General features: G+C 37.6%; 1 protein-coding gene across 1 annotated transcript; it reads right to left on the bottom strand.

Moving 5' to 3' along the window:
* Positions 1-21432: 21432 nt before the first annotated feature.
* Musk (muscle associated receptor tyrosine kinase) lies at positions 21433-109967 on the bottom strand. Its single transcript, XM_070005978.1, has 14 exons — positions 109809-109967; positions 101142-101268; positions 95883-96034; positions 92108-92235; positions 90500-90641; positions 61545-61669; positions 54399-54558; positions 44645-44651; positions 37724-37987; positions 34944-35119; positions 27345-27546; positions 26372-26563; positions 24798-24946; positions 21433-22097 (listed from the first exon to the last, which is right to left on the bottom strand). Exons 1-14 carry the CDS (start codon positions 109885-109887, stop codon positions 21433-21435), a joined length of 2568 nt encoding a protein of 855 aa, XP_069862079.1. The 5' UTR covers positions 109888-109967.
* Between the last annotated feature and the right edge of the window lie 11929 nt (positions 109968-121896).

Here is a 121896-nt window from a genome sequence, read left to right as displayed (position 1 = left end):
TGTGGGTTGGAAAGTTTGTTGGAGAGCCAACACGTTGCTACAGTGTTTCATTCCCCTGACCTGGAGCACTCACCCACCCTTGACAGCCATTCAAAGATCCTTTTGCTTAGCAAGATCTTACTAGTCCACATTTAGCCACAAATTATCTCATCATTTTCCTAATGGAAAACAACCCAAGTTTATATCAATAGGACCCTCTGTTCTCTGAGTCCAGATCTTTTCCTGATAGCCATTTGTTCAGTATTTCTGTGGCAAAACTATACTATGCAAAAATTATTTCCGAGTTCACCACCCATTGGAATAGAAGGGAGATTTTGTAAAGATTTGAAAGAATGGAAGTATCCAGAGTTAATAAGAGTGGGGAAAAACCGGCTTCTGTTATTGGGTAAATTAATCCATGAGCTTTCTGGAGAACAACTTGGCAATCTTTATAATGTTCTTATGCCATGTTAGTCAAAATTCTTTGGTTAAAAGTGACAGGAAGCCATTTGACTTACAGCAAAGGGATTAGGGAGTTTCCTATAATAATAATGATGAAGGTCTGGAGGACCTCCAAAGGCAGAGCTGCTGCCGAGCTGAAAAGGGTGTTAGAACAAGGATGTGAGAGACATGAGGAGCTCAGTTTTTGAGTTCTTATCTCTCTGTGTTCCTCTTTTACCTTCTTTTACGGGTATATCCCAGTAGAGTTTGGTTCTCTGAGGTCCGTACCGAGCACTCATTCCTCCCAACTCTTTGTCCTTGAGCGATCAGGTTCCTCATGATTCAAGTGTTTAGGCCACTTGGAATTAGAGACTGAAAGTAAACAAGCATGTTTAGCAAATGGATGTCCTAAAGGTTGTACATTGTCTCCATGTTTTAAATGGTAACAAGCTCACCCCAGATCTCCTGTCTCCAGTTTTAAGTAATGGTAAGAGCCGTGTAAGTCTTGTATTAGGTAACAGACCCATTCTGAACCCACTGTCTTCAGGCTTGGAAACAAAAATGATTAGGTGTGCTAGGTAATCTGACCCTAAGTCTAGATGAGTGTTCAAGGTGAAGTCTCCCATTTAAAGAGCACAGACAAGAACCTCTACTCTGAGTCTTCCTTGCTCCCCATTTCAGCCTGTGAAGCTTCTGGTTTTTCAGTGGTTAATTGGAGATAAGAGTCTCATGGAGGTATTCTCTGCCCCAGCAGGCTTGGAACCTCGATCCTCAGATCTCCTTCTGAGTAGCTGGGATTACCATTGCCTTACTCTCTTTTCGTTTTTTAAATGTCTCCCCACTTTATCCTATTTTGCTCGATAAATTCTTGTTAAACTTCTATTTTGTGAGCTTCAATCTTTTGTGGAGCCTCTTGAAATGCTTTTTGTTTCAGAGCTTAAGTTTCTGTGATTTTTTTGTATGGCAGTTGGCAAGTGAAGAGATTCCCCATAGTTCATCCCCTTCCTTAGTAACAAGTCTGGTGAGGATTTATTATCTGAGCATTTAATTTGGGACTTTGCTTCCATCTTTTACTCACTGTGTACCTGTTTCCCTATTGTCCATCACCTTCCAGGCAGTGCTTTGCTCCTGCTGCCTTTGCAAATAAGTAATTTCTGAAATTTTAGGACTAAGTTAAATGTCTAGATTTCCTAATCCAATATAGTATTTCACACTTTTAGCACTTTGCCCCCTATTATATGTTGATTCTTAACAAAATACTGACCTCTTCTACACATAGGGTAAGATTGAGAATTTCTGTGTTGGTTTTGGCTTGGGGTCTGCTTTAAATAGAACTCGGACTTGTTCATTCCAATTTGGGGCTACTGTTCTCTGCCTGACAGGTCGCCCATAGCCAGCTGCATCTCTCATTTCAGCTTTCTTGGCTTATAACTGAAATGACTCAGCTTGGGATTTTATAAAACAGTGAGTCAACCTAGATTAAGGAGTAAATTTACTAAGCTTGATCACCTCGGGCTCATTCCCACTTTTTCATAGATATGTATATCCATGGTGTGGCTCTCCAGTTAATTATCTGTCATTATCATGAAGTGATGGATTAGATCTTGAATCTGTGGGGATTACTCTTGGGCAGGTATTTCCTGAACAATGTGGCTCATAGAATATCCCAGCTCAATTACTTCCTGATTCGAGATAATATAGAATGACATCACAGAATTTCCTTGTTTGTAGCAGAACAGCTTTAGTCTGTAGGGTAGTTTTTGCTATGACTGTATAATTTCATTACTTTTCCCCATTACGCTGGCTACTGAGGGGTTGTTTAATGCTACCTGTGAACTATAGGAAGGGCTGAACTATGTTCTGCAGTATTAATAGTTCTAGAAACAAAGTACCATCTAAAAGAATTACTGAAGCTGTAGGGATTAGAGAGGTCTCAGATACCTCTTTGGTCTAGATGATTCTTGAAATACTTGCCCCATTAGTCAGAAGGAACTTTTCTTTTCTTTTTGGTGGTACTGAGTTTTGAACTCAGGACCTCATGCTTGCTAGGCAGACCCTCTGTTGCTAAACCACACCTCCAACCAGGACATTTTTTTTTCATGTAGTTACTCTCTATTTAGAATATCTAACTTTCCATTGGCAGTAGGAGGTACAAGTTATGAGCTATGCACTTCTAGCCATCCTGGGATAATGCTGCTGTTTTGCTAAAAATGGTAAACTTAATTAATGTCCAACCTATATTTTATTTTAATGTCATACCATTTCATGAACTTATGTTTTGGATTTTAGCACAGAAAAGATCTAATGTAGTGATAATAATCTAATTTTAAGCATATTCAAAGTAACAATAGCAATAATCTTATGTCATTAAAATGTTTCTCATTCTTCTCCTCTTTATTATTAAGTAGTTGTATAGAGAGGTTATAATTCTATAAGTCATGTTAAGAATACAATGCAGCCAGGCACGGTGGCTCTCAACTGTAATCCTAATTACTCAGGAGACTGAGATCTGAGTATCACAGTTTGAAAACATTGAGGGCAGGAAAGTCTGACTCTTATCTCCAATAAACTACTCATAAAAGCTGGAAGTGGCACTGTGGCTCAAGTGTTAGAGTGCTAGCATTGAAGAAAAGAAGCTCAGAGACAGCACCCAGGCCCTGAGTTCAAGCCCCAGGATCAGAAAACAAACAAAAGAATACAACACATCTTAATCCGTGTTAATCAATGTCTCCCCTTCCATCATTCTTCCCCATTTTCTTTCTTCTATCCCTACTCTCAAGTTACTAGTTCAATTTTACATTATGGACATTGAATGTAATGACTGCCTTTGTTTACCCTTGTTTCCTCCATTCATGTGTACCCCTCACTACTGCCCTGCCCCCCAAAAACATATTTTCATTTATTTTTGATAGTTGTTTTCCAAAACTGTTCATAGTTACCCTTTTTTGTTAATTCAGAAAGCCATTTAGGGAAATAAATCACCACCTTCCTAGAAAATGGGTTCTGACTAAGGCAAGTTAAATTTCATTGTGTTGGTTACTTTGTTTATGAGAGAACTTACCAGTTGTGGTCAATAGATATTGTGTATAGAAAATTAATTGCTTTATTCTTCCCCCTAGTATAAAATCTTAAGGTTTTTTTGTTTTTTTTGTTTTTTGCTTTGGTGAGCTATTCATTACACACACACACACACTCTTAATCTTCTTATATGTATGTCAGCAGCTGGTCCCTAGCCAAACACTGAATCATTTGACTGAGCACTGCCAGGGCCTTTTTCTATGTGATTCCCTCCTTTCCTCCCCATTTTGGAGACTTCTATTTCTCTTGAATATCCCTGTTTGGGAAAAATTATCTTGGCATTGAAGGGGGACATTGGGAAATAAGAGAGGGCAGCTTCTCGGTTGCCAAGCAGAAGTAGTGCCACTGTGACTTGGGTGGGAGCAGTGGAAAACTCAGAGCGTCCCTCAGTCTTCAGGCAGGGTGAGTGATCTTATTCCTTTCCTTAAATGTTTGCAGCCCACCAAGAAAGAACGATGACTGAGAGTTTGACATTCACGTTGATCAATCTTCATTTTACATAGCCTCAGATACAAGGACATGAGATCTAACAACAGCAATGATTGATTTGGGAACAGCAATGATTCTCTGCACTCACCAATGAGTCATTTGATGTGTCTATCCAGTTTATAGAACCTTATTACTATTCTACTGAACACTACATAGCTGCCCTATGAGGTAGAGGGATGAACCACCAGCGCCTGGCTATAAGGATTGTTTTGATTGGAAGAACCAACATCTGCAAGGGCTATTTGGATCCATCCTGTTCCATCCAGATACATAATAAAAAAAAAAACTAATTTAGAGAAATAACTTCTATTGGAGGTTAAATACAGGGCCTGCTCATCAGGTTAGGTCCTGGGAATGGAATGGAGTGGATGGCTAAGAGGAATAGCTACGATGTTGGTGACAGATAGCCTTGTTTCTCTTTCCCCTCCCATTTGATACCTGCTCTGCCTGGCCAGAAATCTCTTAAGGTTGAGCCAGAAAGTGATTTGCACCTGGACTGAATCCTGTTCTTGTTTTCTGTGCTTGTGTCATCTAACAGCTTGACACTATCTACATCAAATCTGTGGTCAATTGAGGAGTCCTTGGGTAATGAGAGAAATGTGTGCGTTCCCTCTTCTGTCCTTGAAGTAAAAGCTCATGTAAAATGTAAAGCCCCACAGTAAATCACTCCCACAGGAAGATGACCAAGCATGCCATTCTCAAGCTTATGACTATAAGGCGATCAATTTATATTTAACACTGTCCATTTTACATGGCATCTTATTATACTGTTGTTTTATTAAAAGTATCTTTTGTCGCAAAAATATTTAATTTGAGGATTTCTTTCAAAAGATACCTATTCATTAAACTCACTTGCAGTTGCCTGTTTGGTGCTAAGTACTCCAGAAGCCTATTTCTCATGAGTCATAGGTTTAACGTAACTTTAGGTGCACCCTTTTGCCCTTAAAATTGTTCTAGAGCTTTTATAAGCTTCTGTGATCTGTTTGAGAAAGACATACTTAGATATGGATGACCGGGTCATTTGAGACCTCTCCTCCCCCAATCCCTCCATCTGCTTCCAGCAAAGGCATTTCCTGGAAACAAGTGGTTCACAAGCCAATGGTTCTACCCAAGAGATTCCAGGCTCCCAACTACCTCAGGCAAATTGCCCATGCTACACTGCTGGTCTGTAGCCAGGAGTTGTCCAATAACAAAAGCTCTGAATTGCCCTCATCAGTGAGTTTACAATTCAGGGAGGCTGAGAAATTCTTTCATTCCCTTGCTTTGAAGTTTTGGTGGGAGGCTTCCTCCTCTTCATTACTCCCAGGCTTGGAGAAATGAAAAACACTTCTTGACATGATTTGCACAATGCCATTGTTAAAGTCTCTCAATACATTTATGATAACATGTTTCTTTTTCCAAGACAATGGAGAATTTATCTCTGGAATTTCATTTCATTACCAAGTCATGAGAGGTGTATAACATAATCTAAATACCATAAAAAGAAAATATTTTGAGTTGTTTTAGAATCTTAACTTCAGTTAGTATGTACTGGAAACAAATACCTGCTAAATCCATGAAGCCTTCATAAGAACATTTTAACACTGCGTTCTTGTACCCTAAATATGTCTAAACTTTTGTGCAATTACCAATTAAACTACTTAATTTCCTTTAATTTTTCTGTGATAGGTAGGAAATAGAGGCTTTAGGATGGAGCCACATGACTTGAACTGCCAGCTTAGGCTATATACATTGGTATGCCTCAGAGCTTCTGTTATAGGGATCAGGAAGGATCCAGGGGCATCACATGTCATCCTGAAACCTTGGTCTCTGATTTCATGAGATTAGGTGATCTGTCACTACTTGCCCAGATCCCATCTTGAGAGACAAGATGGAATGTGAGAGCCACAAGGTATCACATGAAATGATTGAGTTTGTAAGGGAACTGTTTCAGCAATGTTATTGAACCAAGTTTATAGTGGTAAACTAATAATGGATTTCCTCTTAATACAATACGTAGGAATGCTAGGAAAAACAATAAGGAAGCAACTTTTACTATACTTTCTCTGGTTGAGAGTAAATCTGTGACTCGATAATCTGTGTATCTAATGACCTGTTTCTTCAGCTTGGGAAAACAAGATGTTGACACTTCTCATTTTCCCAATTACTACATATGTAGGGGATTTCTCCTACATATCCTTCCTCTTGAATTCTGTCAATTGTCCAAGGACCACTATTGCCAAAAGGATCTAGCTCTGCTAAAAGAGATGGGTAACTGAAAGAAGGAATCAGCCCATCAGCTGGAATGCTGCTGTCCCCAGGATGACCAAAACTAAAGGAGTAGTAGTAACATGAGTTAATGGTGCCCAGCTAAATTGTGTGTGTGTGTGTGTGTGTGTGTGTGCTGGTACTGGGACTTGCCCTACGCTTTTTTGCTCAAGGTTGGTGCTCTCTACCACTTGGCTATAGCTCTTCCTTCTTTCCTTCCTTCCTTCCTTCCTTCCTTCCTTCCTTCCTTCCTTCCTTCCTTCCTTCCTTCCTTTCTTCTTCCCTCCTTCCTTCTCTCCTTCCCTCCCTTCCTCCCTCTCTTTCTTGCTTTCTTGTTTTCTTGCTTTCTTTTTTGATGAGTTATTGAAGATAAGAGTCTAATGGACTTGCCTTCCCAAATTAGCTTTGAACTGTGATCCTCATATCTCAGCCTCTAGAGAGTATCTAGGATTACAGGAGTGAGCCACTGGGCCTGGCAAGATCTTGATTTTTAAAAACCAGATTCCACTGGAAATTCTGATGCATGTCAGTTTATCTCAAGTGGAAACTCACAAAGGGATACACCCTTGAATTTGAACAGTGTTTTGGAACCATGTTACGTGGGATCAGATCTTGGGCCCACCACCTACTATAGGAGCTGGAGCAGGTTATTTAACTTTGTGCTAAGCAGATATCCCATAAAATTATGAGAAAAAAATATATACAGACATATATCTTGTGATAGTGTCTTTCACACAAGAACTCTAGTATTATTTGAACTGAATACTGTTACATACATGCACATAGGTGCATGCACATGTGTGCATACAACACACACACACACACACACATACACGCACAAGTTCTTTGCTAAGATGTGGAAAGAAATGAACTCTGTATCACAACCCTCCTATTTCCTTTCCCATCCTGTATTTGCCCACATTGTGTCCACATTCATGCCCATTCTCTTCCTAACAGTTGCCTAGGCAACCTCTGGCCTAGGCATGTGCACAAGAGGCACATTCTACTTTTGAGTAGAGAGACTCAGGAAAGGGCCTTTCCCAGAACTGAGATTTGAGGGTTATTGATACCTTTAACATTGTTTTAAAAGGAAGGATATAGGCACCAGTTCACCATGTCTTCTTTTTCCCTTGGGCTTTTCACCCTATGAGGAAGATTCTGGTTGGGGAAGAACGTGAGTAAAGTCTTTGTAATCCCAGTGTCTACTTTAGGCCCCCTCTTGTTGGTATTGTTCCTAGAGACTCTAAAGAGTCTCTTTATGAGGCTGGACACAGTGACCCTCACCTACAATCCCAGCTTTTTGAGAGAAGAGTTTGAGAAGTTCCCAGTTTAAAGCCAACATCATCTCAAGCACTAAGCCTGGCATGGTGGCATATGCTTAGTTAGGTAGGAAGCTGTAGGTAAGATAATTGTTGTCCAAGGCAATCCTGGGAAAATATAGGAGACCCTATATGAAAAATAACTACAGCAAGAAAGGGCTGGATTGTGGTTAAAGTGGAGCATCTGCATAGCAAATGGGAATCCCTGCATTTAAACCCCAGTACTGCTGAGAAAAAAAAATGTGCCTTCCTACCAATTGAAATGTGCTGGTGCCAGTTGAAAGATTACATTCTTTAGTGCCAAGCTTGGGATTTTCTTTGCTAAACAACTATTTTGGAGTGTTTGGGAAATATTGTCAAATGTTTTTTGAGAACTTTCCCAAGTGAGGGCAAAGATGTGAAATCCTTGACAACAGAAAGAATTATGGTTTACCAAACTCTTAACTGGAACACTTCCCCCTTTGCATTTCCAGCATGTAGAGGCATTAAACCCACCCCCCCAGGAATGCCCTTCATTAGACTTAGATCAAAACCTCAATTTCATCTTAAATGCTGCCAGCCTAGATTACAACCATGAGAGAAAGTAGGGATGTACCGTATTTTGAAAATTATACTTAAGGGGATAGAAGATTGTTCACTGCCTCCTCCTCCTCTTCTTACCCCTTGCTCTCTTCCATCTTCTTTCCTTGTCTGTCCTAAGCATTTGTAACACTTTGAGGATTCCAAAAGCCTTTGAGAAATGAACATAATCCATTATCCATCACTAGATCAGTAGTGGATTTCTTATAGTAAAGCAAAGACTTAATGAATTAAAACACGTACCCTTATTGAATGGGGAAAAAAGTAAAATAGAAAGTTTATAACCAAATTCTTGCAAAATCTGCTTCTTCCTCTTGAGTTCAAACTGCTTCTCCAACAAGAAAGGAAGAGAGGGTCCTAAACAACCAAAAGAAATGAATTTTGTGAATATAATATATGCTGGATCTGGTAGCAATATTAAGGGGAGTATCTTCAAGGTACAAGGCTACTGTACCACTGCTTGTTAACAGAATATCAGTTATTGACATAAGGCAGATAAGAATATTTTCAAATCAAAAGGTTGGAAATCAAGAAATTCAAGGCTTTGAATTTAAGTCATTAATTTCTATATACTTAGCTCTTTAACTCTTTCCTCATTCTAAATATCAGTGGAATCATTCAGAATCCCCAGTAAGAGGGAACACTGTGAGTTGAACGCTACAGAAGGATGCCATAAAGTTGTTGGAAATTTTGAGGATTTTTGTTGTTGTTATTGTTAAGGTAGAAGATCAATTGGTATCTGGGACACATGAAAGAAGGTTGTCTAACAAGCAGATGGGAAAGTCTGGCTGAATTCTCTAAAACTGAATGTCAAAGATGAGGATAAGACCAGAGTGGCATGTCAGATTCTTTAATTGTCCTACCCAGAATCTTGCCCAGGCCTGGAAGCTCATCCTTAAGCTGCTATAGGTTTTAGCAGTAAGAGTTCACAGCAACACACTTCTCAAGAGGATTACTCTTCAATGACAGGGGTTGTCCTGTGTCGAGCTGCCTGAGATAGGACCTACCTCTACTATCTCCCATACCCACCTGGGGTTGGGGGGAGGTCTCACACTCAAAGCATAAGCAGAGGAATAACTGTTCAGTTTCTATCACCTCTGGGCAGGACAACCTCTTGGTACAAGTTAAGCTAAGTCTATGCCTTCGTCAGTCATGTACACAGGATTCCTTTTCTGAGTCTTGGCTTCTAGGAAACCTGGCTTGAGAGAGCATCCCAGCAGTAGTCCTCAGAAGCATCCTTTAAAGATGGGATTCTAGAGTCAGGTCCCTCACTGATGGCATTGAGCAGCTCATCACTTGGGGTAGGTAGCCCTTCACCTACTAACAAATTTATTTATGGTGAGCAGGTAGAGAGACACGAACTAATTTGTGTGGTAATCATGACTTAGCCATACTCAGTTCTATTTGAAATGATCTTGTTTCTGTTTCTGTCTGTGTGGTGTTTTGTTTGTTCTCCACTAAAATTGAAATCACCAAATGCAAGATGCAAATGTGTATCTTTTCACAAATATTTCCCCAGCACCTATGACAGACAATGATTAGTTTTAGTAGCTAACAAGTGCTATTGGTCAAGTAAACGAATCAGAAACTCATGGACGGTATCAAGAAAAGGAATCACTGAAAAGAAGATTGGTTTTGGCGATCACAGTATTAATGGATATGGTCCAAATTGGCAACAGATAGGTCACCATCTGGAGTCCCCCTACTGTTTATGTACCTTAGTAGATCTAAGAAAACCATCTCTAGTCTCTCAAGGGTTTAATTAAAAAGAATGGTCTACACCCTCTGTACTCCTTCCCCACCCCCACCCCCACCCCTGTGCTCTGCTTTCTGTCAGCGTGTTTCTGTCTGTTTTCCATCTTAGAGAAATGTGTTCAGAGCTCTAGTCCTTAAGCCCTCAGGGGGTAAAGCAAGCATATGAGCTCTCATTCCACCTTGAACTAGAAGCTTATCTAAGCATTTAAAATCTTGAAATCATTGTCCTTAGTGTATCACTAGGGTTGGGCTTAAGGCTGCTTATTTTATTTGCTTTCTGATCGTTCTGTATTTTGTTTCTCTATTTTCTTGTTTCTTCTTTTTTCCTGCATTCCTTTGAGTTACTTTAACATTTTTAAACTCTTTTGATTTATTTATGTGTCGTGTTTTTAGGTATATTTCTTTTGTATTGCTTTGCTATTGGTGAGTCTACTTATATACTATTACATTTATATATATATATATACATGTAGCTTACCAAGCTACATATGTAGTTGACTTTTTACCAGCTCATATCAAGTGCAGATATTACTTTCTTTAGTGTTCCCAGGTTATATTACGATTGCCTGAAATATTTCTTCTTTGCATGTTTTGTGCCCAGTGGAGACAGACGTCTAAGCTCCTGAAGAGGAATTTTGTGGCACCTCACTTTACCTCTCGTTGCAGCCGTGTAAGGGGGAAATCTAGGGCTCCACAGGAGCTTTGCTAGCATGGCGGGGGCAAGGCTCTTTCTTGCTTTCCTGTGCTGTTTAGCTAAAGGAGAACAATTTTGCCTAAAAGTTTTCTGTCTTACTAAGTTTTCTTTTTCATAGTCCTTTAAAGATAGCAGGCTTTCACTGGGAATTTTTAGTCCATACTCCACTGGACCAACTATCTTGACAGATTCTTTTTGTTTGTTTGTTTTGTTTTGTTTTTGGTCGGTCGCGGGGCTTGAACTCTGGGCCTGGGCGCTGTCCCTGAGCTCTTCAGCTCAAGGTGAGCACTCTACCACTTGAGCTACAGCGCCACTTCCGGTTTTCTGGTGGTTTATTGGAGATAGGAGTCTCACGGTCTCTCCTGCCCGGGCTGGCTTTGAACTGTGATCCTCAGATCTCAGCCTCCTGAGTAGCTAGGATTACAGGCATGAGCCACCAGCGCCTGGCTTCTTGACAGATTCTTTATGGCCAAGTCTGAGATATTTAAGGCAAAAAGAAAACCCAGAGAACTCACCAATATGTCATTCCTTGGGTCTTTTTTCTTAGACCTTATTACTGCCTTCTCTCTACCTCTCTCCTCTTCACGTTGTTTTACATGTGATGTTCAGTGATTTTGTTGTGTTTAGTGGGAAAATTAGAATAAAGTATCTTCTCCAACTCCCTAAAAGGAGAAACCTGTTGAATAGACTTGTGTGATTGCTGACTGTTGACCCAAAGGAATATATTACCTTTTAAAATAAATTAAAATCTGAATACTGTAATGAAGACAGTAAAAAGTAATGTGAATGTTTTAGGTAAGAAACATAAGAAATTATAAAATCAGATTAAATATGTCCATTATCTCAGAAGAAAACTATATAAAAATTAAAACAATGAGAGTAAACAATGAAATCCAGACTCATAACATGCATTGTTCATTTTTTTTTAATTTAGAGAATATCACTGCTAGCTCATGCATGAAATCCAAGCTACTTAGAAGTCTAAGATTTGAAGGATCAAGATGTGAAGCCAGTCTGTACAGGAAAAGTCTATGAGATTCTATTCCATCTTATAAATATTTAGCAAAAAGCTAGGCTAGAGGCATTTTTCAGGTAGTATAGTGCCACCTGTGAGCAAGAAATCCAAGTGAGCTGGGCATCAGTAGCTCATACCTATCATTCTAACTACTCAGGAGACTGAAATCTGAAGATTGAGGTTTGGAGCCAGCCCAGGCAAAAAAATCTGAAAGACTCTTATCTCCAATTAACAGTGAATAAAAAAGCCAGAGTTGGAGTTGTGGTTTGAGTTGATAGAATACCAGTCATAAGTGAAAAAGGAAGACTAAACTTTGCAAAGTTGATCTCATGATTATATATTGGTTGATGAGTTATAGAAACCAGGATATAGTCATTTCCCCTAAAATATTAGAGACTTACTGCTAAAAACTATCTAAAAAATACATTTTCTCAATTATGCCCCAGTCTTTGCCTTCTTGCCAGAAATAGAATTCCCTTGTAGCTTTCCATTTTTTTAAATTTAATTTTATTGTCAAGGTGATGTACATATGTTACATATGAAAGGTACATTCTTTGTTGAACATTGTTTCCCCCTCTCTCATTTTTCTTCCACTTTCCCTCCCTCCAGTCATCCCCTGCAAGTTGTAAAGTTCAATTCCAACATATTGTATTGTGAGTATTGCTGTTGCATTCATTTGCCCTTTGTTTTTTGTCTCACCATTTTGTTGTTGCCCTTTCCTTCCCTAATTCAGATAAATGTAAATACAAGATATAGGATACCAAAATCAAATACAGTGATAACAAGAGATAAACCATAGAAAAATGAAAGAGAAAAGAAATTACTTCACATAGTACATTAAAAACAACAACAAAGAAAAACCTCTTGTTTCCATATCTTGGAGTTCCTTTCACTTAGCATCATCTTATATGGTCAGATGTACACAGCTATTGAGCTATTGTGATCCTCTTCTTGGACTGGCTTTCTGTTTGTTTATTTTTTCCCCCCAAGGCTTTTCTTCTGCCAGTTGATCTCATCTTCAGTTTCTTTATTCTTAGTGATTTCACTTTTGAGAGGAACTTGAGGAGTGGAGGAGCTGAAGTTTAAGGTGACTCCTTTATCAAAGAAACTTGAGCACAGAAATGAATCATTGTGAGTCCTTGCAAAGGTGATCCCTGAGTCAGAAGAATGAGTGAAGATAAAATGATCCTAAGACCAATGCATCCCATTAATTTAAACAACAACAACAACAATCAAAAGCACAAATGTGAAGATGACTTTAAATCATGTTTCACACATACTTGGGTTAAGCATCATCCTAACCACCATATTGCCAACATTGCCTTTTTTTTTTTTAAATCAGAAAGCAGTGTTATTTCAACACTTCTAATTTTAATCACAGCTCTAAATAGGCATGAACACACCCCAGAAAATGACAGTGTATACCCCAGCCTGGTTTTTTCTGTGGTTGACAGCTTTCTGACATAACCTTAGACTGTGCAGGTGGTTTCTCCTCTTCTGCGCAGATTCTAAATATAGTGTATGCTTTCCACTTGCATAATTACAGGTATAATGATAAAGATTATAAGAAAAACTATCTTGGTCAAATCTCTCAGAAGTTTTTAATTACAAGAAACTCAGTAAGAAAGACATACAAAGGTTGAGAATTCATGTTGCTTAACATTGCTTTAGAAAATAATGAATTTGTTATTAAGTCCATATTAATTAAGACCATAGTAAATATGGACTTCATTTAGAAATTAACTCCACATTTTCCTTCATGTTTATTTTGTTTCATAATTGGATAACATAACTTTTAGAAGTCAAGGCAAACATCTGGACAGATCTGTATCTGTGTGTGTGTGTGTGTGTGTGTGTGTGTGTGTGTGTGTGTGTGTGTGTGTGTGTGTGTGTGTGTGTGTGTGTGTGTGTGTGTGTGTATGTAAATGTGCATGTGGTGATGGGGGAGGAGGGGTCCTGGAGCTTGAACTCAGGGCCTGGGCTCTGTTCCTGAGCTTTTGTGCTCAAGGCTAGAGCTCCACCACTTGAGTCACAGCTTCACTTCCAGCTTTTTTGGTGGCTAATTGTAGATAAGTCTCATAGACATTACTGGCTGCCTTCAAGCCATAATTCTTAGATCTCCTGAGTAGCTAGGATTGTTGGTGTGAGCCACCAGTGCCCAGCTTATATCTTTTTTTTTTAATGAAAAGTTGTCTTTTTAAATTGTCTTTAAGTAGTTATGCAACGGGATTCAACACGTCAGTTTTTGAGTACAGTGCATCTTAATCAGTGTCACCCCTTCCATCATTTTCTCTCATTCCCCTCTGGAAGTGGTGTGGCAGTTCAAATTCTAAAGCACCAACAGAAAGCCAAGTGAGAGTACAAGGTCCTGAGTTCAAGCTCTTGTACTGTCACAACACAAAACATTTTACCTTTTTCACGTCTATTTCTTTATGGTAGTAAGAATTGCACTGGTGAAGTCTTTGTTTTTTAATGACTCTCACACCTATAAGTGTTTCCTCTTGGAGTAGATTTTAACTTTTTCAGTATATAAATGACTCAGTACCCCAAACTACTTGAGTAGTGTATGGTTTCTATATCAAAATAAAGATTTGTAAGTGCATATATCTTGATGACTCTGGTCCTTGGCAAGCAGAAAAATATCTTGATGTTCTGAACCATTGACAATGTAGGACATAGGAAACAGTAGACTATAGTTATAGTACACATAGGACAGGTTAGGTACTTTCTTATGTACAGGGCTTTATGCTCTGAGCCAGAAGCTGTCAATCAAGATGCTAAACCAGACAATTACATATAGAGCAAGTGGACCAAGAGGCTTCACAGCTACCTGGATCTCTGTGAACTCTAAAATAGAATGGAAGATGAGTCTTAGCAGGCCCTTGGTAAGGATGGTGGATCTGGGTAGGAAAGCAGGGTAGACAATAGCAGATTGTCCTGGGGAACGGAAGTAGTGAATGCATAGCAGTTGCCATCAGTCATGAAATACACTAAAGCTTTTCATCTTCAAAGTAGATTCATCACTTCAGGAATTTGGAGGTTTCTGGCCTGGGCTGCCTGAACCCTCTCCACTGACCACATGTGCCAAACCCACAAGTAACCAGGAGTCATGCTGGGTAAATATACCAACACAAGTGCAAAGCACCCTCACTTCTGCAATACATATGAGTCAAGACAACTCCCCCTTTGAAATTATATAAATAAAAGATCACTAGACTCTCTGAGGAAAATGATAGCAGAGAAGAAGGGAAACAGAAGAAAAAACTAATGTAAGGAACAGAAAATCATTTAAAGATCCCATGATATTTTAAATCCCATTTCAGTCATAAAATAAAGACAAAAGAATCCATTTACATTAAAAATATATCATCAAGTTAAAGTTACAAAGTAGTATTCTTTGCTTGGCAATGCATAAATATTTATGTGATCACCTAATTGTACTAATCGTAGGTATATTTTTATTTTTTAATCATGTTTAGAAGGTATTTGAGTAAAAGCACTCTAAGCTAACTGCTCATCTTTTATATTACCTACATTTTTGTATTTTAATGCTTTTTATTTATTTTATTTTATTTTTAATATCTTTATTATCTTTAAGTAATCACACAAAGTAGTGGACATTCCCCCAAGTGGTTTATGAACACAGTGCGTCTTGATCAAAGTCACCCCTTGCAACATTGTCAACCACTTCTCCCAATCCACCCCTTCTTATCCCTTACATATCCTAATTTTTAGGTTATGTTTTTTTGCCATTTGACAGAGCAATTTATGTGTGCATATTGATCTGTGTCATCTTCTCCGCCCCCCACTTCATCTAGCCCTTTCCCTTAAATTTCTCAGTTCTGTATTACGTACAATGAATTCTTGCATGTGTTCTCTTCCTCCCTCCCTTCATTCTTCTACCCCTCCCCCCTTCGTCCCACCCCTCCCCTCTCACAAATACCCATTTCCAGGTGCTTATTTTGTTGAGCTTTGACTTAGTCTTTATAAAAAAAGAATTATACTATCTGTGCTCTCCATAGAGTCTATTACACTTTAGTTAATTCATTTGTTACTCCTTGCTTTTTTTTTTTTTTTTTTTTTTTAGGTACTGAGGATTAAACCTAAGGCCTCATGAATTTGAGTTCTTTGCTTCTGTTTTATTTTTCAGCTAGGGTCTTGCTGTTTTCTTTGCCCAGGCTAACCTCAAATTTGCAATCCTAGGGCCAATTCCTCTTTTATTTTCCTGCTAGCTTGCAGTGCAGCTAGTGGGCCAGCGCCACACTGTTTGGAGCATTTAGCCATCAGAACTATGAGCCAAATAAACCTTTTTTGAAATAAAGAAACAAGTCAAGTACAAGGGTTTGGCTTCACTCTATAACAGTCTCTTTTGTGAAAAACAACTCTCTTCAAGACTAGCATTAATCTTTTATAAGACTGATGCCTGAAGTGACCTAATCATCTACCCTCTTTCTCTACCTTTCAAATGTTCTTCTCAACACTGCCTTGCTGGGAACCAACCTTCCAGCCCCTGATCTTTTAGGAGACTCTCCCCAGTGATAGCCAAACTGTAGCACTAACCAGGATCATTCAGAAAACAAACAAATAAAAAAAAAACCCTCAAGTTTATGAAGTTTTCATTAACAGAGAAAATGATAAACCTTTTGTTTTATGAACTAGCAAGTACAGATGCAAAGAAATGTGAATAAGTAAATTTTGGCAGTTAAATAGAGTGATGTGACACACCCAAAGAGAGCTTATTCCTAGACTAGCAAAGATGTCTCAATATTTAGGAAATCAGTTCACACAATTGCACATATTAACATATTAACACTTACAGAAAAATAATCATTTGACCAGACTGAAAATTCACCATTCTTTTTTGATTAATAAAAATGTACAGTAAAAGATACATGGAAGCCTAGTGCATATATTTTCAACATTAAGAATTGACTGAAACATGTATGACAAAGTTTAAGCAACAAGCGAAAGATACACTCAATAGAAAAATAACCATAGAAAGACAATTGACAAGTCAGTTGTCTCTAAAATATTGAAAATATTCAACAAAATCAGCAGTTGAAGAAATATATAAGCTACAAAACAAAAAAAAGCAAGCTATTACATTGCAAATGATTAAAATACAAATATGCTCAGTATTGGTGAAGTTGAAAAAAGTGCTTTGGGGATGTGTACATGACAAAATAAGAAAGATAATTTTCAATATATTAAAAAGCATTAAAAGTATATCATGTAATCTAGAAATGGTTTCTCATAATTACATCTAAACAAGTCACTTAAGAGAAATGTTCACAAAATTTAGCAAGAAGAATTTTGAGAAAATCACATTTTTATAGTGAGCATACTTAAAACAAATATTCAAAATAGATGATTGGTTATAAAATTATGACAAATCCATATAAAAGAATACTATTCAAACATTAGAAATAATGTTTCAGCTAGGCATTCATGGCTCCTGCCTATAATCCTAGCTACTTAAATGGTGAGATCTGAGGATAATAGTTCAAAGCCAGCCTAGGCAGCATAGTCTGTGAACTCTTATTTCCAGTTAACCACCAAAAAGCCATAAGTGGAACTGTGGTTCAAAGCTCACGGGCAGTGACTAGGCCCTGAGTTCAAGCCTTAGGACTGACATACACCAATAAAAAAATAAAAGGTGTTGTATAGAAATACTTGTTGATGGAGAAGTTGTCTAAGATTTAATAAGTAATAAAAGCAAAATTTTAATGTTACAATATGACTTGGGTCTACTTAAAATCAACCTTTGTGTCTATCAGTCATCTATCAGTCATCATCTATCTATCATCTGTCAACCTGGTATCATCTATCCATCAATCTATCATTTACCTGTCTAAAAAACCCTGAAAGCACATTTTTCATGATGTTAATGTTAATCACTGCCTACTGATGTTTTCACACTTTCATTATAGTTTAGTATTATTGGGTATTGTATTACCATTGTGCATATTGCTTATATTTTTTCTTTTAAAATAAGGATTTGCTTTTACAAGAAAAGAGAAAAATGTTATTTTAAGGTAAATTACATAAATATAGTAGTCTTTTGTGTAATACATGACAAAAGTATAAAATATTTCTTTCATCTTAATTACAAAATGAGCACAACAACAAAATGGTCTGCAGGCAGTTACCAAAATAAAAACTATGCATGACCTCAGAGCAAGAAAAGTTCAACCTCAGTAATAGTTCAAAAAATAAAATTGAAGTTAGATACTCTTTTTCTATGACCAGATAAACAAAAGGTTCATCAAAAAGAGAGTATTAATTGTCTGTGGCAGAGAGTGTTTAGGGACATGACATCTCATATACAAGGCAGAGATGAAAATGAGATTTTAAGGATGTGATTATATGTAACGAAGTTCTTGACATTATATGTGCCTTGTTGACTAGACAGTCTCTCAGATTTCTATCAAGAGACAGTTGCTGGGATGGATTGTGGCCCAGCAGTAGAGCACCTGTCTAGCGAATACAAGGCCCTGAACTCCAAGTCTAGTACTGACACACACACACAAAAATAGCGAGAGACTTAAAGAGATAGCTATGGACATAGACATGTGCAACTGTGGGTGATCATTTGAATATTATGTGTAATGGTAAGAATTATAAAATAGCAAAAGTTAAAAGAATATCAAATTGTTTGTTATTGTATATCTATGAAATAGAATATTACTTAGAAATCAAATTGAATGTTTAGAAGCACATTTAATGAAGGGAAGAAATACAAAATATTCTGGAAAGTAGAAAGAGACTATTCTTTTTCTGCTTCATCTACACATGAAAGAATGTGTGTGTGTGTGTGTGTGTGTGTGTGTGTGTGTGTGTGTGTGTGTTGTGCAAAAGGACCTTGTGTTTTTACCAAGTTTTAGATGTGATCACTTAAGAAGACTTTCTGGTGCCTGGCTAATGTCTGTCTTGACAGTTGATAGAAATGGCACTGTGTCTTTCTCTGATATCCTAAGTTTTAGTTTTGCATTTCCCATGATTTTATTATGGGAAGAAAAAGAAAGCAATATCAGTAAATAATGCATCTAAAGAGTTAGTGCAAGCACTAAAGAAATGAGTTAGTGACCTTGAAAATGCAATTCAAAATCATGAAAAAATAAACATGCCACCTATTACATGCTTTGATTGCCTTAAATTGACAATGCTAAAATATACTTTTGCTTTTCATTCAAAAGACTTGGATAGGAAATTAAACCCATGAGGGTTATAGCATGGGTTTTGAAGCTATACACAGCTTATCACTCATTTTTCAGTATTCAGCTTTCTCCTTACTGTGCTGAAGAATTTGTCCTGCTCTGATTGTTAACTGGGCTCTTGCATCAGTTTCCTCACCTAAAAGTGGTTGTAAAGATAATACCAATGCCACAGAGATATTATGAGAATTAAATTAATATATTTAAAGGCCTTAGAATATATATGCTAAGCTTTCAAAAAAAGCTTATTACTAGGATTACTATAATGATGAGCTCTTCTCTTTATTTTAATTTTCAGTTCCTTTAAATATTGAGAATTGAATGGCTTTCATAATATTTATGAGTGATTGCTCATAAGTTGCTATTCTGGAAATTAGCTTTTCCTATTGGCCTGACTTCCAAGACTTTACAATGAAAGTATAAAAGCTGAGGAAACCCTAAAGGTATCTTCACAATTTGTGAACTATATAAAATATACAGTAACCGTCCTCCTCTTCTAAAGTTGATGGACACTTCTTAGGAATTCTCTCTAATTTCCTACTTTGTTGGCTTTTTGGCCTGTTTTGCATTCATGCTTTAATTTTATTCAACCTTTTGAACACCCATTAATTTTGGACTTGTGATCATGACTTTAAAGACTTGGTCTCAATCCTAAATTCAAACACTCCTCCCAACCCCCCTTTTATGAATCAGAACTGTTAAGTATCTCTTTGCCATGAACATAGCCCAGGGAATCTGATCAGACTTGAAATGGCAGGAAGTCAGTTCATGGACAGGTGGGGGGAGTAAGAGAACTTGAGTAACTAACTGTTGAAAGGCAGGGAAGAGGGTGTAAGGAGGAGAAGTTTGGGAAGTAAAATGGATATAAAAAAAAGTAGAAATGAAGAAAGAAGAAGGCCAAATCTAGGTTAAATTCCACATTTTTGTTTTGGTTGCCTAGACAATGAATAAAGACAGACAAATTTGCCTGCGAAGATGTTGAGTAGTTGCATTAGGCAGATGTGGGAATTTTCAAGTGGAGTTTTCCAACAGATAGTTGAAAAAAAAAATCCACTTTTAAGAATTCAGACCATTCCTTCATTGGCCAAATTTCCAATGAGTTTGTCAAATTGCCAGTGAGTTTGAATTAAAGCAAACTTGAATGGAGTAGATTGCTGTTTTCCCTTTTCTATTTGTTTGCTTCTCAGGAGAAATGGGGTTCATGCTATGACAGGAAAATCTCTTGTCATTTGTGTCAGATAAATATGAGTAGGATTCCACTAAGAAATCTTTACCACCAGGTATCTGAATTACAGAACTGAAAAAAAATCATACTATGTAACAAGATTTTATATTCATGTACAGTGAAGAAGTTACTAAGCAATGCTATACTAACTCTTTGGCCAATAGAATGGGTTTCTAAAAGAAAAAAACTCAGAATACACAAAAACATCAATGTTGAAATAAGGCCTAAGAGCACTCATATTATACACCATGGTTAAAGAAACAAGAGACTACACTGATAAAAATAATAGTTGACAAATTAGAAAGGTGTGGCTTATGCCTGTAATCTTAGTTATTTAAGAGGCTGAGATAGTATGATCCCTTTTCAAAGCCATCCCAGACAGACAAATTTAAGAGACTTTTATCTCCAAAAAGCCAGATGAAGAAAGGAAGGAGGAAGGAAGGAAGGAATGAAGGAAAGAAGGAAGGAAGGAAAGTAAGTAAGTTGTGGCTTCAAAGGCACATACAGAAGAAAAAGCTGATATCTGACCACAGGTATAGTTGTATCAATCTCCAATGTTATGTTTGACATCATTTTTTCTGTCTGGGTGTTTAGTATCTATATGAAATAAAAGGCACAAAATTTGATTCAACAATCAATCACAAAATGATAGAGTAGAATAAGGAAGAAATAAAGATGAAGACAAAGAAAATGTTTCCAATAAAATTTTTAAAGAAACAGCATGAGACAATGCTAATTTCTTTGTAGAAAAAGATTGTAGGAATCAAACAGAAGATTATACTCCCAACAACGACAGCAGAAAAGGGATAGATCCACAGGGAGGACATAGTGTGGTTGATCTCCCGTTTCAACCCTTAGGACCCTCTACCAAAAAAGTATAACCCCAACTCCAGAATAAAAAAAACCAAAATTGTGCATTAAATGCAAAAAAATGTCAAAAACAGCAATGGCAAACTCTAATAGCCTGTAGGAATCTTTGATTTCGCTCTTTAGTTGTCTATACTTGATCTGAATTTCTAGTGTGAGCACATGCCACTTACACAGTGGACAGGGATTAAGCTCTGAATTCAGTTCTTAATAAAATTTAACACAACCGACTATTACTCTGCTGCCTGCTAATCCAGGAACTGAACAGAATGACATACGTTCTTGTGGAGTGTGTGTTGCAAACTTTCCCTGGCATGAAGGAGGGTTATCGTTTTGGTCTGACACATTTTCTAACCTACATGTCCAGTCACCACTTGCACTGAGTCTGATGATCACATGGCAAACAAACACAGTCCCCTGGTTTCTCCTGTCATTCTTTCCTATTGGAGCCTGGGGTATAGGATTTCTCTGGCTCAAGGAGTCTGAGAGCAGATTGTAGTGTTTTTTTTTCTGAGCTTCTATCTTCAACCTTAGACACCCACAGCTCCCTCTGCCCTCTCGCACATGCGTTCCAGAATTCGGTGGATGCTGGGGAAACTGGGCCTGTCTGCAGGTAGCTTGCTCCAACACAGGCGCATTAGATTGTACAGCTCCAGGGGACAGTTCTCAGGGCAGGAGAGGATGTTGCCATCTCGCACATAGTATATGACCTCCTCGTGGGCCATCCCGTAGTAGGGCTGCAGACCATAAGAGAAGATCTCCCAGAGGACCACCCCATAGGCCCACACATCAGACTCTGTGGTGTAGCGGTTGTAGAAAATAGACTCTGGTGGCATCCACCGGATAGGGATGGCATCATTTTCATTAGCTTTGTAGTAGTCTGCTGAGTAGATGTTTCTGGAGAGGCCAAAGTCCGCAATTTTTACCACCATGTTCTCCCCTACTAGGCAGTTCCTGGTGGCTAAATCTCGGTGGACAAACTTGCGCTCAGAGAGGTAAGCCATGCCAGCTGCCACCTGCCTGGCAATGCAGAGTTGCTCTGCACAGGACAGAGGTGGAGGTCCTGGGCTGGACAAGTCGCTGTGGCTGAGGCTGCACACGGTGTGAGGGGACATACTGCGGAGGAACTCATTGAGGTCACCATAGGCCATGTATTCAAAGAGCAGACACATGGGTTTCCCAACAGCACACACGCCTGGAACCAAAATAACAACCTCTATTAGACCGATTCTCTAAAACAACACAGGGAACGAGCACCCCAACAGGCAATGAGCAGATCAGAAAACAAGGGGTCCAGTTTTTGCTGACAACATCTTAGTGAAACTCTGACCCATTTCTTTGTCTAAACATCTCCTGTTACCTTCTGAGGTTCAGTTTATTTGTATTCTTCTTGGGGTGCCCCAGCTCCTGACCTTTCCAATACAGTTAGCTTTCCCTTCTATTGTTCTTTTACCCAGTGACTATTTTATTTTTACAAACATTTCATTTATCAGTGGTTTCTCTCCAATATCTTTGCACTTTGAAAGATGAGATTATATGTTCTTCCTCTTTAAATTTCCCATGACCACAATATACCACAAGTAGGTGTTCAATAATGTTTTTGTTTTGTTTTGTTTTTGGTCTTGGGGTCTGAACTCTGGGCCTGAGCGCTGTCCCTCAGCGATTCATCTCAAGGCTAGCACTCTACCACTTGAGCCACAGCACCACTTCTGGCTTTTTCTGCTTATGTGGTGCTGAGGAATCGAACCTGGGGCCTCATGCATGCAAGGCAAGAACTCTACCACTGAGCCACCTTCCCAGCCCCAGTGTTCAGTAATGTTTAATGAGTAGATTCATGAATGGATATCTGCTCCACGTGCATGGCTGAACCACTCAGTTTGTGTTTACTTCTCAGAAGAATGACAACAAAGAAGACGTATCAAGTTTGGAAAGAACAACAAAAACAATCCAAGATCCTTAGGTGAAATATTTAGATGGCAGCAGTAAAATGTGCTGCAGTTTAGGCTGTATTTTACTATTGATCTTCATTCTACAAACAAAATGATGTTAATGTAAGTGGAGATGTATATTTAATGCCAGAAGGGCATTTGAAAATCTGCAGAAGATCTTGCTATATTAAGTAGGAAACTTGTGAACTTGTGCTAATTAAGTCAACTGGGAAAAATATCAGCATAAAAACAGATTATTAGTTTAGATTGAGGTCTCATTGAAATTTATTTAAATTCTTGTTACTTTTATTCTTAATATATTTTATATATTTTAATCCATTTTTGTATTCATATCTTTTCCTATCTAAATGTTGTGTCTTAGCTTCATGGATTAAATACTGTGTTCTCCAGTGATCTCAGATTTATAGCTAAATCAGGCTGTTTACTGAACTTCATGTCTACTTAACTCATTAACTGTCTGGAATTTGAATAACCATCTTGAACAAATGTATCTGAGAAAGTAGTCTCATTTCCTCTACAAAAGTAAACCTACAGGGCTGGAAATGTGGCTTAGTGGTAGAGTCCTTGTCTAGCATACATGAGGCCCTGGGTTTGATTCCTTGGTGCCACATAAACAAAAACTAAATAAAATGATTTTAAAAACATAAGTAAATCTACTTCTGGGTTTTCCACAACTCAATCAATGGACCCTTCATTCTTTCAGCCATGCAGCCATAAGCATTAGCACTCTCTATGCTCCCTTCCAATTTTTGGCAGTCCTGGGGTTTGAACTCAGAGCCTTACACTCACTCAGGTTGCTTGCTTAGCTGAAACTTTGACTTGAGCCACACCTCCAACTCTGCTTTTTGCTAGTTATTTTAGAGAGAGAAGATCTAGAAAGCTATGAGTCACACGTATCATGTCGTGTTATGTCACTTCTTAAATTAAATTTTCCTCTTGCTTTCTACTTTGCTCAGAGTCCAAGCCAGTTTTTAAGGAGGCATAATTGGCTCTTTCTACCTCTCTATCATAATACCACTCTGATGTTGTCATTGATAACTCTTTCTCTCTCATTCTTCTCCAGCCATCCCCACATTCTTTGAGCATACCAGGTACTCTTGCCACATTTGTAAATTCTTGCAATGCTTCTTCTTGCTCTTTTCCAGTGTCTCAACATTGTTATTCCCTTACCTCTGTCAGACCTTTACATGCATATCACATTCTGTCACAAATTTTAACTCATACTCCAAAAAGCTTTTTGCTTTGAATTTTTTTAAGTCTGTAGATGTTAGGTCTGGAAGCAAGGCTCAAGTAGTAGCATTCTTATCTCACAAGTGCAAAGCCCTGAGTGCAAAACCCAGTATATCACAAAAAAGTCTTTACATATTAATTTCCAGCATACCACATTTTGTGAATTTGTTTTTCTTATCTGTCTCCCCAGAATAAGAATAGAAGCTCCATGAGAGATGAGAAGTGAGTTCTGGAGGTTTGCTTTTATCTAACTATACAAGCTAGTTATTTAATGTTTGTAAATTTCTGAGCCTTAATAAATGACAACACTAAGATGAGCAAAAATTATGTGATTGCTCCCATGGCATTCTGGTGGGGGAAGAGAGAATAAATAAAACTGCAAAGTATAAGATGCAGACTATGAGGCATTAATAAATTGTGTGATAGAAAGGCAGTGTCTATTTTTGTATGGGGGATAATATTTTAAATGCTTTCTTGCATAGGCAGGAAGCAACAAAAACAGAGAAGAATGGAAGCAATGATATGGAAAGCACCACACATCTTCCAGGGTTGGCACAGAATGAACATAGAACCTAGGTGAAGCATTTAAGTTAGAAAAGGAACAGAGACAGCTTACTAATCAGAGGGAAGCAAAAGCATAACTAAGTGAAATACAAAAGAAGAGGCTCAGAAAGCCTTCGTTTTCTGATTAAGTCAATTTCCTCAGAGTTTCATACCTAAGAGTTTCACAATGTTGGGGTTGTCAAATTCCGCCATGAGGGCTGCCTCCCTCTGAAAGTCGGCTTGCATATCAGCAGAAGCTTCCTCCTTGAGCATCTTTACTGCCACCATGGTGAAAGGTTCGTAAGGAAGCAAGCCAGGGGCCCTGGGAGATAGGTGGAAAAGAGCTGAAGATCAGGGAGATTATACATACCCTTGGTGTGTTTGCCTTGTTTATACACATCCCCAGCCTTTTCTACAGACAAAATCAAAAGAAGATGACAACAATAGGTTATACTTTAAACTTCCTTGACTCCTATTAAGAAAATTAAATGGGTTATTCTCAATATAGATTAAATTTGAAGGAAAATGCATTATTTATTAATTAGTGATTCTACAGTGTGATTCTGTTATCTGTCTGTATGTCTGTCTATCCATCTACCTACCTACCTACCTACCTACCTACCTGCTCTCTCTGTGTCTCTCAGGGCCTCATTCTTGCCTAGCAAGTATTCAGCTGCTTGAGCCACAGCCACAGATCTTTTAGTTGTAGTTGTTTTTCAGATAGGATTTCGTGCTTTTGTCTGAGGCCACCTTTAGACTGTGGTCCTCCTGTTTCTCTTGCCCAGCCAGGATCACAGTTGTGCCCCTTCACATCTGGTTTATTTGTTATTACAGGTTCTTGCTAATTTTTTTTCCAGGTAGTATCACTGCCATTCAAATCCCTTAATCTTTAGTTAAAATGTCAAGTCCTTGAAATCAGGGACTATGGTTTACTTGTCCTCATGTTTTCCATAGATCCCTAAATTGTAACTATTGGTTTCCAATAAATATTTGTAAAATGCTTACTATTCATGTAATATCAATACCAGAACAACTATAAGTAGAAGCAAAATTGTGTCTTGCCCAAGATCAACAGTGACCAAGTCTACCTTCTCTGACCCAGCTGTGTGTCTGTGGAGCTGTACCCATGCAGAGAGCATCTTTTATTCTATTTTATACAGTACAAACATAGAGCTAATACTGGATTTGTAACTACTTCTTTCTTGAGCTCATTATTTTTCTGAATCTTTACATTATTTTCCTATGCTATTTTGCTATTCCATAAATATATACTTGATATCTGTCTACACATACCAAACTTTGCATTCTTAAAACATAAATTCAAAGTAAGCTTTAAATGAAACAAAGATAACAGCAAGAGAAAACAAGACAATTAAATCTGAGAATTGTTCACTAAGGTCAATGTACAAAATTATGGTTCAGTACAGAAATTCTTTTGTCTAAAGGAAATACAATTGAAGTATTAGCGATTTCTTTGAACACTATAAAAATGAAGATATATTTAGGTTTTTTATAAATTACTCCTCTTGAATACAATAAAACGTATCCTTTCCAGGAATACTATTTTTTTTCAGCAAAATGGGAAAATTATTAAGATTTAATTTATAGCAGAAAATGCAAAGACACAAAAAATGGACTAATTTGATAATAACCATTCTAGATCATATATTTACATTAGATTAATGGTCTGGTAGTTTTCAGATGTAACATTTCAATAGAGTGCTTATAGTTTTATGGGTCACATTACCTTGCTTGAAAGACTCTTCCAAATGCTCCCTCACCAATATCTCTCACATATTCAATGTTATTTCTTGGATACTCCAAACTGAGCAACTTGGGATTCAGCAGAAGGGGCATCCTCTGGTACATGGGATTAGGATGGAGCCTATCTAGCAAGAGCTCAGAAGGCAGAGTTGTGAGGGTGACTGCAGCTGATTCTCTGCAAGACAGACAAGATCAATAAAGAATGCAGGACAAGATAAAATATTTGGGCTCAGACCTAGGGAAAAATGTGGCATTTTGAAGTAAATAAAACATATTACAGCCAGGCAGGCACTAGTGGCTTATGCCTGTAATCTTCCCCACTCAGGAGACTGAGATATGAGGATCCTGGTTCAAAGCCACCCAGGGGCAGAAGTCCATGAGAAACTTAGCTCCAATTAACTACCAAAACAGCTAGAAGTAGAGCTATGGCTCAAGTGGTAGATCTCTAACCTTGAGCATAAAAGCTCAGAGATAGCACCTAGACCTGAGTTTAAGCTCTATTGAAAAAAAATTAAATTTAGGACATGGTATCGCCTGGAAAAAACCCACACTAATATTTTTAAAGATCATGATATGGATACTTCACTAAATAAGGGCTCTGGATGTCATTTGGAAAATGTTGGTGTTGCCAGGCACCAGTGGTTCATGCCTGTAATCCTAGTTACTCAGGAGCTGAGAGCTGAGGATCACAGTTCAAAATCAGCCTGGGAAGAAAAATCCATGAGACTCTTATCTCCAATTAACCAGCAAAAAGCTGAAAGTGGGCGTGTGACTCAAGTGGGAGAGCACCACTAGTCGTGTGTACAAAAAGCCAAACAAGAGCACAAGACAAATTTTTTAAAGAAAATGGTAAATTTTATATGTGTAATTCTCTTTGCATTGCCAGTTCTATGATTCATTATTTTTGAATATTTTAAAATATTTCATTATGTGATTATCTTCAACTCATATCTCACCTCTTCTTGTTTTTCCATTCTTTCCTTCGTCGGCAACAATATAGAGTACTTATGATGAGAAGAACAAACCCGGCAAAGCTGGACATGATGGCGATGATTATAGTCATGGAGTAGGTAGGAGAGACAGGGAAGGAGGAAGAGGAGGAAGAAGGCAGGTTTGGAATGTCCACACTTGGCTTTGATGATGTCATTGGTGGGAATGCTGTAAGTAAACAGTCATTCTTTTAATTTCTTCTCAGAGCTTCAAGAAGCATTTTCTTTCTTTATTCAAGTAATTAGTAAATGGAGTTTCATGTTAAGAATATGTTTATGTCATGAGTCCTCTCTGGTTATATAGCTATAAAGTCTAATTGTAAGAATTCTGCAAAGTGCAGTTGTAGGAAAATCCAGTTTAGGGAATCATAAGATTGTAAAGATCAGACTTTGCAAGTCTTATATATTTTCAAGGGAAGTATAGGTCTTTGCTACTGCTCTCAATACAGTATCACAATGTCTGTAACTGACAACAGTCATAGAAATTATTAGGCAAAATATTTTCAGATAATTAGAGTTGATGTCAGTATTATCAGAAATGAGCTTTTACATACATATAAGGGAAGCAATTGAAAATACGATACAAATGAATAGAACTCATCTAAAACTTGAACTAAACCTTGATTGTAAACAATCAATGCAATTTTAAAACAAGTAAAGTCTTCATTAGTTCTGGCAATCAAAAGATGTCATGTTTCTACCATAGTACATATTCTATTGTGTATGTATTAAAACAACCTTGTTAAATATACTTTGAATCCTCTTAGTACATTGAGTAAAGACAAAAAACATGAATATAGAATATTTAACAACTAATAAGAGTATGTGCATGGCCAACAGTGAACATGGTAGCCTAAAAAGAGAGAATAAGCCTTCTTTTCAAATATTTGTGAAATACTGACATACATGATCTATGTCAGTATCTCAAAAGAAGAAATTATGCAGAACTACTTTTTGACCAAAATGAATTTATTATTAGATTTTTTTAATCCAACAGGAATATAAATAAAAGACAAAAGACTTATTTTTTTTCTTAGAAAGTTAACATTAAGCCAGGAACTAGTGGCTCACACCTGAAATCCTAGCTACTTGGTAGTTGAGTATCTCTGTTCAAAGCCAGCTCAGACAGGAAAGTTTGAGACTCTTATCTCCAATTGGAGCTGTGGCCCAAGTGGTAGAGTGCAAACTTTGAGTACAGTAGCCCAGGGACAGCTCCCAGGCCCTGAGTCAAGCCTAGGACCAGCATCCCCTTAGCCTACAAAAAGGTTTTCATATATATATATAATAAGTTTTTTTATTGTGAAAATACTTTACAGAGGGGTTACAATTACATGAGCAAGGTAATGAGTACATTTTTTATCAAGTATTGTCGCCTCCTCCTTTGTTTTCCCTTACCATCCCTGCCCTCCCATCTCCCCAACCCCAAAGGTTTTCTGCCATGGTTACAGGCTAGAAAAAAAATGCTTAAAATTGTGTGTGAAGAGTGGCCAAAACTGTGATCACTGGTAAACTCATAGTTTTATCATCTTTTAAATATGAAGAAAAAGAATTTTAAAAAACGTAGTAAAGTAATAGCTATATGCAAGCAGAAGTTAATAAGTTAGAATACACATACAAAAAATGGTAGAACTGAAAAATAGGTCAAGTCAGTTTTATAAACATATGTACAGTGGTTTAATCAGTTGAATTTTAATTTTAGAAAGACAAGAAAGGTAGAAATCAGGAGTGATAAACAAGTTACCACAACATATCCAAGATCAAGAAAAACAAAATAGTATATAATTAGTGATTACATTTATTAATCTTAAGGAAAATGATAGGAACATATTGTAAGGTCCACTCCTGGATGGCGAGCAGACTCAACCCTCCTCACAGCAAAGTCTCCGCCCAGTACCTGCGTTACCTAGGCAACTGGCACACCTGGAAGAGGTCACATTTGCATCCGCTGAGGTCACATCTGAATTTGATGTGGCCATACCTTTCTCCGCCCATACCCTAGATAAGGCCTAGCCCAGGCCCAGACGCCCTCTTTACTAGCTCTTTTCTAGCTCTTTTCTCTCTCTTTCCTAGCTCTCTCTTTCCCAGCTCTCTTTCTCTTTCCCAGCTCTCCCAGCTCTCTTTCCCCACCATGTGGAGGATCAAGATGGCCTGGTGCCAGCCGGAACAATGAATAAACCTACCCCTTACCTGAATACCACGTGCGTGGTGCTGTTCTTACTCAGCTACCTCTTTTTAAAAACCTAACACATATTAGTTACCAAATTGGGTGAATAAGAAAGTGTGGACAGAGCCATAAGCAAGAATTATTGTAGAATTATTAATATAATCCTTCAGTCTTCCAAGAGGTAAAATTTCCATGTTTTAAGGTTTTCCAGTAAGAGGAAATTACTTTGAAGTTCTTTTAAGAAGTTAATAATACTAATGACATAACCTGGCAATGTTGATTATGCAACATAGACTTAGCCGTTGACTTTGGTATAGTAAGAAAATAGTGATTAAGTATTTGGGGATGAATTAATATATTTCAAAGTCAAAAGATAAACTTTGTTGCAGCAGAGGCCTGAAGCCATTTGGGACAGGACACTTGTGACAGCAGACATTTAGGATACTTAGGTAAAACTTCTTAGTCTAGGAGTGGACACAGGATTAAGCCCTACCCACCATTGGATTAGTAACTGGTTTTGAAGCCTGTAGAGGTCAAGTTTGATCACTGCTGTGACTCAGGCAGCCACTGGGGATTCCAAGAGCATCAGCACAGCAGTAAAACATTGGTGCAGGACCAATAGGAGGAGGCTTCATCTAGCCCAGAGCATACACATCCCAGGTTCTGCTAGGATTGCCTCAGAAGTGGTCTGATTCTCTAGACCGAGTCACCCCTAGATTTCTCAGTATAGGAGGGGTGGGGCCTTAAATGAGTGAATTTGCTTCCTGTTGAGAATAAAGTGGGAGCAACTACTAAAAGGGAGAAATCGCTATTTTTTTTCTACATGGATTTTACAGAACAGTTCCTTCCATGTGTAGCATGTGGGAGAAAGCAATGTAATGTGTGAGGTTAGCAGTGTAATCTCCTGTATAAGTGTAAGGATATGCTTTTACAAAAACATCAAAGTACATTGTAATGACATGTTGAAAGAAAAATCTGTGATGGCTCAGTAAGGTTTATTTTTTTTAGGCAAAGGCTCTAGCACTTAAGTGACTTTCCCAATCCTAAGATTCATTTTTAAAATGTGGACATGCTTTGAAAACAACTTGCTGTCTGTATAGATTTAAATACTTGATCCTTTTAGGATAGTTTTGCTGTTATTTCTTAAATAAAATAATTACTTCAGATCTGTTTGCTCTGGTCTTCCCTACACTGTGCTACTTATTTCTTTGTGTCTAAACAATTAGTTTGGATTTCTGTTCACTTGGCTTTTACCATTTTTCTTTTCCTTTGTATCTTTCTCTTCTCTGATTCATGTTATCTCTTTATTTTTTCCCTCCATACACTGAGGAAGTATATTCAGTCATTCGCCCACAACTTAATGCATTCATTAAATCGGTATTGTTAGTAAGGTGCCAGAAATACTGGGATGTTGGTGCCAAGTCTTTGTGATGGGAAAAAAAGGTTCAGATAGATCATTTCAATAAAATGTAGGAGTTTGTTATAAGAGTAGTGAGAACAGGATGCTCATGAACACATGGGGCAGTATCCAATCAGATTTAGGCATACAGGGTATGCCTTTACTTTTCTAAAGTAAATTTAAGTTGTAAGGAATGAGCAAGTAATAACCAGATGAAAGGGGCTATTGTCTAAATGTTGTGTCCCTTGAAAAGTTGTGTGTTGAAAGGAAGAGAAGTCCTCATTGATGGGATTCAGTCACTTATAAATGTGGACTTAGACAAATCTTTTCCCCTTGTGCAGGGTGAGGTGGAAGTGAGGAGACAGCTATGTGCACAGCTATGTCTGTGACAGCTGTGTCTGTGGCCTTCACCTGACACTAACCTTTCCAGTGCCTTGATCTTGGCTATCCGGTCTCCAGAACTGTGAGGAATGAATTACAGTTGTTTATAAGCCACCTGCTCTATGGTATTTTGGTATAGTATCCAGCACAGTCTGAGATGAAAGTATTATATGTAAGGGGTTAAAATGGATGATGGTGCTAGGGAGTGGGATAGATTCAGGATGGTGAGATGGTGTCTACACCAAAGAAATAGTGTGAAGATGGATTCAACCAAGCTGTTAATGGTGTGTGCCTGAAGTACACCCAACAATTTTATCGTTTGAGTTAGGGTGTATCTACAGGCTACAAATACAAGGTTCAGGTCACAAAAGGTCTTGCATGCCAATCTAGGTGATACAAACATTGATCATCAATAAATGGAGAAAATGAAGTAAGTGAACTTCCTTAGAAGTAATCAATTACAATAGAATGTGAAAAGGTAGTGACAGCTATTCAAGAAGGAATCAGTTAAACAATCAGATAAGCTTTATTATACTGGAGGTCCTGGGGAAGAAAACTGATAGGGAAGAAAAGCCAAGTGTAGCAGGTACAAACCTAGGCTCTGAAGACAGAGCCAGAATCAGAAATAAATTTGAGTTCAAACCCTGGCTCATTCCCATACCAAAGGAGTCAATTTGGGCAAGTTGCTTAGTTTGCCTTTCTCATATAGAGAAATATGTAGAATGGATTACATTCATAGTACTTCATTTCATAGGGATGGTTGGGTATACTAGGAGAGGTAATTAACCTAGCACAGTGATGGGTTTGCCAAGCAGTTATTAACTCCCCATGTACATGTGGGGAGAATAAAGATGAAAGAGAAGAAAGAATCAGAGAAAAAAGCAAATCATTACAAGAACAAGCCAGATTATAGTTCTTTTGCCACTGAATCTTTGAAACAGAAGATGATTCAGGGCTGAGTGCTTCCGTAAAATATGTGAAATCCCACAGAAGAGACAAACAGAGCACTTAGCCGATTTTGCATTTCTAATATAAATAGGACAAAGGCATTACATGATCCTAAAGACAAAGAAGCTTCAAATCTAGAAACTATGGAATTTTAGTCCTGTGCTCAAGAACTAAACCCCTCAATTCCAAGTTGTACCCCAGACCAGATTCATCAGAATATATGTGTGACTCAGGAAACCATACTTTTAAAGCTTCTAGTTGATTTCAATGTGTAGACTATGTGAAGAGCTACATGGAGCCAGGCATGGTGGCATATATATGTAATCCCAGGATTTAGGAAGCAGAAGCAGCATAATCATGAATTCAAGCCCAATTTGGCCTTCACAGTGAATTCAAGGCTAGCCTGAGTGATATAGGGAGTCTCTCTCTCTCTCTCTCTCTCTCTCTCTCTCTCTCTCTCTCTTTCTGTCTCAGTAGGGTCTGGCCTGGCCTAGTGGCTCAGTCTATAATCCTAGCTACTACTTGAAAGGTAGAAATCTGGGGATCATAGTTTGAGCCCAGCCTGGTCATAAAAGTTCATGAGACTGTATCTCAGCCAATGGCTGGGTGTGGTGGAATATGCCTGTTAATCTTCAGGTGTGGAGAAAGCACAATGATGTAATAGTGAGCATTTGCCATCCCAGAGAAAAAGGGAATCTTAGAAAGGTGGATCACAATCCAGCCTAGCCTACGCATAAACAGAGCCTGTACTTTATAACTAACTCACAAAAAGGAAATGGAGTGGTGGCTCAATGGATGCCTCAGGAGTACCTGTTAGCAAGCATGAGACCCTGAGTTCATATTTCAAGGCCTAGGTTTGATTCCCAGCACTGCAAAAAAATAAAAAAGCAGAAGGAAAGCAAGAGAGAGAGAGAGAGAGAGAGAGAGAGAGAGAGAGAGAGAGAGAGAGAGAGAGAGAGAGAGAGAGAGAGAGAGAGAGAGAGAAAGAGAGAGAGAGAGAAAGGAAGAAAGACAGAAAGAAGGAAGGAAGAAAAGAAAGACAGAAAAGCTGAAATGGAAACTCATTCAATTTAACAGCTAGTATGTTATAGAAAAATGATATCTCAGTGTTACATTAAAAAAATTCCTACTTGTTAATACTATGACTACCTGGGTGCTGGTGGCTCATGCCTGTAATTCTAGCTACTTAGGAGGCTGAGATCTGATGATTACAACTTGAAGCCTGCCCAGAAAGGACTGTCTGTAAGGCTCTTTAATTAACCACACACACATACGCACACCCACACACACACAAAAGTGGAAATGGAGCTGTGATTAAGTGGTAAAGTGCTAACCTTGTTCAAAAAGCTCAGCGATAGTGCCCAGGCCCTGAGTTCAAGCTCAGGAACAGCACCCCCCCCCCCAAAATTAGTATGACTAATTCTAGAACTAGGAAACATTTTTGGAAAAGGTGGGATTATATTTGAGTTTTCTTCTTTTTAATTTTTTTGTGTTATCTAGAAAAAAACCATGGAATTATTATAAAAATACCCAACATTCAACATTAAGAACTCACTCTGTCAAAATTCAGAGTACCTATCTCCCAAAAATAATTTGTCCAAATAAAGATCATGAATTAGCTCACTGAAGAAATGAGTATTTGTCTTCATCTGTATGTCATTAAATAACACAAAATCATAAATGCAAAATCAGAAGGCAACATTTTGCAGTTGGCTTGTTTTATAGGCATATGAGACATAGAATAGCTAAGAAACTTGAGGTTGAGGATATTACTCATATCTTTTATTGGGATGAGTATTTTTCATGACCTAAACAGAAGATGTAAGCTTCCTTCATGCTCTACTTTCAGTGAGTATGGTGGAAATAACCTCTTTGAGAGGTAGAGAGGCACTAAGTATTCTGTTCTGACTGTCATAAAGTATGAGTGTAAATATGCATGCATAAATTCAATACATACACATAAGGTTTCAAAGGCACAAACAGAATTACTTACTTGTTAGGTTTTCTTTTTTATAATCTAAAGGGGAAAGGATAAAAATTTGTTTTAAGTGAGCATATGGATACCTTGTGAATTCAGTGAGAGTGTAAGAAATGTGACTTCTCTTTCAGCTTCTTAAGAGATAATTGGAAAACATTCTTTGCATTCAAATATGAAAATTGTGTTTTTGAAATTAAACCAGCGGTTAAGGCTGACAACATTGTTCCTTACAGAGAAAGCACATTAAAGCAACATGCAGCAATTCTGTTCTGTTTTGTAGCTCAGCATTTGCAAAAATATGCTTTATTTGTTCATGCATAAAAGCTGCTTGACTGGCTATGAAAGACAACTTTATTCCTTTATCCTACTCTTAAGACAAACTAGAGGTGTTTCATAGCCACTTTTCTGCGCATTCCAGAAAATATTATAAGCTAAAAAGTCCCCTATGAACTAAGATGACATCCAAGCAGCAGTTAAAAATACCTGCAAATTTACTTTAGAACAAATAGAATATGTCTTCATGCTAACCTGTGCCCTTAGTATGGCATTAAGATTTTGTTATTAGGTATGAAAGAAAAACAAAGCAAAACAACATTTAGTAAAGCCAAAAGTATCAAAAACCTTAAGTTCACCATTATTTATTAAACATAGTAAATTTCTCTTAATTTTCAAATCTTGAGGGAAACACATTGTTACCTAAATATGGCAGCCTGGTGCACGCCATGGGATCCCAGTGCATGCTGGGAAGCTTATTGCAGTCTAGCATGGAGAGGAGGTTTGTCCCAGATCCAGGGGGTCCTCGGTGGCTCTTTTCTTCCATCAAAAGCCATTCTTTTGCACAGAAGAGCTCCTTTACTGCTAAGCAATATTCCCTAAAGTATTGAATGTAGAACAAAACTTAATGATGAATCATGACATCTGAAAGGCAAATTTGCACTGGAGCTTAAATTTTGCCACTTGAGCTATGGCTCCAGTTCCTTTTGCTCTGGTTTTGATTTGATATAGGATCCCACTTTTTGCCCTGGCTAGCCTAGACCATGATCCGCCTATTTATGTCCTGTAGGTGGGATGACAGACATGAGCCATCACACCTAGCTTTTTCAGTTGAGTGTTAATTATATTTCCATTCATTATATTATGATCTCCACTTTTGCACAGATATGAACAAGTCCATAATTTAAAAAGAAATCACAGATTTATTTTGCATTGTGAAAAGTGAATCAAAATACTCAAGTGATTATTTCTTCCAATTTTATTAGAAATGGTTGAGCACTCTAGTGGGAAAATGGGAAAAGAGTATAAAGAGAAGAAAAAAGTTAAATTTTGTTTTATATTGCCAAGTACACTCAAGATCTTTCTTTTTCTCTTTATGTTTTCTTTTTTTTATGGTATTGGGGTTTGAATCCAAGCCTTATGCTTATGAGGTAAGCATTCTACCACGTGAGCCACTCCTACTCTTATATATTTTTTAAACTATGGGATCATGTGGTTTTGTAATTTAAAAAGAACACAATGACTATCATAAGAGAGAAACGTATTTTTTTTTTTTTTTTTTTTTTTTGGGTCCGGTCGTGGGGCCTGAACTCTGGGCCTGGGCGCTGTCCCTCAGCTCTTCAGCTCGAGGCTAGCGTTCTACCACTTGAGCCATAGCGCCACTTCCGGCTTTTTTCATTTTGCTTATGTGGTGCTGAGGAATCGAACCCAGGGCCTCAGGCATGCAAGGCAAGCGCTCTACCACTGAGCCACCTTCCCAGCCCGAGAAACGTATTTTTAATCTAATTGTTATTTGTTTCAAGCTCAGTCCACAGTGTTAAACTGTGTCAACTGTGTGAACAAGATATTATCCTAGTGGTCACCACAAATTAAGAGATAATTGGAAAACATTAAGTTACTAGTGCTCAGGAGAAGGCTGACAGAATCTACTATAACATTCCTTTGCTGCTTATACTGTTTTATCTATTACAAATGTGCTACTTTCCAGTTAAAGGATTTAACTATTGACCAGCATCTCCAATTTACAGTTTTGATGATCCTATGAAGAAGACCAAGAAACAGAAATCCTAACTAAAAAATATAGTATTCAACAGAGGCATTATTTCTTCAAATAACTGCAAGAATGTTTGAAACTATCTGTATTTCCTAACTTTTAGTAAGACCAATTTTTACTTCTCACCTGCCTTTTCTCATTTTCTTTTTAGCCATAAGTCTAGCTTCTCCCTCTTGTTCCTATTATTAATGAGACAATTTTCTCAATACCAGTTTCCCTAGAAAGTTTTAGATGCCAAGCCTGATTACAATACAGTCTTCTTAGATGATAAAAATTCTATTATTCCTACAGTGCCAATAACCCTCAAACTTTGTAATGTCTATTTAATGACCTTATTGTTATCTTTTTCTAAAGTGCTTTAACATCATATAAATTTAAAATAGTTCTTAGTTTTTATCAAAACAGACATGGAGTTGGGTACCAGTGGCTCACTTCTGTAATCCCAACTATTCAGGAGGCTGAGATCTGAGGATCAAGGTTCAAAGCCAGCTTGGGCAGGCAAGTCAATGAGACTCTTATCTCTAGATAGCCGCCAAAAGTTGGAAGTAGGCTATGGCTCAAGTGGTAAAGTGCTAAAGTGGTAAAGAGCAGAAAAACTCAAGGACAGTGTCCAGGCCCTGAGTTCAAGGCTCAGGACTGGCAAAAACAAAAACAAAAAACCACCACTACCACCAAGAAAAACAACAGAAGTGGAAATGTGCTGTGTTGTGTGTTTTCTTAAAAAACATTTAGGAAAGGCTATTTTTTTAATGTATCCCATGCAGGTGACTGATCCTTTAATCTTTTAAACTGTTTCACTAATGAGGAAACTGAAATGTAAGGCAAAATGTATATGAATACATCTAGAAAGGAGAATTGGCTTCTACTGGATTCAAAAGCCAAGGCAATTCTTCTATTTTACATAAAAGAAGAAAAATAAAGAAAAGGATAATTCTAAGGAACATAAATATGTGGATTTCAATTTCTAAGGGATATGGAAATTTTAAATATCTGTTCGTAACCTCCTTCCCAAATGAGAAAAGAGTGTCAGTACTTAGAATATAAGATGGCATGTATTTAACTTGATAATAGTATTTCAAATGTTCATCATGACTCCATTTATTGACAAATAATGCTAACTTGTGGTGTCCTCTTTATTTTTCTTTGTCTTGGCCTATTAGTGAAGTCCAGGCTCGTTCAGAATATCTATTTGGTACGTAGCTGGGATATTGATGTAAGGGATTTTGATTATGATAACAACGCTAACAAGAGTAATAGAATAGTTTTTGATGTTGTAGGTAGTCATCAGTGATTACAGTGATTCCTTCTCTTTTGGTTAAAGCCAGAGTTTGTTTGCCTTTACTACTGCTCACAAGGACATTTTTGTAAACTTTTCTGATTTGCAGTCAGGACAATGGAATGTTATCTTTACTACTATAGAAAGCTTTACCTGCAAATGGGGCTGGGAGTAGGAACCACTCCAGGGATGCACTCTTGGAAGACATGGTTGCACAGCAAAGCCTCAGCAGCTGGCCGGCAGAACGGGCTAACTGCCTTCAGTTCATTCCAGGCAGTGTGGACCAGTAGCTCTTGGGCTTCCTCTGGGTCCGCGTAGGAGGTGTTGAAAAACACAAAAGCATCTTTTGCCAGGACTGTGTCGCACACCTCTCCTCTGTACTGGGTACAGTAGCCCTTGTTATCTTTCTGTGGTTTACTGAAAGAAGCAATAGTCAACATTCTCACTCATGTGCTATTATTCCTTGGCATGCATCCTATATTTCTTTTTCTATTCTTACATCTGCATCACAGAACCATGCTGGTTCTGTGTACTAGCAAATTGGTAGGAGCATTCCATTTGAAGATTATCTTTATTTCCAGCTGTAATTATACCATCTTTATTTACCTCCACATGCTTTTATGGAGGCCAAATGTGCTAGAGGGTATAAGAAGCTTTAAAAACAGTCATGGGCTAAATAGATTAGGTATTTTTGTTATTTGACTTCTAGATAAAATTCTTCTGAGTCAGTTCATATGCTTCTTACAAAGAGAAAAAAATCCATCTGAAAAACATGATCATCTTGATGGTTAACAAATGATGGAGCATACTAAGTAATCTGATCCAAAATGCTTGCAGCTTTAAGAAGATAGATTGTTTATTTGTTGTGATAGTTAAATTCTTAACTTGTAGAGAACTCACATCTTTATCATACCTTCCACACCTGGCCTCTCTCACTCACACATCTCCCTAGAATTTCTCTAAGGAAAAAAGACATGGATGGAGGAGAATGGATTTGGTATGGCCTTCAGGAGGTGCTAAGCAGCATCTTCAGCTCTGTTATGTTCTCATTGTGTGTTGGAGGAAGCCCCTAGGGTCATTGAGCCCCAAAGGTCCATCTCTACAGAATGATGTAAACAACTATTCTAAACTCAGATTGGGGGGTGAGATGGGAAGGCAGGGATGGTAAGGGGGAAACAAAGGAGGCAGCAATGCTTGATAAGAAATGTACTCATACCTTGCTCATGTCATTGTAACCCCTCTGTATGGTATTTTCACAATTAAAAAAAAAACTTATTATTAAAAAAAATAATAACCAGGCGCCAGTGGCTCATGCTTGTAATCCTAGTTACTCAGGAGGCTGAGATCTGAGGATCTCAGTTCAAAGCCAGCCTGGGTAGGAAAGTCTGTGAGGCTTTTATCTCCAATAAACCACCAGAAAACCGGAAGTGGCGCTGTGGCTCAAGTGGTAGAGCGCTCACCTTGAGCTGAAGAGCTGAGGGACAGTGCCCAAGCCCAGAGTTCAAGCCCCATGACCGACAAAAAAAACAAATAAACTCAGATTATTGTTTGTTAATGGATAATATATGATGAAAACACCATAAATTCTATAGTGCTAGTAGGAAAAAAGGGTTAAAGACCTCTCTTAGAACAACTTAGGATGGAAAGATAATATGTAATAGCTTGAGAAAAAAGGAAAGGTAAATAGGGGAAGGATATGACTTAAAAGGACAAGTACATTGGGTAAGAGCAAAATATTCTCTCCATGTCTCTGCACTCAATTATTCTTTTGGGTTTTGATGTCATGTGCTAATTGCTAAATGATTTTTCCATAAATGCCAAAAACATATTCATGATTGAAACAAAATGTAGCTTCTTTGTAAAAGAAACTAAAACCAAGAAAAGTTCTTAAGAAAAGTTAATGAAGATAGCCTCAGAGTAAAAGACTCTTACCAAGTAATTAATATCAGTCTGTCTCTCTGAGTTTCTGTTTCTTCTATTAATAAAAGAAAGGTTGGAACAACCTCAGGGTGGCTAAATAAAATTGAATCCTCAATCAGTTTTAAGATTTAGCTATGTAACCAAGGAGACATGAAAAAGAAAAAGGGAAAACACGACAGATTTTGAATAAAAATTAGATCTATTATTTTGGGTTTCTTTGGTAAAGAGCACTATCTTGTAAAACTCTCTTGCCTGTTGGACAAAACCACAGATACAAAGTACACGATTCACTCTTAGTTTCCCATATATCTGTGCTGTTCCTGGGGTCATGAGCACTTGACTTGGGGCAACGTATCTGCTTGAATTAGCTTCACAATTCAAGCATATGGATAGATATATAGAAACTAACATACACAGCACCTTTCCTCCCCTTTTCTTCTCCTTCTCCCTTCCCCCCACACAACTGCATGCTAATTATCTATTTATTACTTAAAAAAATTTTTTTGGGGTCCAGTCATGGGGCCTGAACTCTGGGCCTGGGCACTGCCCCTCAGCTCTTCAGCTCAAGGCTAGCGCTCTACCACTTGAGCCACAGTGCTACTTCCGGCTTTTTTCTTTTTGCTTATGTGGTGCTAAGGAATTGAACCCAGGGCTTCAGGCATGCAAGGCAAGCGCTCTACCACTGAGCCACCTTCCCAGCCCTATGTATTACTTTTTAATCTACTATCATCGATCTATCTTTGTCTATCTAGTTTCAGTGTTTTAGCTACTTTATTTTTCCCCCCATTTTCCAGAGACTTACAAACCTCAAATTTTATGTGGTAATTAAATATTAGATGCATGAAATGGAGGAACATTGGGCCATTTTGTCCCTCAGTTTCCTGAACTCATCACTTAAAAAAATTAAGAAGGAGCTCTTAGCAACAACTGGGGAATGAGATGAGCGCACACTTTTCACTGGTGATTCCTGTGGTGTTTTCCATGTCCTTCAATCTCTCCACAACCAGCCCAGATGTGTTTCTCTACCTTCGTTCTTAAGACTGCTGTAGGGGCAACCCTAGAACCAGCTGGTCCCACTGCTCATTGGACCAGTGAGTCAGTGACCTGTGAATCAAAATGCTGATTATTCTGGACTACCTTGCCAAGATGATCTCTTTAAAATTCTAGTTAATATTGCACATGGAGCTTGTTTCTGTTTTGCCTCCTGACAAACTAAACCTGACATCTTTCTGTAAAAGTAATAATGGATCTTTGCTTGGTCTCATAACCCCCTTCCACTCCTATGCAGTCAAATGAACTCTGAAAGGATTCTCACTATACCACATACCCCTCTTTCTCTTTTCTTCAACATATAAGCATCACCTTCAATAGACACTTTACAGTGCTACCTTCCAGTTCATATGAAGGTAACACATAATACCATGTCAAGTGTTTATCAAGATGACCAGCCATGCCCTGTTTGGGTTATGACAACCCCCTACGCTAGTATGGCTACACATTGTCTCCTTCCCGTCTGGTGGAATTACAATTGATAGCCCCACCTCTGTTCTGGTATAGATAAATCCTCCCTTACCTAGTAGCTACCTTCTTTGCCCTTGAACTTTCCTAACAAAGGTATTGTCAGGATTCTGTGATGCTTCTTCCAAAACAGCTGGAACTATATTTATTTTTTTATGCCTACTATCTCTGTACATGATCCATTTGCTAAGCCAGAGGTGGACAAATACAGTATATGGATAAAAATTCTTTTAGCAATACTCAGATTAAGTTATGGTACAATGTTTAAATACTAGAATTTGGTCAATTATGATGAATCATGGTCACACATAATCAAAGCTAGTTTAAATTTTTCCTTAATCTAAATCATGATCTACACTAATTTTCATGACTGGGTGTATATACAGTATTTCTTAAGTCTTGTCAAAAGTAAAATGTTCAACTTTTTAACTTTAATTGACAGATATTATATATATATATTATTTATCATATACAACATGATGTTTTGAAATATTTATATACTGTGGACCAGATAAATTATACTAATTCATAGATATGCTCTCTCACATACATTTTTTGTAGTGGGAACATTTAAAACCTATTCCTAGTGACTTTTCAAGAGCATAATATGTTGTTAGTAACTGGAGTCCCCACAGTGTAAAACAGAGCTCCTGAACTCATTTCTACTATTGAACTGAAATTTCCTACTCCTTGCTTTTGAGCTAGTTTAGATCTTATTTTAAACATATGTATTTATTTTAAGTGTCTTTGTGTTTTCCTGAGAGCTAAGAATGGTAGTTATATTTTATTTTTTTTTTGCTTTTTTTTTAATTTTATTTTATTTTATTTGAGAACATACTGTACAGAGGGGCTACAATTACATGGGCAGGATAATGCATACATTTCTTACCAAGCATTGCAGCCTCCTCCTTTGTTTACCCTTCACCTCCCTTCCCAGCCTCCCCCCTCCCCCCGGTAGTTATATTTTAAATGGCTGCAAAAAAATCGAAAATAAAATTTTTGAATGACACTTGAAAACTAAATGGAATTCAGATTTCACGTCCATAGGTGACATTTATTGGATCAGAACCAAAAGTGAGGCTGGGGAAATCAGGTCTACCTTCCTGAGTAAATACCTGGCCCTTTACAGGAAATGTCTGCCAACTTCTGCTTCATAATTCAGATCAAATATCATTTTCAAAATGCCTGATGCAATGTCCTCAGCAAGAAAGTCATGACCGTGTTTTCAAAAAACCCACATGTATTTCTTCTGACTAAAGTTAATACTCACTTATGTAAAATAAAAAGTGGTACAGAGAAGAAACAAAAAATTTAATTTCAAAATTATAGCAAGCAAATATATTAGGATTTCATGTAGGCATATTTGTGTACATGGAGATATAATCAATGAGCATGCAAAATAAACTCTGAAATACACAATACATTCTTGTAACCTAGAAATTTACTTAGCATTATAATATTTGTATTTGCCTATGCCATTAGTTATGTTTCAGAAGCATTGTTATTAACCACTTGTATCAGTTTATGTATTGTTTATACATTATATCAATAAGTATAAGGTGACTTAAAATAGTTATTCATACTTTTGTTCCCTCAGGATATCTTACCAAAAGTGGATTTAGTCAGTAATTAATATAACCATTTTATGGTTCATAAAAGTAGCCAACTCAAAATTGAAGAAGTTGTAGCAATATTCTTTTTACTAGCAGAGTTTGAGAGTGCATGTTAATTGCAAGTAAAAAGAAAATGGAACAAAAAGTGCTTTGTTTCACTTTTTTTTTTCCTTTTTTTTTGTTGGTCACGGGGCCTGAACTCGGCCTGGGTGCTGTCCCTCAGCTCTTTAGCTCAAGGCTAATGGTCTACCACTTGAGCCACAGCACCTCTTCCAGTTTTTTTCTGCTTATGTGGTGCTGAGGAATTGAACCCAGGGCCTCATGCATGGGAGGCAAACGCTCTACCACCGAACCACCTTCCCAGGCACTTTGTTTCACTTTTGAGACAGGTTTTACTACATAACCCAGCCTGGCCTCAGACTTTTTATGTAACCAAGGCTAGACTTCTCAGCCTCCCAAGTGCTGAAATTGCAGGCATTCACCACTATTCCTTACATGAGACTATTCTTTAATTAGCATTTATTTAATGACTAATAGGAGTTTTAACTTCCTTGCTTGAGTTTACTTGCATGTAGATGATCTATGTCTGTTCACTGGAATTTGTATGTTTCTATTATGTTGTTTTGTAATTAATCTGTATGTGTGCCCTAGTAAAATACCAATTCCTCAGGTATAGGAAAGACAAGCTGGTTTTGTGTCTCCATTTCTAATAGAGTGTCAGGATTAGAATAATTAGTTTAAAACTGCACAGTGAGTCCCATGCAAGAGTACTAAAAGTACTCACATATGGCACTCACCATCAAATGGCCCACATTGTATTTTAACTTTTACCATGGTCAGGCCACATGGTTCTTCAGATTCAGTGTGGAATTCTTAGGAATCAGTACTTTGTCTCTTAAAGCATAAGTTAGTAACTTTTTAGAGTAAACAAATGCATCAAAGCTGTATGAGTTGGAACAAGATTTAGAACAAATCAAACTTTGTTATATAATAAATTATTTTATTCCATAGAACTCAAATCAGTGGCTGGAGTTGTACACTTGCTCAATTTCTGTGGTAGATGGCTGAGAGCAGTAGTTACAGATCTGAGTTCTGGAGTCTCTGTACCTGAGCTCAGGTATAGGTTTGTGGATTGCCTATCTATGTGGTGTGGGCAATTCTTGGTGCATCCAGTTCCTCTTGTAAAAAATGGGAATGGGAATTGTTTGACACTGAAATGTCAAAATAAGAAAAATGGTGCTCATAAAAGTACCATGAAGTTGAGCACTGGTGGCTCACACCATAATCCTAGGCTCAGGAGGCTGAGATCTGATTGTGGTTCAAACTCTTATCTCCAGTAAATTGCAGAAAAAGCTGGAAGTGGCACTGTGGCTCAAGTGGTAGAGCTCTAGCCTTGAGCAGAAGTTCAGAGATAGCACCCAGGTCCATAGTTCAAAAATAAAAGGTACCATGAACCTTAGTTGCAATTGTCATAATCATAATTATAATTATTAGTTGTTCTTATTTGATTCAGTTGTAAAATTAGTTGGAAATTCTGGCACACTTCATAGAGTTTTTATGATAGTTTTTATGAGTTTTGATTAGAACTGCATGTTCAACACTACAGTTTACCTAATATTACAAGATGGTACTCTATCTTATCTGCTAGAAAAAGCTGTGAACGAGGGTTTTGAAGTTGGTCCTGGATTCTATTACCAACAGCATTATTTACTAGTTGTGTAACTCTCCAGTAGCCTTAGTTAAAAAAATATTGATGATCATGGCTTCTATTTCATAATGCTGTGATGAGGGCATATTTAAATAATCATTGTAAAGCTCTTACCACAGTGCCCGATAGCCAGTAAGGTTCAGTAGTACTACCTATCTTTAATATCATCATTACCTTGTAAGAGTATTGAAGGCTTAGACATCAGAAACTTCCCAAAAGGGTACAATGGTTACAAAGGTTACAAGTAGCAGACAATTAATGATGAGTTAAGTAGAAACACATACACAAAACACTGGACTAAAGATAGCTTCTTACCTCCATTCTATGAACAGGAAAGGACATTCCCAGAGGAAATCAGTTTGAAAACAGAAAGGGAAAAAATTAAAAAGAAGGTTAATACATTTGCATCTTGTGATTGGAAAGAAAGCTTTGACAGAACTAATGTCCAATATTCTGTAATGCTCTCTGCTTCCTCCAGGAATCCCGATACTATATGGGCAGGCAGTTTTCAAACAAGGGAGTCTTGGCCATCATCGCCTAAAATAGTGTCTCAACTCAGAAGTTCCCTGATTAGCCATCAGGAAACTTTGCCTTTAAGAAGCTAAAACATGGCTGAGACCTCTCTCAAGAGGGAAGTAGGTAGAGCCCTCTAGACAGGGCTGGCTTTATGGATGTGTAGCTTAGGCATTGAGTCACACAAGGCCTTGTGGTTGCTCTAATGTTCTGCTGTTAGTCTTGAAACACTTAAGTGCCTTGAGAATTTTTATTTTTAATCATCTCTGCAAATTCAGAAGCCACTTGTGCCCACAGAAGTAAAAACTCAGGGCTCAGTGGAGACTATGGCTTTTTCTCATGACAGAGGTAAAAGTAAGGCATATATGCTCTAGGTAACACCAATTGCTGCAGTAGAATTTCTCTAAGTGTCGAGACCTAAGTTTTCATCTAAACCATGAAAGTTTTAGCTCAATTTAGCTGCTATTCTTTTGACATTTTTAAGGATTCTACAATGAATTTCTTGGCGAAGTCGTCTCCTTGAAATATAATGAATTTGTATTCCTGATTATTTCCTTTATAGGTCCAGGGAAAAATACATGATTTTTGTAACCCCAAGGTCATGTGAACTTTCTGCCTTTATGTATTTAAAAACAACCAAATTTTTCTTTTTGCAAAAATGTCAAGAAATACACATTTTTGGCAAATTGGCTAATGAATTCTGAAAGATTTCAAAATTAAGTAAAATAAAAAAGACAATGATATCTAACAAACTCTAATATAATTATTACTAGTATAAAAATAAGCCAGAAATAGTCTATGATAATATTTAGAAAACGTTTGGAATAGTAGTCATGGAGCTATGAAATTAGGCAAATAGAATTTATGTAAACTGGTTTAAGTGCGTTGACTTTGGTTGAACTAGTTAGTCTACTATAAATGCATGGTATTTATTCCATCAAAATGCTGGCATCTCCAATCCAGACATTCACAGTATGTATCCCAATATACTTCTTTAAATTTTCTTACTGGTTGTTAACTGGTAAAAATCTCCCAATATCTAAGGTTAATTGTTTTAGAAACTATGTAAACTTATACGTAAACATATGCATACAACTAGATATTCAGAAAGATCAATCTTCCCATTCTTTGTTCTGTTGAGTAGAGCCTGTACTTAGATCAACAGCTTTGGATCTCAGCCTTCAAGTGAAGTTAGGAGAGAATCTAAGTAAAAATAAGAGATAAGGAAATGAAATATTTCTCCAAATCTAATCTTGAATGGTTTTTGTGGGTATATAAGTATAAAATATATAGTCGACTTTTTTCAACTGTATGTAAACCTTGAAGTCTTTAAGGTCTATTGCTTTCTAGAGGCAACTAGAAGTAACTAGAAGTTACTTTCTAGAAAGAATCACAACCATCTGGGCCTGAGGGAAGAAAGGAAGGACCCACTGGAGTGTTTGCCACCACTTCAACAGCAGGGACGCTGCTTTTACTCTGAGACCAGTGGACACTATGGAAAGGAATTAGGGTACCAAGAAGGCTGGCCACCAAATAAAAGGATGATAATAACAAAAAACAATAGGTTGCCCCTGTGGAGACTGAGATGAAGAACTGGGGATTATGCAGAATCTTTCATATAAAGGTAGCATGTGATGTATTGGCCTATAAAGGACGCTTCCCCAAGACTCATATGACCCTTAGAAGGTCATCAGAACAGAAATAGTCATGTCCCGCCACGGCATTACAAGCCTTGGGTACTGCACTGCACCTTCTAGGTTATAATCCTGGCTCTGACATTTATTTGCTAAGTAACCTTGAACATAACTTTCTGAGCTTTAATTTTCTCATATGTAAAATGAAGATAATGAAAGTATATTTCTAATCAAATTATGAGAATATGCACACATATTGATCTAGCATTCAGAATGTACTTCATAATCACTAATGTTATTAGTGTTAGTGTTAATAACCAATAGAGAAAGAACTAAAACATTTTTTGTTCAGGAAAAGACATATTCCCTCTTCCCTATAAATCCTCTTCTCTTTCCATGTGCCAGAAAAGTAGAAGGAAGGAGAGGGAAAGCAATAGCCGTGGACCACATTTAATTTTCTTGGGTGACAGATTGGCTGGCATTGGGCAGAGCAAAGAAGTGATGTTTAAACTGGATTGGAGATAAGAGCTTTAAAATAGATTAGTTTGTGATTTTCAGCCTTTAAACTTTACCTGAAAATTATAAAATCTGCTTAAGAGCTTGCATGGATTTGATCCCCTAGGGAATAAGATTCTAAAAAGCTTAATCCTTAGTCCTCATGGTTGGAGAAAAATAACACTGTTTCCAATGTGTACTTGTCAAGTTTCAATTGCTCAATATACTGATTACACAAGTAATCTTGAGTCTTCGTTAATACTGGTTCCTATTGAATTTGAGTTATTCAGAGCTATTCTGCAATCCACAGTGGACTTAAAAACACTTTCAATACAAATCATGATTTTACCCAATAATTAGCTGAAAAGTTTAGTCCCTCTTCTGCGTAAGGACAGAAGCCCATTCATTTGTGATAACCTGAAGTACATTCAGATATAAGAAATCACACATTCAAGTGTGACTGAAAATTAGATATCAGGGTAAGTCCAAGATTTGCAATAATCCAACCACCAGAGGAGTCACTGGACAATAGCTAACCTAATACCTATTTATATTCTGAAAAAATATCTAGGAAGTTCTCTCTCTTCTGTTAAAATAGGGAGGTTAGTCTTTAGGACTATCATTATAAGCATCTAAGAGATAATATGCTAAATGGAAAATTGTAACTTGAAATAAGAATTTAAATTATGATTGAATTGGGGAGAGACCTACAAGGATTCCTTAGCCAATCAGAATGAACAACAGATAATGCCATGGGATAAATGGAGCTATATACCACTGTGGATTTCTGGGGACATTGGCATGTACATAGACCAGACCTCTGGGCAAATCTCCCCTTGTGCAGGAAGAAAAGATAGAAGGAGATATTAGGAAGTTCTGGGAAAAGCCTGCAATTTGAAGGAGTAAAGGCAGATTCTAATAGCAGCTGAAATGAGAGATCTAGTGCCACAGATGGAACTTATCTTTCCACATATGTAAAAAGATGCAAAAGGAGAATTCAACATCATGAGGATGAATCAGTGCCAAAGAGAATCCAGCCACAGTGCCTCAGAAGAAATGAACTACTTAGACTTTATTTCAAGGGCAAATACATGAAGATAAGTGAAGCTAATGAATGGTAATTTCTAGATTTATACTAAGAGAACCAGGATATACTCTCCTTCATTGGATTTGTGTTTATTAGATAAAATCTAGTTTTTCCTCCTCCCGCCTCCTTTTTCTACTCCTCCTCCTTCCTCCTCCATTTTCTCCTCCTCTTACTCATCTTCCACCTGTTCTCCCACCTTAGTTCCTCCTCCACTTCCTCCTTCTCCTTCTCTTCCTGTTTCTAATTGTTGGCAGTACTGGAGTTTGATCTCAGGGCCTCATGCTCACTAGAGTAGATCCCTTGACTCTCACCTACACCTCAGCCAATTTTTGCTTTTGTTTTTTTCTCTTGTTAGGGCCAGCCTCACACTGTGATCTTCCCACCTATGCTTCCTGTGTATCCTAGATCACAGATGTGAACCACAAAGCCCAGCTTGTTGGTTGGGATGAGACTCTCATTTATTTTTTTTCCCTCAGGCTGGTCTTGAACTGCAATCCAACTTATTCTATCTAGGAGATAGAATGGAATCACAGACATGAGCCACAATGTCTAATGTCTAGTTTTTTCTTTCTCTTTTTATTCCCTTCCCTCCCCGCCTCCCCACCTCCTCCCCCTCCCTCCCTCCCTCCCACCCTCCCTCCCTCCCTCCCTCCCTCCCTTCCTTCCTTCCTTCCTTCCTTCCTTCCTTCCTTCCTTCCTTCCTTCCTTCCTTCCTTCCTTCCTTCCTTCCTTCCTTCCTTCCAGCAGTGGGAGGTAAGGGGACAGAGAAGGAGCCAAATACTAAACAAATATTTTACATCAATACTAGGTTTGTAGCCAAAAAAATCCAACAAAATTGAGAAAAGTGAGGGAAAGCGTGGGTTGAGAGCAATAGGTAAGAATGTTGAAAGGGGTGACATTAAAATGCATTGTATTCATAAACTGCTTTGTTGAATGGAAATTCCTTTATACAACTACTTAAAGATAATATAAATATAAAAATTAATTCTTGCATAAATAAATATAGCTGCTCCAAACAAAACAACCTAGATACTTTTTTAATTCCAAAAATTTCCAACAGTCATCCATATTTATAAAATGTTTTGAATTACTGGGAAAGATCAGTAAGACTTTGTCTGCCTTTTGAAACATGCACCTACCATAATTCAAGTAAGATGCCTGATTCTAAAAGATTGCTTACCTTTTATGCCTAACTGTAACACATCTGGTATCAATTTAGTGTGGCTACTGGCTGTTGCTCATTTATACTTTTTCCTTTTATTAAAAGAAAAACAAAACACATTGTGTCACTTTAAAGCCACCATGAATTTGCCAGGTATAGTATCTGTTTTATTAATAAAAATATGCTTACCCTGTGATGCCTAAAATACCGATTGTTAAAGCAGTTCGTGTGATCTTTTCTATTCTTTATATGCCTGTAAATTGTCTCCAACACTGGGATAAATCAAGGTTGTGAGAGACAGCAGTACATTCAGTCATCTATGGTAATTTTGCTGTGAAATTCAAGATATGACATCATCTCTTTTAAAATACAGAATGTAAACTTGTATGACCCATTACCAGGAGGAATATTCCAGTACTGCCACATCAGACTTCTCCTCATTGCTCATTTGTGGTGATACTATGCAAATCCATATGAGTTGGAAATTCATAGAGTTGCAAATTTACAAGTCAAAAGTCCTAGAACTGAAGGTCAGTACAAAGAAGGGACATTGCCAGCCATGTTGATAGAACAAGATGGCTACTCAGAGAGGATGGATGCAACCCTACACTGCATAAGCACACTTAGAACTTTGGACCTCACTGTTTGGGGAAGGACCTGCTCCTGCCACTAAAAATAGGAAATACAGTTGATTCCTCTCGGGAACCCATGTATATATTTTGGTGACCTCTGGCTGATCCAGTACAATGCTCATTCCAGGGAGTCATAGACTGTCTTGCTGATCTCTGCCCTTGAATTGAGGGCTCTGGTGACAAAGAGAAGGCATCTGTCCAAATGCTTAGCATCCTGATGAGTGTAAATTGCAATCTGAGCCTTTAGGAGTTGTGATTGAAGGGAAATGCAGCTTCCTGGTTCATCAGGAGGCATTCCAAAAGGTTTCCTGATCCCTTTGATGATTAACAGCAAATGTAAATCACTGCGAAAGAAGTATATCATATTTCTCAAACAATGCACATATATCTAAGCAGGCACATGGAAGGATAGTGGGAAGACCTTTCTTTCCTGTTGTCTTTCAAACCCTAGAAATATCATTAGACATAACCCTAAATACTAGACCAGCTCTTTCTATTTCCAGATTTCCTATTGGGATGAGTAAATAAATAGATGGAAGAAAAGCTTCCAAGTGTAAAAAAGAGCTGTGACAGAGAGAGCCACTGACTACAGAACAGAAGAGGAGGATGGAGAGGCTGAAGAGAGAAACAGCAGGATTCAGAGTAAGAAAGTGTTGGCAGAATGGCAAGAGAAGTGTTATGTCTGATTGGAGCTCTGGACTTCGAAAGCCTCTAGAGACCACAGGAAAGAAGGACCAAAAGCAGAAATGGAAAAAAAAAAAGCAAGTGCCCAAGCTCCAGTAGATTTGGGAAGTCTAAGACCCAGTTTGTGGGAAATGTCCCTGAATTAAAATGGCTCTAAGGATCCCTTTTTCATCGAAGTGGCCTCATGTTCCTGGAGTATTGGTCTAGGGAGAACCTGATGGATAGGAGAAATTTCCTCAGGGGGTCCAGAGGATTCTTCATGAGGTTTAACTGTCAGGCTTAACTGACAAGAACAGGTCAAAGGGAGAAAGAATGAATGGCAGATGCCCTTTGTAGTTTGGAGGACTTAGTCAACTGCACTTGAGAAAACCGCACTAGATCTGCCAGGGAATATTTGGGGATGTTTTGGATAAAGTGGAGGAGGCTCAGGTCCCCTAATGGTTAGTAACAATTAACAAGGAGAAGGAGAAGAAGAGCTAAACAGAAGAGTCTTAGAGGGCTTTTCTTTTCTTTCCTAAATTAGAGAAGAGAGTAACACTAGATATATAGCAATTTTCCAGCTCATAGGCCTGTTGCTGATTGTACCCACTCCAGATCTCCTGTCTGTTTCTTTTTTTTTTTTCTTTTCCAGTTTTACACTAAAGTTTTGGGAATTTTTTTTCCTACTTGATCCCCACTATCGTGGAATATTGTGTCCTGTATGTGGACAGATTTTGTTGCTGCTCATGAAGTTCCTGAAAGCGTAAAATCTGAGGTCACAGTTATAGGTAAATCCTTTCCTTCTGCTGGGTGCTCTACCCAAGTTCCTTGATGATGCCTTAGCAACTACTGTAAAGATACCTTTTCCCACAGCGGTTTAAAGGATCAGCTCTGGGGCCTCCATGTTCCCTCCACCTCTACAACTGACTTCTATGCCATTTTGTGACTGGGTTTGCTGATACTAGACTGTATAACCATTGCACCTACCGAGGTGACGGCTGTTTGTCCCCTGCCCCTCTGCTGGCGCTTGCCTCCTCCTGCACTGCTACCACCTTCACCCTGCTCTACGGCTCAGTCTCCATCCTTCACCTGAGATATTGCCTTTCTGCGCCACCTGTCTATAACTCAAGACTCTTTTTCAATCACCAGATGATACTGTTATCTTTTGAAGATGCTGATTTCTCTGTTAGTTTACTGTACTTATTAATGGAATAGGATCATTATTTGGGCAAGGACAGGGTGAGAGAGATAATTTTTTCTGTACATAATATGGAGGTAATCATGTCTGTGGTCTTTCAGTGTCTTAAAGATTATACCCTGGGGTGGGGGGGGGAATTACTCATGCCTGTAATGCTAGCTAAATAGGAGGCTGAGATCGGAGGATCACAGCTTGAGGTCAGCTTGGGCGGAAGAGTCCATGAGGTTTTATCTTCAATTAATCATCAAAAAGCTGGACATGGAACGGTGGCTCAAGTGGTAGAGTGCTAGCTGTAAGAAACAAAGCTCAGGGACAACACCCTAGGCCTTAAGTTCAAACTCCAGTAGCAGCACAAAAACAAAAATGAACCAACAAACAAATTACACCAAAGTATAGATGTGCCTTTGTATGGTGTAGCTAGAATCATTTATTAAGTTTCCTCATAGTAGTCAAGGTATTGCCTCTCTGATCTCTGTACTTTTGGACGCTGAAGGCTACCACACTAAAAGAAGTATCCCTGAGCCCTGACTGGCCTGTCCAGCTTGTTGGTATGGTGTGGAAACGAGGAAGGTTAGTAACATGAATAGATTTTAGTAGATATAGATTTTTCTCAGTTCCTTTTCTGGGTTGAAATCTTGGATTAGAGGTATATTGATTAAGGAAAAAGCCAATAGAAAAGGAAGAATTTTTTTTAACTTCTTATTGGGAATCCTGGAAGCAATATACCCTATGGGGATGTTTTTACCCTGACATAGGTTGGTCACAGGAGGGTGACCATAATAGCATGACAAGACTGAACATGCAGAAGAACTGGGTGAGCCCTTCTGAATTTTCCTTTGATTTTTGTATGCCTTGAAAATGGTCCAGAAGTTGCTTCAGGCTGCATGAGAAATAATTGGGGTCCTGAGTTATGATTCAGGGGCACAGTGGGGACAAAGGGGGGACTTCACTGTTGAGGTTGCAGGGGAGACTCATAAATATGGGCTTGATAATAGATCTGGCTGAGATACTAAGGGCTGTGATGATCTAGGGGCTGAGTCTGCCAGGGAAGTCCTCTGGGTTCCAACCAAGACAAGAGATGAAGTTACGTGTTTCCCTACCTGGAGACTTCACCATTATGTTTACTCCCTAAATGTAAATCTTCTTTTCTTCTCTGTACAGGAAAAGAGATGGTAGGAGACATGAAATGGGGGACTATCTTGAATGACTGAAAATTACCAGAAATGAAATTTTGTAGGATAAGCTTAATCAGAACATTTGGTTAGATTTCAGTACTTAGAGATAAATGTTCTCCCTCCTTCGTTTTTCTCTACCTCTCATATATATATATATATATATATATATATATATATATATATATATATATATATATATATATATAATCTCACTCCCTCTGTATTACTCTTTCTCTTTACATAAAGTCCTTTTACATAAAAACAGCAAGGGCAATGTAGACAGTAATTATTTTATTACTTATTAAATTGACTTGAATTTAAAGACTCTTGTCATTCTCCAGGGTAAATAATTTCTGATGGCTGATATGATGCCTCTAGACTCTCTAGACAGATGTATCCCTGAGTACATGGTAAAGGGAGCTTAGTTTGGGGGTCTTCTGCCCACTGTGTAGACGTCCATTCTTGTTCAGTGCTCCCCATATAGTTCTCTGAGGTCTCACTGAACTCAAATTAAAAATTCCAGACATTACTGGAAAGTTCCCCACCAGAGGAGATCAAAAAAGTCAGACTGTAATAAGAAGCAGTGGGCTTTGAGAGCTGGCGTCGGATGCAGCGCTTGCCTTACATGTCAGGCCAATCACCTTTCGGCTGATCCTTGAACAGTAGACCTGCTATGAATATAACATGCCTGGTATTTCCTGATACATGGATTATTTCCATCTCGAGGAATTCCATAAATGTTCTCAGAAGCCTTGGGGACATTTGAATTTTAAAAATAAACCTGTATAATGCAACATAAATATCCCAGAAAACACATGTGTCAGCACTTTTCCTTGAAAATACCTGTAAGGCTTGCCGTTGTTTACATAAAACAGGAAAGAAAAACAAAACCTACAAGAGTCATGCTTGTAGGTAAGAATGGCTTTGAGAAATAGATACGCGGAAATTGGCTCAACCATGTTAAGTGTCTGCCAGCTGCTCTTTGAGAGACGAAAAAGAGGCAGGCAGACAGACAGACAGATACAGAAAAAGAGACAAAAGACAAAGGGGGGAAAGAAAGGAGGGAAAGAAGGAAGAGGAATAGGAGGAAAACAAGAAATAGAACGAACTGAGCTGGGGGGTGGAGATTGGAAGGGATGGGAAGGGGAAACAAAGGAGGAGGCAACAATTCTTGATAAGAAATGTACTCATTACCTTGCCCATGTAATTGTGACCCCTCTGTATGCTATTTTCACAATAAAAAAATTCAATTAAAAAAGAAAGAAAGAAAACAGCTTCTTAACAGTTGCTATCCAACACTTTAACAAGTATTTGAAAAATTTGTGAGGCAAAATCATAAAAAAAAATCCATGTCTAGATCACCTTTAGAATGTCCTTATGGAGAGGAAAATAGCCCAAAGGAGACTGTAGTAAAAAAAAGAAAAGGAGAATTCCCCTATTTCCATAGAGCATGGAATAGTGCCAACTTCATTTTCTCCTGGAGCAATGCAGACGCTCAGGACAATCCTACCTGCTATACTAATGGTGGCTGCCGCCTTTGCAGTGCTGAATTTCTCTCCATGCTTATTGGTAGCTATGCACGTATAGAGTCCTGGCTTGGTGATAAACAACTGCAGTCTTGAGTCAATCACTCGATCTTTCACACTCTCTTGAATGGACCCAGAAGAAACCTAACAGAGTAGGGAAAAATATAAGATAGAACCAGATTGTGAATTTCCCAATATACTGCTGCAACTAGTAGACCAGAAGGTAAAAGCATTAGGAGCAAGATCAAAAGGTACGTGGAAAAGAATTGCCAAAGTAGTGAAAAAAAATTCCCAACCCCATGCCTATGCCCTTGCAGAGTAAACTGGTGGGTCTTCCCCCAAGAAGGTGCCTCTTTCTTTACACTTTTAATCTAAATTAGCTTGTGTTCTGTTTTGGGATGTCTTCATGGAGACTTGTAAATTTCTTTGGTGCCTTGTGAACCAGTTAGAGCCAGTTTGAGGATAACTTTTATTCCTACTGCATCATGTCGAATCCAGTGAAAACCATCAAAAATATGAAGAAGGCTCTCCTGGACCAACCAGCATACAACCTGCCAATGATAGGAGCCAAGCCCACCAAGGTTGGTTCAAATCCTGTTTCACATAAGCCAAGGATCCAATGATCCTCAGACTGGTAACCATCATGAGTTCATAAGTGGTTATTAATTTAAGTCATTAAGCTTTGGGCAACTGATGACTAATAAACGTTAGGGAAGACACACCATGTAAATGCTCCAAGATGTGTCCCTTATGTTCTAAAGATAAGAACATCCAAGTATGGGATGTTTTAGACTTTGGGGTTTATTCCCATAACCCCTAGTTCTCCATAATGCTTATCATCTAGATAGTTAGATGACTACCCAGTCCCCTAGTCCCTCCTTAATCCTTGAATTGAGGATGAATGAGAAGTCATTAGAAAACAAGAACAAGTTAGCCCTGGTGCCAGACACTTGTGATCCTAGGACTTCAGAAGGCTGAAGCAGAAGTATCGTGAGTTTGAGGTCAGCATTAGCTATACAATGAGTTCAAGACCAGCCTCGCTAGATAGGGAGCACTGACTGAAACAAACAAGCCACTAAACAAACACATACAAACAAAATACAAGTGAAATAGCAACAATATAAGTCTTATAGTTTAGATCTTCAATGCCCCTCTACAGTTTCATTGCACTAAGGGTTTCATAACCACTTAAATGGGACCTTGTTGAAGAAAGTTAAGTCCCCTGTCCCCCTCTTTCTCTTTTCTTTCTGGCTGCCATGAGCTGAGCAGACTATTCTACCATGCTTCCAACCACCATCCTGCCCTGTACTACCTACATCCGAAGCCGTGGACCCAGTGACCATGGAGTTACATTTCTGAAACATGAACCAAAATAAATCTTTATTTTAAGTTAGTTTTCTTAGATATTTTGTCACAGTAACAGAAAGCTAACACAACAGCCTTCACAAATCTATCAACTATGAACCAACTCAGCATCTGGCATCTAAGTATCATCAAGATGGTGACACTTTTTACATTAATGGTCCTTTTTTCATTGTATTCTTGAGCACTATGTCATTTTTCCCCAATAATTATTATTTAACTGTTACTAACTATGTGAAGGAAAAATGATACCAGTGGGGGAGATCTTGAGTGAAATGACAATGATGGAATCAGCCTATGGCATACCTTTATTTTATTTTGGGGGAGCAGAAGTAGGGACCATGGTGACCTGAGCTTAGCTGCTGTGGAAGATTCTTCTGTCCAATGTCAGTGAATGTGGCCAAGTATGACAAGATTGGAGCCAGCTAGTCCCCTGTTTTGCATGAGAGAGGATTTTCACAGGGTAGCAAGGAAGGCAGAAGTCCTGAAGTGAGACCAGCTCTCTTCCAGCTGCCACGTGGTGGGCTATCCCTGGCACCAAGTGCTTTCTGTAGCAATTGGGTAATGAGAGTTTGTACTTTATCGTTGTCTTCATCTCTTTATTATCTGTCCTCACTGCTATCTCAACTGCTATAATGGGAACTGGTTTACATGATTATCAATTTACCTTAACTGGGGAAAGTTCTTAGGTCAGATCAAGTAGTGTGGGCATATTCACCAGATAAATAGTCCATTCTTTATGGAAAATTAACCAAAAAAAGGTAGATAATACACTCAGTTGAAAATTCCAATTGAAATTATCATTGTATTTGTCAGCATTGCAGTATCTTACGGATATGAGATATGTGTGTTTAGTTCCAAAGGACTAAACAGTTTTAAGTAGAATTTTGGGCCCTCCTTGACTTTTCATGCTAAGCAGCAATAAGGAAAAGAGAAACAGAAGACTACAATTTTATATGTTCATTTGACACGTTTTATGCTATCTTGAATTTTATATAGTGTTTCTTTCCAGTTTACATAAGTGAAACCCATAGGGCAGATGCTTCCTTTGTTTGCAAAGCCACTTCAGTCAAGAAGCAAAGCTGTGTAAGGCCTGGAAGACAAATTAGAACAAGCCATAGCCCCATGCTGCCTAGACTCCCACTATTTTCATGTTTGCACTGAAGCCAGTATTTCTAAAAACCTCCTCAAGGTCACTGAAAGCATCCTTCATAGGAAAGAGAAGCCATTTGGAGCTGCCTGAACACTCTCCTGGACGTCATCTGGGTGTTGAAATAGTGTGAGGAGACCAATGCATTACACAGCTCTCTACTTGACTGTTCCTTTGGGTCTAGAGGCCTTGCTCCATTTGGTCGGTGACTCACACCCAGCAGGCCTTGTTAGTCATAGTTTGAATTTGTTTTTCTATCTTCATGGATCATCCTGACCAACAGTTTAGTATTTTGGATGATCTAAAAATAAAAACAACCCTCTGTTCTCCACTTAGATCTTTGACCCTCCCCCCCACTTCAGGTTTGAAATATCAAAGGAGTAAGGATCAGGTTATTACTCTGAGCTTTTACTAATATGTGTGTGAAGAATTTCGTTGGCCCTCCATATGTGTGGGTTGTGTGTTGAACCAACTGTAGTCAAAATATTTTAAAAAATGTGTCCATATAGAGCATATACAGACTTTTTCCTAGTCATTATTCCCCAAACAAAACAGCAATAAGAACTATTTATACAATATTTATATGATAGTAGGTATTAAAAATAATCTAGGGATAATATAAAGGCTGATAGAGGATGTGAAAATGTTATATGTAAACATTACACATTTTATACAAGGGACTTGAGCATGCAGAGTTTTCTTATCCACAGGGTCATGAAATCAGTACTCCATGGTTACTGAGGGTGACTGGTAACTGAAGTGACTGCATCTAGAATTTCCCATTGGTACATTATTTTCACTGACCTGAAGGAACCACATAAACTACTCTGGGCATGGTATTTGTAATTCCTGAGCTACTGATGGCTTTGTAAAGAGATAATATATTAATTTGCTTGTGTGTAGCAATCATTTTCTTGAATATATGCATATTAAACATCATGCCCCATATCTCAAGTATATGCAGTAAAAATAATTAACTATTTAGTTACAGTCACCCATAGTAAGGTAATACATATAAAAGCTCTTTGAAGGTAGTTAAGCAATATAGACCTATATAATATATTTTGTATATCATTAATATGTTAATAATATCTAATAACACTGCCTTGAGAGATTCTTCCCACAGCTATGGATAATATTGTACCTTTATGATTTGGCCTTAGCATAGGTTGATCTATGAAAGGCCTACTGGCTTCAATGGCCCTGTCTTGTGAATAGTTCTAATTGGTTGAGAATACCTTGTGGAATGGTTAGAGTGTGACCCAGGAGGGCACATTTTCATGTAGTTTTAATTTCTATACATCAATAATTTCTATACATTATAGAAAACAGATAGATTGAGAGACATGTCCATGTTGGTTTTGACCCACAGTTATATGTGTTGACTTCTTTTAAACTAGCTGTTCAGCTACTCTGAAAAATACTTTTTATATGTAATTTTTTGGTCTACCAGCTAGTAAGACTCCAATGCTTACATACTTAAACCAAAAATACTATCTTTTAAAAATCTGATAAAATACAGATAAATCTCTTTTTAAGAATGTTCAATGTATATTTGTGAAGGTAGAACTAGAAAAATAAAGGAATGAGTGGGGTTGGGAGAGATGAAGGCGAATTATGAAAGGGTCTCACTGATCAAGATGCATTGTGCTATAAACTGACATGTTGAATTGAAACCCCTTTGTACAACTACCTACAGATCTTTTTAAGTGAGAGATTGAAAAAAGGTATTCAAAAACTCAATTTTCAATATATATTTGGTTATTTCTTTTTAAAAGTTTAATAAATTATCAAAATAAGTTGACTCAATGCATTTAAATAAATGAAATTTAAGTAATCAAATAATTATTAAATTTGATGGTCTAATTAAAATTACTTAATTTTAATAAATGCTTTTTATTTTAGCCAAGCACCAGTATAATCACATTTGTAATCCTACCTACTCAGGAGGCTGAGATCTGAGGATTGTGGTTCAAAACCAACCTGGGCAGGACAGTTCGTAAGACTCTTACTTTTAACAAATTACAAAAAAAAAAACAAAACCCTCCAAAACAAAACAAAAAATAACATCCTGGAAATACTGCTGTGGCTTGGGGCAAAAGAAGCTCAGGAACAGTACACAGGCCCTGACTTCAAGCCCCAGGATCAGCCAAAAAAAAAATTATATATTTGAAACATTTGAGAAGTTATATTTATTGGGAAAAGCTAGAGAGACAGTTTTTCCAAATGTTTTTCCAGTGCCTGAATAATAGAGATATCACCAGTAAGTGTTTAAATAAATCTGGTTGTAAGAACAAAAACATGGGATTTTCCTTGTAAACGACTAACTCTGCTCTAGCCATCTCTAATCACTATGTCTAATATTGTGAGGTTTACCGAGGACTGCAAATTTCCATGGAAACCAATGGCATTTCCTTAGGAAGAATGGAAATCATTTCGGAATGCCTTTGACCCCCGTTTCTTTACTTCCTCTAACTCTTAAGCTCTCTTGGGAGTTTAGTTTGTTGGCACGGGCACAGAAAGGGAAAAGGAATCATTTTCACCTCTTAGAGGGTTGTGGACATGGTAGCATGTTAGGAGGTTACTTGTAGTTCACTCAGGTTAGTAAAAAGCTACAGATCAAACTCTGCTTTATTTTGTGTCAAATCTCTCCTTGCTCTGTACTAGTTTTTTCCAGTACTCTTCTAAAATGAGATCAGAGGTAGGGGCTCCTTTAGGTTCTCTTCAATGGAATTTCTGCTTTGCTACTTTTTTTGCTAACCTGTGCCTGAAATTGCCTCTGTTTCCGGTGACTTATGTCAGCCTAGGCCAAGGTATCTTGATTTCGTTTTGAACTTGGCTAGAATTACCAAGAACTTGGCTGTAAGAGCAAGGCGCGCTCTCCGACCATAAGAACTGCGGCTTCAGCTTTGCCTTCTTCCTGGAGGAAAGTCACTGCTGGTTTATTTTGTTCCTGTTTTAGAATCAGAGGTGACAGATCTATTTCGCCTTTCCTGACATTTTAACTTTTCACAAGAAAGTAAATTAAGAACACAAGGAAGCAAAGGACAATGAACAAGTCAGCCAGCAAATAGAAAACAGAAACAGACTCACAATGGTGTTTTACCACTCACAAATAAAGTGGAAGTTATGTTAGTGATTTCCACAAGCTTTCTGTCCTACAGTGCCTACACACAGCCCTCACCTCTCTGATCTTTGCTCACTCACCTGTGGCCATGCTAGCCACCTTGCTGTCCCTCTGATGTAGAAGATGCATATTTATCTCAGAGATTGTCTGTCCAGTTGGCCTTTCTGGGACTACATTGTCTCCTCCTTCATCTCTTCTAGCTCTTTGCCCAAATAAATAGCTTTGCCTTAAAGAGACTTAACTGCTCTGTTGAAAACAGATCTTTCTCCTAAATTCAAGCTTTCCAATTCTGTTTCCAGCTTATTTATTTTTGTAACAGTTACATTCCACATGCAATATAGATTATCTTATTTGTTTATTTTATCATGTGTCTTCCCCTATCAGCATGCAAGGTCTCTAAAGGAAGGGAATTTTATTTTGTTTGCTCCTGTTTCCACAAGGCCTAGAGTAGTGCTTGATACTCAGATGGTCAACGTACATTTGTAGAATAAATAAATAAATGATTATATGTAAAGTGCTTGTAGCAGGACTTGGCTCAAAATAGACATCTAATACACATTAGCTACTGTTATTCTTTTTGTGTGTGTGCATGCCAGTTCTGTTGCTTTAACTCCTGGCCTGGTCGCTGTCCCTGGGCTTTTGTGCTCAAGGCTAGCATTCTGCCACTTGAGCCACAGCTTTACTTCCAACGGTTTTTGGTAGTTAATTGGAATGTGAGTTTCACTGACTCTCCTGCCTGGGCTGGCTTTCTAGTTTGATCCTCAGATCTCAGCTTCTGGAGTAGCTGGGATTATAGGCATACGCCACTGGTACTGGCCTGCTACCATTCCTCTTAAAAATAAAGAAGAGAACCAGGCACTGGTGGCGCAAGCCTATAATCCTAGCTACTCAGGAGGGTAAAATCTGAGGATTGTGGTTTGAATCCAGCCAGGGCAGGAAAGTTCGTGAAACTCTTATCTCTAATTAACCACCAGAAAACTGGAAGTGGCACTGTGGCTCAAAGTGGTAGAGTGCTAGCCTTTAGCAAAAAGAGCTCAGAGATAGTACCCAGGCTGAGTTCAAGACCTACAGCCAACAACCAAAAAAAGGGGGCGGGGAAAGGAAAGAAGGTTGAACAAGTACACATGAATTCTAATTCTGGATTTTTTTAAAAATGAAAGTTGCCTCCAGCTATGAACTAATCTTTCACAGATGTAATTTATTATAATTATTTAACTTGTGGGAAATAATTATAACCATATATCCCTTTTATACAAAGACACAAAGGAAGTATTTGGTTTTCTACTATTTCCCCATGATATAAAATTAGAAGTAGTCTCCTGGATTATAGTGTATATGGCAGTGGTTTCTAGGACAAAGACATTGAAAGGTTTCTAAAAATGCTTCAAGGAGGACTAATGACACAATCAAGGTAATTCTATGAATATGGGCTCTAGCCTCAAATGTACCACTAGTGGGTCTGCCCCCAGTGAATCTCCACATGGCACTCACAGCATTTCCATTTTCAATCCAGCTGATGGTTGGAACAGGGATGCCTGTTGCTGTACAGCGTAAGGTCACAAAGGAACCGAAGGTGACATTGTGGGATTCAGGAGCCCGCAGGATTCTGGCAAAAACTGTTAGGAAGACAGAGTGGTGAGTGAATGACTGAGTTAGTGTGGTCTTTAAAAATGCAAATTAGACTATGGTTTTTCCATTTGAGATCCTACCTGTTTTCTTCTGTCTTAAGGACAATACTCAAGGTTATGATTCGTCCTCTGAGTCCTTTATGTCTTTAACTATCTCGTTATCTCAGGACACACTGAGCTTGCTATTCTTCAGTCTATGACACTTATTCCTCATGTCTTTGCATGAGAGGTTCTCTCTATATGTAATTCACCTCTATTTAAATGATGTTTTCTCAGAAAAAAAAAATCCTCCTTAGTTACCCTACAGTGTAACCCCTCTTTCACTCACTATTCCATCATTCTATTTTATTTTCTTTATGGATATACTGTAATTGAGTAGTATCTCCTTTTTTTTAAATTGTCTGTGAATTTCTTCCTTCGATTGCCTAACACCAAAATCTTGGCCCATTTCTCTCACTGTGTATTCAGTACCTAGAAAAGTCCCTGACCAAAGTAAGTACAGGACAGTATTTTAGGGAATTAAAGAAATGATTGCTAGGCACTTGTGATTCCTATCAGTTACGTGATAGCAGGAAGGTCTTGGTTCAAAGGCAACCTGGAAGAAAAGTCTTTGAGACTCCCTGTCTACTTGATTAGCACAATGTCAAACTAGTGCTGTGGCTCAAGTGGTAGACAACCAGCAGTGTGAGTCAGAAAGTTGAGGAAGAGTATAAGATCCTGACCTCAAGCCCAGTACCAGCACAATAAAAAGAAATAAGAAAAGATTCATAAAAAATAAATGAGTCATAAAAACTTTATTTCCTCAATGCTACCATAGTAGAAAGACAGGCAAAAATCTGTCATAATTTTTGGAGAGAGTCATCTCATACTTAATCTCCACTGATTAGAGAAAATTCTTCTGATGTGGCAATTTTCTCTTTAACTGATGGCTAGACCAAGGCTCAGAATGTACAATCAATTGAAGGATAATTAGTAAAATCACAGAATTATTGAACTTGGAAGATATGTCAAAGATAAACTAGATTCTTGCTCTGATTTTATAGATGTGGAAATCAAAACCTCATTAATTTTCTTTTGTGAATGAATGAATGTAATGGTAAGAAATCTGGTCTTATGACTTGTCACTTCAAATCCAGTGTTCTTTTAAACTATTATGCAATCTTTTTATTTCCTGTTATAATGCAAAAAATATAGTATTTTTATCTTACTATGCCTTTTCTAGGACTTACCCATAGAACATGACATTAGAGTATGTATTCCCAATTAACAGAAATTAATTAAATAATAATAAGTAGTAATAAAACAATAAACAATAACAAATGGTAGTAAATCAATTGACTAAGCAGATTGGTGCTTTGATGCTTAGTTCTAGTTAGTTGAAATTTATGGAGTTGAATTCCAAAGGAATGGAGAGACAGTATATGCTAGACTGTATATGCATAGAAAGAATAATCATAGATCAAGCACAGAGATTGTTAGAAAATTATATATCTATTTGTGTATATTATATATACATACTCACATATATTAGCATATAATATTATATTCTATTATTATATGTTATGTATGTACATTACACACATATGTATATGTTGGATCCACAAGCCAGAGGAAACATAAAGCAATAAAATGCTGACTTCAAGGGCAACAAAGAGTTAAAAAAAATCTAATGTTTAAATGTAGCTGAATCTGCTCCCTCAAAACCAAAACACAGCCAGATGTACCTGATAGTAAGTTCTGGGGGTCTATTTACCAATCAACAATAAGTAGCAAATCAGGAGCACATTGTACAATACCATAGTCATGCATTTCTGTAATATAGAATGCATGAAATTTACAAGGGCAAGTTACTTGATTCCCTTAATAAATAAATGGCAACAAGAGGGAAAAAAGAATAGGAGATAAATCAGCTAAGTGCAATGTATAGCTCTCTTTGGATAGTTTTTCTATTATGGTGGTACTGGTGATTAAATCCAGGTCCCCATGCTTGGTAGGCAACCACTGCACCTCTTACACCCTAGCCTAACTATATACCCTAGCTGAACACCCTAGCCTTTCAGTTTTTAATTTTGTTTTCCAGAGAGTACTAAATTTTGCCCAGGCTGACCTCCAACCTTGGGATCTCTGAGATTGCAGGGATGTGCATCTCCTAGCCTCTCTGGAGATTCTTACTCTATTTAGCCTAAGCTTGTACCCTGTATGTAGACTTTTGACAACTTACACTGACCAGGTTCTTATTATGTAGGCACTATTTTTTTTTCTGCTGGTCCTGGGGCTTTAACTCAGGGCCTAGGCTCTGTCCCTGAGCCTCTCTCTGCTCAAGGCTAGTGCTCTACTTGAGCCACAGCGCCACTTTCAGCTTCTTCTGTTTATGTAGTATTGAGGAATAGAACCCAGGGCTTCATTCACGCTAGGCAAGCACTCTGCCACTAAGCCACATTCTCAACCCTGGGTACTATTTTTTAAATGCTTTCTATCAACAATAATGTAGACCTAGACAGCACAATGTATTTGAGGCTGAAGTAATTCATGTAGGGGTTAGTTTACAGTTTTTAGTATGAGTTTACTACAATTAACATCTTACAGGTTCTGTTGACTCTGAGAATATAAGAAGGGAGACCATGAGAGATTTGAGTTGGGCCATTTCAATCTGATAAGTGTTAGAAACTGGTTCTAATGGCATTGGCTGTACCTCTGAACTTGAATAAGAGCCTTCTGGCTGAAGATGAGCACAATTTTAAAAAATGGAAAAAATGAAATCTAGATTTTTTTTCTTCTGTTTTGATTTACAAAGACAAAAGTTTTCATTTGAGGGACTTAAGATTTTTCCTGGAAATTTAGTAATTTGGGAGGGTTCATTTTGCCCTAATTTATAGCTTTTCATTTTTTCTTTAGCCAGCATTGATTTATTTGGAATATCACTTGGGCTCATTGCAAAATGTCTGCTGATCCATATTGCACAAGACAGCTAAGCATAATGCGAGACAGTAAATTAGTCCAAGCCCATTCCTATTCTCTAGTTCATCATGTTGGAGTTAATTTAATTCATACGCATCTCTGCTCCATGTCAGACCTTTCTGGGAGCTCTAGTAGGGACACACAAGGAGAGAATAATACTAATGGCATTGCAGGTAGCTTTATGAACATGAGTCTTTGCTGATGAACTGTTCTTCCTGAAGTTCAGATACTATGGCTGATCATGGTTGGTTATCAGATATACTGTGGTAAGAAAAAAGAAAAAGAGCATGGCTAGCAGAGGGATGCTACTCTCTCTTCTACACTCACATTCTCTCCAGAAAATAAAACACTCAGTCGTCAGTATGAAACTTAATTTCAACCTTTCCTTTCACCTTCCCTCTGTTCTCAAAGGGACTTCCAAATGTCCTCTGGGTTTCCATTCAAGTATCTTACTATCATAATGCTTTCTCGTCTTCATTCCCTTAGTCCTTAGTCCTATTTGGGTTTCTTCATAGTGCTTATTGTAATTTTATGAATGCTGATGAATTAACTAATTAATTTCATGTCTTCTCTCTGGAATATAAGCATCACAAGATCAGAGTTTATATTATTCATTAATGCAAGCTCACCAATTTGTCTATCTATGTATTTGTCTATCCAATGTCCAGTTCCTGGATGGTACCTCGTAAGTGCTCTCTCTCTCTCTCTCTCTCTCTCTCTCTCTCTCTCTCTCTCTCAACATGTGTGTATATATGTATATATATTTGTAAAGCAGATGAACAAGTAAATGAGGGAATGAGTGAGTGGATAAATGAATGACTTTTCTGATGTGACTGTGGTCTCTGTTCCTCTGGTCTCTGTTCCCTCCACCCTCCTGAATATCTGAAGGTAGTGAGGTGGGTGCATGGAAGTAAGTTCATTAGGCTGGGGGTTTCTCCATCAACCACTAGGAGTGAAATGAGAAAGAGTGCCTGGAGGGTAAGAAAGGGGAAAGAACAGAGGTTGTATTATTCTAATTATGCAGTAGAATAGAAGGCTTTATTTTTTTCAATCCAGCTTTATTAGTAATAAAGCACATCTATTATTACCTATCTAATAAAGCACATGTATTAAAGCACATTATTATTACCTATCTATATACCTTTCTACTTCTAAATATAAAAGATGAAGATTTCAACACATCTAATATTTGCAGTGAAGTCAGTTACAATTACAAATAATGCCAGAGTAACCTCCATGTGTAATAACACATCTATAATGATGTAGATTAATAGTAATATGATGGATTATTAGTGGTAGCCACAAGTTGAAAATACATTATAGGTCATCAATTTAAAACACAATGTGATGTTTCTTATCAAATAAGATATGTATCAAATAACCTTATTTGTACTTACTTGCATGAAAGAGAAAGTGTGTGTTTCTGTTTCTGTAAGTAGCTAAACTGCTTAATAGAAAGGATATAAAACTAATGATTTGAGAAAAGTTGGTAATTGTTTTAATACAAATTTTTGAAGATATTTCAAGCCCCACAGCTGACAAAAAAAACTTTTTTGAGGACTTATATACCTACTCTTGTTGAATGTATTCTAATCCATCACTCTCCAATTCACTGAGTTATTTCCTATTTATTTTCCCGTGGGCACACAAAAGTTATTGTTCTTCTGTACCAGGAACAATAGATACCAACAATCTATTGATCCCTAGCTTCTCTCATGAAATCCATTGATGAATTTGGAGATTATTTTTATGGGGCAGATTTGTAAAGCCATCTATAGGCTGAGAATTCTACATTCAAATTTGTGAGTAAGCAACCAGCAATTCCAAAGTTCATTAAAATACAATTTTCAGACACATCATCAGTCTTATTAGTGGTTTTCATTTTAAGGGACAGTGCATATTAATGACATAAGGCCACCATTTACTCTGAAATTGCCCTGTGGTGTAATGGAACTCAAAGAACCCAAATTAAGTCCTGAAGTAACAAGCACTTTGGCCTAAGATGAATTACATCTATTTCCTTGGTAAGGGAACACTGCCAGATGAATACTTCAGTCTCTTCTCAACTTCTATTTCCAAGCAATTATTTCAAAAGACATAACTAGCTGACATAAACTTTGTTTTCTCTTAAGCATTTCTTTTTTAAAGAAGATTTTAGTTGATTCAAACCAACAATGACTTAAAGGAATAAACGGGGTAAAAAAACCTCGTTTTAAAAAATCACAGAGATCACTTAGAATGTTTCCACATGACTTTAATTGTAAGTAATCCCATAATTTAAAAAGAATAAAAAAGGAAAAATGTTCAAATATAGTTGGACATCTCTAATCTGAAAGTCCAAAATCTGAAGTAATCTGAAGTCTGAAAGGTTTTAAGTACTGACAGGTACCAAGAAGTTTCCATTTTAGAGCATTTTAGAGTTTGGAGTTTTAGAGTAGGCATGCTCAACTGGAGAGGTTTATATAAATAGTATAAAATTTTCTGGTCCCAAGCATTTTGGGTAACAAACACTTGACTATAACATAAATAGCCACTATTTAAAATAAAATTAGCATAGATTAAATCATAGAGAGGTAAACTATATTGCATGAGAATTTGAGTTTCATCCCCAAAATATCAATATGTAGGCTGGACGAGCACAAAGCATGGGCCTTGCTCAGGATGGAAGTACTTTTTTTGTTTTGTTTTGCTTTGTTTTTGGTGCCAGTCCTGGAGTTTGCACATAGGGCCAGGCTGTCCCTGAGCCAATTTGTGCTCAAGGCTAAAGCTCTACCACTTGACTCACAGCATCACTTCCAGCTTTTTCTGAGTAGTTTATTGGAGATGAAAGTCTCATGGACTTTCGTGCCTGGACTGGCTTCCAACCACAATTTTCAGATCTCAGCTCCTGAATAGCTAGGATTATAGGTATGAGCTACTGGCACCCAGCTTATGAGGTACTTTTTGTGATTGCAACTCTTATTCTACAGGAGGGGTTTTCCAAGACAAATTTGATTTCCAGTTATTTTCTTTTAAACATATTCCAGAAAATACACACATCTGTGTGAGATTAAAATGAAATAACGTAATTTTTATTGATTTGGAGCAATTGCCTAAAACTCCTTGTCCTATGAAATACTTCAAAAAATTAAAAGCATAAGTTGGAACCATCACATTTTAACAATTCTCCAAAATTTTAGCCCCAACAACTTTCCCACTCACCTAGAAAAGAAGCAACTTTGCTTAGCACCTGTGTGGAATTTATACTCCCTTGCTAATTTATTTCCTTTCATTTTACTTATGCTTCCATTTCGGGACAGTAAACTCGAACATTCTGTTGGCCCAGGCTTTTCTTAAGAAATGTAAATGGTCAATAAGCAGGTTAGATAACAAAGTAACCTATCTACTCATCCTCTGTTAGATACTCTGATTTCATATCCCCATAGGTCACTTGTTTCTTAAAACAATGCCACTGAGAATTGTTTCGATAGTCAGACAAAATAAACCATTGAGAGGAGCCATGCATTTTAAAAGGAGCAGTGCAGAAAAATTTAAAAATATACCTTTAGTATCCTGCTCAGGTTCACTTTCTTCTATTAATAGAAACAAGACGAAACAAACACACACGATGAACACACAAACAAAACAATACATCATGAAAAGGAAAATCTTTGATCATAGCATATCAGTTATGCAACAGATTAATTAGAATCTGCTTGCCTCTTATTTTAATAGGAAACAAATGCAATCAAGGGAAAGTGCTGACCTTTTCAAAGCAAAGGATTAAATGACATAAGATTCCAAATGACCATCTAGGCAGCAGTATACACAAAATAAACTTCAGTGTACCCAACAACATAGCTCATTCATGCATTTTTATCTTAATGTGGACAATCCCCTTTCTTTCAAGGCAACAGAGTCCCTACTCTTCTCATAAATTCTGTTCCCCTCCTAGCTTGACTTCTCCTCTTACAAGGCCCTGCTGTGAAGTCACTGATGCTGAGTGTGAGAGCTCAGTTATCATTTCTATGGCAATAGACTGGTGTTGTGGTAAACAGAGGATTAGGGGGTTTCTGCAGAATCAGAGAAGACTACCACCAACGGAGATCTGCAGCTCTAATGGCCAGAGACAGCTCTGAGAGGAGAGGGAAGTGTGCCACAGAGGAAAATGCAAAAGAAACCAAAAAGTCTTAATTAGATAGGAAGGATTGAGAATTTATAAACTTAAAAATCCTAGATGAGGAGAGACAAGGATCAAATTAATTGTTTCAAGATGTTTAGTATAACCATATCACTCGTAGACTGTATGTGAACTCTTTTTTTTTTTTTTTTTGCATGAAGGTTTATTTATTCAAGTCAAAGCCCTTCTTTTGAGTTAATGACATGCCACTGGTACTATTTGTTTAAAAGTGAGAAATGATGATGCTGTTGTGAGCCACGTTTTTCGTATAGGAAGACACTTGCACACTTCTTCACAGATGATGGATATTTTCACAGAAAGTATCCATCATCTTATTGAATGCTGTGAGTGAATATAATTGAAACAAGACAGTCCATTCTCCAGACGAAGAACTTGAGACTCAAGATTCATCCCCTGGGTAGAATTAGAAATTTGACCTCCTTTCCAGACTTGGAGCCTTTTCTCCAAGATAGTGTTATTAGAGAAGTCTCTCTCTCTCTCTCTCTCTGTCTCTGTCTCTGTCTCTGTCTCTGTCTCTCTCTCTCTCTCTCTCTCTAACACTTAACCCTCCCAAATTTAAATGAATTTATACTCATTGGCATATTCTTGTAAAAAAAAAAACCAACAAATTTCTTGATTTAGAGGTTCATTTGACAATCTCTAAACATCCTCCTAACTGTAAGTGCTCAATTAGAAGTTTTAAATGTCTCTAACTTCTAAATCAAGAAATTTGGGTTGTTTAACAACATACTCTACAAGTGCCTAATGAAAAATAGGTATTAGGTAAGGAAGGATTCATTTCTTAAGAATTCTAGACATTTGGAAACTTCAGAGTTTTGCTTTTGTTGTTATTGTTGTATAAGACAGGGTTTCCAGGCTGACCTGGAATTTGAGGTCTAAGCTGACCTCAAATTCATGATCCTCTTGTGTATACCTCTGTGGAGTGCTGGGATTGTAGACATACATGTTCCACTGCTCCTGGCAAGGCTACCTGTTGATAGCCTAGACCTTAATCAGAAGAAATAAGTGAAGCCGGGCATGGTGCTCCATGCCTGTTTCCCCAGCTACTCAAGAAGCAGAGGCAGGAGGATGTGAGGGAGAGGTCAACCCAGACAAAGTTAGCAAGACCGTCTCTCACTAAAAACGGAAAAAAAGCAAATGAGTTGGGTGTGTAACTCAAGTGGTAGAGTTTGCAAGGCTTTGGGTTTGATCTCCAGTACTTAAAAAAAATGTTTTCTATGAGTAAATGCAAATATATACATATATATTTTGACATGCTAGTGACTTTATAAACATACACGTACATGCATATGTACACACTCAATGTTACTTAAAATTAGAGAAAATGCCAGTGGAATAACCTGGAAGATCTACGTAAGCTTGGTATATTCCTTCAGTGGACCAGCTTGTTGGTCCATTCGAAGTCGTACTGGAGTCCTTAACTTTTCCATGTGTCCCACTTGTCTCATGCTGAGATGCCTCTAGATTTCATGGGGTCTTTAGTCCCAGTTTATCACTAAATTCTCTTTTAACTGCTTTAAATGCCATCTACTGGCCTTGTCTACCAGATTCATTGTAAATCTTCTTTAGTGAGGTAGGGATGGAGCCATCTTGGGGTTAGTATTTAAAGTTCTCTACCATTGGGATTAGTAATGCATTTTCCTCTTGCTTTCTTAGGATGGCCCAGTAGCAGAGGTAGAACCAGTAGATACACTTGATGTTATAATCTGTTGATTTTATTGTTCATGTGACTTAGTAATCCACCATTTTATTAAATATTTTTACTGATGGGAAGCTGACTATAATTATAGCAACCTATTTTGATCAGTTCTTTAAAAAGGAACAAAAAAGGTAATATTTTTATGTGTTTTTTTTGGGGGGGTCCGGTCGTGGGGCCTGAACTCTGGGCCTGGGCGCTGTCCCTCAGCTCTTCAGCTCAAGGCTAGCACTCTACCACTTGAGCCATAGCATCACTTCCGGCTTTTTTTCTTTTTGCTTATGTGGTGCTGAGGAATCGGACCCAGGGCCTCATGTATGCAAAGCAAGCGCTCTACCCTTGAACCACCTTCCTAGCCCATATTTTTATAATCTTTAAATCAAAACAAATTAAAACTAGTCTCCTCATAAATACTACTGATGAAACCTATTTCCTATTGTGTACTGTGAAGGAATGAAAATCCGAGAAATAGTTTCATGTTTCCAAACTTGATAGCTGTACTTCCCTAGCTTACTGACTTTGGAACTTACAAGTTCCCATTGTACACAGAATGAAAACTCATACATTCATTAAGTGTAATAAATCTGACTGTTTCTAAATGCTTCCGAGAAAATAAATTTACAAAAGTTTTTACTTGCAGTTCTGTCAGCTAGTGATGGGAGCTAGTAGAAAAACAGCCAGTCAGGGAATTGCAGCCTATATGGCCTGCAGATGGCAGAATAAGCTGATAAAACGTGCCTGACAACAAATGGATAAAGGGGGCTACAAAAAAAATGAGGGAAGTCAGGGCACTAAATCTTTGGTACTATGACCTTAAGGGAACAGAAAGGAGATCTGCCAATCAGAAAGCCTTCTGCAAGCACTCCGATTCTCCTTTTTTAACCCAGGGCCCACCTCTGTTACCCTGAAGATTGTGTATGAGGTTTAGATGGGCTTAAGTGCTGTCTTGTTGCAGAATGTGTACACCATGTGCTCTCTTTGTCTGCCATATTCCTTTAGTAATAAACTTTCCTGTTGACTTTACTGTGTTTGAGTCTTGTCTGAATTCTCTCTCACCATATGCAAGGACCAAGTTCAACTTAGCTGCCCTAAATTCCTGGTAATACTCACTAGCTCATTGTTCCTACTTAAAATTGGGAATTTGCAACACTCATATTTATCCATTTTGCTCTTATGGTGGTTTGGCTCCCCAAATTTTACTGTGCATGGTGTGTGTGTGTGTGTGTGTGTGTGTGTGTGTGTGTGTGTGTGTGTGTGTGTGTGAGAGAGAGAGAGAGAGAGAGAGAGAGAGAGAGAGAGAGAGAGAGAGAGAGAGAGAGAGAGAGAGACTTAATTCTAAGAAAGGTAAAAAAGAAAGTGTTTCCTATCCAATTGACTAGAATAGTTGATTGGAGAACAGAAAGGACATGCAGTGCTATAGAGTAAAAAGTGGAGCTATCAAAACTTCCTGATAGAAATGGAATATATTTGTAACCTCTTGCATACAACCCGATGTGTTTACTTACAGATTTATAGGTACATTCTATCTACTGCATCTATAATCTACCACAAAAAAGGGAAACCATGCAACCTTTGTTTCTCTGAGTCTGGCTTACTTTACTTAATGTAATTTTTTTTTCAAGTCTTTCCATTTTCTTATAAACGATACAATGTCATTCTTTCTAATGGATGAGTAACATTCCATTGTGTATATATAGCACATTTTCTTGATCTAATTGTCCACTGAAGGGCATCTGGGCTGATTCTATATCTTGGTTATGTTGAATAGTGCTGAATAGTTGTGTTGGTTTCTTTACTGTAACCTTGACTATGAAGAGCTCAAAATAATATAAATTTTTAGAAAGACTAGGCCAAGGCCCAACAAAAGCAGAACCAGGAAATGGGTGAATGGAAGACTGAGGAGTTGGGTCAGGGGAGAAGGGGAGAAGAAAGAAGGGGAAAAGTGTTGGGGCCAGGGCACCAAGAAAAAATAGTCAGAATTTAGCTATGTAGATGGAGGAAGATGGAATCACACCTTTGTTGTTTGTTAGTGATATCAAGACTTCTTTTTTTCAGGTAATGGAATTATAAGAAAAAAAAGTGCAAGTAAATCAAACAGAACTTAGTGGTGAAGCCAAATATGATCTGGCTATTCCTAACTTGGAAGAATGTTAGAACAATATTTTGGAGAAGTTTGAGCAATATTCAAATGCCAAAGTCATAGTGGGGAAGAATTTGAGTTATGTAGGAATATGAGCATATCAGAGAGTTTTCAGGTAAACTAGGTTCATCTATCACAATAATTGGGAGCAAGTCAGTTATTATGTAATGTCAAATAGTATAAAGGTTAGGAAAATAAGCTCTGAATTCTATGCTGCTTGGTTAGAAGTTCTGCTATATGATTAAATCATACTACGGAATTTCTTCTACATAAGCAAGGTGTCTACATGTGTACACATTGGCTTGCCTATGTATGTAGAAGAAACTATTCATTATGCAGTCATCATGTTTGGTGAACTACTTTTGAGATAGATGTTTTCTAGATGGATAAAACATCGCTTTTTAATTTTTAAATCTTTGTTGGTAGTATGAGCAGAGGCATAGGCTCGCTAGTCTGGTACTGTCCCACTTGACGCATGTCCAAACCCTTTTTACTTTAATTAGTTTTGGGCAGAGTCATTCATTTGGGTTGGCCTCAGACTACCTCCTCCTACCTATGCTTCTCCAGCACATCTGGGATTATAAGTAAATAGCATCACACTCAGTATTTTTGCTGAGAGATATTTTGCCCAATCTAGCCTCAATTTATAATCCTGTTAATCTCCTGCTAGGTGGTACTTAATGAATGACCAGGACTGATGGGAGGTGATGTTAGATGAGACAATACAGAATAAGATTCTGGCTTTCATTGAGAATACTAGAGAAGATACTACATGATTTTAAACTTTATTAGAATTAGATTATCATCTTCATCTGTGTATTAAAAATGTAAAGTCATGTTCAAAATATAGCATTATGACCTACTATTTCAAAATTGGCAAAATCTAAGTGAGATAAATTGTAAAATCTAAAAAAATTAAATTCACCCACTAGAAAGCTAAAAAGAAACAAAAAGGAAGCAGAGAAAAGAAGTACCATGATAAATAGAACATGTGATAAAAAAATAGAAAGTTCTATTTTAAAAAAACCCACAAGTTTTATGAGCAAGTATAAAGACCTATTTACTATATTTATTTACTAAAAACAAAGCTGTATTCTAAAAGGCTAAAATGAAAGAAAAATAATGGGAAATGTCAAAATAAAATGTAGCAGCAACATTAATGTCAAATGAATAAGAATTTTTGATAAAAGTATTAATCAGAAGATAACATTGCTCAAAGATTGAAAGGAAGTTCTACAACAATTATTAATGTATATGCACCAGACAGTATAATTTCAAAATCACATAAGGCCCACATTGAGTTGGGTGCCAGTGGCTCATGCCTGTAATTCTAGTTATACAGGAGGCTCTGATTGAGAATGTGATTCTAGGTCTGCGAGACTCCATTTTAACCAGGCCGTGTGTGATGGTGCATATGTGTTCTCCTGCTATGCAGGAGGCAGCTTGGAGTGCTAAGGTTCCAGGCCAACTGGGGAAAAAAAAGTTTGGGAGAACCTAAATTAATTGAAAAAAGGCTGAGCACGGTGATGAGTGTAGCAGGATGCAGGAGGATCATGGTATAGGCTGACCTGCATAAAAAAGTGAATTCTATCTCGCACATAATCAGAGCTGTTAGAGAACTTGTAGGTTTAAGTTCTAGTCCAGCTCTAGTATCTCTCTCTCTCTCTCTCTCTCTCTCTCTCTCTCTCTCTCTCTCTCTCTCTCTCTCTCTCACACACACACACACACACACACACACACACACACACACACACACAGAGGACGAACTGACAAAGTTAAAGAAGTCATTAGAAAATAAAGCTAATACCCAGTTGAACCTATGGAGAGTTGATTATGGACTATTTCTGCTAAGAGAGCCAATATTTAAAAAGAAGGGTCACAATTCAAAAATATGAATAAAGAAGAAAAATGGTCTTTTTTCTTATTCTTGACTGTAATTATAAATGTAATTTAGTTTTCTTCCACAGTATAAACTTACTGAAATAGAAAATTAAAATAGAATGTTTATAAGTGATACAAAATAACTTCTCAAAATAGAAAGACATGAGTGCTTCTCAGTTTAAGTTGGCCTTGGGTCTACTTTTGAATATCTGTGTTCTCAGTTTTTTATTACTTTGTGAGAATTCATTTAGTGATGGTATTAAAGATTCAGCTGACTTCTAAAAATTCCTAAAATGAAGTATATATATCAAGGTAAGAAAATTATTTCGTGAAGAAGTATTTTATGCCTTTTAAAATTTTCTAAAGATTGTTTTATTTTAAATTCATACTATCATTTCACTAATTGTTTAGAATTTTCCTTATAATATCTTAAAGGGAAACTGTATTGTCTGGTGCTCTAGGATTTTTTCTGAGGACAAACTCACTAATTGGAATATTAAATCTTATTAATAAGGTACTTCTTTGCATTTATATGCAATACTCTTAACTATCTAGGTGGTAGACCTATGTTTTAATTCCAGCTTTACTGCTAACTAGCTTTTTGATTTATGTTGTTTCCCAACCTCTCTAAACTTCAGCTTTTTCATTCCAAAATATAGTTATTAACCCCTAAATCACAGAACTGGGTAGATTAAATTATATGATTTAGGTAAAGCAGTTTACAAAATCCAAACAAAGCACTGGAGGAAAATTCTCTTTCTCCCTTTCTCTCTCTCTCTCTTTCTCTCTTTGCATATACACATAGACCTATTTTGGTCTCTAGGATATATCTTTCTGACCCATGAAAACTGTTCCTTCAACTGACTGCAAAGGGATATGGTTTTATTTTATTTCATTTCATATTTTATTTTAATTTATTTTGATATGGGGCCTGAACTTTGAGCCTGGGTGCTGCCCCTCAGCTCTTCAGCTCAAGGTTAGCGCTCTACCATGTGAACCACAGCACCATTTCCGGATTTTTCTGCTTATGTGGTGCTGAAGAATTGAACCCAGGGCCTCAGTCATACAAGGCAAGCACTCTACCACTGAGCCGCCTTCCCAGCCCTCTCATTTTATTTTATTTATTTTTTCAATGTCAATCTACCATCACTCTCTACAACTTAAGATGCTGAACATGTCAAATGCCCTTTTTCTAGGTGTTAAAAGCATGTAGCCAACTCCAATCTTAAACTGAATGGTCAAAGATAGCAATTACTCAGCAAAAAAGATAAATTTCTTCTTCAGATTATGTTGGTAAATCGGAGATGTTAATCTCTATTATTTGAATAGGTTCTTAACCAGATGATCACTTTTAGCATTGTATTTTTAAAAATCATTGAGTAGTAGATGCTTGTAATTAGACAAGCACTATACACAGCAAAAAGAATCCTTTAAATTGTTGTGTGTGTATTTTTTTTTTTTATTTAAGGAAAAAGGCGACAGGAAAGATTGGAAAAGTGACCAGATGAGGCACTTATTTTGGAACAGATTCTTCTTTTGTTTTCCAATCACTAAAAGATAATAAGACAGTAATAATGAGCAATCTAAAAAAATACCTGGCTTCTCTTTCTGAACTCTTGGCAGCTAAAGCAAAGAAACTCGATCCTAGTGTGTTGTCACTGTTTACATTTCTGTCCCCTTTGAAGCAGAGCTGGGCATGGGGCGGTTTACCTACTGTGGCTCCGCTCTGGAAGGATCTGAAGGCAAAGACTCTTACAGAACACAGACACATGCCCCTCAAAAGCAGAACTCTCCTCAAAGGAGAGACCACAGCATGCATGAGATCATGATTCTCTAAAGTGGCTTGGGTTAGAAACATTTCTGTGGCCTTTGACATAATAACATTTTTCTAGCTTGTAAATAGGTTGGTGACTAATGAGTATGAGCAAGAAATGTTTACCAAGTAAGTCAGACTAGGGTCTCCCAAAGTTCCCTAGGTTTTATTCTTTCTTTCTTTCTCTCTTTCTCTCTTTCTTTCTTTCTCTCTTTCTCTCTTTCTCTCTTTCTTTCTTTCTTTCTTTCTTTCTTTCTTTCTTTCTTTCTTTCTTTCTTTCTTTCTTTCTTTCTTTCTTTCTCTCTTTCTCTCTTTCTCTCTTTCTCTCTTTCTCTCTTTCTTTCTTTCTTTCTCTGAGCTGTGGAGACAGCAACTAGTAAGAATAGTTTTGTGAAATTGATTCTGAAAACTTAAGTTTAATGATTAGCTAATAAAAAGGTGGACTTTAGCTCTGGATCACTTTTTTTTCATTCTTTAAAAAAAAATCCATCTGCTTGTTTTGATGGGAGGAGATGCTAAAACTGCTTAATTACTAGGACTGAAGTCTTGAAGTCTTTCTAACCCTGCCTGCCTTCCTTCCTTCCTCCCTTCCTCCCTCCCTCCTAACACCGTCCTCTTCCTCTCTCCTTCCCATCCTTTCTCCCCCTCTTCCTTTCTTCCTCTCTCTTTCTCCTATTTTTCTCCTTTTCTTTTCCTTCTTCCTTCCTTTCTTTCTTCCTTCCTTTCTTTTCCTTCCTTCCTTCCTTCCTTCTTTCCTTCCTTCCTTCCTTCCTTCCTTCCTTCCTTCCTTCCTTCCTTCCTTCCTTCCTTCCTTCCTTCCTTCCTTCCTTCCTTCCTTCCTTTCTTTCTTTCTTTCTTTCTTTCTTTCTTTCTTTCTTTCTTTCTTTCCTCTTTCTTTTTTTTGGAAATAGTTTTAGATTTACAAAGGAATTACGAAGCTAGTATAGAAAGTCCCATGTACTGTTCACCAAACTCTAATTTTATGTAATTGAGGTACATATACCAACACCTTATGGTATTTGTCAAAATAATCTTTTTTACCTAAGCTCAGGAAGGTAGCTGTGTCCTGACAACATTCAAGAAGCTAAACCTTTCTTTTTTTAAGCTAACCAGAAATTTTAGTTGAAGAAAGAAACCAATTATAATCTCAAGGGCTGTCATCCTAAAGTAACTTGGGTGGGAAACATTGGTTTTATTTTGTTCATTCATTCATTCATTCATTCATGTGGTTTGAATCAGAGCCTTATGTTTACCAGGTAGGTACTTTTCCATTTGAGCCATATCTTTTGCTTTGGTTGTTTTTCATAGATTCATATTTATATCTAGGCTGTCCTGAACTGCTATTCTTTTTTTTTTTTTTAATCAGTCATGGAGCTTGAACTTTGGGCCTGGGTGCTGCCCCTGAGCTCTTCAGCTCAAGGCTAGTGCTCTACCACTTGAGCCACAGCACCATTTCTGGTTTTCTGAATGGTTTATTGGAGATAAGAGTCTCATGGACTTTGCTGCCTGGGCTTTGAGCCTCAGATCACGATCCTCAGATCTCAGCCTCCTGAGTAGCTAGGATTATAAGCGTGAGCCACCAGTACTCAGCCGAACTGCTCTTCTTCTGTTTATACTTCCCACGTTGGGATGACAAATATGCACAAGATGCCCATCTTTTATTGGTTGAGATGGGGGTCTTATGAACTCTTTGCCTGGGATGGCCTGGAATGATGATCCCCCTGGTATCAGTATCTCGCTGATAAAAGATCATAGGCATGAACACCTAGGAACTCCATCCTGGGGTTGGGAACATTTTCAGATGAGATTCTGAATTCTATAACATCACATACTTCCCAACTATAGGTTCCTATGCTGACATGATTAGAGCTATCTTTCTGTCCATTGGTATGGAAGAAAGGATACCATTAAAAGATTCTCAAAATTAGTCTGTGAGTCAAGTCACAGATCATTGACTAAAAGATAATGTTCAAAACTCCATAGTTTCTTTTGTCTTCTTGGCTACAAGTTAGTGTTAGTCTGTCTGTGCACATAATGAATTTCTATTTCCTCTTGCATTGGCATTGGATTCATGCCATAAGCAGATCTTCATCAAAGCACTATTACACCTCACTTCTTGAAGGCTGCCCCCTCCTCTGTCCTATGTATACCTCACCAAAACCTCTGTCTTTGCAAATATATAACACTTCAACTATTGAAACTAGTTGTTTGCATGTCTATCACCTTACTAAATTGGGAAACCCCTTTTAAATTTGAGGATATCTTTAATGCTGTTTGCTTCCAGACTACCCTGAGGTGAACAGCCAGGTTGCCGTGATGTCAGCAGCCTCCTCTACCGCATGCTCCCTCTATGGTGTAATGTTCTGACACATGCCCCAGGTGACAGGGCCAAGTGACTGTCCACTGAAACCTCTGAAGCTTTGAGTCAAAATAAACCTTTCCTCTTTTTAAGTTGATAACCACAGGGATTTTGGCATAGTAATAGAAAGCTGACTTATACACATGTCTTAAATTTAAGTTGATAACCACAGGGATTTTGGCATAGTAATAGAAAGCTGACTTATACACATGTCTTAAATTTTCTATGTATCTTTAAGAGTTAATTCATTCAATGGAACATAATGGATACTCAGCAAATAAATAAATTCAAAATTATCCTAAGAGTTATATCTTACTATCTGTGGATAAACTGTTTAGATTGTTGAGATTCATATAGAATAAAAACATTACAAGTAGACATTTTAGGTGAATGCTTCTCAAAGTACAGTTAACTTCCTTGAAGGATAATTTGCAGTATTTCTGAACACTGCTAACACAGACCTATAGAACCTGAATTTCTGGGAAATACATCCTGAAGTCATGTCTTTTAAGATCTGCTAGTCCCTAGTAACTCGTGTCTAGAATCCTACCTACTTAGGAGGCTGAGACCTGAGGACTGTGGACAGTCATCCTGGACAGACAAATTTTTTTTTTTTTTTTTTTTTTTTCCCCCTACCATCCCCTCCCTCCCTCCCTTCCCCAAGGTTCTTTTTTTTTTTTTTTTTTTTTTTTTTTTTTTTTTTTTGATCGTGATTAAGTGATTACTTAATTTCCAGAAATTCACAGTATTGTGGAATAATGATGCTCATTTAAAGTCACAGACAAATTTAAGAGATTATTTACAGTTAACTAGCAAAAGGCCAGAAGTAGAAGTGAAGCTCAAGTGGTAGAGCATCTACATGATGCAAAAAAAGCTAAGGAAGAGCATGAGGCCCTGAGTTCAAGCCCCAGTACCAGCACAATTGGGGTGGGGCGGGAATCTATAGATGTTTGTGATACACACTAATATTTGAGAACCACTTGAAGAAAGAGTTCCATTCATCCATCAATTAGATAATTCAGTCTCCTTCTATAGAGGTTTCAACATGGGTGTAATCAGTAATATGATCATGAGACAAGGCTACTCTGGTCAGTTTAGTGTAACCAAGACTACAACTATGCTTCAGATTTAACGCTGGGATACACAACAGGAAGAGAAAGGGGAAAATAAGAGTATAAGAAAGTGAGGTCTACAATGCTCAATACAAGAAGTAGGCAAATGTTAAAGAAAAGCCATCCTTTCTATAGCGTTTCTAAAGGTTTATTGAGGAGCAATAAATGATAGAATGATCAATATTTCCAACAAAATTTTCAGAAAATAGTGCTGCAATGATTTAAGTTCAGGATATATAGTTAAGTGGTTTTCATGCTTAAGTTGTTGTATGTATGTCATTATTTCCTGCACAGGATGCCCCCAAATAGCTTCTTTTCCTGTTTTTCACTAGAGATACACTTACATTTTCATACGAGTCCTTGCATACACTTCCTTATTTCACTTGTCACTCTGGGGCCAAACTTAAATTGTAATCTCTAACAAGTACCAAGAATGTAAGTACAGAGCATTGTTGATTGAGGGTAGATTTATGTGTTTGGAAACTAGAGGAGCAGTTGGTAATGCTGACATTCTGTTTATGAAATCTGAGAAACCTAACCGGTAGTAGTCTTTGAATAGAAGTCATCAGCTTTATAACAAGGTAAACTACAGCCAATAATACCATAGCCCAATGTTTATCAAAGAGCTATGATGTAGATGCTGTAGGTATGGTCAGTCCATTTTAAGAACCCTGTGCTCTCAGAAATACTGCCTACAGTTCAGAAAGGAGGAAATAGAGGTCAAATAAAGGAGGTCAAATAAATCTATCCAACCTTGTGTTAACTAGTAACGGCCATGACTAGGATCAACACCAGGTCTAATTAATACCCATAATGCAGGTGAGTTCTCCAGAGCACTGATTTACACAATTGAAAAGGAAATAATTAAGAATGAATAAGTGGAAAATGCCTGGCATAGAAATCAATATATCCAAAAAAAAAAAAAAAAAAAAGAAATCAATACATTCAAGCTCTTGTGCTAACTTGCACAATTATTTGTCTGGTCTCAAGTTTCCTTACCCACAAAATAAATGAGGCTCTACACCAGATTCTTTTTTTTTTTTTTTTTTTTTGTCGGTCCTGGGGCTTGAACTCTGGGCCTGAGTGCTGTCCCTCAGCTCTTCAGCTCAAGGCAAGTGCTCTACCACTTGAGCTATGGCGCCACTTCCAGTTTTCTGGTGGTTTATTGGAGATAAGAGTTTCACGGACTTTCCTGCCCTGGCTGGCCTCCTGAGTAGCTAGGCTTACAGGCGTGAGCCACTGGCGCCCGGCTACACCAGATTCTTTTGATAGTTAATAAAAATGATTTCTAGCTGGGTGCTCTTGGCTCATACCCATAATCCTGTCTATTCAGGAGCTGAGATTTGAGGATCATAGCTCAAAGCCGGCTCGAACATAAAAAAAAAAAAATCCTTGAGACTTTTTTTTTTTCTTTTGTTGGTCGTAGGGCCTGAACTCTGGGCCTGGGCACTGACCCTCAGCTCTTGAGCCCAAGTCTAGTGCTGTACCACCTGAGTCACTGTGCCACTTCTGGCTTTTTCTGCTTATCTGGTGCTGAGGAATTGAACCCAGGGCCTCATGCATTCAAGGCAAGCACTCTACCACTGAGCCACCTTTCCAGCACAAGAGACTGAGACTTCTATCTCCAAATAAATAGCAAAATGCTGGAAGTTTCAAAGATTTTTCTGTGGCTTAAGTGGTTGAATAGCAACCATGATTAAAAGTCAAATAGGAGTTTGAAGCCCTGATATCAAGCCCCTGTACTAACACACACCAAAAAAAGTACATTCTATTTTAGATAAAAATTTAGTTTTTCCTTTGTTTTCCCCCTATCATCCACTGTAACCCCTCTGTACAGTATTTTTACAATAAAAATGTACAAAAAATGTAGTTTTTCTTTCCATTGGACTTTATTGCTTCTGCCTCCAAGCTAAAGATGACAACTGGAAAAGGGAGCTATAATTGCCATGACTAATTCTTCTATCACTGTTCCTGTGTCACAGAAGTTAGAGTGGGCCCTAGAAATAATATTGATGATCATTATTTGAATGTTTTTTCTTGTGCTGATGAGTCTTGCAAGAGCCATAATGTATTATCGAAGCTTATCATTCAATAATTTTGAGGTAGATAATTCAAATTGTAAATTGAGGTAAATAATTCAACTTGTAAATTGGGAAACTGTTGCACAAAGTGATTAAGTAATCTACTAAAAGTGTGAGGTAGAAGAGCCAAGATTTACAAAGTTAATTCCAGACTCAAGAGCCCCTGGTGTTTTCTTAAAGATCTAGAATTCAGGTCATTAACCAGTACCTTCAATTCCCCTACCAAATCATGTTTTGCATAGTTTTTGTTTGTGAAAATGGACAAATTAAAGTCTCCAGGTTATGTCATTGATATTTGAAGTAAATAACTGAATTTTGTAAAAGTATTTTAAATCCCCATTGCCACAGATTTTAAATAGCTTTCCAAACCATTTGCATGAGTCTGAGTACATGAAATTTACATCTTGAAATTAGGCCCAGTGAAGACAAATTTGGCCTTTTCTGCCTTTTATTGCCTAGAGCATTGCTCAGAGCATCTTGTTGGGATAAATTAATTAGTTACAGAGAAAAAAGAAGAGAAACTTCTTTATTTGAGTATGTATTTACATATTATTTAAATATTTGAAAAATGAAATTAAAATTTTCCTCCAGTTAGAGTATGTCTGTTTCAAGCCACAATAACTTTTCATTCAAAGAAACAGAAGTTGCATGGTTTCTCTCATTTGTAGTAACTAGAATGTACCTATGAATCTATAAGTAAACACACTGGATGGTAAAAGACAAAAAATACATTTAGACATGATAAATTATACAGGTCTCTAGACATTCACACAGTGAACTAAAGGAGGATATTCTTAGGAGAGGATCACAAATGCTCAATGGCTATGAGCATAAGATCATATAAAATTATAGTTATCAAAATGAATTTCCAAGAAATGGAAATGAGGGTTTTTTCTCCTTTGTGGCTGTTTTTGTTTTGTTTTGTACCTTTTATCTTGTTTGTAAGTTTATCTTTTTGGGGAAGGAGAGTGGGGAGCACAGAAATGGTGGGACAAAGGATAAACAAATGCAGCAGTGGTACTCACTAGACACTGTTGAAAATGCACTACACTACTTGGACGGGAGGCAGGAGGAAAACTGGGAGAGAGTGAGGGAAAGAGTGATACTGTTCAAAAAGAAATATACTCATTACCTGACTTCTGTAACTGTAACCCCTCTGTACACCACCTTTACAATAACAATTTAAAAAAAGAAATTCAAAGCAAAAACAAAACCCTTTTCATTTCAAACAATAACACGTCACGTCAACATTTTACTAAGCCATGAATGACTGTCCATCACACTTCTTCAACACTGCCTTTAAGAGATTCTAATTCTCTTTTGACCCGGAAGGATTATCTCCTTAATATTATAATTATATTATATTACTTTTTGTTTCCAAGGAGACTTGAGTGGCAAGTCTTCAACTGAAAAGACTTCTTTAACATTCTTCCCTGAAAGTGTTCCAGAACTTTGTAGGTGAAAACACAATAAATTGTCCCCTGCAATCAAAGCCAAGGGGTCAAACTCTTTTAGAGCATGCAGGCTATCAAACCATGCAGATTTAGGTTTCCCAGTGATAGCCTCTAGGGATATCAGAGGTTCACAAGTTTTTCTCTTGGTTTAAAATACACAATGTATTCATGACAACAAGTCAAACCTGTTAGTGGCATCAAGCAAGAAGGACTGATGCCGGGAACAGGACCACTGCAAATGTATTAAAGCTACATCACAGCACACGTGGGGTTTAAATACCTCGCTCTGTGGCATTTGTCATATTAAGAGCTGCAGCACAAACAAAGGGGGGAAAAACAAATAAAATGTGGTGTAAACATGACATGTTTGCTCCTCCTTTTGTAGATGCAACAAGAAAATTTAATCTCTAGGGCAGAAGACTGCCAGAAGTCTATCATTTTGAAATAGTACTGATGTTTTTTAGTCATGTGGGCACATTTCTTCTGAGAAATGATATAGATAGATAGGTAGGTAGATAGATAGATAGATAGATAGATAGATAGATAGATAGATAGATAGATAGATAGATAGATAGATAGATATTGTGCTTCGTTGTTGCGTTTTTTTGAAGTCTAGTTGTTGTCATATATGCCACATATGTTCACAAATCCTCAGAAAATAAGCTTCTTAATAGATATGGTCAGCTATAAGAGGGTATGGCGATGCCTTTCAGACTGCAAAGAAAAGCATCCGCCAGCGCTCAGGTACCCTAATGAACAATGGAGTCTCATACTCTGAGGCCGCTTGAATTTTGCACATGGCTTGCCTTCCCTCCTTCCTCTCCAAACTCCTTTCCTATTTGTTGAGGCTGGATGCCACTTTTCAAAGTCTCCATGACCAGGACTTTTATATAACACTAAGAAAGCCTACAGCAATGCAACCTAGAATGACTCTGTTCTCTTTTTTGTTCTGCTTCTTGGCCCATTCTGCTCTTATTTATCACTTGGTATGAATGAAAGCTGTCACTTCTCACTGGTGAGGGGTGATAGATGACCCTCACCTGGCTCCAACCTTTTCTCAATGGCTTAAAACCCCAAGGTTAAACAAGGTCATAGCAGAAAATGCCACTAAAAGAGAGCAACATCAATCTATTTTAATTTAGGTTTTATGAAATCTACATTCAACTAGTTTCTATAATCAACTAGTCTTTCATCTTAACATGAATGTAGTAAGCTCCATATTCAGCCCCAAATAAACACAATTCTGTTAGTCTAAGTAAAAAAAAAAACCACAAAGAAAAAATAGATATTTGTTTGAACATGGTGAATGAATCTTTTCTAATGATTTAACAAACTTATAACAAAGAGCCCTAATAATAGAAAAGCAGTTTGTTTTGTGGTATTAGTGTTCATTAAACATGTATTTGCAGAGGGGCTTATGCCACTGGTAAATCACAGAAACACAACATCAATCTTACACTTCTGAGGTTGTCTAAAGCAACCACCATAGCAGTCTCTCAGTGAAAACCCAGCCTTCCTTCCCCTTTATGCCTGTACATTCCATGATTATCTCCCTCAGCACTGAGTATCAGCCATCCTGGTTTTTAAAGGTATTCAGGAGAAAACTGTTTCAGATATGTAAGTGAAACACTTTAGATACACACCATGCCTAAAATAAAATGTAGAGTACAGTGGAGAAAGTCAAGACTGTCCCTTGGAAGAAATTTCTACTATAAATCTCTGGAAAGCAATTTAGTCTCTGTTTTCAACCTAGCAAAACTAGTATGTGGCTAATATAATCTTTGGAGGTGGAAAAAGTGTGGTTGGAGTCATCCTACTGAAAATGGTGCTTTCTTTTCTGTGGGTACCTAATTTAAAAAATAGACACAAGCCAAAGGAATATTTCTGGATAAATTTATAAGGCTTATTAGCTAATATGGTTGGTTCATTTTCATTTTACCATTCTATATTCATTCTATTAAGACACATTTAAAGTGTGGAAGCCACAAACCAGGCATGGGGCCTTTAGCACCTGCAAGACAAATCTCAATTTTAGAGATATTGAAAAGTACAATTAAGGACCAAGTGTTGACTTTGAGAAACTAATGGTTCCATGCAGTGATTATAGATATGATGAAAGAGGAGAAAATAAGCACCTTAGAATCTGAAATCTGTCATGCAAGTTTTTCTGGCACATCAGACAAAAAACGATGTGTCTAGTCATATCCTGTATGAAGTTTTTTTCCCCAGAACTACCTGAGGCAGTAGCTCATTATCCAGAGAGAAAGAGCCCCCAGGTTGTAAGATAGAGAATCTTTTTGGAAGAAAGTTTGTCATTCTAGATGACTGTAGATTTGGGAAACAACAGAGACCTTCCTGTCAAGTATATACCCTAATGTATTTCATATGCTGTTCTTCAAATTGGTTTTTATTATGGACCTATTATATTGGTAATCAGTGTTTCTAAACCATTTAGAATAGGATCTTGCACATGGTAAGCCCCCAAACAAGTACTTATTGAATGAAGTACATGGACTAAAAGCAGCAAACAATTCTATAATATTACTATATACTGTATTAACTAGCAATCATAACAACCTAGGATATGGGTGTTACTTTTATCTCTAGTTAGAGACGGGGAAACAACTGGTTAGAGAGGCTCAGAGCAGTGAACCAGAGTCATATCACAGATATGGTGAATGTTTTTACAAGTTAACACATATTTATTTCATAAGTAGGCAGACTTTCATATTATCATGTCTGTCATAACATCAGAACTGTAGTGTTTAATCAGAGACTTAAACCCATATCATATATATGTATGTATCTGTGTGATATTTAATTCTTAAGTGGTTTTGGTACATTAAAAAAAATCCCATAATTGATTGTTTCAGTCCCTTGTATTAGTCTCCTTTGCCTTACTTTACTTTCTGGTAAAACTCTAACCCTTATCTCTTGCCTTTCTATTTAGATTGCTACTCTTTCTAAAGAGTAAGAGCAAGACGTGTTGGCAGAGGCTACCATACAGATCAATGTCCCTCCATATTCATGATCTTGACTCTACTAAGACCTTAACATTGCTTCACAATCCTACTTCTCTTGTGAGTCATCTCTCCCATCCCACAGCTATTTTAAAACCATTTCCACTCCCTTTATCCCTGCCCCCCTCCCATGGTCCCCTTACAGAAGTATTTACAGAAGATAATCCTGCTTTCTACTTCCTAGAGGAAATAGAGACCATGAGAACAGAGCTTTCTCAAATTCCATTCACCCACTTTATGAACTGGTTCATACTGGAAAATGCACCTTCTCCCTTTTTCCCATTACAAGGAAGAATAATCTCTCCTGTCTAAGTAACCATATAATTTATCATGGAAAGCTTGATACTTTTGCAAGTAAAAGAAGGGTTCTATTAATAATTATTCCAGGACAACAGGTGTAAAGCAGAAGTGTCCTGGGAAAATCAGAACATGTGGTCACCCTGCACATAAAGTTTATGGTTCCATCTGGCCTCTGGAAGCACCCTTGTGTGTACTAAATCACCACCCACATTCTCTTTCATGTTTTTATGCTCTCCTGTATGGCCAAGTTTTCCTTCTCATTAAAGTTTCAACATCTTCAGTTATTTTTTAAAACAATTTCCTTGTTGGTTCTTGTCCCTTCTCTGTAAAGTTTATTGAAAATCTTGTGTCTGTGTTCTCTCTCTGTCTATTTCTCTCTTTTTCTCTTTTTCCCTTTCGCTCGCTGTTCTCTCAACAATCATTCTTTTCCTCATTTACAGAATTCAAATTTCTTCCCTCATTTCCATTCTCTTTTTTTTGGGGGGGGGTGAGGGAGTGGGTACCAGTTATGGGGCTTGAATTCAGGTCTTGGGTCCTGTCCTTAAGCTTTTTTGTTCAAGACTAGCACTCTACCACTTGAGCCACAGCTCCACTTCTAGATTTGTGGTGGTTAATTGGATATAAGAGTCTCACAGACTTTCTTATATGGGCTGGCTTCACACTGTGATCCTCAGATCTCAGCTTCTGAGTAGCTAGGATTACAGGTGTGAGCCACCAGTGCTGGGCTCACTTCCGTTGTTGACAATGTCACACAGGACTGTTTTGTTCTTTAATAGAAGAGGCAACCATCAATATAGAGTATCTAAGTTTCTTAGGTATCGTTATCTCTGTGGCCTGGTAGAAGTTAGCTGCCCTCTCTGTTCCTTGGTTTTATAAAGTGGTTGCTGACTGATTAAATGAAATAAACCATGTAGCATCAATAACATTTTAATTGTTAGCCAATCACTAGCAAAGATTAGCATTTCCTTATAGAAAGCCATTCCTGTTGGACCATCTTCAGTTAGGTGGTTCCATCAGGAGCTCTGTATGTCACAGTGGGAATTTTTGAGGCCAGAGAGAAGGGTAAAAGATCTTTATATTGTTATTCAAAGAGGGAGAGAAGCCTGCGGATAGTATGTAGGAAAGGAGTCTAATTCCCCTGGGACAGGGTGTTTCTGGTTTCATATTTGTTATGACAGCTAAGAGTAGTTAGTTAACACCGTGTACCAGGGTGGTAGCATGCCTGGCGTGTTTATCTTTGTGAGAGACTGTCATTGGCAAAGCCCTGTCTGTCCCTGGCATATCCATATGTAATGCACATAGTACAGAGTGAAGCAGCATTATGGAGTTCTGATGAAAAACATTCATCTTGTAAGTAATTTGCCGCATTACACTATGGTATAAATGCAGCTGCCCTGACTGACCCATGGTACATCTCCCCTTCTGCTCCCACCGCTGCCAAGCCAGCAGGCATTTGAAGGCATTTTGGGGTTCTCCTAGTCATTTTTTTATTACATTTTCACCTTTTGTGTGTGATAGTTTGAAGTAGCCTTTTCTTTAAATCATATCTGCATTTTATTTCATAGGAATTTCTCAACTGTTTCTTTAAGTAGAAATCAAACTTCCAGAACAACCTTCAGAGTCAAATTTGCTGAATTTTTTATGGTTTAATCACAACTAATTGTGATTAAATTGTAGTAGTTTATATTTCTTAAGCAACTGTGCTAAGCAGGTCACATTTTAATTGGGACTAAAGAGGGCAAAAATAGATATGAGAGATAAAATGGTCATCTTACCTACTCTTAGAGGAAATTTAAATGATATAGGCTCACCGTATTAGTAATGTTTAATAAAAAAATTCTAGCACCTATTAACTGTTAAAGCAATAAGCACAATCATTTAGCTAGGAGGAAGTAAAAAGGTAGAATTAGTTTTACTGATCAAAATGATTTAAAAATTAATTAGCAAGAGAAATTTTATTTGCGTAACTGGACTCCAAATAATTTAAATGGGCAAGAGTTAATGTATAGCATGAATTCTATATCCTTCTACATAGAGTTCAAGGCAATTCTGAATCTAAGCAGATGCTCAGTGTGTCTGAATGTGTTTGCATTTTATTTAATTTCACTGAAAAAAGTCACAGCACTTATATACTCATCTTCTAAGTAGCATTGATAATTACAGCAACTATGCTGACAATAGATCTTTTTTTGTACGTTGGTACTGAAGCTTGAACTCAGGGTCTGGGCACTGTCCCACTATCACTCTACCTTTTGAGCCAGAGCTTTACCTCCAGCTATTTTGGGTGATTAGTTGAAGATAAGAATCATACAAAATTTCCAGCTTGGGCTGACTTCAAACTTCAATCTTTAGATTTCAGACTCCTGAGATCTAAGTGGCATGAGCCAGTAGCACTCAATGACAGATCTTTTTGTATTTGTTGATTTCTGGTGCCACCAGTTTTATTCTTTACCATGGAAGGTTAATAGAAATTTTAATCAACAGTTGATGCAATAATATAACTAAAAAATTGCTTCAATTAGAGGAAAATGTGGGAAATAAGATCAAGAAGGCTTGTAAGAAAAAGGACAGTTCTTTGAAGAAATAAAATTCACCTATTAGAGCAAATAGAAAACTGCAGGGGTGAGAAGGAGGTGCAAGAAAGTATAAATTTGGGCAGAAAGTGGAGTGGGATGGATCAAACATTCCGGAGAATCAGTGAAGCCTTTTCTGCTTGACCTGCTATCTGTGCTGACATGTGATGATAGTCTATCATTTTATCAATCAGATAAAAAAAAAGGCAGAAAAAAGGTAGCAATTCCTAGAGCCAGGGTCTTCGTAAAGACTCAATCATTAAGTCCAAGAAACCCCATTTTACAAATGAGAAAAGTGAGAGCCACAAATGTTAAAACTTGGGGAGGACTTTATTCTTAGGTTATGCTACAAGTGTAAGTATGTTGATAGTTTCTATTCTTTTTTTAGTAAAATAGGAAAAAAATTCTATGAACCCATGAATAAAACACTTAGAGCTAGCTGAATTTTGATTCCTCAACCAAGAAACTTCACATCAAATTATTGAATCAATTGACTAAAAGACATTTTGACAACTTATTTGTGTGTGTGTGTGTGTGTGTGTGTGTGTGTGTGTGTGCGTGCGTGCGTGCATGTGTGTACACATGCTAGTACTAGGTCTCTCTCTCATTTACCTTTTTTTTTGTATTAGAAAAAATATAGCTCACTTTTTTGCTGGTTAATTAGAGATGAGAGTTCCACAGATTTGTCTTTCCAGGCTGACTTTGAACTGTGATCATGAGCTCTCAGCCTCCTAGAATAGCTAGGGTTACAGGTATAAGCCACCAATACCCAGCCTAGAACCATTTTTCTTATATGAGCTTTTATGACCTCTAATTAGTTGTAGAAAGGTGCTTTGTTTTAGTATTCACATTTATGTACACAATGGATATTGATCCAAGTCCCCTCTCATTGCTATGTTTTGAATGCATCATTTCAGTTTTCTCCATTGCTTATGACAGAACACAACCTGACAAATAATACATTTTTTCTTCCCTACATTTTTGTGTGGAAAACAGATAAAATTGTTATCCTCAAATTTGCAAATGAGAGATAATTATCCAAGCCAGGAAGAAGTTATGTTCTGTTGTTTTAATATACTAAATTTAGTGTGTGATGATGAAAGCTACCAATAATGGTGGGCAACATAGAGAATATGACTTCTATGTTCGTGGAAATGTCTTTCCTTAACACTTCTCTTAGGTCCTAATAGAGCTTTCCCGGTAAAGTGCAAGGCCCTGATCACATGGAATAGGAAGGCACAAAGTTCTTACCCTCAATTTCCAGCTTCACCAATTTGGAATAGGCTGTCCCCAGGCTGTTCTTTGCCACACATCGATACTGTCCTGCATCTTCTTTTTGCACATTGTGAATCCTTAAACTCCCAGATTCAAGAATTGCAATGCGGGAATTCTCCTGCCAGAGACAAGAATATGCAATGGAGAATATCTGTGACAGAGGATACATTTGCCATAGCTCGTCAACTCATTACCATTAGTTACTGTTATCAAAACGGTAACCTTGGTTAGATTGAGCCTTTGTTATAAGTGTGCCAGTTCTGGAGCTTGAACTCAGAGCTTGCGTACTCTCATTGATCTTGTTTTGCTTAAAGCTAGTGCTCTACCACCTCAGCCACAGCTCCAGTTTCAGCTTTTTGGTAGTTTATTGGAGTTAAGAATCTCATGGACTTTCCTGCTTACGCTGGCTTCAAACCTCGACCCTCAGATCTCAGTCTCCTGAGTAGCTAGGACTACAGGCATGAGTCACTAGAACCAAGCAAGATAATATTACTTTAAAAAAATATTTTCTCATGAAAACAGGAGGGCTATCTTAACTTCCTAAAAGGCATGTCCCCTTTGGTTTAATTAAAAGCATTGCTTTTATGTGCTCAGAATGGAGCTCAGTGGTAGAGTATACTCTTAGCATTCAGAAGACCCTGGGTTCAATTCTCATTAACAAATAAATAAACAAAATCCTAAATAACAAATTACCCCTACGAAAATCAGACAGATCCAAATCTCAAAATCCCTACGAAACAAATTAAGGAACATATATAGAGCCCACTTTTGTTGTTTGTTTTGAACTCAGGTTGTGCTTTCACTTGGCTGTTTTACTCAAGGCTGGCATGCTACCACTTGAGTCCTAAGTTCATCTCTGGCTTTTTGCTGATAAATTGGAGAGAAGAGTCTCTTGGAGTTATCTGTCTGGGCTGACTTTGAAGCAAAATCCTCAGATCTCAGCCTTCAGAGTAGCTAGGATTATAGGCATGAAGGAAATGTAATGAAACTTAAAACAAAAGGAAAATTAGAGAACTGTGCACAGTATGATTGAAAACAGGTGCCATTTACTTTAAATAAAACAACTCTAATCAATTTTATAGTTTATTTCAATTAATTGACATATGTTGATACCTTTTCATTTCCCATGGAATGTGTTGGGCATGATTGGATGGAAATAGAGGCTCTTATTTTTAGGTCAGTCATGGTAGGAAGAAGCAAACATGTGGCAGTATAATAATTAGCCAGAAAAGGTTGGGGTAAAATAGGAAGTTTCATCTGCTTTACCCTCTAATATTCAAATATTGGATGTTAAAAAGATTCAATAAATAAAAACAACCAACAAAAAAGAGACTAGCCTTACTTTGGCTTTGCTTTCTTTTTCATTCTGACGCTGCTCATTTCTACCACCTTTCCCCGCTAGCCAGTTTTAAATAGAGTGCTACAGAGTTTACATAAATAAAAATGGAAATATGTAGGTTTTGTTTAAATATATGGAAGAAAATTTGTACTGAACATTTGTAAGCACATAATTTGAGAGTTGAAGAGATGTTTGTATTTTAAAGTGCATATCTTCTATACATTTTTGACACAGTGGTCACTTACCCTGAGAGTGCTGTCTCCCTTAATCCAGGATACTGCTGGTTTGGGGTTGCCCATGGTTGTACATGGTAGAACTGCCTTTAATCCTTCTATGATCTTTAAATTTATAGGAGGACGAGTTATTTTAGGTTCTACAGGAAAGTGAAAATTCAGAATTAAAAAAGACAAAATGTCTGCAGTGAACTTAAGAGTTTTAGCTTCCAGCTAATTCTAAAGGTTCACTTGAGAATAGTTTAGGCCTATGTAGACTCATTTTAGGCCTGTTACAAAATTCATCAAATGATACATCAAGTTCACACTGGATATCAAACAAAAATTGATTTAAAAGCTTTCTAAGCAATGTGAACTCATTTCTAAAATACAACAAATGAGATGGCCCTACTAGCATATGCCCGCATCAGTGAACTCTCCTAAGATGAGAGTGGATAAAGAAGGGATGAGAAAAAAGTCTTTTGTATATAATCAAGATCAAGACTACTAGGGCTAGAGATAAAATGAAAGCATTCAAATGAATGCATCCCCATAAACCAGTAAGAGATATCTAACTGTGCTTCATGCCTCCAGAATCAAGCCTTTGGTATTTTGCAAATGAGCCCATCCTCCCCTTTTTACTTGATTGTGGGCACATCCCCACCTATTTTCTCATGATGGCTACTAAATCAATTGTCCATCAAAACCCCATATTTCCACCATGTCCCCATACTAATTAATTGAGGACTCACTTATACTTAGATCAAACAATATGAGTAATACACAATTGAAAAAACAACACAAACATAAAAGAAAAGAACCAAATAAAAGCAAAATTCATCCTGAAGGTAACTAAAGAAAGTAAAAGTATGTTTCTTTTTAAAGAAACATTCTTTAAAAAAATCATTAGTGTTATGCTGAGAGAAGCTTCATAGAATAGAGAATCATACAAAAAGTAGAATTTGTTATGAAAAATAAAGAGCAGTCAGAAAAAAAGTATTCCTAGAAATTAAAAATACAGTTTTTGCCAAGTGCCAGTGGCTCATGCCAGTAATAGTAGCTACTTGGAAGACTTAGATCAGGAGGATTGGGGTTTGAGGCTAGCTAACCTGGCCAGAAATGTTCACAATATTTCCATCTTCATGGAAGGAGACGGATGTGGTGGTGCACACCTCTTATTTCATTACAGTGGAAAGCAAAATATAGGATGCAGTCTAAGTGTGCACCCAGGCAGGAAACAAGATGCTGTCTCAAAAATAATCAGTGCAAAAAAGACCTGGAAATGTGACTCAGTGATTGAGTCCCTGTCTAGGAAATATGAGGCCCTAACTTCAAGCCCCAGGCCCATTAAAAATATTTTAAGATTAAAAAAAATTGGTAATGTGGTCATACAGAAGACAAAATTTATGATATGGAAGGAAAAGCTAGAGATCTCCAAGAAGGGAAACTATAAAGAGATGTAGAAAATATGAGGGAAAAAATTAAGGTCATAAATAATTGAAAATAGGATGTGTTTTGTGTTGAGAGTTTAACAATAAGGGAATAGAAAGAATGAAAAGAGAAATAACAAAAACATCTCATTTTTACATCCAAAATTTTTATATTAAGGCAAATAAGCTCCAAACATATTCTGGACTATTTTTTAATATTTATGATTTCTAGAAAGAAAAACAAAAAATCCTCCAACTTTTAAGAAATGTAAACAGATAAAAATGGGGAAAAACTTCTCACCTGAAACATAGGATATCACATGTCAATGTATAATTTTCTGCCAAACCTTAGGGAAAAGATATTTTAAACTCTGCATCTAGAAAAATTATTATCCCAAAGGAAAAGCAGAACGAAAACTTTCAGTCATGAAAAGATTCAGAAAATATCCTAGATGCTCACACTGAATTTTTATACTTAAATGATGACAACAAAAAGTAAGAAATGGGGATGAAGGCCAAGGTAGTCCACCTGTATGTATGGTGGTATTTTTGCAATTTCCTCAATTAGTGTAAGAGGAGAGAGGCTTAAAGGAAGTCTTAGCACAAGTTCCACAGTTTGCAAGCAGCAGAGGAATGTCTCCTGGAGGTCGTGAGACTCAAGAATGCTGATGTTAGATAATACACTAGGTAGAAGAGAGAACTAAGTATGAATGGAAATCAAATCCCAGTTGGTATGGGGGTCAGTGGAAAGAAGAGAGGAATAAGGGACAAGACAAGGGAGAAGTCAGGGCAGTAGAATGTGGTTACATGTGAGCGGTGGTGTGTCATGGCAGCAAGAGAATGGGGGATTCGGATCCCGTTCTTCCTGAGAACAAGACAATGAGCACTTACTTAAAGAATAGTCATGAATGTGGTAAACTGTCTACCTCATCCATAAGGCTGCTAATAAAGTGTTCATAATCAAAGTGACTTATTAGACCTTATGATTTTAAATGCAGTTCATCTCCAATGTGTAGCAAGATCAGATATGGTGCTGTTGATTAGCTGATAAAAGAGTGAATTTGTTTCAATCAGAGTTGTTAGGATGAAGTAGCTGGTGGTTCTTTTTCGTGGCTTTAAAATGCTTTAGGATGATCGCAGGATGAGAGGACTGAAAGGTAATGAATCTAGAATTAGAGTCTTTGATAAATCTGGATGAGTATCTAGGAATGAGTAGATGACACAATGAACAGACAGAGAAAAGATATGATCTGAATGGCGTTAAGTCCTCATGAGAAGAAAGATCTTGCATAGAAATACAAGTAGAATGACTTAAAAATAGCAATTAGCAATGAGAGTTAGGAAATTAGCCATCAGCACTTGTGGACATGAGATAGAAAAACTGAACATCCTCTATGCAAGCATAAATCAAGTTTGAAATGAGGAGAAAGGGTAGAAGTACATATAAAGAAGTTGCATATTTTTTCCGAGTCTTTCCATTTCCTTATGAATGGGGAGGTGTCATTCTTTCTGATGGAAGCATAGAATATATACCACATTTTCTTGATCCATTCATCTACTGAAGGGCATCTGGGTTGGTTCCATATCTTAGCTATGGTAAATAATGCAGTAATAAACATGGTTGTGCTGGTAGCTTTAGTATGGTCTTGATTGTGGTCATTGGGGTAAATGCCCAGAAGTGGGATTGCTGGGTCATAGGGGAGCTCTATGTGTAGTCTTTTGAGGAACCTATACACTGCTTTTCAGAGTGGTTGAACAAGTTTACACTGTATTTGATTTTGGTGCCCTGGGTATTGTATATATGTGTATCTGAATTAGGGAAGGGAAGGGGAACAAAAAAAGGGTGAGACAAATGAAAAAGGGCAAACCAAGGCAACAGTGATACAAGATGATATGTTGGAAATGACCTGTACAACTTGGTAGCAGGGATTGGATGGGAGGGAAAATGGGAGAAAAATGAGGGAGGGAGTAACAAGTTCAACAAGTAATGTATTCACTACCTTATATGTGTAACTGTAACCTCTCTATACATTACCTTGACAATCAAAGCTAAAAAAGAAGTTGTATATTCAAAGAGTGTTTGGTTTTAATGGAATTATGTATTACAGATGCCTGATAAAGATTTTAGAAAGATGGATACAGAAATAAAGAAGTAATGTAAAAGCAAGAAAATGGGAGACAACAGGAAACAAAGATAACAGCATTCCGTAGCATGGAAGCAGATGGCAGGAATGAGAGGTGTGGAACTAACTCCATGAAAGGTTGTAATTTGCACTTGAACTTGACTTGCTATTGAGACTCCAGATATGAGTGAAACTCTTTTTCAGATTGTGTGGAGGCAACTTTAAAATCAACAGGTGATTCTCTTTTGCACTCACTCATCTTCACTTGCAGGGCTCCACAACTCTCTGCAGCTCCTCCCACGCCATTGTTGGCTATGCAGCAGTAAATGCCGTCATCACTGTCTTCTACACTCAGGATGGTGAGGAGCTGCCCGTTCTCCCGAATGCTGTACCGGGTATCAAAGAGCCTGCAGGTCATAGAGAAAATGACAGATGAGTACATCATCATGATTCGTTGGCTTTGACTGACCAATCAATGATTTGTCAGTGAGAAATTGTTTAAAAAAAAAAAAAAGGAGAGAGGAAATTTGAATGAGTTCTGCATAATAATAATAATAATAATAATAATAATAATAATAATAATAATAATAATAAAATGTCTTACTTGGCACATTAACATAAAACTACGTTGTATGTAATCTTTCCTGGACTCTATAATTATCAAAGCATTACCAAGTCCTACAAAAATGTTTTGGAATGGTGTGGCTGCTGCAGAGACCAAGTATGTATTCTGTTTTACTTAGGAAATTGTATCAGAACCAACTCTTCCCCCGTAATTACTGGGAGGAAGTAGCTTGAAAATGAGCATTGGCATATGTATGTGATGAGAAGAAAGTAAATCATTTATAGGAGTAGCTGTTAGTTGAATGGCCATTCTCTCATTAAACCAATTTTTTTTAATTTTATTTTATTTTATTTGAGAACATACTGTACAGAGGGGTTACAATTACATGGGCAGGATAATGCATACATTTCTTACCAAGCATTGCAGCCTCCTCCTTTGTTTACCCTTCACCTCCCTTCCCAGCCTCCCCCTCCCCCCCACCCAATCATACCCCCCCTCCCCCCCCACACCGACATTGTAAAGCTTGCTTTGACATGACATTTTGTAATTCTCCTTGTTGCAACAGGTCCACCTGAATCCTTAAACGACTTGTTTGTCCCCATCTCCTCCACATGTTATACTGACATCAAATAAAGTGAAAGCGGGGGTTACACTGTGGGGGAGGGACATACAAAGCAACAAAGAAATAATCTTATAAATGCGTTAGAAACACATGCATGAAAGAAACGAAAACATTAAAATACATATTTAAGGGTTCGTTTTCCTAACATCACATTATCTGACCTTTTCCGCTTGACTCATACCTATACTAGATATTGCAAATAAGGGAAACCATGGGACCTATGTTTCTTTGGGCCTGGCTTACTTCACTTAATATAATTTTTTCCAAGCCTTTCCATTTCCTAACAAATGGGGAAATGTCATTCTTTCTGATGGAGGCATAGAATTCCATTGTGTATAAATACCACATTTTCTTGATCCATTCATCTACTGAGGGGCATCTGGGTTGGTTCCAAATCTTAGCTATGGTAAATAATGCTGCAATAAACATAGTTGTGCTGGTAGCTTTAGTGTGGTCATTAAACCAATTCTTAATGAGTATCTAATGAGTGCCAGGCAGAGTCTCATTACTGAGATATCAGGAGGTAAAACAGCTTCATGTTGTAAAAATGCATTTATATATATATATATATATATATATATATATATATATATAATTGCATGCAAACTTTCCATTGAGAAAGCAATTAGACATCAGTAAAAAATTTGAGGCAAATCAAGATAAAAATAAACTTTTTGTTGTGCTGTTTGGAATTTATAAAGCAAGAGTTTTTTTGCTAACAACGTTGTGTGTTAAAAAGAATGACAATGCTCAAAGGTTCATTTCTTTATAGACAGAACCCATGAACATGTTACCTTCTATGACAGGAGGGATTTTGCACATTAGAAGTTGTAAAGTGGCATATTCTGGAATCAACTCATCAGTGTAAGTATAATGTAATAGTCAGGGTCTTTAAAAGATGGCAGAGGGAGGAGGAACAGTGGTGTTACAATGGAGGCGAGGGTCAGAGAGACACAGTTGCTAGCTTTAGAATGGAAGAAAAGGATAAAGGACATAGATGGATTTCTAAAAGCTGGACAAGGCATGAAATTAAAATCTCCCTTAGAACTTTCAGAGGGAACTCAGCTTGGTGAACACTTTGATTTTGACCTAGTAAGATTATTTTATACTCACAACCTTCTAAGATAATATTTACACTATACTAAGTCACTAAGTTTGTGTTAATTTGTTATTGCAAAAATAGGAAATAAATACAGATTTCTGGTAACTTGGAGGGGTGCTACTGCTACCACAAGTACATGAACGTGGAGATGTAGCTTTGTAATTGGGGAATAGGTAGAACTGGGAGAAATTCAAGGACTAAGATACTAAAAAGCTTACATTTCTTGAGGAGACCATCAGTAGAATATGTATGCTAAAGAATCTGCTACTGAGGGCTCAGAAGGAAGTGAGAAGCATGGCAGGAAAAATCTAAATCATCTTAGACAATACTTAATTATTGTAAACTGACTGTTGGTATAAATATGGATGTTAAAAACAAGCAAGCAAGAAAGGAATCCTTGCTTGAGAATTTGTAAACAAAGAGCTTAACTAAAAGTTGCTAAAAACTATTTCAAATATTTTAATTTGCTCAGCTGAGTCTTCCTATTCCAGAACTTCTGGGACATCTTGCTGATAAAGTGCTTGAAGTCTAAAAGCACAAGGCAGTTTCTCACAGCACAGGGTCATTTTCCTGCATTAGAACAAATAGCATAGAAAGAAACATGACATTTCAGTTAGAGGTTATGGATAATGAGGATCATTTTTTTTCATCCAAGTTCAAGGATCCTGGTGCCAGTTTAAGCACTTGGTATGGACTGAAGATTTATGTCCCCCACCTCAAGTTCATGTGCTGAAATTTGATCCCCCAAATATGATAGCACTTGAGGGTTGGTGCTTAAGAACATGATTAGGTCATAAGCAGAACAGACTAATACCTCTATAAAGGAGACTGGGGAAGAGTTTACTCATCTCTGGCCTCATCTGAAGACATAATGGAATAATGGCCACCTCTAAACTAAAAGATAGACCCTCACCAGAGACTCAAGTCTGCTGACTTTTGAACTTGGACTTCTCAGCTTCTAGAATGAGAAGTAGTTTTATTATATTTGTAAGTTACTCTATCTATTTTTTCATAGTAACCTAAATGGACTAAGAGCATTCAGTCTTAATGCAAGCTACATTGCCTGATAATTGCCTGTGGTTTGTTTTGTTACAGACTTTTAAAAGAACATTTCTTGATCAGATAATTATTGTAGTAAGAACAACATAGAACCTTTAGCTGCTGAATGGGAATTTCATGTTTGAGAGTGTGTCTCATTCTGTGTGGGGAGTAAAAAATGATGGTAATAGAGAGATCTGATTCCTAGAAAAAAACTTTCTCTCTCTGTCTCTCTGTCTCTCTCTCCCTCCCTCCCTCTCTGCCTCTCTCTCTCTGTGTGTCTCTGTGTCTCTGTTTCTCTGTCTGTCTCTCTAGCTCTCTATCTGTCTGTCTTTTTTTTTCTCTCTTTCTCTTTCTCTCTCTCTGTGCTGGTCTTGGGGCTTGAAATCAAGAATAGGGCACTGCCCCTACACTGTTTTGCTCAAGGTTAGTGCTCTACCACTTAAACCACAATTATACTTCTGGCTTTTTGGTGGTTAATTGGAGATAAGAGTCATAGGGTCATAGGGGAGCTCTATGTGGATTCTTTTGAGGAACCTCCATACTACTTTCCAAAGTGGTTGAACAAGTTTACACTCTTACCAACAATGCAATAGGGTTCCCTTCTGTCCACATACCCTCCAGCATCTGTTATTAGAGTTCTTGATTATAGCCATCCTAACAGGGATGAGGTGGTATTTCAATGTTGTTTTGATTTGCATTTTTTTTTTGTGGCTAGGGAGGTTAAGCATTTTTCCATGTGTCTATTGGCCATCCTCTTCAGAGAATTTTCTCTGTAAGTCTTTAGTTTACTTATTTATTGGGCAGTTGTTTCTTTGAGGATTTGTTGTTGGGGGATTTAATTTTTTGAGCTCAAGGTATATTTTAGATATGAGACCCTTGTTGTATGGCTATTGAAGATCTTCACCCAATCCGAGGACTTTCTATTGATCTTGCTAGCTATGTCCTTTGCCATGCAGAAGCTCTGACCCAGCAATCTCAGCATTTACCCGAATGATCACAAACAAGACCATAATAAAGTTATGAGCACAACTATATTTATTGCAGCATTATTTACCATAGCTAAGACATGGAACCAACCCAGATGCTCCTCAGTAGATGAATAGATCAAGAAAATGTGGTATATGTACACAATGGAATTTTTTTTACCTCCATCAGAAAGAATGACATTACCCCATTTGTTAGGAAATGGAAAGACTTGGAAAAAATTATATTACGTGAAGTAAGCCAGTCCCAAAGAAACATAGGTCCCATGGTTTCCCTTATTTGCAATAACTAGTATATGTCTGAGACAAGCAGAAAAGGTCAGATAAGTTGATGTTAGGGAAATGAACCCCAAGATAAGTATTCAAGTGTTTTTCTTCCATGTGATTGTTTCTAACATATTTATTAGATATTTCTTTGTTGCTTTGTATGTCCCTCCCCCATGGTATAACCCCTGTATTTGATGTTGGTATAATTTGTGGAGAGGAAGGAAAAAAATTGTTTAAATAGGGATACAGGTGGACCCATTGCAAAAATGAGATGTACAAGACGTTATGTTGAAAAACGAACTTTACAACTTTGGTAGGGAGGGGGGGAAGGGGATGGGGAGATGGGAAGGGAAGGGAAGGGGAAACAAAGAAGGAGGCAACAATGCTTGATAAGAAATTTACTCATTACCTTGCTCATGTAATTGTAACCCCTGTGTACGCTATTTTCACGATAAAAAAATAAAATAAAAAAGTTTTTTAAAAAAAGAGTCTCACAGACTTTCCTGCATAGACTGACTCCAACCACTATCCTCAAATCTCAGCCTCTTGAGTAGTTAAGATAACAGGTGTGAGCCATTGGCTTTCAGCTAGTAGGATACTGGAGGTGCCAGAGATAAGGCTGGTCTCCATTAACTTGGAGTATCCTGGAGCATGTGCTTGGAGATGTGTGAGAGCCTGGTGTCTCATAGTTACTGTGAAGTACCTTCCAGGCTATGGGAACGTTTTCTTTACGTCAGGTAAATCACTGTTTTTCTTTGGGAAATTCTCCTAACTTACTGAACTTCAGATCTTACATTTATACAATGGAGAAAGTTACACTGATGTATTTTGGAAGCTGAACTTCAATATAATGGAAAGCTGCTGTTGCATTTATGTCAAAGATAACATGTCAGGCAGCAGGGACAGTCTTACTAAAATAAAGTACAATACTTACTTAATGAGGATTTTATTTCTGGTCCAAGAAATTTCAGGCTGGGGATAGGATTCCACTGCACACATGAAAGTAGCCACTTCTTCAACTAAGGCATCCACTGTTTCCAGAGGGGTGGTAATAACTGGTGCTGAAAGGTGAGGAGACATCAGAGAACATTCCAGAATGTTATTTGTTAACCTGTCCTTAGGCATCCAGAAGCCATCACATAGCTGAATGAGAGTTGTATTTCCCCAGAGCAAAATTTTTCCAAAAGTAAAGATTTTATGTAGAGAATTATGTACATCTCTACTTCCATATGAGTTATTTGATAATCCAAAGAGAGGCTTTCAGGAGAGAGAGGTATAGACTTTATTATATATAAATAGGAGCAGATCCAAGATCTTGTGATGCCTAGTGTTATATAATTTAAGTGCTTCTTTAAAGAAAAAAATATAAAGATTTCTACATTCACCTCAATACTAATCAATATGAATATAAATGAGTCTGAAAGAAGCCAGAGTGGAAATGGACAGTAGCCCAACTGTAAAATAAAGCGCAAAGAACCCAAATAGGCATCTCTCCAAAGAGAATATACAGATGGCCAATAAATGAAAAGAAGTTCAACATCACGCACCAATAAGGAAATGAAAATCAAAACCACAGGATACCACTTTACACCCAGTAGGATGGCTATAATGAAAAGTAAAAAATGTTGCTAAGAACTTGAGAGAGATTGGAAATGGCCAGGGTGGGAGAAGAATGGTACAACTACTGTGGAAAAGATTCCACAGTTCTTCAAAAAAAAAGAAAGAGGTCAATCTAACTTAAGGATAATTGTGTCTGTGTTTGTGTGCATGTACACAGAATTACATTAAAACCCCATTGTACAGTTAATATGCACTAAGAGAGAAGTTTGTATATGATCTATGGCAAGTAAATAAAATTATACAAGATATGAGTCCTATAGTTCCTAATTCCTATACTTTATTAGCTAACTTGCCTGGGGTTAGTGAGTACTATATAGTTTTGGATACACAGGACATTATTTTCCATATCCCAATGTACTCTGGGTCCCAAGAGCTATTTGCCTTCAGATGGGAGGACCCAGAGATGCATTAAAAAGATCTCTCTGTGATTTTGGAAAAAATCTTGAGCAAAGGCTTTAGAGAACTGAGACTGGGGGAAAAATGGAACCTTGCTGCAATATATAAATGATGTACTGATTGCAAGCCCTTCTAAGGAGGTCTCAGATAAATAACTAACCAGTAAAGATTTTCCTGGTTTTGGCAGAAGAGCGCTATCAGGTCTCCAAGGGAAATACATAAGCATCTAAAGAAATGGTGAAATATTAGGTTTGATAATCTACCAAGGACAGTATACTCTCCCCACTGCCCCTGAAAGAAAATTAGCCATTTATGAGCTAGTTCCTCCCCTCACATCCCCCTTCCTCCTAAAAAAAATTAGGAAGCCACTGTAGGGATTCCAGTGTAAGAGATATTTCTGCTGCAATGTCCTTGTATGACAGGCTACAAGGACAAAATGGGATGGACAATGCAATCGAGCCTTTAATAAACTCAAGAGGCTTGTAATGAATGTCCCTGCATTAGTTCTTTGATGTAGTTGTGCAGGAAAGGCAAGATCACAGCCAGTGTATTGACACAGATGCTGGGTTCCTTAAGAAGGGCACTGGCTTACTTCTCTAAACAATCAGATACTATGTTTAAGGCCTGATCCCTCAACTTGCCTGTTAAAGAGGCAGAAAAAGTAACCAGGGAGCAGCTACTGACATTGTGGACTCCACACCAGATCCAAAAGGCCATCATTGGTTGGCAAGTGGTCAAATATTACCTGTTACCATACCATGCTTAGTTGCTAGATATCCTCCTGCAATTCCAAGCCATCATCTGACACTAAACATTTAACTTAGCCACTCTGTTTCCTATATGACAAGAGACTTTAGTCCATATAACAGACCAGGTATACTCAAGCAGGAAAGACTTCTAGAGTGAGCCCTTGCAGGCGCTTTCAAAGCATGGAGCACTGTATATTAATTGATTCTGTCATTTAGAAACAGAACCCAGGGCTGGGAAGGTGGCTCAGTGGTAGAGCGCTTGCCTTGCATGCCTGAGGCCCTGGGTTCGATTCCTCAGCACCACATAAGCAAAAAAAGAAAAAAGCCGGAAGTGGCACTGTGACTCAACTGGTAGAGCGCTAGCCTTGAGCTGAAGAGCTGAGGGACAGCACCCAGGCCCAGAGTTCAGGTCCCATGACCGGACCCCCCCCCAAAAGAAACAGAACCCAGACTCTATTATTGTACCCTGGTCTGTGGGTTACATTCAAATTTGCTGTTACTATCTTCCCTTAGAATCTATCTCAGATAAGTAATTTCACATACAGTAGACACATAGATGACTTTCACTGCACTAAACAAATTAATTTTGCTAAATTGTACTTGTAATAAAAATAAAAGGAAAGCTAGGTACTATGTCTGTTGGAATAGTCTTGTACTGACCTACAAAAGACAGTTGTTCACTTTTTGTGAATGCTGTGAGATAATTAAATATAGATGTTATGAAAGCCAAATTATATAAATTTATTAGTAAATAAATTATCTTAAAAACTAAGTCAGGCATGTGGGCACATGTCTGTAATCTAAAGTACTCAGAGACAGGAGGGTCACAAGTCAGCAAAGGAAGTGGCAAGACCCTGTCTCACAATAAAAATAAGAAGGCTGAGGTAAGGTAGAATTGTTAAGAGTACTTGCCTAGCAGGCGCAAAGTCCTGAATCAATCCCCAGCACTATAAAATAAAAACAAAAACTACAACTAAGAATTCTCAAAATGTATCAATTCCTGTTTAACTGTAGTATGTTATTATCTATGTTCTTAAGGTCATTTTCATCAAATATATCTATATGATAGCACAGTACATAAAGGATGGTCTATAGGAGCTACTTCCCAATTCAGTCTTCAGTATTTGTCGGTAACGACATTGCTGTAGTTAATGGTTTGGAGTATTTATACTGCAGAAATCAAGAAGTATAACAAATAGGGATCTTTTTTTCTCAGAGAAGTAGCCATTCCATATATATCAGTGAAATGTTACCTAGCAAGACATTATACAAACACTGCAATTAATGTTTTAAAGAAAATTAATTGATAAAGAATATGCTTATGTGCTAGGTAAAAATGGCAGAACACAGAATCATAGAAACAATATTATTATCTCACTTCTCTGATGGATATATATATAATAGTGAATTTTGGTTTTATATTTGTTTGTATGTTTTAAAAATAAATGTTTTCTTTCCCCATGATATTAAGGAATTGAATTCAGGGCCTTGGGCCTGCCAAACATATACTTTATCACTTGAGCTATGCAATCAGTCTTTTTATTCATTTTGTTTTGGAGGTTAGTGCTTGCTACCTATGACTGTACTAGCCTTAGTCTCACAATCCCCTGCATACCTGGAATTACAGGCACGTATCATCACACCCAGCTTTCAAAATAAATTTTAAATACCGTCTATGACTATTATAAAAAATAAACGTTAGCTAGATGCTGGTGGCTCATACCTGTATTCCTAGTTATTCAAGAGGTTGAGATCTGAGGATCGGGGTTTGAAGTTTGCTCAGGCAGGAAATTCTGTGAGATTCTTTATTTCCAATTAACCACCAACAATCCAGAAATGGAGTTGTGGCTCTAATGGTAGAGTACTAACCTTGAGCAAAAAAAGCTCAGGGACAGCACCCAGGCCCTAAATTCAAGCCCCAGGACAAGCACCAAAACAACAACACCAAAACAACAACAACAAAACTAATAGTTAAATCACTTATATAAAGTACAAAGCAATAAAGTGAACTTCAGTGTTCAGGTTGACTTAAAATTCCTATCTCATAATTCTAAAATAGATTGTACTTTGCCGTAGTGGTTGCCCACAGGTAACCATTTCTATTATAACATAATTTTTACAGGCAGAATATAATTAGTTAAATCTGCTTTACCCATATTCTGAAATTATCCAAATTTGCTATCAAAATTTATCTGGCACAATCGTATAGTTGCATTTAATGGTATTTGTGGAGGTAGCAAATGTTTCCATTCATGCTGCTACCGAGCTTTTATCACAGCTGGGGTCTGTGTAAAGGAGGAGGCTCTTTCCCTCTCATTTTGAGGACAATGTTGAGAACAAACACGAAAATGAACACTTTTGTAGACCTAAAGCAACTTGAACTGGATGACTTGGACACAATATGATACTTCCTTGACACTGCCAGCGTCTGATTGAAGAGCTGCTGCTGGACATGTCAGAACAATTTACTACACCAAAAAACCAGTGTATTTGCTCACTTCTGTTTCATGAAATTAGAGCTGAGACCTTGGAAAAGATTCATGCTTCTCAACATCCTGAAAGTGTGTGTGTGTGTGTGTGTATAAAAGATTCATGCTTCTCAATGTCCTGAAAGTGTGTGTGTGTGTGTGTGTGTGTGTGTGTGTGTGTGTAAAAGATTCATGCTTCTCAATGTCCTGAAAGTGTGTGTGTGTGTGTGTGTGTGTGTGTGTGTGCGCGCACACGTGTGCACCAGTAATGGGGCTTGACTCAGAGTCTGGTTGCTGATCCTTAGTTTTTTTTCTCAAGGCTGGCACTCTACCACTTGAGCTACACCTCCATGTCCAGATACTTTTTCTGGTTAATTGGACATAAGAGCCTTGTGGACTTTTCTGCAAAGGTTGGCTTTGAACTTTCATCTTGAAACTTGAACTTTCATTTCAGCCTTTTGAGTAGCTAGGCTTATAGGTATGAGCCACCATTGCATGGTTAGCTTTTTTGTTTTTTCTTTTCAGTATAAGAAAACACTAGTTCTAGGACTATTTCAGATTCCCCAAAGAGAATATTAGCTACTGACATATCTTCAGAGAAGATGTAATAAAGTGAAAGTTATTTTTATTGTAGTATTGTAACTCATAAGGTTTTTGATAAAAAATAATTATTAATGCCATGTTATTAATTCTTGCAAAAGAACACACTCCTAGCTTCTCCTTCTGGGGATGGCATTAGGCACAGGCAGTTCTGCCCAGCCTGTTAGGATTTCTGAAATTGCCTCTGGTGGGGTTAATCCACGGTCTCATGAGGATGCATTTAAAACAGGCTTACACATTATCCAGGGGTGGTTATTAGTTACCAATAATCTTAGCATGAAACCGCATTATGGTAGCTCTTCTTCATTTTAAGAGGAAAGTAAGTCTTACAGTGTCTGTATGCTTTCCCTAAAGAACATCAGAAAAGTGTTGGGGAGCAGGAAAAGGAAACCTGATCTCAACATTCTCGTCCAAGCTTTAAGCGTCCTTGTTCCTTGTTCTGCTATTTAACCTCTACTTCACAGTTTTGTTATATAACTGTAATCGATTTGCCCTGTAGGTATTAATAGCTGCACTGACCTTGGAAAGCACCAATCCAGAATTAATTTGTTTGTCCTAGCTATCATTATATACTTACGCATTATTGGACAGGGGCACTGTAAAGTTTCAGTCCAGCCCTAACTGGATTTTCCATTAGGCCTGGGAAATCCTTGCCATCTTTCCTGAATGTACTCCTTATTTCCGGTTCCTTCACTGACACTCTCCCCCAATGACCTCAGGTCCTGTTTCACTGAGGAGTTACCCACTTCACCATTGGAAATAAGGTAGAGATGAAAGAAATCCTAACATTTCTTCTCTTCCTTTCTTTTCTTTAAGGTTGGTAATACTCAAAGCAACTGTGTTTCCCTAAACACACAATGAGTAACTCTTACAACACACGTCCTTGTAAAACCATTTATCCAGAACTTGCTGTCCTGGATTTATTTCACTGGCAGCTGTGTCCTGTACTGACTCAGTCATATGTCAAATCTGTGAATTCTATCCCTGGGTGCATATGATTTAAAAGGGAAGGTTACTCCAATATATCTAAAGATAAATCACTTAGACACTATATAAATTGAATTCTATATATGGTAGTAAATGGGGTCATTGGATTTTGACAGGAGATCCTTTTGCATATTATACAAATTCAGTTGCATGAACCCCATGTTCTGTAGAATTTTATATCCTACCATATGCTTCATACTCCTGATTCAGCAGTAAATGTTAAAAGTGTATAGTTGAGGCATATAGCCAATATAGCTCTGGCTACTTTCTTACATGACAATTTATAAAATTATCCTTCTTGTGGTTATAAAATGGGCTCATTATTAAAAGTCTCACTAGTTGAAATGATTCAGAAAGATATTGAGTATCCTCATTGTCTTTAACTATTAGGAGCCTCAGTTAAATTAAAATGAAGCCAATAAACTATTAATTCTATAAAGCTGGATATCGATTTAATTAAGGAAATGATAAGCAAAGAATTAGAAAAGAATCTTCTGGATATTTTCCCAAGCCTTAAATGTCCTTGTTTAAAATATGTTCATTTAAGATACATTTATTTTATTATGTCATACGCTGTCACGCAGATACCTTGATTTCAATCAGGATGAAGTACTTAAGAAAAAGGAAGTCATGTTAAAAACTCTTTTTGTTATTACATTTGGCAAACAGAAAATGACTATGAGAATTTAGATGGAGAATTCACCCTTATTTTGATAGTATTCACCTGGTTCTTTTCAACCAACATATTCCAAACATTTCAGCACTTAAAATTTTAGATTGTTTTCATGCTGTTATTTGCTTCCAGAACTCTTCTGTTTATTAAATGGGTATTTGTTCTTCTAGGTGTGGTGTTTCAGATGAAAGTTATTATTAAACCCACACTGATTTACATTTTACATTAACAAAGCAGATTGAGAAAAAATTGTTTTAAATTCGAAACCCTAATTACAGCAGCAAATAAGTGATAGGAAACAAAGTTGACTTAATAGTCTGGTTATTTTATTTAAAAGCCAAGATACTTGGCATTTTTATCTTAATGTCACTATTTTGAAACTTTCAAAATAGAAATAGTGTTGCATTTCAGATAAGACTATTGTATAATTTAGGCACTGAAAGCATTTCTTTCTAGAATATAAATTAGGAGTTATTTCTACAAAGACATTTGGGGACTTTGTTTCATACACCGAATTCTCATTTGGACTATCAAAATCTATTGTTCTGCTCCTTACCAAACTGGATTTTAGTAGCTTTTCATCTTTCGCCATGGCTCTTTTATGTATGGACATGGTATAGAAAGACACAGATGAGACTTACTACAATCCACAGTTCAGAAACATTCAGGTGCTGCTGTAGCGGACATCCGCTGTATGATCAGGAAGTATTAACATAATCTGAAACCAATGTTAAGTCTTTCTGGCTATTATTAGCTGGTGGAAAAGATCTAGATTCTCTTTTATCTGAAGTATCTGTTGGGAAGTGTTTTAATACATCTGAGGATACCCTTCTGCTCAAGTAAAATGAAAACAGAAAAGCAAAATCAAGACAAAAAAATCTATATACTGAGATTGGGAAAAAGTCACACCTTATTTGCATGTGAACTTTGACATTATGACTCAAAAATGTTGAGTCACAAAATCTAAAGATAACATTTCCTATCTACTTACAAAGAAACGTTACCTTTGCTTACTACCCCATACAAACTTTTCAGTACTTCTCTAAAATAAGATAAGGACAAATAATCTGGATGTGTCCTAAAACACCAAACCCCTTTCACTCCATTTTGATTCATTTCATATGAAATTCAATAAATGATACCATTCAGGCTGCTTTCTCATGACTTCATTAAAAAACAGATTTTTATGAAGTCCTCAGTCACTTTACAAATCACAGACTTTCCACTCTTCCTGACTTGACACACATTGGTTTTGAAATACCCTAGCCAGAAACCATATCGCTGTGGACATTCTTGCTACTGCAACAGGTGTTTGTCAGTTTCTTAAGTTGCTTTCCTTTCCCCTGAGGTGGTGTTATTTCCGGTACATTCCAAAGGCTCTGAGAAAAAACTTCTGCACTCTTGCCAAGCCAAATCACAACGCCAGCCTCAAAGTTATTGACAACACATTGTCCAGCCTCAAAGTTATTGACAACACATTGTCTTTCAGCCTCAAAGTTATCGACAACACATTGTCTTTAAACTTTCATTGCATTGGTGTCTTGTGGACATCTTTCTCTATTTCTGATTTTTGATAACTAAATATTCGTGTAGCGTTTGGTAAAACTGAAACCAAAAAGAAATGACTTTTGTTTAGATATCTGGAATTGGAGTGGGTTTTACACCTGGCATACTTAGTGTCATACATTTTCATCATCCATTTAGACCACCTTCAGATCAGAAATACACATAAAATAGACTTGGATAACTAGCACTAACCCACTAACATCTCTTCTAGAAGAGAGAACTCGGTATGTACAGCAAGGCTCAGCTTATTTGTAAGTTTTGTAGAACTTAAGAGGGATATATTGACATAGAAGAGCTCATCCACCAACTACTTATTCAGATACATTCCCCTTTATTTTACACTTCCTCTATCGCACCAGGTAAAACCTAAGTCTACCATACTGTGAATCAGTTGTCATGAAACACACACACACACACACCACACACACACACACACACACACACACACACACACACACACACACACACACACACACACACACACACACACACAACTTAGGACCAAAAGAAGATCATAAGGAGAGAAGATCCCTCAGACTAACCTTTTGGAAGTTTCTCAGTCCCACTGAAGGCAACCAGAGTGAGAATCTGTACCAGTGGAATGTGGACGAGCTCTCTCATGATTAATCCAGACTCACACAGGAGAAAGTTGGTTCTAGATGGGGAAAACGCCCCACAGTTTACATTTTAAAGCATAGTTGTTACAGTAGGTCCGTCTGCTAATGACTGTTCGTGTCAGCAGCTCCACAGGCTCTAAGTATAATCAGGAATTCTCAGACTTGGCTGGAATGATGGACACAGCCAGCTGGTGAGGATCCACTTAGGCTAGTAATGCAAGTGCAGGGCTGGAGGAACAAGGGAAAGAAAATCCCTTCAGAATCCCTTTTAAGACAGTGGCAGAAGGACAATACCAGATGCCTTATGCAACGAATGCTCTATTCCCTGAGGTACAGATTTCCTGACCTTTTGTTGAAGCCCACCACTCTCTAGCTCTCAAAAAATAATGTGAATCTGCCTCGTTTGGACTCTTCTCCATCACTTGGATTCACCATTCCAATCCCTACAGAGTTTAACAACTAAATAGCCCTTGAATTTATCACTCCTTATCCTCACGCTCATAGCAGGCCACCCAACTTCTTTCTCAACATTTCTCGAGATCACAGTCATAATCTCCTATATCTTCTCCAGGACTGTGTCTTGTGATCCTCCACTCTCTGCTTAACAGCCTCAGTGGCTTCTCATCGCGTACAAATATCTGCCATTCTCTTTGATATGACATAGAAGGTCTCAGTAGAGTCTGTCCTCCTGGTTAACCTCATCGTTTACAATCCATGCTGCCATTTATAATAGTTAATGCCCTGCTGGTGGTACTCAGCTCTCACACTAGCCTAATTGACTGGAAGGCATGCATCATCTCACACTAACAGTGGGTGGCAGATGGTGCTGAACTGTTGTTCATGAATGCTCAAACCATAGTGATCAAAAGCAGTGTCACATCTCTTCCACTTTAAAAATAATCTAAAATGTCATTCAGGCTCAAGATATAAAAAGGAAAAAAATCATAAAAATTAATCTAAGCCAGATGCCAGTGGCTCACACCTATAGTCTTAGCTACTTGGGAGGCTGAACATGGGAGGATTGCAGTTTGAGACTAGCTCAGGCAGAAAAGTTCGAACTTTTCTTTTTAACACACAGCTGGATAGAGTGGTACATGCCGGTCATCCCAAGCTTCACAGGAAGCTGAGATCTGAAGGATCAGGGTGTCAGGTTAGCCTCGACAGAGATGTCTGTGGATTCCCTCTTCATGGAAGGAAGCTAGCTGTAGTGGCATATGCCTGACATCTGAGTAATTATGGGAAGCCTAGAGTGAACAATATGGTTCAAAGACTGTATTTGTCAATTCTTCATCACTGTAATGAAATACCCAAGACAAGTTATTTTATAAAGAAAAGAGGTTTTATTAAGCTCATAGTTTTGGAGGTTTGAGGGCCTGGTATCTGCTTAATTGGTCTGATAACCTTCTTGCATGAAGAGTCCCAAGATATCATATAGCAAGAGACTGAGGTGATACCTTATCTAGGTCTATTTGTTTGTCTATTCCTTTCTACTTATGAAACCACCCAGATACCATAATGGAGGCTGCATTCTAATGGTTTTCTTTAATCCTAATCACTTCCTAAAGGTGTCACCTCTGGATACCACAGTTGGATTATATTTCCACTTTCTTAATATCATTACTTATGCTTTTGGGGATTAAACTCCTGCATGAATTTAATCCTGTGTGACCATGCATATTGTGTGTGTCTCAGTAAGAACTTCACTTAAATAGCAATGAAAGCAATGCAATTGGAAACATCAAAATGACTAATAAAATCTAAAAGGAAAGTATATAAGGCAAGGAATTACTAGAGTTAGCCATTAAAACATCCCAACTTTTAAAAGCTAGCATAACAGTACTCTCTTTCACACACATATACACACAAAAAAGGTAAAAGGCAAAGTCTAGGAAAATTTAAAACAAGCATTCTAGAGAGTAGGAGAACATATTGTTAAGGTTGTCAGCTATAAGTTTATACTGCTAGTCAGATAACTGGATGTCATACTTTTTTCTCCAATACTTCTTATGATAGTTGGTGAATGTTTAGATTTATTAAGGGGGTTGAAGGAAGTTGATTTCATTTCTTAGTAACATGCTAGCCTAAGGAACCAGTGCTCCAGAAAAGAAAGACAATGAAATGTGGTATTAGAAGCAAAGCAGATGTACCAAAAACAAAGGTAGTAAGCAAGTGATAACCTTGACAGAAACCAGAACAATGGGATCAAGGCCTATTAATGGCTCAGAGACATGGGCAAGCTTAACCAGCTTAGGAGTTTCCCTGGGAAGACAGCCTACAGTCTGGGGCCATTTTGAAAGCACATAAGCACATAAGTGGAAACACACTTGGAACCCCTGATGCTATACAAGGGAGACTAGATAGTTATAAGCATGTAGTTGGAAGGAAAGAGTAGACTTGAAACAAATGTGGAAAAGGATATCAAATGTGTGTGTGTGTGTGTGTGTGTGTGTGTGTGTGTGTGTGTGTGTGTGTGTGTGAAACCAAGGCAAATGCTAGATTTACAACTTCAAGTCAATGTAAGGTAGTTTATTTACATGTTAGCAGGAACTCCCAGGAGATAAAATGGCCTATTGAAGTGGGTCAATTTGTATTCTATATATCTCAGGCTGAGGGTCCCAGAAAGAAAGAAATGGTCATCTTAAATAGAATTAGACAATACACACAGGTGGAAGCTGTCAAGGAATGATGAAGATTGGTGTAGAGTCTAAGATATACTAAGGATTGCTCTTTAGTACCTCTAGATCTTCAAGTAGAAGGAACAGAAAAACCTATTATTGGAAGGAGGCAGAGGCAGCCGTGTGGGCAGGTTCCTAATAGGAGATAAGGCCTTTGGTTGGGTGATTCAGCCTATAGGGATGGCTTGGATTTCCAGCAAATTTCTTATCAATGGCCCAATACAACCTAGCAGGAAATGAGCCACCAACAAAGCCCACTGATAGAGTTCACAGAGGTGAGTTTCCATAGGCACAAGATCAACAAGGAAGGCTGTAGAGCAGATCTGAAGAACAAATTTAAGGGTTATTTTAAGGAATCATAGCCTTTTTTTGGAGCACACATGCTAAATAAGAGTATTCTCATTTGTTGTCACAATTATTTTGTCATACCTTCATTCACCTCTCAAAGACTGACTACATTGTCTTTCCGTCATCCTACCTCTGTTTTACATGACATCTTCAGTACACTAATGTAATGCAGGTTTCCAGACTACCAAACAAAACTATTCCCTGAGGATTGTGATTCACATTTCTGAATCAGTTTGAAAACCCTGTGGAAAATTCTAAAATGGCTACAGTTCAAAGGCCCTAAGGTTCTTACATCTGGCTTAATAGCAAGAAGAAAGCTATCTCTTGAATGTGACTGTTGATTTAATTATCAACTAAATAGAAAATTCTCTGCTGCTGCCATAACTGGCTTCACCTGTCGACTCAGTCTACCACCAAGGGCTGCTTAGATGCTCAGTACTGCTCTGGTAGAAGTTTTAAGCAACTTAAAAATGGTAACAACTACAAATATCATGCTATGTTTGTGCATAGTCATACAAACATCTTTCAAGAAAGACACTGTCCTTGATAGTAAACTCTTTGAAATTTGGTTGTTGAAGCTCAGTGACATGTCTGTGCAGGGATTTTGAATGCAGAACAAATACCACAAAGAAGAGGAGAGGAAGGGAGACTTTCAGCAGTGGCGGCATCAAGTATCCATTGGCAGTCATGCCAGAGCAGTGCGTAATCATGGCAGTGCCTTCAGCATTATCCAGCGTCCAGCTCAGTGTCCTGTCACAGAGCTGTGTCACCCTGACCAGGTTTCTCTGCTCACATCTTGGCCATAATTCTAAACACCCAACTGTTCTCCATTCCAGCCTGGCTCTCCAAGATGTCCCCGGATTCATTCAGCTACCTGATCAAACGGTTATCCTGTGATCTGTTATCCTTCTCATAAATTCATTTTTCTCCTAAGTGAACCAGACTCATTCTCTGTTCATGGCAACAATACATGTCTATCTTGCAGTCAAGATAAGTGAGGCTCTTGAGGATTAATAAGTGTGCCATTCTTTTAACAACTAAGTGATGGAGGTAGATTTCTAAGGCAGATGTGTTTGACTTCTGAGGTTAGTTTTCCTCTAAACCACTGCACTATATTACTTAAATACACTTCATATTGTGCTGGATATTACAGTGGTTTACTTAGGGATTTGACTACTCAAAGTATATGGCCATTTTATCATCTCAATAAATATAGTTTTTCAAGGATTTGGGGAGGAGACTATGGATAGCAAGTGCTATTTAAAGATCAAATTAGACAGGACTGTCTTTGGGTGATTTCCCCAACTGTAGTTTATAAATTAGTGTAATCAGTCTTGGCAAGCAGCCAGTCAGACTTAGATGAAGATGCAGCATTCATGTCTAATGATGAGGTCAGTGAGGGTTCTATTAGGACTGTGGCCTAAGAAGCCTAGGAAGGTAGGAAGTAGGTAAAGACAACTCTTCCTCTCTTGGACCCAGTGTAACTTCATCAGTAGATGTAGCTCAGTGCTCTTGAACATCTAGGAAATCAGACATTGGCATAGGGCTTTCATCCAAGCTCCTTCTCCCAACAATTTCCTGATGTCTAGTGAAAAAAAAACCCAGAACCTGTTGCCTTCAAATATAACCACACTTTGTGAATAGTCCAATCATATGTGGAAAGAAAAGAGGCAACAATGTCTTAGTGCAGTAGCTACAGCACCATCCTCTTTTGACCTGAAGATTTCACCATTGAATCACTATCATTTGTGTTTGTTCATTGCATTCATCATCTACAGGATTGTAGATGGAAAATTCTTTCACTCAGTTTTATGTCCTAATTTTATGTCATCAGTGTTGTTCGTGAAATTTTTGGATGCCTAGCTAGCTTGGTATGTCAGTGTCTAGATTTTGGGCAAGTAGGCAACCTCTGAACCTATGAAAAGGTCTTGGAGTTCCTTTGTTGTTGTTGTTGTTTACATTATCAGAAAAAAATAATGTTTCCTCTTCCTCTTAGACCTCTGTTTTGTGTGAACCTTACATGCAATTTTTCTAGTCTGTTTTTCTTTCTGGGGATATTAGGGTTTGAATTCAGAATCTCATACTTTTTACTTGCTTGGTTTGATTGCTCAGTTAGTACACTACCCCCTAAACCATGCCTTCAACTCAGCTTTTGATGGTTATTTGGAGATGTCATAAACTTTTTTGCTTGGGCTGGCTTGAACTTTGATACTCATGAGTAGCTAAGACTATTAGCCACTAGCTCCTGGCTAGTTCATGTAAATTTTCTTAGGGTGGAATAGCTAGACACTAAAAGAGAACTACTTAGTAAAAGAGCTACGTTTATATTTCAACTTCTCCAAACAGTTCCTAGTGTAGTTTGTGTACAAGACAAATATCCAGCCACAGTTATTCCCTGTTTCATCATTAAAGATAAGCCCAATAATACTCTTAATAGTGTCGGAATTTAAAAGGCTAATTTTAGGACATAAATAAGCAAAATTAACCAGAGAACATTGTGGAAAAACAGCAATATGTGATATTCGCCTGCTGAGCATTAAAATACATTGTAAATTTTTTTTTTGTCTTTTCTTTTTTGGTACTGGGGATCAAACCCAGGACATTGCACTTGCTAGGCAAGCGCTTTGCCACTGAGCTACATCCCAGCCCCACTGTAAAATTTTAGTTAAAATGTTTAATACCAACTTAGAAATGCATCACAGAACATTGAACAGATGTTAAAACTGACATTTTTAAATCAACAAGAAAAGATGGTTAGGTGGCCATATGAAAAATAATTATCTGCACCCTAAATATTATATCAAAGTAAAATTCTAGTTCAATCAAAGTAGTGGAAGAGAGAATGAAAGAAATGAGATTATGTTATTAACATAGTTCATTAGGGGAAAATGTTGGGTGGGAAATTTGGTCATATTCCACATATAGGAAAAGAGAATTCTCTTTGGATCTTCCTTGGCCTTCATCATTTGGAATCCTGGGGCAGGGCAGTGCTAAGCAGTGGTTTTGCTTTGTTCTTTTCATGATACATCTGGCACCTGATAACTGAATGCTCTTTAGACCTCCTTTCTATATCATTCTGTCTTTTGCCTCCCTTAATCCCCAACCCCTTCCAGAACTTCTTAAGCTATGTAGAGACATAGAGAAGACTGGAAAACATCTCTGATTCCCCACCTGTATGGCTTTCTGCTGCTTGTTCATGTATATTTCTCTCTTCTAGTTCCTTTTATGGAGCATAAATGAGGAGTAAACCTTTAGTGATGCCTACTTTTAGAATCTGTAATAAGGAAGAACAAGTTAAGAAAGCAAAGGGCAGGAAATAATTATCAGGGAAGTTGGAGGAAATCCAAGTATGTGGCACTCTTGTGAGAAGAAAGGGAAGGAAGTTCCTCAAGGGGAAGGAAGCGGTCAACTTGGCTAAATACAGCCCACAGGATGAGGGGGCTAAGAAATGGAAGTGGCTGGGTGCCAGTGGCTCATGCCTGTAATTCTGGCTACTCAGGAGGTGAGATCTAAGGATTATAGTTCAAAGCCAGCCCTGGCAAGAAAGTCCTTGATACTCTTAAATTCAATTAACTACCTAAAAGCTGGAAGTAAATGGTAGGCTCAAGGATTGCTCCCAGGCCTGAGTTCATCCCACATGCACACATACACACACACACACACACACACACACACACACACACACACACACAGAATGGGAAGTCTGATTTGGAAAGTAATTGACATGATAGATTGACATGATAGATTATACTTGGTTATACTTTTGGGTGTAAGAGTTATCATGGGCCTCAAAACACAAGATCAGAAACATTTGGCACATTTTGGGAATCTTCATTTCAGAAAACAAGGGCATCATATTATTTCTAACTGTTAGGACTCTAAGGTAGCTTTGCAAATCATGTCCCAAAATTGCTAGCCCTCTTTCTTATCTGATAATAGAAAATTTCAAAACCAAATATAATCAGATTTCCCTTCTCCTTACCAAACAATAATTGGCATTTGTACATACAGATTATGAAAACCCCTTGTCTATGACTGAACTCAGTAATGATATTGTCTATTAGTAGTGCCTGTATTGTCTACAGGTGTCTATGTTGGGCCAATAAGGGTTCAGAAGTATCTGATGCTAACATCAAGAATATAGGAAAAACAATTTTCCAGTTTGGGATAATGTGCCATTCAAGGAAAGAAAAACCTTAGATTTAGCTACTCAACGGCCCAGAAACACAAAATGGCTGTAGGACAATTAAACTACACAATGGAATTAGTATGACATGGTCAACTTATTCATGATCTATTTTTTGCAACAATCTCTCTGAGCTCATGCAAGGAGAAATGAATGTGGTCTATGCATAACTCTGATGCTCTGGGAGATTTAATTTAATTTAATTACAAAACCGCAGATAAGACTTACTTTGGTAATGTCCTGGTAATTGCTAGGATTAGAGCAAATGCACCATGCTTTGGCCTGTGGTCAAAGTCTGGGTGTGTGGCCCATGGATCAAATGAGTAGTTGATTTAGGTTAGCTTAGGGCAGGGGCCAGATTGAACTGTTTTTGACCAGGAAAAAGTCTTGGGATTTTTGAGTTGTGATTTAGTCTTTTATGGATTCTTACAATACATAGCCAAGAAGACATTCCTACAAATATCTCTCTTTATAAATGAAGTAAATGTGAGATATTTCTACTTTACAGGATGGTGTTGTATGTGGATTGAGGGTTGGGCTGGTTTAGTGTCCATTGTTCGCTTTTGTGCTGTTTTCACTTTAGAAGCTTCCTTTCTTTTACTGGAAGCTGCTGCTGCTGGCGTGGAGCGCGTAGGCTGTGGGGCAAGCAGGTTCTCACTTACTGAAAGGCCTCACAGTTTTGCCCGCAGGTGTAGAAAGTGCACAGACCCAGGGTTGTCTCTGGAATGCGTCAGATATTCGAGGAGGCAATTAGAGCATTCATTGAGTTCTTCACTGATGGTGAAGAGCCGAGGGACTCAGACACTCTCTCTGTAGGTCTGGGTGCTTTCAGACCTCACCCTAGAGACAGGGAGGAATAGGGATGATAGAACCCCCAGGTCCTGTGCTCAGTGCTCTCAGCCCTGCCTTGGAGCAAACATCCATAGCTGAAATTGTGTTTGTCCAGGCCGTTTCTGGATGTCAAGCACGCCACTAGCTATGATCTTCGTACTGTCTTCACGGTGACCCTCAGGCAGTGGGACTTGTTCTTGCTGAGAAGGGAAAGGCCATAGCCATCATGTACTTTGCTGCCTGAGCTCCCTGCTTCTTAGGCTCATCAGCAGATCTGATTCTTGCTATGAACACTTCTCATGGCCATATCTCTCCCAGATACTGTGGCCAGGAATACAAAACTGAGCTGTGATTGTTCCTTGTTTGCAAATCTCTAGAGTAGCTCTGTCTCAAATGCCACCTGACATAGCTATCCAGCAACTCCTGGTCACATTAAATGTTTCAATATAATCTCTAATTGCTTTTAGTATATGATAGAAAGTAAAATACCATACCTTTTTTTTTAGAAAATATCAATTATTCAAATCTCATTATTAAGTATCCTTTTGATCTGAAATCCCATCTTTTTTGGGGGGGAGGTATGTTCTATTCTTTAAGACAATATGATGGTGGGGCATGGTAAGGCAAACAAAAATGACCCACAGTGACAACTAAGATGATTGTACAGAGCACTCAATTAAACATATTCTGGAGCAACCAAAGCACCAAGACAAGTGTGGCATGATTGATTACTGAAGTCTTCCATGATCATATAAATAGGAGAGGAATAGTAAGTATGCTATATATTAACATATGTTAAGATGTATTAACATATTTCATTAGCATCTGTAGCTGTATGTGCCTATTGATGAAGTTCAAATATATCTAAAGCAAAAAAACACCCACAAAAAAACAGAATTAGTACAAGAAAGTGGCAAATGCACAATCATTGTGAGAGCTCTTCGATGTATTTCTCTTAACACATAATACTAGAGTTTTTTTTTAAAGCCTGTAGTTTTGTTTTTTTCTTTAGTAAGGAGACTCAGCAGCCAATAAGTGCAAGTACTTGAATCTGGTCCAACTCTTAAGAGTCAGCACATTAGTTTATTTGTGGGATATTGATGTGAACGTGAGCTAAAATCTCTCCTGCTCTCCTGGAGGCTGTAGTCTAGAGGTAGAAAGGCTTAGAGCAAGAAATAAGTACAGAACCCCTCTGAGGTAAGTACTATAAAGATAAATTACAGGGGGCCCTACCATATATAGGAGGGGCCTTTCTTAGAAAAGAAGACCAGAAAAGGTCTCTCTAAGAAAGTGATAATTAAGATAACATTATACGGATTAGTAAAAGTTAGTGAAGAATGGATAACGAGTATATAAAGCTTAGAGGAAGAGCATAGTGAAGTAATCTCTTGACAGTATTTCATAGGGAGATAGATATAACTGTCTTAGCCCAGTGCCATTAAAAATAGATTTCTCTGTATCCTCATGTTTTGACTTTATATTAATTAAAGCTTCTCTAAAATGACTTCCCATGTGGTCTGAAAATAAGAGATGCATCGAACATATCCAAATTTCATAGTTTGATTGAATTTAGAGTATTTTTTACCCTTACAAATTAATAAATACATACTTCCTTCAGTCTCTAATGTAATCACTTCTTGTTTCCAAAGTTACAACTTCAGACTCTGAACTTTCAAAGTAGAAAACAGATTTTTAAATGGAATGACTTAGATTCCAAGTTGAGTTTCCCACCTAGCTCCAACCTACCTTTTTTCAACAGTTCCAATGCTTATCTCAAATGCTGGTCTCTCTCACTCTCTCACTTGTAAAGTTTTATAAATATGCAACATTTGATGAAGTGAAAAAGATAAGCACTTGCAAATGAGAAAAAAAGAATAGAGTCAGTGAGCACACAGTACATGCATATCCTGATTAATTTTACTGGAAATAAAAGTCCCATCTGGAAAACAGTCTGAACGGAGTGATGTTTTGAATATTTCAGGAATAAAATAGGCACCATCCTGACTTAGCAGTCATGTGCTGTGTGAATAATGCGGGTCTTCTTTTATGAGATTGTTTTAGTATAAAACTGTAGTAAACTATGCTGGTAAGTGTTTCCCCACTACAAGCATGGAAACGAGACTTATTCATAATATTTATTTCTTTTCCAGAGTGCCTTTGCAGACCCGAAACATCTGAACTAACAAAAGCCCTCCAACTTCTAATATAACACAGCTGTTCTGAGGCTTATGTGAGTGCATGTGTGTGTGTGTGTGTGTGTGTGTGTGTGTGTGTGAGAGAGAGAGAGAGAGAGAGAGAGAGAGAGAGAGAGAGAGAGAGAGAGAAAGAGAGAGAGAGAGAGAGAGAGAGAGAGAGAGAGAGAGAGAGAGAGAGAGAGAGAGCTCATGTGCATGCATGCTATGGGAGATTTTACTTGGATTGTTCATTTATGTGCCCACTGCAAAAGGGACAAATTCAGTCCAACTGGAATTTGGAGTGTCTTTACTGGACATTTGTTAGATGTAAAAAGTTGGCTCATGTCTAAAGTATCTTCCAAGTAGTGTGCAGCTGAGAGCCATAAACGATGAGATTGTATATTGTTTAGAAACAGCAATGTGAATGAGTGACATTTTCATAGTGAACAACGAGTTATTTTGCCCATGCAGAATAATGCATTCATTACCAAGAATGGGGTATTATGCAAAAACTATTATCAAAAGATACATTCATGTAGTAATTCTACTAGTAATTATTTATAATCAGTAAGTTAAATGCATTATGCATTTAATTTCACAGAAATACAAACTAATCTGTTCTATTGAATTTAATTCTTTATTCCTCACTTTTGTTTTTCTCCAGAATTGGTCAAACAAAGCATGAGACATTTTAAATGTTACCAATTTAAGAAAAATCTACAGGATCTAAGAAAAAACTTTTTTTTCTTGTTTTTTCTACCTCTTTTCCAAGTCGGTGTATTTGCTCAATTGAGCTTGTACTGTGGTTACAGTGATGGGTCTCTATCAATAGAGAACCTGCAGTCAAGCTAAGGAAATATGTGGTGAAATGAACAATTAGGGGAGAGAGTAACAAGTGTTAGGTGTGCTAAGAGCACTCGAGGACAGAGTAGGAGCACTGGGGAGCCAGCCAAGCAGTGGTGTGGGCAGTCTGGGATGACTCCCAGAGAGGACAGCATTTGATTCCAGCATTTAGTAATGAGGCAGATGTGAGGGCAAGAAGAGCAGTAGAGTTCACAGGGACCAGGCTGTACAAAATACAGGGATATGAGAGATTACCTTACCTGGATAGCTTATGTACCTTTTAATGAATGTCAAGAGAAGGTAATAACAAAGATTTGAAGGAGGTGATAAAAAGAACCAATAAGGATTGATTTGACTTCTTAAAGAAGGTGCCTATTTGACAAAAGGTATCCGCATTTGTCCTCATTAACTAATGAAGTCTAGAAAGTGGTAAAGAACATCTACATTCCTATAGGAAATTATGGAACCATCCATATGATAGAATTCATTTTTAATTAAAGGGCAGATGAACCCTTTTTATTTTTTTAAAGGCTGATTGGGATTGACTTTTGCAAATCACTTGCCTTAGAAAGCAGAACCTTTTGAAGGTTAAGAACTCATGCTGAATATCATGAATTCCATAGTCATCACACTTACATGGTCTAGGAAGGTCAGCAGAAAAAAGCAACTTCCCAAGGCCTTTGGATGTCACTGCCCACCAGACTTAGACTTTGAGTCTAACAAGACTCAAAACTAGCTATCCTAGGAGGTCTAAACCACAGGTGGCCTTAGAAAGTTCTAGTTTGAACTAGGATGACATTAGAAAGTTTTTATTAAAGCCTGGTCCACAAATGTCCATAATGCTAGCTAGGGTAGTAAGGACAGAACTAACAATGAGGTCACGTACGTGTTCCAGCATTTGACAGGTGAATTTTAAAGAGACATGGTGTGAAAACACCCCAGAAATGGCACTTACC

This window comes from Dipodomys merriami, unplaced genomic scaffold, assembly GCF_024711535.1.
Source record: "Dipodomys merriami isolate MVZ:Mamm:240054 unplaced genomic scaffold, mDipMer1.0.p SCAF_11, whole genome shotgun sequence".
Taxonomy (NCBI): domain Eukaryota; kingdom Metazoa; phylum Chordata; class Mammalia; order Rodentia; family Heteromyidae; genus Dipodomys; species Dipodomys merriami.
The sequence above is the reverse complement of the archived record's forward strand: the minus strand, read 5'-3'. Positions and strand labels throughout refer to the sequence as shown.

Coding starts and splice junctions, on each gene's coding strand:
- Musk (XM_070005978.1), bottom strand. CDS start 109,887: ATGAGAGAGCTCGTCCACATTCCACTGGTACAGATTCTCACTCTGGTT. Junction 54,559..61,544: donor GGATTGAAAATGGAAATGCT/GTGAGTGCCATG, acceptor CTACTCTGTTAG/GTTTCTTCTGGGTCCATTCA. Junction 24,947..26,371: donor GGAAGAGTCTTTCAAGCAAG/GTAATGTGACCC, acceptor CCTATCTCCCAG/GGCCCCTGGCTTGCTTCCTT.